The sequence below is a fragment of the Pleurodeles waltl genome, chromosome 2_2 (assembly GCF_031143425.1).
Source record: "Pleurodeles waltl isolate 20211129_DDA chromosome 2_2, aPleWal1.hap1.20221129, whole genome shotgun sequence".
In the NCBI taxonomy this organism is placed as follows: Eukaryota; Metazoa; Chordata; class Amphibia; order Caudata; family Salamandridae; genus Pleurodeles; species Pleurodeles waltl.
Window position 1 is genome coordinate 477,141,107 of NC_090439.1, and position 144,179 is coordinate 477,285,285.

The window sequence follows — 144,179 nt, forward strand, 5'->3', positions numbered from 1 at the left end:
ACCACTTTGTAAAGACAACGCATGGTAAATGGCAGGTTTGCACCATCTTAACGTCAATAATATGACATTATGGTAGTGCAAAGGTTGAGCTAGGTGCTCTTAAATATGCCCCTTCATCATGGTTATGCAGGGTTCATCACACATGTGTCCTGCACTGGCTGAATTGTTGTACATTTGAACTGCAGGATTTGAGTGGCACAGAGACTCTTCATACAGGTTACATACAACATGTGCAGAACCATTGCATGCAGCACTCAGACTTATCTGCAACTGCCAGTCAAATGCTAAATGCAGCTGATTGTATGGCAATGGGAGACTTACCAACAGTTCTGCCAATTTAAATGTCCAAATGGTCCAGCAAATCCTGCTCCCTTGCCACCAGATCTGCCCACCGATGCTTCAGCTAGTGCTCGTTGCGTCCCGTTTTGAAAACCTTGCCCCACTGCAGCCGCCTTGCCTCAGTGGGGTAGCTGAGGATCACCCAGCCACCCAGTTGCAGCATCAGAGGCAGGTAGTGGGCCACCAACCAGTGACTGCCCCCCCCCAGTTCATCAGTGGACATCCTCCCCATCCTACCTTCCCAGACATTCCCAACAAGAAAAGGACGTCACACAAAACAAAATTCAAAAAGAAAACTTCACCCTTACAACTACCACAAACTCCCAAAGCTACCACAACTACTAAACTACCCCAGACAAACACCCCACAATACAATGACAAAAACAATACACTTTCAAAACAAATTACAAGTAAATAGACAATTTAGACACCAAAAACACAGGACACAGCACAAGGGACACAACAAAACCTCCAGACACACCACAAATTGACCAGCACCTCCAAAACACAACCACACACAGTCACGGGGAACAGACTGTGAAGTGAAAGTGAAACTACACTCACTGTGCCATGCTTACAGGCAGGATGTCCTGGTACATTACTTCCTGGGCGTGTGCCTCATGCTTTTTGCATCATGTGTATTTTTTTCGATGCATGAGAGTCATGAGTTGATTTTTCTCCATGGTGGACTTAGAGTAGTGGTAACATTGAATTGCCCCTCAGGGCCCAGGCGTCAATTTCTCCATGATGCAGTGTGGTGCTGATGTATTTGCGTCATTTTTTTGGATGCATATGGGAATTGCATCATTTTTTGCATTGTAGCCCTTGAATGCACCCTGATTCAATTCACATGTTACATGGTCTGTCCTACTATGTGGTATATGTTTTTGGCTACAAGTAATTACAATGTCATTGGTATGTTCAACCAATACGTGCATTCATGAGTCAGCTGCAGGCACTCACTCATACTTTGTGCATATGTGCATGTGTCCACAGTGTCCATATAAATGTTGGCACCTGTGTGCTATGTGTGTATGTATGTGTATGAATAATGAGTAGCAGGTGGACTACATAGTTATGTCTGTGGGCAATATATGTATACATAGCTACAAAGATTTTGTATTTAGGCCCTGTCTCAAACACATGCTAAGGCATGTGCCAGCCATTACATTTTGTATTCAGAGTATGCAGTTGACTGGGACTTAATTGATATCACGTATACCCTGTCAAGCTGAGTGAGCATGTGTGTCTACTCACTAGTTAATTGTCGTATTTAACTAGTTATAAGTCAGCTGCACATGTGCCATGTGGATTCCCATGCACCTTAGTTGCTGCAGATGTTCTGGACACGTGTGTTGGTGAACAATGCTGCAGATGTCATGGACACATGTGTTGGTGAACAATGCTATCAGCATGTGTCTGTATAGACATGTGTTGTGCCATTTGTGTAACACATCACGGCATTGCTGTGTCAAGGGGATATGCAAGCTCACATTGATATCTTCCTGCATAGACAGAAGTTGGCTTTTTACTATTGCTTGTGTAGTCACATCACTGGCACCTATGTTCTGTATGTCACTACACAATTGATGAGAAATGTTTGACTCGCACAGGTTTTGTGATACCTATGCCATTATTTTGTTGCTAGGTTAGCTTTTGTACTGAATCCATCCGCATTACCATGGCTAGCCCATTATGGTGGTAAATGTGTGTATAGATCTTTGGGATATGTGTGCCTGCCTCCAAATGGATACTCTGATTTGTCAACATCATATTAGTCATGACCGTCACATACAATACCATACCACTTTGTTGCAGTGTTACAGTGTGGCTTAGATGGCAGGCCTACTCATTTTGATCAATGTGTTAGTTTGTGTGGCAACACAAACCCATGGTTGCATGTGAAGGTGCAGGTTGATGGTGGTCCACTTTACCCTGCCCCCTGTGCACACGCATCAAGTATCTGACATTATCATACATTGATGTAGTCAGAGCAGTGGTGCATGGGTTCATTGAGCTGGGATCTCTACCATTTATGATAGCTGATTTCCAGCCTGTACACACTCCCAAGTGCATAGAGACATGCACAAATGTGGTCACACAGACCTGGTTGTTATGATTTCCAATGTAGTGCTTGATGTCAGGCTTCCCATCTAGGACATGTATACATTTTTGGAGTCCAAAGTTGTGTCCATGTTCAGCTTGCTAAGGGGGTGTATAACTGTTGAGACATCAAGGTTGGACAAATGACATGGTACAGATGGTGTTGTATGTGACTTTCTCCTGTTCCGGTAGGATGCAAAGGGCAAATACCATGGTATGCTAGAGGCAAACATGTCGGGGTCATGTACGAACGTGGCCATCCTATCTTTACATCTGTTAAAGTTTGACATGTAGACATTGGTGTCTTACAGTGTCTGTTTTGGTGTATGTCTGGTCATTATCCCTTTTTTCAGCAATTACTGGAGGGTATGTATTGTGTCCTCCATTGCTCCTAGTCATTTGTCTGCTAGTACCTTGTACACATCTTCTACAGCAACATTGTCTGGTGATATAGGGACAGGATACAACATGTGACTTTTGTAATGTGGAGATATTCCCTTCTCCTAACTGTCCCATTGGCGATATTAGTGGGATATAATGAGTGCCAGGCACACATGGCATTACACATGCCACAGCACTAGATTAGTCTCCAAGTGACATGGCGTGTTGTATTAGCAAGTATCTGTGGGTATCTCAGAGCTGTCCATCCACATCCTCCGTTGCCCATGGCAATGCAATTCTCCCTACATGCCACAATCTAGCTGACTCTTACTAGGACTAATGATGTTGAGATGTGTCATCATCTTAGTGCTGTATTTATCCTTTGCCAGATGGTACTGATATGGCTATGTCTACTCCCACTCAGTGTGATTTAGGGTCTCTGACAGAATAGAACAATGCTGCACATGTTAGCACATGCCACACCTGATTCTGATATTGGAGGCCAGAACATGTAAGAGCTATCTAGTAACAGTTGGTGCCATGCAATGGATCTGCCATGTAAGTGACAATGAGTGCTTTGTATTGGTATGTGCTGTGCAATGTTGTTATACAGAGTATACTGTGTAGACATGCAGACACAGGTCAATCATTGTGGATAATGGCATACCCGTTGCTACCTACGATGGACACCCATACATTTGTCTTCATATATTTCTCATTATTAGCAGTAGGCATGTGTGAAGCAAGCCAATTTGTGTGATAGGTATGCATCCTATGTAGATAGGGAGTGTTACACACTCTGCCTACATTCCAGCCTGACGATCAATTGGCTGATGCATTCCCCCATTAAAATTCATAGATCCATACAATCTGTTCTGTATTTGTCGATGGATTTGTATAATGGCTGCTTAATTTATCTGCCAAGCCATTAGCCATTCCCCAGCCAATGTGTATGTGCCATACATGATTTAGAGTCCTCCATGTGTTAGAGATGTGCCCAACTGAAGTGCCAGAACATATTTCCATGGACACACTGTACAGGCTCAGCTTCCAACATTGACCACATTCCATGGGCAATTACTGAAGGAGCATCGTTACCTATGATGTCCCCCCTTGACACACATGCACTGTGCAGGCAAAGTTACAATCACACAGAGTAGTGACAGTGTTCAGTTCTAACATTACTTAACCTCCATTTCTTGACACATCCCCTGCCTTATGTGTGGCCCCCTTGCATACACCATGTTAGGCAAGGTGTTGTGGTGGTGAATGGCCTATTAAATTGCACCTTTCCCACATTATGGTGCATGGATCTAGGGCTTCAGAAGTCACATGCCAGTGATTTGTGTATAACTGATGTGTGAGATGGAGTCTTTAGAACCTCCTACATCATCAAGGATGTTTGTACCATACTTGTAGTTTTTGTGTTTCTGATACAATCCCTGAGGTTAGAGTCACATTCCAATGGTATATATATTGGACAATGGGTAGACCAAGGAGAATCTGGTTAAACAAATATTTATTTGAGATATTTACAAAGTACTTTTTTTGCTGACCAGGTATAAAGGTTTTCAACAATGGTTAGTCTCCCATGAACTCCTGCTGCTGTGTTTGGTTGTTCCACCTCAAGGTCCTCAGCCCCATCATCCTCCTCCTCCTCATTGTGGACATCAACTTGTCCAACCCAGGGGACATTGTTTTTAATACAAATGTTGTGCATGATAGCACATGGCAGTATTATCTTGCATACCAGCGGGGGAGCATACAGGAGACTTCCTCCTGTCAAGTCCAGGCCCCTGCACTTGGATTTGAGAAAGCCAAATGTCCTCTCCACCACATTGCGTGTTTTCCTGTGTCCTTCATTGTAGGCATGCTGTTCATTGGTTGTTGGATTTGCAAATGGTGTCATGACCCACAGCTGAAAAAAGATAAGAGGGTGAAATTTAGTAAAGACTTGAGAGGGATCTGGAATATACTATGGCAGTAGTTGGTTGCAGTTTGAGTGGTGAATCAGAGGTAACTGTGGTACTGTGTATGTTCCTGGTCTTGTAATATGGTTCAATTTGACTGTGTTGATGTACATTACAATCTTGGGTACTGACTCAAGGACCTGTATCTGACCATCTGGATTCCAATACGTATGCTCATCATGCATGTAATATGTTTTGTGTAGTCCATATTAGTAGCAGTGTCCTAATGTTTGTTGGAGGCTACCACCTCCTTGCAGCACAATGGTGTCAGATGTGGAGCCAGCATAGTAGCCCTACAAAGCCAGACTATTCCGTCGATGTTGGCATGTTGCATTACGCCTGCAGTGCAACACTTAGTGGGCCTTAGTAGCAGATGAAAGTTGTGTCAGTCATCTTGGCCCTCGTTACAAATCTGGCAGTGTTAAGACCGCCATACTCCCAGTGGTGGTTGGACCACCGCAGTGATGGTAGTACGACCGCCACATTATGACCATGGTGGTTCTGCCACGTGTGGACCGCCTACATTGCCAGGTTGCCACCAGCAAGCAGCCTGGCAGTCCCGGCGGTCTTAATCCACCACATACTCCTAATCGACCCTCTAAATTACGACTCCCCAATCCGCCAGCCTTTGCATGGTGGTTCCACTGCCATGCAAAGGCTGGCGAAATGGGAGTGTCCGATGCCACTTGGGGGCCCCTGCACTGGCCATGCACTTGGCATGGGCAGCGCCGGGACTCCCATGGACAGCCCTGTTGCTCTTTCCACTGCACAAATTGCAGGCAGTAAAAAGCGCAACCAGTGCTGCTGCACCCGTTGCAATGTCACATTGCAGCCGGCTCAATTACGAACCGGCTGCAAAGTTTAGGCCCTTTCCCAACTGGGCCTGCTGGCAGAAATGCTGTTTCCACCCACCGGCCCAGTGGTGAACTCCTAATAGGCCGGCGGTGTTTAGACCACAAAAGCGGTCCAACGTGGTAGAAGTTTCCCGAGCGGCCTCCGCCGGCCACTAAACTCATGATGAGTGCCCAGGTGTCCAAGGGTATGTATCACATATTATTATGATGATCACATTCGGTACAGGTGTATGTCCTAGCTCCTTAGAAAATGGATTTTCAGCCAGACTTACTACACATGCACAGTGTAGACTTTGTGAGGGGGCCCAGCTATATTTCAAAAGCGTCACTTAGTAGAGTGCACGTATGGCCAATCATGTCCTCCATACTCCTACAGGTCCTACTATAGCATCCATGTACATAACAGTTCAGCAGTGAATCAGCACCATGGTGAACTATTGATAGTCTATAGAACAGGGCATGTGAGATGTCAGTTGAGTAATTAGGCACAATTTCTCATGATTCTAGCCCATAGACTTTAATGGCAGCTACATTAGCCTTCCTATGTGTGCAATACAATGCATTCAAACATATATGTGCAGACTACAGGTAGGTCAGGTATGTGTAGATGAGATGTAGTTGTTGTTGGAACCACTTGGGTGGCGTTTGATGTAGATTGTGCCTGAGTCTTGCACACCATGAATGAGGTGAGGATGTGCCTAGGTGTGACTTTCTTTACATGGCCATGCCATATGCCATATGCCATTGACATGGCAGAGTTATTGTTAGTTTGGTCTAATGTGTGTGAAGTATGTTTAATAGTCAACCAGTGGACACTGGTAATGGCGTGTGGTCTTCTTCTGTATGCAAAGAGGACATAGCTCTACCTGTCCTTCACATGGTGTGGCTGTCAGTTTGTGGTTGTGTTAGGTACATGTCTGAGTTTGTGATGTCCAATCATTGTTGTGTACTGCAATATGTTGTATATGTGTTGTTGCCAGTACATCTGCGGTCCCATGCCCATGTGTATTTATTGTGGTGTATATGTTGTTTGTCCTACAGCGTTGGTGTGTTGTGTGTGTTTTGGGTGATTGGTTGACTTGCAGACAAGTAGGCCATTGACATATTGTCCATGCTGGAATCCCTCGTTGATGGTGGAGTGCCGGAATATGAATGCTTGATGGACCCTGCCAGGATACTTGGCTGAGATGTTTGTGAAGAGCCCACAGTGGTCCACAATGGCCTGCACATTAATCGAATGGGTGTGCTTGGGGTTCCTGTAGAGATGTTCTCTGTCAGCAGGAGACACTAGTTGTACATGGGTGCAGTCCGTTGCACCCAGCACATGCGGAAACCCAGTAATTAGATAGAAACCTTGCTTGGTCTCCTGCTGCAGTTGCTGGGTGTTTGGGAAGCAGATGTGGTGGGGTGTGAGGCGGATGATGGCATCTAGGAACTTACGCAGGAAGACTGATATTGATGGCTGGGAGACACCAGCCACTAGTGCCTCTGTTGTCTGAAAGGATCCAGAAGCCAGCATGTGCAGAACAGTGAGGAGCTGTGTGATAGGTGGTATGTTATTGGGAGTTTGCAGCCTGGCTGTGATGTCTGGCGCAATCTGGTTCAGCAGGCATAGAATGGACTCCTGGGTGAGACAGTAAGTCCTGATGATGTCTTGCTCCCTGAGGCCAAGGAGGGTTGTCCTCTGCTTAGATATACTCTCCTGTCTTCTGCTTTGCCTTTCTGTTCCACCCTGACTCCAAAGAGGCACATGAATAATATATGTTGGCCATGTCATGTAAAATATGCACATAATAGATATCCTGTCAGCTTTAAGTAGACGGTGGGAAAAACTGCAATACATGGAAAGGAACAGGATATATAGATTTCATTGGACACGTTTGTCACAGAGTATCCCATTCTCCAAACACAAAGGGCTACATGTACAAAGCAGTTTGCACATCGCAAATAGCGAATCGGGCCGTTTGCGATGTGCAAAATGCACTTTGACATGTTCCAACCCATTTTTGCGATTCAGTAAACTATTTACCGAATTGCAAAATGGGATTGCGAGTCACAATTAGGAAGGGGTGTTCCCTTCCTAATTGCGACTCCCAGTCTCATGTATGATTGTTTTCTGACCGCGAATGCTACGGACTACTGCCTGCTCTGAAAAAATGAAACGAAAAAGTTCAATTTTTTGTCTTTGATATGCATCTCGTTTTCCTTTAAGGAAAACGGGCTGCATTTAAAAAATAAAAAAAAACTGCTTTTTTAGAAGCAGTCACAGACATGGTGGTCTGCTGTCTCCAGCAGGTCACCATCCCTGTGAGGGTCGCCATTCCCAAGGGGGGTCGCAAATTGCGATCTACCTGATGAATATTCATGAGGTGGGCATTTGCAACCCCCTAGCAAATCGCAAATAGTGTCATTGACTCTATGGAACATAAGGTTTTGTGACTCGCCATTTGTGAGTTGCAAAACCAAACTTTGGTACATGTAGCCCAAAATCACAGGCACTTAGGGCTACATGTACCAAAGTTTTTAAATAAAGCAGTTTTTTTTTTAAATGCAGCCTTTTTCCTTAAAGGAAAACGAGATGCATTTCAAAAACAAAAAAGGAAACTTTTTGGGGACCCCTTCATGTTTGCTTTTGGGTTAGCATCAGTGTGACACTGGTGCTAACTGCGATTGTATTGTGACCACATTCGCGGTCACAAAACAATCATACATGGAACTGTGAGTTGCAATTAGGAAGGGAACACCCCTTCTTAATTGACACTCGCAATCCCATTCGGTAAATAGTTTACCGAATCGCAAAAATGGGTTGGAACATGTCAAAGTGCATTTTGCACATTGCAAACGGCCCGATTTGCTGTTTGCGATGTGCAATCTGCTTCGTACATGTAACCCTTAATTGCACTTTACTTCCTGGCCTCGCCCTCCAACACAAAATATTGCAAACAAGCACATTCGCTTGGCAGTAAGGAAAGAAAACCTGACTTACTCTACTGCAGTGTAGGTTACAGGGAACAGGCCAGGTAGGTAGAGGTTTTGCTATAGAATAGTGGGTAATACTGATCATCTTGTGGCTAAGCTTTGGGTTAGTCAGTCACTGAAGTTGAAACTGAAAGCTGACAAATGTAAAAAGGGAAACATTTGAACAGGTGTAAATCCATTGTGGAAGCCATTACATAAATATATGAACCACTTGGCCCGTAAAATGCGGCACAGGCTAATAATGATTTTTTAAATGTTTTTTGTAAGTTGGGACAGAATGTAGGAATGAAAAAAGGAGAGAAGTACTAAGAGGTGACTGAATGGGCCCTGGGAGGGAAAGACACCTTGTTTTAGTTCCAGTTTGCAATCAATTGAAAGCTTTGTAAATGCCACATTAAGTGAAGCAGATGCACATTGCACAGCCAACACTGCAATGCCGAATTGAACCATGCTACAGTTAGGTCACGGCCCATGGGTCACAAAATGCCCTGGGCAGGAAGGTCCTGAATGATGATGGGTGGCATCTACCTTGCTTACCAAATACAATGGGTATACTAGTAATTGTCAATAACCAAGCACTGTGACTTACCACCGCCCATCCCTGCCACCACAGGGACTACCACTTCAACCACTGCATTGTCTTGTGCACAGGTGCTGTCTCCGGCACTGGTGGTCTGTGCAGCTAGAAAAACATTACGCTTTTAAATGCTAGCTACAACTCACCTATTTAATTTTTTGTAACAAAATAAAACAGCAATACATCACTACAGTTTGGTTCACAGTATCTTCTCTTCTGTCCAAAATATCACTTTGGGCATTTTGTTGGTTGACAATGTAAGAAAGGTCAGGTAGTCCTGCCAACCACAAATTTCACAATGGAGGGGCAAGGATATAATGATGACTGTCATTCATTTGAAGCTCAATAAAGGGGTAAAATGAATTGGTCAATGTGACATATGGTTTTGATTGGCAAATGCAATGGAACCGTCCTCATACTACTTTCCTGTCATGCTGCACTGTCATTGAAACTGCTGGGATACTGAATAATACATACAACACAACATTGGGGGAGGGTCACCATAACCACGGCCACTCTCTTCGTTTGAGCATGAGCAAGAAAAAGAAAGTCTTCTCAACAAACAAGCATAGAATAGCTTGCTTGGGTCTGCAAACTCTGCAATCTTCACAATAGAGTACATAATCCACTCTCTTAGTCTTACAGTACGAGTCCACTTGGTATATATGGTATGAGGAGAGAAGAGGCTTAAAAACTAAGCAGAAGAAAGCTGCATATTAGTACAGACAGCAGGAAGTCAGTTACAGAAATAAGAAATATAGAAAAAAGGATAAGACAGGGAGGCAATTCAACAATTAACATACATTAAGTAGAACAAAGAGGATTTGAAAAAAAGTCACAGTATAAGAGAAGCAAGGAAAGATTATTCTAACGGGGAGAGATAAAAGTTAGTGAAATAAATAATAATAACAAGCACTTACTGGGGCCAGCAGAGCCATCAGCCGTGACGATGGTGGTGGGGGTTACTTCCACCTGCCATGGCACTGGTGGTGGAAGCCTCGGCCTGACCCTCCAATGCCCTCTTCTTCTTGCCTTTGGGTGCTGATGCTAGAAATAAAGAAGATAACAAACATAGATTAGTAGTAGGGTTAAAATCCTAGAAAATATTTTGACAGGCAAAGGCAGTAACTTCTTGACATTGTAGTTTTCTAAATCAGATTGCCTATATCACTGGTATCCAGTTGACCTATTCCTAATGTCCTAAACCTTATCTCAGCCCAATTGCACATTTTCTAAACTACATTTGGAACTACTAATGTATTGCAACAAATCATCTTTGCTTCGCGATCCCCTTGGATGGGGCAACTCAAGTCAGTTTCCCTTTTCAAAGCAGAGATGCATACTACATATCCTTGGGAAATTGCTTGGGACTGAACGAACTACATGAAAAGAAATACAAAGAGAACACTAACTCACTGATATTACTATTACCACAGTGACACTATCTTAGTGACAGGGCTGAAGCGTCTGTATGACTTCTTAAATAATCAGCCCACGCAAGAGCCTACAGCAATGAGTACAACTAGGTAGCACCGTGCACCTGGCTCACTCAAATTGGATCACAGAATAATTTTAACGTTAAGTGAACTTAACTTACCTCTGAGTGTGAGCAGCATGCTATTTAAAAGAAAATAATTTGCATTGTAGGGTACAGCAAATACATAATTACTCACCAAGTCTTGTAACCTGGACACCCAGCAGATCCTGCTCCTGGTTGATGATGTCTGCTCAGTGGTGCGTCTACTGCTGCTGGGTGTGCCAAACTCCAGTGCACCTCCGCACACACTGGTGCACCCTCCCCCAGAGCAGCCAATACTCCCACAAGTTGTGCCCACTCCTGGGCCTGTGCCTGCTGTCAGCATGGAGGGGAGATATCAGTACCCAAAAAAACTTGTGCGGCCACCTCCACCTCAGAGAAAATGGTGTGGGATGCAACCCTTGATGGCACCAGCGACTGAAATGTGTTCGTTAGCACCTGCACTAGCGCTGCCTCGCCCATGCTCTGCCATGGCAATGGGATTGGGAAAAAAAATAGCGAATAGGAGGAATAGAAAGGAAGAAATAAGGAAGTACAGGGAAAACAAAAGGACAAAGGGGGTCATTACAACCCTGGCGGTACAGGACCGCCAGGGCTGAAATGACGGAAGCACCGCCAACAGGCTGGCGGTGCTCCCCTGGTCATTACGGCGCTGCAAGCTTTACTACCGCCAGCCTTTTCCTGGCAGTTTGAACCGCCAGGAAAAGGCTGGCGGTATGGGGAGTCGGGGGCCCCTGGGGGCCCCTGCAATGCCCATGCCGCTGGAATGGGCAGTGCAGGGGCCCCCTGACAGGGCCCCATGCGGCTTTTCACTGTCTGCTCTGCAGACAGTGAAAAGCGCGATGGGTGCAACTGCACCCGTCGCACGGCCGCAACACCGCCGGCTCCATTTGGAGCCGGCTCCCATGTCGCGGCCCACATCCCCGCTGGGCCGACGGGCGGAAACTCTGTTTCCGCCCGCCGGCCCAGCTGGGATGTCATAATGGGCACCGCGGGAGTGCGGCCGCATTTGCGGCCGCACGGCGGTTGCGACTTGGCGGGCGGCGGTTGTTGTAATGACCCCCAAAATGTCATAGAAAAAAAGACACAAATATAAAATACACAAACACAAATACACACACTAATATAACAAAAGTAAAACAGGGGAGGATAAGTGGAGTAGGGGTAGGATTAAGAGAAGATTAAAAATGAGGCCCAGCACCATGCAAAGAAGAGGTAAAACAAAATGTCTGCGTGCACATGCGACCACATGGTGACATTTGCACTTGCTTCGCGATGCGGAGCATGCACCAATCAGTTTGAAGGGGTGGAGAGCACAACTCCACACGTTCGTAGAGTGAGGTGGAGTTCTGACAGAGTTTTTAGTGACTTCACGGAATGCCATGTAGCAGAACTCCACAAGTTCTGTCCAGGCCTATTTCTGAGCCCTTCAAGGGTTTATTCAGTAACAGGTGGGGGTTCTTGTCTTAAACTCGAGTGTTCACTGACCTTTAACAAACAGCATAATGTGCTAGGGAAGCACTTAAACAGAATGTGACTGGACAATCCCAACTCAGGCACCTCGGAGACTGCTCCAATCCACCTGGGGGAAATGGAGGGACAACGCAGCTGTCAGAGGCAAGGCACATAGGTGGTCATTATGACATTGGAGGTGACTGTTAAAATGGCGGTAATACCGTCAATAGGCTGTCGGTAATTACTGCCAAATTATGACCATGGTGGTGATACCTCCCATAGACAGCTAATGTACAACACCAACCGCAAGGACGTAAACACTACTGACCACAGCGGCAGCCATCAATAGCCAGGCGAAAGTCAAGGTACCGTCCACCATATTATGACATAGCAAACCGCTAGGATTTCTGGGGTGGTACCAACACCATCAAAAGCTTGGTGGAAACACTTCACAGAAGACAAAAGACTCACCATCAGGGACACAGAGGATCAGGCACCTCCATGGAACCTGAACTTCAAGTCTTCCCGATGATCTACCATGCCATGGCCATCCTGGAACACCAATGCTGATGAAGACGACGATGGTGATTACAGCTGCCTAACACTCAAGGAAGGGAGGGAGGAAAAGGAGAGTGACATAAACACACGCGCAACACACACCATTCACGCACACACCATAAACAGAATCAACTGCAGAGTAAAACGAACCCACATTAAATTAATGCAAGGACAACAATTATAATGTACGAACATTGTAACTTGCTGCCAACAGTCACCATAATGTAAAATTAAATGTAAATGCAGGCGTCAATATCCAGATTGGGCCAATGGCCAGTCCAAAGTACAAAAGGGCCACATGGCCACAGGGCACAGTCCAAGGCCTAACTTGACTCCTGACATTAATCAGCTGAAGTGGGTAACATGCCCACTGGTTCTGGAGGGGGCTCCTTGCCTAATTGCCTCTGGTGGGGAGTGAAAGGCCACAGTCACTGAAATGGGTAACATGCCCACTGGTTCTGGAGGGGACTCCTTACCCAACAGTCCCGGGAGGGTGGCCTACATGCCCTCTGCTGGTGGATGGGGCTCTTTGGGTGCCTCTGCTGGAGGAGGGGGCTCCTTGGCTGCCTCTGCTGGAGGAGGGGGCCCCTTGCCTTTCTTTGGTGGTGGAGGGGGAACCTTGGCTTTCTATGGTGGTGGACGGGGAACCTTGTCTCCCGTTGGTGGTGGAGGGGGATCCATGTTTCCCCTCTTGTGACTGGCCCCCTTGGCCTTTGACATGTGACATGTGTCCTTGCCTCCAGGACTAGGAGGTGCCTCCACTATCCCTGTCGTCTGTCCCTTGGGTTTCGCCACCCTAGTCCTCCCTTTCTGAGGTGGAGGTGTGCTCTTACTGAGAGTGGCTGCCGTCACACTCAGGGGCCTCCTTGTGACAGCTACTGATTTTTTGGTGCGAGCAGTGGCGGACTGTTTGGCTGAGGTGCTAGGCTGGGTCATTGGGACTCTGCTCTTACGGGCAGGACGGGAGGTGGAGGGGGAGGGAAGAGGTCAAGCTGGGCAAGGAAAAGCTTCATAGGGACCTGGGAGGAGGGATGGGAATGGAGGTAGAGGGAGTGGTTGTAGGAGATATATGTCTGCTGGACTTGGGTGCAGGTGCATAGACAGTGTGCGTGTGTGAGGTGGGTGGCTGTTGGGTGTCTGAGTGGGAGCATTTGTGGCTCTCAGGAAGAGGGCAGACAGGGTGGGAGAAGACAAAGAGGACCCGAGGATGGATGTTGTGGAGGTGTCTGCAAGTGAGGTGTGTGTGCTGCATGATGTGGTGATGGTGGTGGTGGCTGTTGATGCAGTGCATGCAGGTGTGAGTGCGGATGTGATTGTGAGGGAGGAGGAGGAGACATTTGAGGCAGTGGATGTTGTTGTATGTGCAACTGCCTGTTGTTTGTGTGAGTGCGTGTGGCCTGAAGTGTGCTGCCTGTGTTTGTCTGTGACACTCTTGTGTGATGTTTTGTGTGCATGCTTGTCTGTATGTGTGTATGGGATGAGTTGGGGCTGAGGAGACTGGGATTGGAAAGTGGTAGTTGGAGGGGGGACGGAAGGAACAGGGACACTGGCTGCCATCAGGGAGGAGGCCAGAGCCTGAAACAATCTCTGTAGGGCTGCCAACCCACTGTGGATGCCCTCCAGGTAGGCATTGCATTGCTGCATCTGGAATGCCAGCCCCTGGATGGCATTCACAATGGTTGACTGTCCTGCAGAGATGGCTCTCAGGAGGTCAATAGCCTCCTCACTAAGGGCCACGGGGCTCACTAGGGCAGGGCCTTAGGTGCCTGAGGCAAAGGAGACCCACCCTCCTGGGTGAGTTGGCACGGGCAACTTGTGGGGGGCTATTGGGAGGACAGTGCTGGTACGGGGGTGGAGGCTGTACCTGTAGCTGGGGTGAGCCCTGTGGTGTCCGCCACCACCAGGGAGCTTCCATCGGAGGAGGAATCAGAGTCAAAGTTGTCACCTACTGTCCCCGCTGTGGTGCTCCCCTCGCCCTCCATCCCACTGGTCCCCTCAGTGTCAGTGGACTCTGCATATTGGGCCCCGTAGGATGCAGCTCCCTCAGTCACCAGTGCACCTGCTCCTCTGGCAGATGATGCTAATGCACACATTGTATTGTATTGAGTATTTATAAAGCGCATTCCGGCCCGAGGGCATCGAATCGCTAACTGGGTGAGGCAGGGTCTACTAACAAGAAGACTCCAAATCTTATTGCGGGAAGAGCCAAGTCTTGACCAGTCTCCTAAATGTTAGATAATTGTGTTCTTGCCTTAGATCCAGTGGGAGTGAGTTCCAAATTTTGGCAGCCGCAATGGTGAACGCTCTATCTCCCCACTTCGCCTTCTTGGTGCGGGAAGTTTGGATTCGATAGGCAGAGGCAGATCGCAACAGCCTATTAGGTCTATACCATTGCAGCTTAGTGGTTAGTGCCTTAGGCCCAATCCCATGGACAGCCTTGTGAGTAATGCAGAGAGCCTTAAAAGAGATCCGCTGGGCTACCGGAAGCCAGTGTAGATTTCTGAGGCACTTCTTAGCAGAGGCCCCGCGGGGCAGTTTCAGTAAATGCCTAGCAGCAGTGGACAGGATGACACATGGACAGGATGACAGAAGAAAATAGGAGGGAGAGAGAAAGGGAGCACTTGGTCAATTACAGCACCAACACCACAGATGGCACACATATTACCATCAGACACAGGGATCAAGATTGAGCACTATGCACCACACTGGCATTCCATTGGCTAGGTACCACAGCAAGATGAGAGCATGCCACCGCCATCTGCACCGCTCCTGAGACCTACTAAGCCCTGTCTGACATGGAATGCCACCTAACTAGTTAACAAGATTTTACCATACACCCATTTACCCTGAGCTGGGTCACGCAGCAATGTCTGAGCTGGCATTAAGGGGCACCCACTAACTGAAACCTACCACCAGAACCCATGCCAGGCAACAAAGATGGGTGTTACACACACTGTACTCATCCCCTTATGGCTGCTGTGCTGCCCTCAAGCGCCCATCCAGCTCTGAGTAGGCCACCGCTGGTATGCAGGCCATCAGGGGGGTCAGGTTCCGATGGGCACCCCTCCGTCATTGGGAGGCCATCCCCAACTGGCCTCCGAAGTCTTCCGGGCCCAGCGTCTCAGGTCCTCCCACCTTTTCCTGCAGTGGGTGCTCCATCTGCTATGGACCTCCAGGGTCCGCACGTCCTTGGCGATGGCATGCCACAATCCCTTCTTCTGATGGGCACTGACCTGCAGAGGAAATACAGACAGGAGGACACCATTAACCATACAATCCACCCTGTCACACATATGGCCCACAAATACCATTTCCCCTCAAATGGCACACACATCACCCGGAGCCCTGCATGTACACTACCACCAGACATATCCCCACCCAAGATACATACTGCCAGCACACACATCCCCATGCAACCTTGTTGCATGCATCGTCTCTTTGGTGTATTCACCTGTTGGTCTGGAGGCCCATACAGCTGTCCATACAGGGGTAGACCCCATCCACCAGGTGCTCCAACTTCTCTGAAGTGAAGGCAGGGGCCCTTTCCCCTGTCACAAGGGCCATGGTAGGTTCTAGACTCACAGCATCACACTCAGTGGAGGTGTTGTCCTGTGAAAAGTCAGGAATCAAGTGAAGTTATAGACAGAAAATGGTGGTCACGTCTGCGGCGGTGTACACCGTCACAGCTGCCAGTGATCCTCATTGGACACTGTACTCCAGAGAGCCCCATGTAAACCAATGAGGAATTGCACGGTGGTGCAAGACCGCCTTCCGCCATGACGCCTAACACCGGCGGAGTTACATAACTTCCACCTGTCCCTACATACAGGACAGGCGGTCGCCATTTTATGGAGGTGGTCAACATTCTGAAATTGAAAACTGCATCATTGCTGTCAACTGTACATATATTGCCATTTACATTGTCCAATTACATACAAGCTCAGTTACACTGAGGTGGTGGTTCCTTTGTTCAGTTTGTCACTCCCTTCTCATTTTTGTGTCCCCTAGGTACCTACAACTGCAGAGGAATAGGAGTAGGAGGCAAGACCCCATGTACAGACCCCTTGTGGACTTGGCTACACTGGAGGACCGACACATAATACTCAGCTATAGACTGGACAGGGCCACAATCACAGAGCTGTGTGTTCAATTGGAGCCTGATCTGATATCAGCTATCCATCATCCCACTTGGATCCCCCCTCTTGTGCAAGTTCTATCTGTGCTCCATTTCCTGACAACTGGCTCTTTCGAAGTGACAGTGGGCTTGGCAGCAGGAATGTCACAGGTAATGTTCTCAATAGTGCTGGCAAGGGTTTTGTCTGCCTTGCTCAAACACATGTTCAGCTACTTCGCTTTCCCCCAGGTGGAAGAATTGGTCACTGTGAAGGCTGGATTCTATGTAATGGGGCAGATTCCAAATATTATTAGGGCCATTGATGGAACACATATTCCATTTGTACCCCCCTGGCACAATGAACAGGTGTTGAGAAATCAGAAGAGTTTCCACTCACTCACTGTGCAAATGGTGTGCCTTGCTGACCAGTGCATCTCCCTCATCACTGCCATGTATTATAGGTCGGTGCATGACGCCTTCATTTTGAGGAATAGCAGCATCCCAAATGTGATGGCACAACTATAGAGGCACAGGGTGTGGCTATTAGGAGAGCCTGAGTCCCCACCCAATGCATGTCAGTGTATGCCTTCAGGAGTCATCCCCCATACCTTTGTGCAAGGCTAATGTTTTTACCTCAGTTCTTGCAGGTGACTCTGGCTACCCAAACCTGTTGTGGCTCTTGACCCCTGTGAGGAATGCCAGGCCAGGGGCTGAGAATAGGTATAATGATGCTCATGGGTGAACCAGGGGGATAATTGAGCGAATCTTCAGCCTCCTGAAGGCCAGGTTCAGATGCCTCCATCTGACAGGTGGGTCCCTCTGCTACTCCCCTAAGAAGGTATGCCAGATAGTTGTTGTATGCTGCATATTGCACAACCTGGCCATCAGACGACATGTGCCCTATCTGCAGGAGGAGGAGGGTGTAAATGCTCCTGTGGCAGCAGTGGACCCTCAGGACAGTGATGATGAGGAGTCAGAGGATGAGGATGTGGACAACAGGACATCAGCCATACTGCAGTACTTCCAATGACACACAGGTAAGACAGAGGAACTGACCATTCCTCTGATTATTTATCTTTTCAGTGTGGCTGTAGCATGATGGCAGTCACTTCCTTTGCATCTCAACTGACTGTCACCTATGGCTTCTCATTTTGCAGATGTTGGTGTGGTTACAACTGTGTACTGATGTGATGACTAAAGACAGTTATAAGCCATTATTTGTATGCAATCACAAAGTTCAGGCCAATTGCACAAGATGAAATTGTTAATAATATTGCACATTTTCTTTACATTAAGCACTATCACTCAAGTTGTGTTCAAGGATGTTTATGGTAGTGAAATATATATAGAAAGAATGATGCAATGGAATAGGGTGATGGTAGAGGGAAGTCCAGGGTACTGGTCCAGTTTGTTTGTAGCACAGGTCCAGTGTCCAAGGGGCCAGAGGAAGGGGGGCAATGGCAGTTCAAAGTGGACAAGGTGACAGAGTGGAACATAAGGGGGACATTCAGGAGGGTCTCATTTCCTGGCAGTGGTCTTGGTCTTGGTAAGTGTCTCTGGTGTCTGGGTCGCAGGGACCATTTGCGGGGTGGTTCACCTCTACAGGGGGAAGGGTGCTGGGGGCCTGTGGATCCTGTGGCAGGGCCTCATGTCCACTAGCTGCAGCAGATGTGGAGGGCTGTTCAGTTGACTGGCTAGTGCAAGGGCCTGCTGGTGTGCCTGTGTAGTTCCTCGTGATGTTGGCCATATCAGCCAGCATCCCTGCTATGGAGACCATGGTGGTGGTGAAGGCCTGCAAATCTTTCCTGATCTCCTGGTGGTGTACCTCCTGTAGCCACTGGTTCTTCTGCATGATGTTTAACATCTGACCCATCTTGTCCTGGGGTTATTGGTAAGCACCCAGGACCTTGGTGAGTGCCTCCTAGACAATGGGTGCCCTGGGCCTTTCCTCCCTTTGGTGCACAGCTGTCCTCCGTGTGTCCCTGTCCCCCTGTGCCCCCGGTCCCCTGAATGGTGTGCCGACTGCCACTGGCCCCAGGACCCTGATTGTCTTGGCTGTGAGGTGTAGACTGGGATCCCTGTACAGGTGGGCACACTGCTGATTGACATGTCCTGGGGAAAAAGGTGTGGGGACATTGGGTGGCTGCTGTGGTGTTGGATACTGAGCGGGGAGGCTCTGTGGTGGACTGGGTGTTGGCTGGGGTAGCCGACTGACCAGTGGTCCCTGAAGGGCCAGGTAGTTCATCCAGATCCGGAAGACTAGAGTTACTGTCATCGCTGGGGGCATCTTCTGTTGGGGGATTGGGTAGCCGTGGCACCTCATCGCCACTGAGATTGGCTGGTGCACCTGTGGGGATATAAGTGGTGTATAATGCTACATGTCTAGGACATTTACTACATCCCTAGCTTCCCCTATATCATTGCTGTTGCCCTGACACCTTTGTTTGTGTATTGTGATGTGTTGTGGGATTGCTAGTTCTCCATGCTGTGCATGCATTGGTGGTGAGTGTACATGCAGGGCCGGGAGGGATGTTCATGCAGTGGGTATGGCATGCAGGGCTTGGCATTGAAGTTAGTCAATTGTGGTGGTGTACTGTGTGGGATGGAGTGGAGTGATGGATGTCAGGGTGAGGGGTGGTGGTGGCATGCAGGTATGTGGAGGGAGAGGTGGTAAATATTGACTCACCAGTTTCCAGTCCTCCGGCTACTCCAGTGAGTCCCTCAGGGTGCAGTATTGCCAAGAGTTGCTCCTCCCATGCTGTCAGCTGTGGGAGAGGAGTTGGGGGTCCACCGCCAGTCCTCTGGCTGGTAAGCTAGTCCCTTGCTGTCATGGAACATACCTTCCCCCGTAGGTCGTTCCACCTCTTCCTGAGGTCGTCCTTTGTTCTTGGATGCTGTCCCACGGCATTCATCCTGTGAAAACGGGGGTGCCTTTGTGGGGACATGGGTGTTGTGCGGTGTGTGTTGTGCAGTGGGTGTTGAATAATGTGGTGGGGTGTGGGGTGCATGATGGATGGGTGTTTGTGGTGTGTGTAGTTGTTGCTGTGATTCGCGTGGCTATCTCTTGGCTATTTTATGTGTTCGTAAAGGGTTGTAGGTAATGTGGGTGGGTGTTTTATAGTGCTGTGGGTGGGTGTGTCTGGTGTGGTGTGTGTATCAGTGTCAAGTGTGTGATTTTATTTTTGGCCAATGTTGTGTTGTGTTGTATTTGGGTGGCCGTGCCGGTGTGTACCGCCAGTGGTTTACCGCCATTGAATGTCTGCTTTGGTGATTCGTGGGTCGTATTGTGGTGGGTGTTGTTTTGTTGGCGTAACGGTATGGGTGTTCGTACCGACACTTTACCATTTACCTTTGGTCTGGCGAATATGTGTTTGTGGCAGTATTCTGTCGTTTTAGGGTGTGTGTCTCAAAATGTCGGATGTTTGCCTACGCAACAGTATGTTGGCGGCCGTCACTGTGGCGGTAAGCGGGATTTATCACCAATGACATAATGAGGGCTATAGTCTCTGAATAGTTAAGAGAATGCACAGGGGGATGGTGGCAGCATCTTAAAGTCAGGGCAGAGGACTGCAATCATGCACTGGATGCACATACACAAAAAACAACTTTATAGTTGAACTGAGAAATTTGTAACAGCTGTAGGACAGTCATATCCAAAATATGGTTAATAACTGCAAAAAGGTGAGACAGGGGCCTGTTTTAATAACCTGAACCCCAACAGCTTGAGCAACACGTTTTTATGTATTTACTTTTGTGAGTTTATAAAATGTGAATATGCCTTGGAGGGAGTAGAGTGCTTCACAGTAAAGTAGAGCATGGCAATTACAAATTTAAAATATACCTAAACATTAAAGGTGGAGTGATAACCAGGTTAGCCTTCCCCGGGAGGTAGAGGGCTTTACACATATTCATTGTAAAATAGCAATGAAGAGCAAGTGGGACAGAACCATGTGAGGTTCATCAATTGCTCATGCCAGTTGAGGTTGGTATGCAATTGGTGGGAATGTGAGGAAGTAGGATCGGTTTAAGCCAGGTGTCATTCAAAGAGAAGAGCTTTGAAGTCTTATTTGAAGGTGACATGACATGGTCAGATGGAGGCTCTGCATGAGGGAGTTCCAGATTCTTGTGGTGCTTTTGGAGAAGGATTGGTTCATATATCTCTCATTACGATTGGTGCAGGTAGTTTTAATTTGAGCTCTCACTTTTGTGGGAAGCCAGTGTAGGAAGCGTAGAAGGGGGAGATGTGATCGGATTTCTTGCATCCTCTCACGAAGCAGGATGCAGCATGTAGGATTGCTCTGAGAGGAACTTGGTGGACTTTGGGAATGCCAGAAAAGAGTACAATTCCGTATTTGAGTCTGTACAGCATGAGCGCCTGGACAACAGATTTAAGGTTGTGTGCTGGAATTAGGTTTTTGATTCACCAAAGCAGCCTTAGCTGTAAACGGCACTCTTAAACTTGGAGGATATATAGTGGTGGAGGTTCAGACATCTGTTGATGGTGAATCCCATGTGATTTCTGGACTGGGCTGGTGGCAGCTCCATGGCAATGAGCGTTACCACCCACTGCAGGGGCAGAGTACATACCTGAATGGCCTCATCATACAGTGCTTGTAGCTGGTAACATGTAAATGAACTGTCTCCAAGATTTAGATTGTGTTTGTTTGTAACTCACATTTGAAATTAGTAACAAAAATAGATGGCATATCTTAAACTGTTCATATGTAAAGCTCTCTTACACCTATTGGCTGTAGTCTGAGCTATACAAATCTGCAAAAATAAATGTGATAAATCAAAAAATTCAAGGGGTAAAGAAACCATCCTTGGGGAACGGAAGTTTACTATATCACACCAGATTTGAAAGAAAGATTAACATGAAATATGTCAGGAAGAATTTCTTCAGTACAACCAAAATGTTTCATGAATATGTTTCTCCCGAATGTAGAGGCTGTTCAATTTCTTGAGACGTATTAGTTCCGACAATCCTGTGCGAAAACAATCTACCACATGTCCTCAAATTGTTCTTCTGTGCACAACCTTCTAACTTATTGATTCCTAAGAGTGACTATATTCTCTATAACCACATACCAATAAAAGGAATGGAGATCGTTTCCTTCAAGGGCAAGATTGTATGCCACTAAAAAGGAGAGGTATTGTCTTCTCCTAGACAAGCGAAGTGTATAGGAAATTTCCGATAGGTGATAACGCATCCAGCCCTTATAAATTACCTGTATCTGGACACGTTGGAGGTCGGTGAACCTTTTAACCGAGTTGGGTTCTCCTCATCCTTGAATAGTCGGATCACTTAAACTAATAATCAATGACTATTGTAATCGATAGCCAATACTCAATTAATAGATCAAAATAACACATTAGGAATCAACAACAGTTGGTATTTCGACGCACCATGACCTTTCAGTCATGAATAACCACACCAGTTTATTTAAAGTTAGTGAATTTATTTCCCTATATTAACAAAGCTAAAACAATATATATGAGTCTCAAAACCAAATGATATATGTATACAAACATTACTAGCTGTCCATAGCGGCGGAAGAAACGTAATCTACGCAAAATCTGAACTATAATACACTCGGTTATGGCAATGCAAATCACTAATACGAGTAATTGAATTTGGCTAATTGCATACATCGGTCAGCATAACAAGATTTCAACTCAACATGGTGCGTCAAGTGAATACCTCGACTAACCTCTAATTAGCATTGGCATGTGGGACTTCATGCGATATGAATTTAGTCAACACAAATTTGGAAAACTTCTAGCTTGGGCCCTATCAAATAGCAGTTGGTACCTAAAAGGAAAAACACAATGCATAATACAGTTATCCTTTCATAATTACCAAATACAATCAGCATACAAGGAAAGTCTTCGTCCTTCAGGTACCGGTTCGGTCAGCATGGGGCAGATCTCAAAGGGGCAGAATTAAGGGCAAGTTTCCTTGCAGCAGCAAGGAGAATGGGGCAAAGTTACTGTATGGGCAAGACGGGGCAAATTAAAGTTAAAGTCTCTAGGGTGAGAATTCTTAAAGTCTCTTTCTCTGGAATAGAGAAAAGGGCATCAAGATGTCGTCTAAGATGGCGCCTGGCATTCGGCTTCAAAGATGGCATCAAGGAAAATGGCTGACTTCTCTTTGTCCAGTGGGTTTAAGTAAGAAACATTCTGCAGAGTCTTCCATTGGAGGGTTCCTAGGGTGGCTTCAATTTGACCAATGAATAGTGTCTTTCTCCTAGTACTCATTTATGCATACATTGTCCTTGGAGCCTTGGAACACAAGTTACAACGATTTTGCCAATTAATTTGATCACAGTGCTTTTATTGTCCGCACCTGCAGGAGTTGACCTTGCATCAAAAGGGATGCAACCATCCTAGCACGAAACCTTGAGATAAGGGTATTAGTCATTTCTACTGGAAAAATACAACCTTTAAATGAAATAATATGCTTTTGTTAGTGCAAGTGAAAACCACGCAGTTGAATTTGAGACCAGGCGACTAGGCCAAAGCCTCTACTAAATTTAAGCTAAGCATAAAACAGTTTCAATCAAGAAAATCATAAAACACATTTGCAATTATGACGGATTACTACATTTGTCAATTCTTCATGATTAATTAGACTTATTTATAATAATGGCGAACTACTCCGTGGGCACAATTTCCCACGTACATTATTTTTCTTTGCTAAAATCACACTACCTTATACGATTTTGTTACATGATATATGAATATATGTTAGTCCTTTTTCTGCGTCATCAATCCCTCCTCTGATGACTAATTATGTCATCACATCAAATCTACCCACACATTTTATTCCATTAAAATTCTGTTTTAGTAATTCGGCACTTCAGTCAATTCCCTCTTTCTTTTGGTTCCCTTTGATTTTTCTTTGTATATTTCTACCATTTTGTTTTCTATTTTCTCTTCTCTTCTTCTTTTGTTTCTTGCTTTCAATATTTTAATAGCTTTCCATATTCCCCAAATGCCTAATAAACAAATTAATACTATTAATATTCCTTTTACTATTTTCAGTAATAGTCCGTTCCAAATGTTGCTGAGCCAATTTCCCACGGAAGCAAATCCTTTTCCAACCTTCTCCCATACTCCTGGTTCTTTCAATTCTTTCAAGTCTGTACTTTCGTTAGTTAAGTTTGTAAGCATTTTTCTAATTTGCCCACTGTTGTCTGGAATATAAGTACAACAGTGACGTGTACCAAGCATTTTGCAAACGCCGCCATACTTTGCTAAAAGAATGTCTAAGGCAAGCCGATTTTGAAGAGTCATAGCTCTTTCTGCAGCCAGTTCAGCATCCATCAGGATTATAGCTCCTGAGAATTTTGTCAGCATGTTATCCACAATAGTAGACAACTTTCGTATTTTGATTGAATTCAATATGACTCCTACTGAAGGAATCACTGCTCCAAATATATCTCCTACCACACAAGAAGCTGTCTCTCTTTTCTGAACATGATGTGATTCAGACAGCTTTGGAAAATTCTTTAAGTCATCCAGTTGATAAACCTTTGGGAACACTATTCCCAAATAACATCTCCCATACCATCCTTTAAGAAGGCTATAAGAGGCGTAAAGTCCACAAATATAATATACCCCTGGAATAACTGGGTCTTGTCCATTCAGCATGAACGTCCATTTAGGTTGAAACAAAAACGTATGCTTACATTCACTCGTTCCCACAAAAACTGTGTCATAATATGATTTATGTCTATATACACAAAATCTCCCTACGTGTAACGTATCTAAAGCTATTTTCCCTTGCGTCTTTATTGCGGCAAAAGCATAGTTATCTACAGATGTCCTCTTGTGTAATTCCCTTTCTAATTTCTCTTTCACCTCTTTCCTCCTATCGTCAGTGCGATCTAAAAAGCTTATTTCCATTGGTGAAAGCAAGCATGTAAGGTTTTCTCTGTGGGCGTGAGCTGTGTGAAAAGGTGACAAAGGCTCAAAGAAACCCCTCAGCAATTTTATATAGTAATCCCTTGCTACTTTACTCAGGTACTCGATTATGGGGATATATGCAAATGTAACATCCTGACTGGAATAAAAGTAGTGAATATACTCCTGGCCATAAAATCTGGTCATTATTAAACTACATGTAATTCCGTACGTAAGAGGCATGCTATGATATGTCACCCCTTCCACTACTGAGGTAGGTATTTGTGTGCATACATAACAATCTTTCGCATCCATTGTCTCAACATACTCACTCAACAAGCGATAGAAAACGTTGGACGAAAGTTCCTTCTTATCATGCAAATGTCTTTCGTCTTGTTCGAGTTTCTTTAAAGGGGTTAGTTCAGTAATAGGTTTAGAAGTAGAAGCATAATTCGTCTCTCTCTCATTCTTTCCATGCATTCCAAGAATTATTGCTACAATGATTAGTACACATGCAGTTATTAGACCTATACACATGTATTTACAACACTTCATCTTATGTCCCTGTGTAGTGTAGCCTGTCATGATCTATATAGAATCAGAAAGTTGAAGACACTCTTTCAAATCAGATTTGCATATATATATATATAAAGCTGAACGAGTTCAATGTTCACACTGTTTTCTTTAGCAGCTTAGTCTCTTATTGGTTAGCAGCTTTGTCTCAAAATCGGTTTCAAAGTCAATCAAGATAGCAATGACTTAGCCGGTTCAAAAGTCAATCAGGTTGTTAAAGTCTTATTCGGTAATATTCATGGGATTTCGCTTCTCAAGTGCCAAAATGAAGTTCTGCTTCTTCGTTCTCAAGACTGAGAGATAGGAATTCGTCTGACCAATCGTTAGTGGCTATGTATGCCCACTCCGGACCAGAATATCTTCTGCTCGGTATTCTTTTCCTTTTCAATTTTGCGTCTCGTTTTGATTCTCTTTCTCTGGTACTTTCTTCCTTGGCCGGGTCTTTCTCTTCACTTGGTGTTGCTATTGCGACAGGCACTTCTTTTCTTTCTCTTTCAACTTTGGCCCTTCACCTTCATTTGATAATTCTTTAGTCCTTAATTTCACTGGCGATATGCTTTGTCTCCGTTTCGCACTGTTTTCACCTGAGGGCCCTGCAACCGGTTCTGGATGAGGTTGAACGACTTCACCCTGTCCCGCCTCCTTTTCTTCCCCTAGGAGGTCAATCAGGTTTTCCCTTTCTTTTCCTGTATCGGCTGCTTCTGGGAAAGCCCTCCTCTGATCAGGCTTTCCTACTCCTTCACCTATCGCAGGCTCTTCGTTACCTTCAGGATCTTTGTCACTTTCTGAGGTTTCTCCTCCGATCTCCTCAAATGGGTCTGTTGTTTCTTCCTCAGAAAATATCTCTCCCTCCTCTATTTCTGCTTGTTCGCCTCCAGGTTCTCTTTGTTCTGTCTCAGTGCCTGGTACTTTCTTGTCAGTCACTGGCGATTTCAGCGCTTCCACTTCCTCTTCTGTGGGGCACGTCACCCTTTTTGTGTGACTGGCGTGAATCCAGTTGGGAACTCCCGCACACTTCACAGCGGTGGTAGTTGTCAGAATCACTTGAAAAGGTCCTTTCCAACGGGGTTCCAAACAGGACTTCCTCACGTGCTTCGTTATCACGACCCAGTCACCTGCTTTCAGGGCGTGTCCTGGACCTTGGATCGGTGGCAAGGTGGTTGCCTGCACTTGGTGAGAAAAAGAGCGTACCACATCAGCTAGACCTTTGCAATAGTCCAACACCATATCATCTGTATTATTCAAAAGAGCATTTGCAGGAACTGCTGGAAGCCTCATGGCTCTGCCCATGAGGATCTCGTGTGGGGACAGTCCAGTCTTTCTATCAGGGGTGTTTCTCATTGACATTAATGCCAAGGGCAATGCGTCAGGCCATTTCAAGTTTGTTGATGCACATATTTTCGCCATCCTCGATTTCAAAGTGCCATTCATTTGCTCCACTAGTCCTGATGCTTCAGGGCGGTAGCTACAATGCAATTTTTGCTCAATGTTCAGTGCTGCACACAGTAATTTTATTACTTCGTTATTGAAGTGACTTCCCCTATCTGATTCTAAGGAGATCGGGAATCCGAAACGTGGTATTAGTTCTCTCAAGAGTAGTTTTGCAACTGTAAGGCTGTCATTTCTACGTGTGGGGTATGCTTCAATCCAGTGACTAAAAATACACATAATCACCAACACATATTTCAAGCCTCCATGCACAGGCATCTCAATAAAATCCATTTGCATCCTGCTGAATGGACCACCTGCTCTTCCAATGTGGCTCAAATTTACTACTGTTCCCTTCCCTGCATTCATTTGCTGGCAAACGACGCAACACTGGCAAACTGCTTCAGCAACTTGACGGAATTTGGGATTAAACCAATCAATTTTGAATAGTCTAACCATGGCATCCCTTCCAAGATGGGCTTGTCCATGGTACAATCTGGCCAACTGCGTCAAAAGACTGTTTGGTAAAACCAATCTCCCTTCACTTGAAACCCACAAATCATCTGGTTTCTTTACGCATTGTAATTTGCTCCATGAGAGTTTCTCATCTTCACTGACGTCGTTCTGTAAGGATTTCAATTCATCAATTGTATCTACAACCTTTAGAGCAAAAGCTTCACTTGGTTCAAGTTCTGGCTCATTTATCAAGTTCCATTCGTCTCTGAGCAATATACAGTTCAATGTGCAAAACCTTGCAACTTGATCTGCATATCCATTTCCCAAAGAAACATAGGGGGTCATTCTGACCTCGGCGGTAAAAGGCGCTTACCGCCGGTCAGAAGACCACCATAACACCGCCGCGGTTAACCGCCACGGTCATTCTGACCCGCAACTGGCAAACCGCCAAAAACCCGACATCCACCAAATTCCGCCCCACCAAAGGTCAGCGCAAAAATAGCGATGACCAAACCTCCACCGTCACACCAACAGAAATACGCCCATACCATTCCGACCCACAAATCCACGCGGCGGTCTTTCAAACGCGGTATTCCATTGGCGGTACACACCGCGGCGGTCAAAATACACACACACACATAGAAAACTCAGCCACATTGGTCAGTTTGAAATACACACACCTGATACACATACTAGCACCACTCCCACACACCCAACACAATATAAAACACACACCCACATCACCCACAAGCCCCTACGACCCGAAATCATTGACGAAGGCTAGAGAGAGAGCACAGAATAGACAATCCCACAACACAGAGGCACACAACACCATCACCCACACAGAATCCACGCACCAAACACCACACACCACCACACGCACCACACTCATCACCACAAACACCACCCCACACCTCAACCACACCACCCCATGGCACCCCAAAGACACCCCAGGTTCAGTGACGCCGATCTCAGGGTCATGGTGGAGGAAATAGTCCGTGTAGAGCCCCAGCTCTTCGGGGCACAGGTGCAGCACACCACAATTGCCAGGAAGATGGAGCTATGGCAAAGGATAGTGGACAGGGTTAACGCGGTGGGACAGCATCCACGCAATCAGGAGGACATCAGGAAGGGATGGAACGACCTACGGGGGAAGGTGCGTTCCATGGTATCAAGGCACAACATTGCGGTGCAGAAGACTGGCGGCGGACCCCCACCTACTCCCCCAGAATTTACCGCATGGGAGGAGGAAGTCTTGCACATCCTGCATCCGGAGGGCCTCGCAGGAGTAGGCGGAGGAATGGACTCTGGTAAGGCAAATCTTCACTACTGCTTCCCACCCCCACCCCACCTGCATGCCAAATCATACCCCCACCCTCACCCCCTCCCCCATCACACCAACACCTAGCAAAAGGCTCACCATCACAACCCACCCATCCCAACACCAAGCCCTGCATGCGACCACAAAGCATGGACACCCATCCCCAAAGCATGCCCACTGCACACACCCATCACCCCCACAAGCCACCCTCACAAAAGCCCCCACAAGGAAATGCCTGCACATGGGTACACGGACACCCACCCATCACACGAAATGCCACACACAGAAGCAATAACCATACCTTTATACCCCTGCAGGACCCGAACGCCACCACACCGCCACGGAGGGTCCAGAGATGTCCATCCCACCCCCAGAAGAGGCCCCCAGCGATGACAGCAGCTCTGTCTCCCTGGAGCCAGATGACCAGCCCGGCCCATCGGGGACCTCTGGACAGTCGGTTCCCCACAGACAGCCACAGGCTACACCAGACCCAACCCCCTCTGGGAACACCAGCACAGCTCCCACCCAGCGGGCCCATGCCTCTGTCTCCAGGACATGTAAATCAGCGGTGTGTCCACCACTACAGGGCACCCAGGTTGACCCACCACCCCAACAACAACAGGGACCTGGGGGCAGTGGTAGTGGGCACACCGTCCAGGGGACAGAGGCCCAGGAACACAGGGGAACTGGGAGGGCTGATGTGCGACAGGGGGGGTACAGGCCCGGGGAACCGACTCTCCAAGAGGCCCTCTCCTCCATCATGGGAGCATACCACCGCTCCCAGGAGACGATGGCGACTGTACTGGCCGGGTTCCAGGAGATCCAGGAACTGCAGGAGGAACGGTACATGGGGTTCAGGGAGGAACTGAGGAACATCGGTTTCGCAATGGGGACCATCGTCCTGGCCCTTACCCAGATCGTCACCATATTGCGGGACCATGTGGCACCCCAAAGGGCCCCTGTCACTAGCCCAGGCCAGGAACAGCCTACCACCTCCGCCGGCGCTAGTGGACAGGAGGCCCCCACACAACGACAGGCCACCAGAACCCCACCTCCTGCAGAAGAAGAACCACCCCGCAAGCGGAACCTGAGATCTCACAAGAAGACAGAGTAGGATTGCAAGACCCCGCCAGCCTAAGATACCCCCTGATGTCATCCCACTGTCCCACATTGTCACCCTGTCCAACCTTGAACTGCCCCTGCTCCATCCTTCCACAGGCATATGGACAATGCACCTGTGCGACTGAGAACTGGACTCTGCCATGGAAATTACTCCACCCCCACCCATCACCGTTTCCCAATCATGTACCTATATGTAGCACTTAAAATAAATCACTCATTCCACTTAAAAAAACAGGAGTCTGCTTGTATTCTTAACAAATGTATTACACATAACGGTGCAATAATGTCCAGTTACTTTGTGATGACAACATACCGATTTCAATAAGCTTTAGTCCATGGGCAAAGAAAGCAGAAGTCAGGCAGTGGGTCATACAGCTCTGAAAAGGGAAGGGAAAGTCACAAATCAGTCAACAGGAACTGGGGGGAAACACAGACAGTGGAGACGCATGAGGCCTTAAGTAAATGTAAAATGGGGTGGCTGATGTGCTACTGAAAATATTGTTGTATGACTGTATCCCTGTTGTCCGTGTCGTCCCCGTCGTCTTCCTCCTCTTCACTCTCCACAGGCTCCACAGCTGCTACAACACCACCATCTGGACCATCCTCCTGCAGAAAAGGCACCTGGCGTTGCAATGCAAGATTGTGAAGCATACAGCAGGCCACGATGATCTGGCACACCTTCTTTGGTGAGTACATGAGGGATCCCCCTGTCATATGCAGGCACCTAAACCTGGCCTTCAGGACCCCAAAGGTCCTTTCTATGATCCTCCTAGTTCGCCCATGGGCCTCATTGTACTGTTCCTCTGCCCTGGTCCGGGGATTCCTCACTGGGGTCAGTAGCCACGACAGGTTGGGGTAACCAGAGTCACCAATTAGCCACACACGGTGTCTCTGTAGCTGTTCCATCACATAAGGGATGCTGCTATTTCGCATGACATACGCGTCATGCACTGACCCAGGGAACTTGGCATTTACATGGGAGATGTACTGGTCAGCCAAACAGACCACCTGGACATTCATCGAATGATAACTTTTTTTGTTTCTGTACACCTGCTCACTTTCTTTGGGGGGAACCAAAGCCACATGGGTCCCATCAATGGCACCAATGATGTTGGGGATATGTCCAAGGGCATAGAAATCACCCTTCACTGTAGCCAATTCGCCCACCTCAGGGAAAATAATGTAGCTCCGCATGTATTTCATCAGGACAGACAACACTCTGGACAAAACCTTAGAAAACATAGGCTGAGACATCCCAGATGATATGGCCACTGTTGTCTGAAAAGACCCACTTGCCAAAAAATGGAGTACTGACAGAACCTGCACCAGAGGGGGAATCCCTGTGGGTTGGCGGATGGGGGACATCAGGTCTGGCTCCAGCTGGGCACATAGTTCATGTATAGTTGCTCTGTCAAGCCTGTATGTAAGTAGGATATGTCGTTCTTCCATTGTCGACAGGTCCACCAGCGGTCGGTACACGGGAGGATTCATCCTTCTCCTTGCAAGTCCCAGCGGACGGTGCCTAGGAAGGACAACATGGAGCACAGAGTCAAGCAACCCACAGGTTTGTTCACACAGCTTGCACAGTACACGAATCGCTATGCATTGAAAGGCTTGTATGAGTGGCAATGCAAGGCCTAGGCCTGTGTGACGCATTAGAAATCATGCCATGTGGGCCCTTGAAATGGCGGCTGCCTGACCTGTGAAGTGTGACAGTGGGATGTGAGGTCACTGCGCTGGCATGGCACACCGTGGCGGTAGGCGGTCGAAGACCGCGGCGCAAAGCAGCATTGGTTAACATTGAACCCTATGGGTCTCAGGAGCCAATGACGATGTGCGCCGGCGGTCGCGGTACGCACCGCCGCGGGCGTGACCGCCATTTTCTATCTGATTAATCACTCGAGACCTGATCATCCACAGGAGAGGACCTATACTGCAAGTGCTGCTGTGACCTCGGTATGGGAGATACAATGGCTGCTGCGACTGGGGAAAGGGCCCCTGCCTTCACTTCTGAAGAATTGGAGACACTTATTGATGGGGTCCTCCCCCAGTATGCGCTACTCTACGGTCCTCCAGACCAACAGGTTAGTACACAGTGTGCACGTTGAATGGGCTATGCCTGTGTTGAGTGGGGTGTATGTAAGATGGTGGGGAAGGGAGCGAATGAGGAGTGCAACGCACGAAAGATGAGAGCATGTGCCACATGGCAAGGTTGGGGAGGGGGGGGCCACTCACATTGACCAGGCAGAAAACTGATGCGAATTCCTTTACCACCCTGTACATGTCACATAGGTCAGCGCCCATCAGAAGATCGACATTTGGTGTGCCATCGCCAAGGACGTCTGGGCCCTGGGGGTCCACAACAGACGGGGCACCCACTGCCGAAAGAGGTGGGAAGACATCCGCCGCGGGACCAGAAAGACCGCCGAGTCTCTACTGGGGATGGCCTCCCAACGTAGGAGGGGTGCCAGCTGCCAATTGACCCCCCTGATGTCCCGGATCCTGGCGGTGGCCTACCCCGATTTGGATGGGCGCGTGAGGACATCACAGCAGACACAAGGGGGTGAGTATCAGCACATTCTGCTATATTTGCGCGCAGTGAAGGTGTCTGGGTGGGGGAGGAGGGCTGTGGCTATCTCCAGGCCAGGGCGCATTCTGTAGGCTAGGCCCCTCCGTTAGACACGGCCCTGTGCCCCCGCCTCCCACCTCTGTAGGGTGCCAAGTACAGCTATCCATGGCCCGGCCTCACCCATGTGTGCATTTGTCGTCCATAGACCTGTAGGCCTAGTCACAATAACTGAGTAGTGTACCCCGATTGTGCGGCCTAGTTCAGGGGGCTTCTGCGTCTGTCCTCTCCGACAACGGTGTTGCCAATGCATGCACTCAACCTGTCTTCCTTTCTCCCCCCCCCCATTTTCTTTGTCTTCCTGTTCATGTGTGCATTAGCATCATCAGGCGGAGGAGAAGTGGCATCGGCGCACGAGGGAGCTGCATCTCACATGGGCCCGGAGGGCCATACAACAGACTCCGAGTACACCAGTGAGACGGAGGGCGAGTGGAGCTCCACAACGGGGACCCGTGGAGACGTCAGCGACACCGACACGTCCTCGGAAGGGAGCTCCCTAGCGGTGGCGGCAACATCCGTGCCCACCGCCACAACAGGTACAGCCGCCACCCAGCGCACCAGCCCCGCCCTCCCAGCAGCCCCTCAGCCTTCGCTCCGTGCCCGCTCGGCCAGGAAGGCGGGCATCTCCTTCGCCCCAGGCACCTCAGGCCCTGCCCCAGTTACCCCTGCTGCCCTCAGTGAGGAGGTCATTGACCTCCTCAGGACACTCATTGTTGGGCAGTCTACCCTTTTGAATGCCATCCAGGGTGTAGAAAGGGAGGTGCATCGGAGCAATGAATACCTGGAGGGCATTCATTCGGGTCAGGCTGCCCATCAGCGATCGTTCAACGCTCTGGCCTAAGCACAGACGGCAGCCATTGTGCCTGTCTCCAGCCTCCCTCTTCTGACTCCCTCCACCCAGTCCCAGTCTCCTGTTCCTCTGCCTATCCCATCCACACCATCAGACCAGCCTGCACACACATCAACACCCAAGGGCAGCTCATCCAGACATAAGCACCACAGATCACACAAGCATTCACCCAAGCAACATCCACATGCAGACATGCCAACAGCCACTGCCTCCTCTGTGTCCCCCTCCTCCTCGTCTCCCTCCTCCCTCCCTGTGACGTCTCCACTCACACCTGCATGCACACCACCATCAGCCAGTACGTCCATCACCAGCACACCCACCAGAACACTCGGCACACGTGCAGTCACCACCCCCACTGCCATTTACACGTCCCCTGTGTCCTCTCCCAGTGTGTATGTCACCCCCTTTTCCAAACCACACAAACGCAGGCAGCCACCCACCCAACAGCCATCCACCTCACGACAGCCTCCGTCACAAGCACCTGCACCCAAAGACAGCACACTTGACTCTCCTACAACCACATCCTCTTCCTCCACTCCCATACCCACTACACCTACCCGTCCCTGTCCTTCCAAAGTCCTTTTCCTTTCCAACCTTGAGCTCGTTCCAATCACTGACCCACCCCCTCCATCTGGTAAGAGTAAAAAAAGCACCTCAGCCACCACCAGCCCTGCATCTACTGTGACCATAGTGCAGGACTATTGGAGTCCACCAGATCCTAGGGCAGGAACATCGGCCAGCAGCAAGGGGACAGCCAGCCCACCCCCTGGGAAGAGGACAAAAAAGAAAAAGGGCCGGCGCGACAAGACTGGGCCCTTCATCTCAAGCACCGCTGGCCCATTGACAGTGCCGGTTCTGTGTCGAGCAGGGCTTCAGGTAGCACTCTGGGCACCATGCCTCCTCCATTAACAGTGGAGTCGGTAATCCATCTGATGGACTGTGGCTTGGCACTTCCCAGGATGGTCCAGTGGGCAACCCACCCACTGTAGAGACTTGAGAGACTGTGGCTTTGCACTCCCCAGGATGGGACAGTGGGCATGCCACCCACTGTAGGGACTTGAGAGACTGTGGCTTTGCACTCCCCAGGATGGTACAGTGGGCAATCCACCCACTGTAGAGACTTGTGAGACTGTGGCTTTGCACTCCCCAGGATGGCACAGTGGGCAAGCCACCCACTGTAGAGACTTGTGAGACTGTGGCTTTGCACTCCCCAGGATGGGACAGTGGGCATGGAGGCCCCTCGTGGATCTGGCGTTGTGGACTCATGTGGCTGAGGTCCCCCCCTTCCTTTCCCCCTGAGGTGCCTGTAGTTTTATCATCTGATGCCCCAGCAGTGTTCTCTCCAATGGTATCTGGTCTCCTGTGTGGGCTTTGCTCATGTGTTTGTGCACATTGGCCCACGGACTATGGAACTTTGACGGAATGTGCAGGACTTATTGCCTATGTATATATTGTTGACTGTGTTCATTCCTTATTTTTGTATCTTTTATATAGCATATTTCCCATACCTTCAATGGAGCTATTTATACATATATTTTACAGATCATTTTAATTGTGTCTTTGCATTATTCCGGGGGGTTTGGGTGGTGTCACTCTGACTTGTTGCTCGACATTGGGGTGTAGGTATTTGTGGTGGGGGGGTGGGTGTATGGCGCATGTGTGTGCCCGTAAGCTTTCCTCCTCCCCCCTCGGCTGTGTCGTAGGTGCAGTACTCACCGTTGTCGTCTGCACCGGTGTTCGTACTCCTGGTAGATGAGCAGGTAGACAATGGCTGGTAGGATGTGTAATTCGGGTTCCATGCTGTCCTCCTTCCTCGTGGAGTGTGTATAGGTGAGCATTTTCCCTTGCGTAGTCTGTTTCCGCCGTGTTTTTATCGGCGGGGCTCCCGCCCCGGAAAAGGTGGCGGATTGGTGAGTTGTGATAGGGTGGGCGGTACATTGTCTGCCGCCTGCCTGTTGGCGGTGACCGCCGCGCTGTTTGTCTGTCCCGCCGTGGCGGTCGGAGTGGTAAAGTAGCAGGCTGTGTTGGCGGTTCCCGCCAGGGTCAGAATTCCTTTTTTTTGACCGCCTGCCTGTTGGCGGGTTGGCCGCCGCTTTATCACCGACCGCCAGGGCCAGAATGACCCCCATAGTCTTGTGATTTTGAATGTGCACTGCATTTTACCACTGCAACTTCTCCTGGTAACTGGATGGCATGTAACAGTTCCCTTAATCTTTCACCATTTTTCACTGGTGATCCTGAAGAGGTCATGAAGTCTCTTTGTGACCACAATTGTCCAAAATCATGCACTATTCCAAATCCGTACTGACTGTCAGTATAAATGGTGACTTTCATTAATGCGGAAAGTTGGCAAGCTCTAGTAAGTGCTACCAGTTCCGCTACTTGTGCAGAGTAAACTCCTTGAAGCCAAGATGCTTCCAGAACACCTGTTATTGTACATACAGCATATCCTGCTTTCAATATTCCTAGTGCATCTCTTAAACATGAACCATCAACAAAAATAACTTGATCATTTTCTTCCAATCGGGTGTCTTTGATGTCAGGTCTTGGTTTTGTGCAAAATTCAGTCACCTGAAGACAGTCGTGCTCGACGTCTTCAGCGTTCTCAATTTCGACATTTTCACTGGGAAACAAGGTTGCTGGATTCAACGTAGTGCACCTTTTCAGCAGCACGTTAGGTGAACCCAGAATTATTGTCTCGTACCTTGTAAGCCTAGCACCGGTCATGTGCTGTGTTCGGGAATGTGTCAAAAGTATCTTGACTGAGTGAGGGACCATGCCTGTCAAAGGATGTCCCATCACTATTCCTTCATTCTGATTTAGGCTGATACCAACTGCTGCTACGGCACTCAAGCACCCTGGCAGTGCTGCTGCGACCGGATCCAAAGTAGCTGAAAAATATGCTACTGGTCTGTTTACGCCACCATGTGCTTGAGTCAAGACAGACAAGGAACATGATTCACGTTCATGACAAAACAATGTAAAAGGCTTTGTGTAATCAGGCATACCTAAAGCTGGAGCCCTGCACATGCATTCCTTTAATTCAATAAAAGCATCCATCTCATCTCTTTTCAGCACTATTTCATCCAGCGCATCTTTCTGGGTCAGTTTCAGCAAAGGTTTTGCTAGGGTTAAGAAATTGGGAATCCATTGGCGACAATAGCTCACCATTCCCAAAAACTTTCTCACCTCTCTTCTCGTCTTCGGTGGACTCATTTGAAGTACACTTGTTATTCTCTCTTTCATAATTCTTCTCGACCCTTTCTCTATTTGGTGACCCAAATATTTCACTTTCTTCTGACAGAACTGTAATTTCGAAGGGGACACTTTGGGGGTCATTCTAAGTTTGGTGGGCGGCGGTTGCCGCCCGCCAAACGGGAACCAATTCTCTGCGGTCAGAAGACTGCTGGGGCCATTCAGACTTTCCCGCTGGGCTGGCGGGCGCCCGCCAAGGGAGCGCCCGCCGGCCCAGCGGGAAAGGGCCTGCAACACTGAAGCCGGCTCCGAATGGAGCCGGCGGTGTTGCAGGTGTGCGACGGGTGCAGTAGCACCCGTCGCGCTTTTCACTGTCTGCTATGCAGACAGTGAAAAGCTTAATGGGGCCCTGTTAAGGGGCCCCTGCACTGCCCATGCCAGTGGCATGGGCAGTGCAGGAGCCCCCAGGGGCCCCATGACACCCGTTCCCGCCATCCTGTTCCTGACGGTGAAAACCGCCAGAAACAGGCTGGCGGGACGGGGGTCGGAATCCCCATGGCGGGGCTGCTTGCAGCGCCACGATGGAGGATTGGGCCAACCGGGGTTAATCTGGCGGTAAACCGCCGGACCCGGTTTTCTGAATGGCCCAGGAAGCACCGCCAGCCTGTTGGCGGTGCTTTCCGTGGTCCGCGGACCGCCAGGGTCGGAATGAGGCCCTTTGTGTCCATTCCTTCGCAAATGATTCAATAGGGCAATGGTGTCAGCTGTACAATCACTTTCTGTCTTGGACGCAATCAGCAAATAGTCAATATACTGTACCAAGGTTGATTCAAATGGTAATTCCAGTGATTCCAAATCTTTCTTTAGAATCTGATTAAAAATTGATGGTGACTCCGAAAACCCTTGAGGAATTCGACACCAACTGTAGATTCTGTCTAGGAATTTGAAACAAAAGAGAAATTGGCTAGATTTAATGCCCCTAAATCGCCTAAGATCAGTTGAGCGTCTGCCATGTCTTGTGATGGAAGAATTGTAGTCCGAAAATACCTTGTGATCAAAGATTCGCTCTTTCCCTGAGGCTCAATTTGACCTTCCTCCAGGACACGAATGACACTGTATGATCAATCCCCCTTACAAAGCCCTCACCGTGAGTCTTGAATCCGGAATCCGTTATAACTGCTGCTACAGTCTCAGATGGCTGAGTCCGGGGGTTAACACTCACACCCAGGGGGCCGGGCTTACTTTTCCTCGCACCAACCAAGTCTTTAACTTCTGCCCGTACACCCCTGGGGCACCGTTTAATTGGAGACATGCAACGTGAGGCTCCAACACTCTCACAATCTCCCCTTACACAACTCCCATTTAAATTTCTCCTAGTAGAAAACCCCGGAGTCTCCGGTAAGCTCCCACAAAGAGAACAACGAGAGGTATAAGATCTCCCACGTCGCACACCCCTCACTGCTTCTACCCAGATACTGGAGTTTGATGTCTGCTTCCAGGACACCACCTCACCACCTCTCGCCGAATAAATAACCCCCCCTTCTTGTTCGCCGTTTTCTCTTTTTTTTTTTTTGGGTCACCGGCCCACCATGATGTTTCCAAGCCCAACAGGCTGTAACCGAGGTGAAGCCGAGTTAAAAAGACTATTACCCAATATCTTTATGTCTGTAACGTACTCAAGATGAAGAGGACTGGTAATGCCAAGAAACAGATTTGAGGGACCAACCTCTAAAAAGCCCCTCCCAAGGAAAACCAAGCTAGATGATAATGCCACACTTCCCGTCACAAGAGCCTATTTATAAATCTAAAGTATTCCCAATGAAGCAGTAGCTTATGGTCATCAGTGCTTCGTACATAACCATGCCTGAAGGCTTGCTCTACCTCACGAATACTAAGACGTTAGGTAAGTGTCATCTATTTGTTTCATATTACATTACAACGCATTGGTTCACTTTGCTCAGTCTAGCAACAAATTTGGTACGTATTGTAGAATGTCAAAAATATGCCGAACTTGATGTTTTCTGACAGAATGCAGCTAATAAATACACCCTACCAAGAGCACTGTGCTCAGTTTTTCAACATGATTTCTGTGCTTGCTTGTGTAGCTGCGTGACAGGCAACATGTATTAAATGAAAACAAGTTGATGTATTCTGCCTCTGACCTGTTGTATTGGGCACCAACCAGAAATGAATACCCCGTTTCTCCTAAGGAGGAAGATAGTTGTTGCAGCTCCTCGCTCTGTTCACAGGATTTCCTTGCAGACGACTCTGACGGCACCCGAGCGCCAGTCGAGAGCTCCGGCTCACAGACCCAGCGCGCAACGCTAATTACTCGTGGATGGCGTGCAGGGCAGGTGACTCCGACTTTCCCCAGCGTCTCTCCAACTTCAACCCCCCAGGGGGCTCCTCCGCTGAAAGCGGAACCACAGCAGCAACTCTCTCGAGTGCCGGCCGGAGAGTTCTGCCTCTGACTCTCGGGCTCGACGCGAGTCACGTGTCGTTGGCGTCTCTCGTCTCCGTCCGACGAGAGTTAGGGGCATTAAATCTAGCTGTAGGCTGTCTAGCTGTTGGCTCAGCCCAAAATCCATTAGACAAGGAACTAGATAGGCAGAGAGGGGGCTCGTCTAAGACACTAGCCTTGTTAGAAGTGGAGGGTAATCCTCCTAGTGGATCAATGTCTCACGATATGGATGTACAGGCTTTGTTAATCTCTCTTACTAAAGAGATTAGGGGAAAATTTGAGATCTCAGAAAATAATCAAACTAGGATTCGGGAAGCCTGTGAAGTTTTGGAAAGTAAAATCAATTTGCTAACAGATCGGTTGGGTAAGCTGGAGGCGGTGGTGGAGGCCCACGAGGAGCGCTTGTTAGCTCAATCCAAGGATATTTTACAATTAAAACGTGGAGAAAAGATGTTGCAGGATAAATTAGAGACATTGGAAAATAACATGAGGAGAAATAATATTAGGCTTTTGGGAGTCCCGGAGGGAATGGAAGGTGAAGACATTAAGGGCTACGTGATCGCTTTGATTTAGGAGGTCATCCCTAATATAGCAGGGCTTAATCTGGAAGAGGATATTCAAAGAGTCCATCGTGACCCGTTCAAGAAAAATCCCGGAAGGAAAAACCCTAGGAGGATTTTGATAAACTTCAACACATACTCTATCAAGGAAAGAATCTTGTCTGAAGCCCTTAAAGTTGGAGTTTTCTCCAAGGGGGATTGGTCTTTCAGGATAAAATCAGATATGTCCAAAGCAACGTTAGATAGGCAGTGGGAACTGGGAAACTTTATGCGGGAGCTTCGCTCTCTTGGGGCTACAGTCCAATTAAGGTTCCCGGCCGCTCTCCGTATTATGTGGAAGAATAAAATGTATAACATGAGAGACCCGGGGGAGGTTAGTGCATTTATATATCAGATTAAGGCGTCTCAATAAGATCTAGTGGAAAGCTCCGTCCGACGGGGAGTTCGAATTGAGGATAACAGGATGATTATCCTAGTAGAAATAGGGAGGGTTCCCCTGGAGGGGGGGTGCGGGTTTGGTGGTGTGTTGGTGTTGGTTGTGGGTGTGGGAGGCACTGGGTGTAGGGGTTTGGCTCGGGTTAGGTGGGTTGAAATTGATAAATATAAGAAAGTCCTCATAACTTGCCTAAATAGAAGGGGGGGTTCTGTGTTCATGATTTTTTTTTTCCTTCCTTCTAGGAATGTCTAAGTATGGCAATTTAAGGTTGAAATTCCTCTCTTGGATTGTGAACGGTTTAAGGGTGCTATGTAGGAGGAGGAAGATTTTTTAATATTTACGATTGGCGGAGGAGGAGATCATTATATTGCAAGAAACCCATCTTCAACAAAATGAGTGGGAGAGCTGGCTTAAACGGTTGAATTGGGTTTCATTCAGTGTATGCTCTTCCCAAACTAGCGCGATAAAAGGTGTGGCAGTCCTGATTAAAAGGTTAAGGTAGGAGTGGTGCAAGTCGACTCCAGGGGAAGATGGGTAGTGGTAGAACTGTGTGTATGTGGTTACTGGGTTACAGTGGCGGGTTACTACGGGCCAAATCTAGATGATCCAACGACATTTCAAGGTCTATTTAATATCCTACTTCTAGCTAGGTACCCAGTGGTATTAGGTGGGGATTTTAATATATTGTTAGATCCTGCTCATGATAAGTCAACCCCCCGGGGTATGGTTAACTCACCTAAAACGAGGGCACTGGTGAAACAAGCCATGCAGGATTTAGGTTTGGTAGATATATGGCATTGGAGAGGGGGCGAAGGAGATAGATACACATTTTATAATAAAAAATATGAGCATAGATCTAGAATAGATTTTTTTCTAATACATAAAAGTTTATGCCCGGAAGTGAGAAAGGTAGCCCACAACATAGCACACCTTTCAGATCATTCAGCAGTAAAACTACACTTGGACATCAGGGTCATAAGTAAGGGTATTAGGAGTACAATTAATCGCGCTTTATTCCTAGACGACTCAATAGTAGAAGTGTTAAAAAAAGATACAAGAGAATTTTTCCATTTAAATCAAGGAACAACAAGTTTATGGTGTGTTTGGGATGCGTTTAAGGCCTATATAAGAGGGAGGCTTGTGAGCCTGGCAATATATAAGTATCGTGAAGGAAGGGAAAAGCTGAGAGATATGGAATCGTCACTAAAAACGCTTCAAGCTTCAATGCATAATGCACGATTAGAAGAGAAGAACGATCTATTAGAGGAGCTGACACGCCAAGAGGAAAAGGTTCAGATTAGCTTAGATGCTTTTTTGGAGAATCGCAGTAGGTTAAAGTGGGAAAGTAGTCGATATGCACACTATGAATATGGAGAAGGTTGTAGTAAACTATTAGTGTGGAAGGTTAAGTCGGACCTTTCTAAAAGGCATATCTTATCAGTTAAATCTGATCTTACGAACCAGATCTGTATGGAGCAAGAAGAGATTGAGGGGGCATTCGTATCTTTTTTTCAAGAAATATATTCAGAAAGCTTGGTTAATTCGGAGGAGTCGGTCAGAGAATTCTTAGAAAAAGCATATCTCCCAGTCTTAGAGGAATCTGAAATGCTCTTATTGAATTGTAAGATAAATGAGGCTGAGCTTGTTGAAGGCATAAAGGCGTTGAAAAAAGGAAAGGCAGTTGGTCCAGGTAACCTACCTAATGAATTATATAAGGTTTTGGGGGATGAACCTATTCCATTCCTATTAGAGCTATTCAATTCTATGTTGGTAGAAGGGGCTCAGATACCTAAATCCTGGAGAGAGGCGATAATTTGTTTATTGTTAAAGCCATGTAAGGACTCAACGTCTTGTTCATCCTATAGACCCATCTCCTTGTTGAATGCGGATTACAAACTCTATACAGGGATTTTAGCTAGGAGATTGGGGAGAGCTATAGGCAATCTGATTCACTTGGATCAAAAGGGTTTTATGAAGGGGAGGCAACTCCATGAGGTAACTCACGAGTTATTTGCTGCAGTAGACCTGGCGGATCAAGAAAAGGCTCCATTGGCGATCTTGACTTTTGATGCAGCAAAGGCCTTTGATCGTGTTAATTGGTCTTTCTTAAGGGCCGTGTTGGAAAAAGGGGGCTTGGGAATTCCTTTTGTTAGGGCGGTAGGGGAATTGTATAGATGCCCCTCAGCGAGAGTCCTGGTCAATGGCCAATTATCACAGGAATTCAGGATTTGGCGGGGTACGCGACAGGGGTGCCCCTTATCTCCCTTGCTTTTCAATTTATACATTGAACCCTTGGCAATTTTACTTCGGTCTTGTAAGGACATTACCCCATTTCGAATTGGGGGTTGGGAAAAAAAAGTAGCGTTATATGCAGACGATCTTATGATATACGCGAGTGATGTCAGGTCTACTTTACCTAGGGTCAATACCTTGATGGAACAATTTGGTAGATTTTCCGGTTACAGTATAAACACAGAAAAGACAGAAATAATGTGTTGGAATTTGACTTATGCTTCTCCCTTAGTCAAACATGAGATTAGATACTTGGGTATTCGATTAACAACTGATCTTAATGAGGTAGCTAAATAAAATTTTGATATAACGTATAGGGAAACCAAAAAACTGCTAAAGGCGTGGGCCGTTCTTCCTCTTTCGATAATTGGAAGATCTAATATTTTGAAGATGTGCATTCTCCCAAAATTCACCTTTTTATTTAATACTATTCCACTAGAGTTTAAGAAGAGCTGGTTTAAAAAATTACAGGGGGATCTATCCTCATTTGTATGGGCCTCCAAGGGAGTAAGGATTTCGTGGAAAAAGATGAGTAGAAAAAAAGAGTGGGGGGGTATTGCGTCTCTGGACTTGTTTAGGTATTATTTGGCTTTTCAACTAAAAAATATTAGAATTTTATTGAATAAGAAGTCAGAATATGATTAAGTCTGGAGAGCTTTAACGGCACATCTTGAGGAAGGAGCAGACCATTTCTTACATAAATTTGGACATCCTAAATACTTTAAGAAGGTACGTTTGAAGCTCCCCAGACATGCATGTAATGTTTGGATGTATTTTCGGAGGGCGCTAGAGATACCTTATTTTTGTAGTTCTGCTCCCATTTGGGACTCACCTGGTACTCCTGAATGCCTTATTGACAAATTATCAATTCCCTTGAGAGTGAGTGGGATGGTAATATGGGGTCAGATAATAGAAGGATCGGAACTGTTAAGCTGGTCTGCATTACAGGAAGGTACTGGAGGGACAGTTTCCAGATTTAAGTATTTTCAGATATCTAGTTGGGTGAAATCTCGACGAACAGGAGAAATAGGGAGGAGCGTATGGGAAGGGAAATTAAACCAGAAAATCATTAATAAAGAAGTTGCATTGTGGTATCATGCCTTGTTGGAAACAGCAGAGGATGGTGTATCCCTTCCCTTTTTGAAGTGGGGGGGATTTTTCCAACCCTAGGTGTTATAGCATTGTGGCAAAAGTCCTGTTCAGAACTGTGGCTTACCATTAAACCGGCAGGGTTGAAGAAAAACCATCTGTTCACACTCCACAAGGTTTATTGGACACCGGCTAGATTAACAGCTATTGGGAAAATTCAGAAAAACTGTCCAAGGTGTGGGGAAGACAAGGCAGATGATATTCACATGTTTTGGCAATGTTCAAGGTTGTTGAATTATTGGGGGGATATAGGAAACATCCTAAAGGTAATCTTTAACGTTAACTTAAAATTAAATCTTTCTATGGTGGTGTTTGGGGTTTGTGAACATGGTATAAATTACCAGAGATTGTCAGTACATCAGGAGCATTTGCTGTTCATATTAATGCTTTTAGCTAGACGAGAATTATGTCGTAAATGGGTTGAACTTCTTCCTCCCCGTGCTTTGGACTGGCAAACATCTGTAAATCGAATGTGTAAAATGGAACAACGAGGTCCCCTTTCTAGAAGAGACAATTTTTGGATGTACTGGGAAAATGTTTATCAATAGTGTATTCATTTGTGTTTTATAGGTTTTTTGTTTGGTCTCCTTCACTTGAAATCTTAAGTCCAATGATTAGAACTCCCCTTACCCTTTTGGGTGCTGCTTTGGTTATGATCAGGTCTCGAAGATAATAATAATACTTGGTCGATGGCTTACGATTGGGAAAAGAACAATAAGTAGAACAGGTGGGACGGCTGAACAGAGGTATGGATCATATACCTGGAGGCATGGTACTGTTCGCCGTGACCTGTGCTTTTCCCTCTTAACCAAAGCCTGGGTGACGAAATGAGGGCGAAAAATAAATAAATAAAAATAAATAAATAAATAAAGAGAAATTGGCTGTCCTCATGAAGAGGCACAGAAAAGAATGCTTGTGATAAGTCGATGACTGAGAACCATTCAGCATCACAGGGAACTTGAAACATTATCACAGCTGGATTTGGTACGACAGGACAACACTTGACTATTATGTCATTTATTTTCCTCAAATCCTGAACAATCCGGACCTTTCCACTCGGTTTTATTAGTCCCATGATTGGTGAATTACATGGACTACTTAACACTTCCTCTAGTACTCCCTGTTTTACAAACTCATCAATGAGTTGGGCGACTTTCATGAGGGTGTCTTGTGCCATATGGTATTGTGGGTTCTGAGGAAAATTTACATTGGGTTTTACTGTCACTTTCACTGGTTCTACTCCTTTGACCAATCCTACTTCTTTTCCTGTCATATCCCACACTTCCTTTCCAACTGTTTCCTGTAACTCAGCAGGAATATCTGCTTCAGTGAGCATTGGGTAAAGAGTAATCAGGGGATACTCTTCATCAACAGTTTCCACTACGTCTCCTCCTAAACTGTCCTCTTCTTCCTCATCACTGTTTGTCTGAATTTTAATTCCATCATTTGAGCACATAATCGAACACCCCAATTTGCACAATAAGTCTCTCCCTAATAATGATATCGGGCTTGAGTCACACACCACAAATTTATGTGACCCTTGATAGTTACCAATTCTGACTTGCACTGGATCTGTGATTGGGTTTGTCAGGTACCTATTTGCTACTCCCACTACTTGAACTGTTCTCCCTGAAAGTGGTAAGTTTGGTACTTCAATGCTTCTAGCTGTAGAGCGTGTAGTTCCTGTGCCAAACAAGAATGAAACGCGTTGACCCATAACTCTTCCTTCCACATACGGACCCTTTTGTTCAACTTCCAAGGATGCTGCAAGCATACAATTTCCCTCCTCATCTGAACTTTCACTCTCCCATACATTGTTTATTCCGTGCTCACTGTGTAATGGGAATTGGTGTACTGTGTCATTTTGATTCATTCCTTGACCCGTGACCTGTTGAGGAAGCATTACTTGTTGCTGATTCATTGGTGCTAAGGGTATTTGCATTTGCTGATTAGGTACCATAGGAAACTGCTGTTGCATTGGCTGCAACTGTGCCATTTGTGCACTGGGCATTTGCACCTGCTGCGGTTGTATGGGTTGTAAACCCTGCATTTGATTTACATTATTTTGAAAATTTGGATTTGGACCTCTCAATTTCGGTCCTCTCATATTCTGAAATGCATTGCCATCATTGTTTTGCCGACCTACACCTTCCTGCACCAACATTGGGCACTCCCGTTTCCAATGCCCGACGATTCCGCACGTGTGACATGGCATCACCTTCTTCATTGCCTGTATACCATTCGGAATCATAACAGTATTTATATCAGGACCATTATTCACAAAACCTCCTCGGCCTCTGCCTCTCATTTGTGGCTGAAACATAGCATTTCCCTGCTGTTGCTGCTGCGGCAACTGCTGTTGAAAACCTTGTAAACCTTGCAAACCTGTCTGAGCTGCTCTAAGCTGCATCACCATCACCTTTTCTTTCAACCTTTTCTGCTTCGTCTCAATCTCATCACTACAGTATTTTGCATAGTTCAACACTTCGTCGATCGATTTTGACTGCCAACAAATCAAATGCATTTTAATCATCTGGCTGATTTCGGGTCTCAATCCTTCCACAAATCTGAACACAAAATGGAGCATGTCCTTTGGTTCAATCGTTTCCGTGCCGCTGTAATTTTTAAATGCTTTCAACAATCTCTCATAATACGCATGTATCGACTCTTTAACTTCTTGTGCCGTTCTGTCAATCCTCTGCCAATCCACATTTTTCGACGCAACCTTTGTTTTCAAGTGCTCAATCACCTTATGGTATAAACTCATTACCGTAGGTGATGGTGCACCCGTGTCCCTGTCCCTTTCTGGTTCACTTGTCGGCCAACCTACAGCACTCTTACAATCTTCCAACAAATCTGCCGGAACCACAATCTCAAATAAAGTATTCAGGTCTTCCCAAAGACATTTTGCGAGTTTTACGAATCTATCTGTTTGTTGATACCATTCAATTGGTTTCTCTCTTAATTTAGGGAAATCATCCGTAAAGGATTGAATATCGCACCTGTGCCATGGTACATGTACAAGTTTTCCCCCTGCTGTTTCTCTCATTGGTAACATGGTTATCAGGTCGTCATTCTGTTGTACTTTTTCATTCCGATCTGGGGTACTTTCCTTCTTTTTGTCCTTTTTCTTAACCCATCTACTTTCCCACTTGTCTAAGCATCTCCAGACCTGGGTGCTCTGCAGTATCTCCTTAAGGTGTGTTTTCATCCCTGCAGATCTCATGTATTCAAAGTCTTTTGTCTCAAAGTCTAGCCTGTAACTCCTGCTCAAGTGTTTAGTCTTACCTATATCGATCCCGTTTCTGTCTGCAATCTCTTGTAACTTCTTATGTATGTTGCTCACTTCTCTTGTAATCCTAGGGCACATGTACCTCAGCTCTTCTTCTGTGTATGATTCTAACCTGTTTAGACCCATCGTTCCCTCTACTAGTTCATCTGCTTCCATGCCCAATCTTATTTTATTCAGGTATTCTTCTCCCTTCCCGCTGGATGTACTCTGTGGGGAGTTCAAACTGTTGAACCATTGTGTTAGCTGTTGTGCGTTCAGTCCCATCAATGTAGCACTTATATCAACTGCTACTGATGGTTGCGGCAACGTTTCATTTTTTTAAGTTAGCAGTACTATTAGTGGTGGATTCGATCTAACCACAGTTGACGGAGTACAAATTGGAATTTAACTAAATTCCGACAAAGCCCCAGATCGATTTGGCAGTGTTCCTACCGGGGTTGTTTCTGGAGTGTTTTCTATGCATCTCTTCCCTGTCTCATTTCGTATCATTACCCCTTGGTCACATGCATTCGGCTTTGCCTGTATATACAATGGTACTGGCGGACCTACAGTGATAGGCAGAGATATTGCGTCTGGATTCTGTCCGTTCCCCGAATTCTGTGGCATGTTAATTCCCACATTATGGTTCATCATTATTGGCATGTCTAACCGGTTCTCTGCTATTTGTGTGTACCTCGGCACCTCTTGCATCTGCTTCTGAGGCATCACAATTTGTGTTGATTCAGCTTGAATCAATGTCGGTCTTTGATAATTCTGTCCTCCCTGCGCCATTAAATCAGAAGTAATTCCCAGATTATGCTCATCACAGCAGCGCCTTTGAACCTGCGGCTAATAATTATCGACAGGATTCAATTTAGGCACGTCAGGATATATCCTCTGAATTGGTGGTATTTGTGGTGAAAAGGGCATATCGGAACTGCTCTGCCTCTGTGGTATTCTCGAATTCGGTGTCACATCACCTTGTATTGGTTCTGGAGGTGTAGTGCTAATGCTTGAGCCTTTTCCGCTTTCCACATATGGTGGCGGGCGATCATTTAATATAATGAACTCCTCATCGTCTGACTCATCTGATCTTTTCGAATTTCTGTTGTTTTCTCTATCTCTGGACTGACTCCTATTTGTTTTATAGGTAGCTTTCCTTCCTTCCGTTTCTGCTTCATCAGTAATTGCCGGAAACAATTTAATTCCCTGCAGTACATCTGATCTCCAAACCTTTTGTGTGGTATCCCATCTAGCATCCGCTAGTGTCTTTTCTACTTTTCTTATTCTTGTCTCAAATTTCTTTTGTTGTTGGTTTCTAGCTATTAGTTTCCAAATTGCTAATGCCTCAAACTGTGCTGATCTTGGAGGTACTTTCATGTCGTATAGCGCAAATCTTAGATTCTCCAAAACTCTTAGATTAAACGACCCATGGATAGGGAACGCTACACTTCCATGCTTTTCTGTTAATTTGCACCATTGCTTTAGCCAAAGACATGGTGCGACACCCTTCTCTTCAATCACGATGTAAGCTGGTGTACCCTCAGGCGGTGTTTTTTCTCCTACATTTGCTTTTATATACACATCTCCCCTCGATGCACTCTTAAATGCTTTGAAAATTTTCATCTTTCCATCTTTTATTTTTCTAAAATGTGTAACCAATAAGTGACTTTAATTCCCGGAATACTCTTCGCTTGCCTTTCCCCACCAATTGCGCTTCACGGACTGCGTCCAATCCGTGCGCGACCCTTCTCACCAACCAACCCATCCCAGCGCGGCTCCTAGTGACGTCACACTCACACACTGCGGCTGACAAAGTCCCGCGGCTTGTCCTCTTTCATTCAACTTCACTCAAAAACTAATTTCCGCAATATATCGCGAGCACTAACCAAAAAGAAGAAAACAAATCTGTTGGTTTACTACAGGAAGGGGTAATACAATGGCTTCAGAAACCTTAGGGATTTTTCACTAGCCTCGGCAGTTATTCCATCTTTCTCGGTTTCCCGCTCTCGCAAGCAAAATTTGACCCGCAAACTTTACTCTCATCTGATCAATGAACTATTCTAGTGCACCTTAGAATTCGTCAAATCTCAAAGTCGAAAAATGTCTTTCATTCCTCAATATTCATACTGACTCGTTGACCACGCCCGATCAACCTATTAAACCGAACAGATTACAACATCAATCAAGTGTCTCATACACTTTTCAACATACTCCGGAGTCCCTTGGCCCCGCAGGGCCCGTCTCAACGTCAACAACCACGTGGACAATTTTCCTGCAAAAAGCGCTACACACATGTGAAGTTCGACGACTTCCCTACTCTCACACTTTGGAGTAACACTCATTTAAAATCTTTTAATTGGAGTTCATAACCCCCTAGAATCCTCACAAACTTCTCAATTAATCTGCGGCAATAAGCTGTGCAAGCGCAAAACCCTAACTTCTCTCACACCGTCACTAGAAACGCCTGAAACATTTTCACACCTCCATTTCCTCCATTCGCAAGCTCTGAGATTCCGTGAAAGTCATTGGGGATTTAGGGCATCATCATCTCTCCAAATTGTTTTATCAAACAAAATTCTAACTTGACTCCGTCTATTGTTCGGATGGGATCCCAAAGGGCGTAACCATCCTCTGCTACCATCTACTGATAACGCGTCCAGCCCTTATAAATTACCTGTATCTGGACACGTTGGAGGTCGGTGAACCTTTTAACCGAGTTGGGTTCTCCTCATCCATGAATAGTCGGATCACTTAAACTAATAATCAATGACTATTGTAATCGATAGCCAATACTCAATTAATGGATCAAAATAACACATTAGGAATCAATAACAGTTGGTATTTCGACGCACCATGACCTTTCAGTCATGAATAACCACACCAGTTTATTTAAAGTTAGTGAATTTATTTCCCTATATTAACAAAGCTAAAACGATATATATGAGTCTCAAAACCAAATGATATATGTATACGAACATTACTAGCTGTCCATAGCGGCGGAAGAAACGTAATCTACGCAAAATCGGAACTATAATACACTCGGTTATGGCAATGCAAATCACTAATACGAGTAATTGAATTTGGCTAATTGCATACATCGGTCAGCATAACAAGATTTCAACTCAACATGGTGCGTCAAGTGAATACCTCGACTAACCTCTAATTAGCATTGGCATGTGGGACTTCATGCGAAATGAATTTAGTCAACACAAATTTGGAAAACTTCTAGCTTGGGCCCTATCAAATAGCAGTTGGTACCTAAAAGGAAAAACACAATGCATAATACAGTTATCCTTTCATAATTACCAAATACAATCAGCATACAAGGAAAGTCTTCGTCCTTCAGGTACCGGTTCGGTCAGCATGGGGCAGATCTCAAAGGGGCAGAATTAAGGGCAAGTTTCCTTGCAGCAGCAAGGAGAATGGGGCAAAGTTACTGCATGGGCAAGACGGGGCAAATTAAAGTTAAAGTCTCTAGGTTGAGAATTCTTAAAGTCTCTTTCTCTGGAATAGAGAAAAGGGCATCAAGATGTCGTCTAAGATGGCGCCTGGCATTCAGCTTCAAAGATGGCATCAAGGAAAATGGCTGACTTCTCTTTGTCCAGTGGGTTTAAGTAAGAAACATTCCAAATTCTGCAGAGTCTTCCATTGGAGGGTTCATAGGGTGGCTTCAATTTGACCAATGAATAGTGTCTTTCTCCTAGTACTCATTTATGCATACATTGTCCTTGGAGCCTTGGAACACAAGTTACAATGATTTTGCCAATTAATTTTATCACAGTGCTTTTATTGTCCGCACCTGCAGGAGTTGACCTCGCATCAAAAGGGATGCAACCATCCTAGCACGAAACCTTGAGATAAGGGTATTAGTCATTTCTACTGGAAAAATACAACCTTTAAATGAAATAATATGCTTTTGTTAGTGCAAGTGAAAACCACGCAGTTGAATTTGAGACCAGGCGACTAGGCCAAAGCCTCTACTAAATTTAAGCTAAGCATAAAACAGTTTCAATCAAGAAAATCATAAAACACATTTGCAATTATGACGGATTACTACATTTGTCAATTCTTCATGATTAATTAGACTTGTTTATAATAATGTCCAACTACTCCGTGGGCACAATTTCCCACATACATTATTTTTCTTTGCTAAAATCACACTACCTTATACGATTTTCTTACATGATATATGAATATATGTTAGTCCTTCTTTTTCTGCGTCATCATAGGTACCCTAACAGTATAACTTCGGGACATTGGATTATATCTGATCCTGTGGTTAAATGTGTGCTATCTAACTTTTTGATCTATAAGATGTTTATTTTTGGGCAGGACCACAGTTTGTTATTGTTGCCCTGTCCCTACAACCTCTCAGGCATGCAGCTATATAGGCTTGATCACAGGTGTGAAAGCAGGCCGGCATGTAGTACCATCTGTATGGAACGTTTTATGGGACATTTTTACTTTGCATGTGTCTGGAAAAGTTGGTTTGCCTTCTTAGTATCTTTGATTATTTTTCCTTATGAAGGTGTGTGCCGAAGATCTTTTCCCACTCAAGTTGATAAGGGCGCTTGGTTGCTCCCAGAAGGATATTGAGGATTTTATAGATCTGGAAGATGACTCATGTGGTGCATGTGTGGGGCTGGATCAGTTTTCCCAAACATCCCAGAGGCATTTTTTATTTTGTTGCCAAGATTAATTTTCACTAATATAATGTCAGATCTATGTTTTTTCTTAAAAAAAAAAAAAAAAAAACGATTTTTTCTCTAAAGGTGTGGGAGAAGCAAACCTATCTCCCAGTTCCATATTATCTGATCTAGGGAGAAAGAAGGTGAGTTCAGTTTTTCTGGTGTCATGCTGAAAGTGATCCTTGGTGAAGTGGACGTTTGTTTGCCCTTGCTAACCATCATTTTGGCAGAGGGGTTTGACAGGTAACCTATTTCCTCACCTAGCTGAAGACTAGCTGAAGACTGGCTTAGGTGTCTTCCAGTTACTCATGGGTGACTGCTTTCTCAGCACATGAAGCGTTGTATTTCTATTTGGGATATACTTGATCTTAGCTAGGGGTGGAGTCTGTAAGCAGTGTTTGGGTGCTTGTACCTATGGCACCCTGACTACCCCACTGTGTTTACCCTTTTCACCTTACTACTTTGCCAGGGGATGATGCCATCATGGTTGGGTTCATGCCTTGATGGAGTGGGTGTTTCACTCTGTTTAATCCCTTGTTTCAAAAGATGTGAGGTTGTTGCTCAGGCCAAACTTCCTCAATGTCAATTCATACTCTTTTTTTGGCGTACTTCCTTTCGTCAAACGAGACTTATGAGTTTTTTTAGCCAAGAAACGTGTGGTCCAAGCGTTGGAATTAACCTCTGTCTACTAATGTTGTGATGAATGGCTATGACTGTCACTTTGTGGTGTTGTGGGGTCTCAGCAAAGCATGTCTCCCGCCAGCGTAAGCATATGTAGCCGGACTTGCTAACTGTATGCTGACTGAGTCCGGCAGTTTCCTGTTGAGAGGTCTCGGTCCTTGTACAGTGTACTAGTTTCTTAAACAGAGAGCACGTGTGGTTCATACATGGGGAAGCAGGGGTGTCCCCCACAAGTCTTTTGCCCCTCTATCTGCCTGTTGGGCCTTTCTAGTTGCTGTGCCTGGACAATGACAGGAGCATGACCTCAGATGTTGGAGATTTCCTCGCATATAGCAGGGCAGATAACATCAGTTGGTGTAGCCTTTCCTGAATGGTGTGGAGCAGGTAGCCACTTGCCCGTCTCTTTGTCTTGAAGTACTCAAATGACCAAGGAAGGAACATATGCCAGAGGCAGTGTGGCAGTGGTACCAATCGATCATCTTCAGAAGAGAGTTCGGATGAGCAGCAATGCATGTGCATGTGTCCCTGGTGGTTGGCTTCTCTTTTTTGCAAACAAGTAACCCTAGAGGGCATGGAAGCACTACAGCTGATGACTGAGATGAGAGATGTTTTAGTAAACCTTACTTTGAAGCCCACTTCAATGTCAAGTGGCTCTAGCATCCTCTGACTTTTCCTGGGGCCGTATCTTATTATATCCAATGTGGCCCTCTTGTGCAGCTCTAACTGCTGTTGCTCCTCTTGGCCTGGCGCTGCACCATTGATGGTGCAGTTGTACCACACTATAATGACGTCTTGATAGTCTTCCCCTGCAACTCTCCAACTACACAAAGTAGCACTTCAATTAGTTCCTGGCAAAGCAGGTCTTCTGCTCATTCAATACTCCATGCAGTGATGTTGCAATCATCCAGTAACGTCCATGCATCCAGCCATGTCTTCTTTTTACATTAAACACCAGATACAAGGGACCTGATCTTGTTTGTGATCAAAGCCTCACTCTCAAGGCCACAGAATGCAAAACTCCTACATCAGTGGTGTGGAGCCGCAGCCATTTTAGCTTATCTTTACAGTTCTGAGACTTCAGCAGCCTGCTTGGCGGAGGGTGGAACATTTTGATGCACACTTTATGGTAGAAGCAGTGAGTCCTCATGGGAGAGAAAAACTAGCTGCCTGTGCCCTGGATGTTTAGCCACTTGTCCTGTGGTTTGGGTAATAGGAAGATGTTGTCATATAATGAGCCCATTGGTTAGGTAAGCATTGCAAATTTGTGATCTGCCATGTGCACTTCGGTAATTTTGTCAGTTTTGTTTAACAATGTATTCAACTATGTTTTGCCATTTTTGAAAGGCATACAGAATAGAATGAGTAATTTAAGAAAGCCTAGATTTATCAACAACATACAAGTGTTACAACCAGCCCGTTCAATTTCTCTGGAAATGTTTCCTAATTCCAAGTGCGTATATTTCTTAAATGCAGGTTCGATGTTTCCTTCTTATGCTTTAATTGCTGAATGAGTCATGGAGCAGAAAATACTGATTTAATCAAACGTTTTCTTCTCACATGACACTTTCTTGATTTGTTATTCAAACAAAACCGTACACTTATAAAAGTGCACAAAAACAAAATACATTTTCAAATTGTTGCAATACCTCTTGGTAAAATTCCATTACCTTTGTTTAAACGTGTCAAATTTAGACAGGGTATCTTTCATTAATACCGCTCAGCAAAACCTTTGCTTATCAAGACTATTCTCCAGAATTGTGATTAATAATTTCCCTAGGTTTGCTTTCAATTTCTGATTTAAAATGAAAACATAGCTTTTCTCGGTTTCAACAAGCAAAATTGTTATTCAGTTTATATAAAACATCTTAGCATACGACTGTCCCTGCCGCTGAGATTCAACAGAGGTGTTATAACAATAAATCTTGATTTCTTTACATCTTTAAAACACCAATTGAGAAAACGTCTCACTGAGACGATTCCAGTGCCAATATTCTTATTTTGTTTTACTGTTGTAATCTTGAGAACCGCTTCCAGAGTTAAACAGTCTCGGTATGCACTCAGTTTCTTTTTGAAAGCCTGTTTTTCAGTCTGTCTTATTCTCTGTTGTATTTTAGTTTAGGATTGTCAATAGAGTGAAATATGTTTTAATCGTGTATGGTTTTAGATTTCTAGAAAGTGAGTAGTGGATGACTAAACCCAGGCTAGTTTATTTATGTATTGCATTTGTTGGCACATCATACCTTAATAAGTAAACCTACAAGGGGACGCCTATAGGTTGATGAACCTTTTGATTCGCATGGAGTATCCTAGTTACGATGTGACCAATGTTTCTCAATAATCGATACACAAGAATCACTATCCATTAAGCAAATCATTAATCAACAGTTAATAAAATCACACCATGTGCCTTCAGTCATAAATAACCACAACTCAGTATACGTTTTAATAATTGTATTCCCTATTAGTTACAATTCTAAGTTATGAGATTAATTCAAAAGTTATTCAAATCAAAATCAAGATTACTTCATTAGTAACAACTAATAACACAATCTAATCAAAACTAGGCACAGAATATATTCTAATGCATTTGCATAAGTCAACATGTGAAGCAAGCTGAATACGTCAACATGAGTAGCAGAGTTCAGCAAATCAGTCCGTCAATCATTTGGTCACTGTATATGTCAACAACTAGAATATGAACCTCACCTAACCCAGATTAGCATTAGCATATGGGACTTCATAAGAAAACAATTTAAAACATGAATTTGGAAAAACATCTAGCTAAAAGGAAACTATTAGACAACGCAGTTGGTACCTAGAAAGAAAAGGCCCACAAGGTAATTCAGTCACATTGTCATAGCTATCTATCTACAGTATGGATCAGCAACAAAGTCAGTCTTCGTCTTCAGGTCATCACTTGATCAGCATCACATCAGGCTCTCAAGAGCATGAGCTCAATGACAGAATCTCAAATCTTTTCTATCTCGTAGTCTCTCTCCGGACATCTGAACCTAACATCTGAACTCCCCCCTTCTCTCCCATCATTATATCAAAGTCTCCCAGACTATCCCCCAATTCCCGATTGGTCAATTAATCACACTATTTTATTTCACCCAATGATCCTTATAATTCAAATCTATAAGTTCTAGCATTACACAGTTCCCATGTATTTGAATCGTTCATTTTACAATGTCCTCATCATCCGGCTCATCAGGTAAAGAAAATGTTGCATCTTCTTCTCCAGTCAGTGTCTCTATTGTTCGAGTCCTGGGAAAGTACACTCTGAATGCTTTACACAGTCCGTGATGCAATTTTGATTCCATCATCTCCTGTCTGTTGGTTCTTGCAAAAGGTTTCTAGCTGAGCAGATGTTATTAAACAGTGAGCAGCTCATGGTCAGTTCAGGACATCAGCATTTCTACACTGAACGTTAATATTCAGCTTCTGCCTGAGGCCTAGCAAAACTAGGCCACGACTTTGTTAAGCTCTAAAATATAATGCAAAACAAAAGTTATATCTCTCAATATGACATATTACTACATTATTGCAATACATTTTTAGCTTTCACATATGTTAGTCGCTCTTTAATATAATGTGTGATTCTTGGTAGCCACTCTCGGAAGGCACATTTTCAAACCTGCACAGTATTTTTCTATGTTAATCTTTTTCTACATTTTTCATTATTCAAAAATACATAAACATTCATTAATAATTTCTGCTGAATATATTTGCATTAACAATCCCTCCTCCGATGACTAAATATGTCATCACACTACTTTACCATCAACAGTTTTCACAACTCTGTTTCTTCTGTATTCCGTCTTCTTCTCAAATCTTCCCTATAAATTCTTTCCCTGTTTTGTTCTTCCCTCATCTGATTATTTTTAGACCTTTTCAATTTAATCTTTTGACACAATTTACATGCACCCCATACTCCTAATATGCAAGCAATCACAATTAATATTCCCTGTATGATTTTTAATAATACCCCATTCCAAATATTACTAAGCCAATTTCCCACTGAAACAAATAATTTTCAAACTTTTTCTCAAATTTTATAAGTGGGCGCTGATTTTGCGTCAAAACATTACGCAAATGCACCGCTAAAAAAGTATAAATCAGGCCCCTGGTTCTTTCAATTTCTTCAAGTCCTTACTTGAGTTAGTGAGGTTAGTGAGTAAGGGGGTCATTCTGACCCCGGAGGTCCTAGACCGCCGGGGCCAGGGTCGGCGGGAGTACCGCCGACAGGCCGGCGGTGCCCCCAGGGCATTCTGACCGCGGCGGTAAAGCCGCGGTCAGACCGGCAACACTGGCGGTCTCCCGCCAGTGTACCGCCGCCCTTCGGAATCCTCCAAGGCGGCGCAGCTAGCTGCGCCGCCGAGGGGATTCCGACTCCCCCTACCGCCATCCAGTTCCCGGCGGTCCGCCCGCCGGGAACCGGATGGCGGTAGGGGGGTCGCGGGGCCCCTGGGGGCCCCTGCAGTGCCCATGCCACTGGCATGGGCACTGCAGGGGCCCCCGTAAGAGGGTCCCTACAAGTATTTCACTGTCTGCTTGGCAGACAGTGAAATACGCGACGGGTGCAACAGCACCCGTCGCACCTTCCCACTCCGCCGGCTCGATTACGAGCCGGCATCCTCGTGGGAAGGGAGTTTTTCCCTGGGCTGGCGGGCGGTCTTTTGGCGACCACCCGCCAGCCCAGGGAAAAACTCAGAATACCCTCCGCGGTCTACTGACCGCGGTGCGGTTACGGAGGGGGGAACTCTGGCGGGCGGCCTCCGCCGCCCGCCAGAGTTAGAATGACCCCCTAAGTCTCTTATCTCTTTACTATTATCCGGTATGTATGAGCAGCAATGCCTAGAGTTAATTATTTTGCAGACTCCGCCGTCCTTCGCAAGAAGGATGTCTAAAGCAAGGTGATTTTGAAGAGTCATAGCTCTATCCGCAGCCAATTCAGTATCGATCAGGAGTATTTCCCCTGTAAAATTTGTCAACATGTCATCCACAATAGTAGACAACTTTCGGATCTTGATCGAGTTCAGGATGACTCTCAATGAAGGAATCACTGCACCAAATATATCTCCCACAACTGCAGAAGAGGATTCCCTCCTCCGTCGCTTATGATGTCATTCAGTCAATTTCGGAAACCTTTTCAAGTCATCTATCTGATAAATCTTTGGGAATACTATCCCCAAATACCATTTCCCATAACCATCCTCTTGGAAGACGGTAATAAGCATTAAATCCACAAATATAATAGATACCTGGAATCGCAGGGTCGTGACCATTCAACATAAAAGTCCATTTACTCTGAAACAAAAACACATGCCTACATTCACTCGTTCCCACAAATAAAGTGTCAGTGCGTGACTTTGGCCTGTATATACAAAGTTTCTCTACATGTAATGCATCTAAAGCTAATTTTCCTTGTGTCTTAATGGCGGTGTAAGCATAATCATTCTTATAAGTCCTTTTCTCTAAGCCTTTTTCAACTTCTCTTTTAATGCCTTTCTCCTATCATCAGTATGCCCTATGAAGCTCTTCTCTAAAGGTGCAAGCAAGCATGTAAGGTTATTTCTGTGTGCATATGGAGTTCCAAATGTTAGTGTAGGCTCAAGGAATCCTCTAACCAATACTATATCATGATCCTTAGTTACTATACTTAAATACCTAATTATAGGAACAAATTAAAACACCACATCATAATTAGAGTAAAAATATTATATATACTCTTGGTCATAGAACCTTGTTAGTAGCAGACTACAGCTTATTGCATAAGTTAATGGAAGACGTTGCTGCGTAACTCCTTCCTCTACTGATGAAGGAATTTGCGTACACACAAAACAATCCCTTGCATCCATTGTCTCAACATACTCACTCAACAAGCGATAGAAGACATTAGAAGAAAGCTCTCCTTGAGCATTATTATAATCATACAAGTACTTCTCATCTAATTTAAACCTTTCTAAAGCCGTTAGTGTAGTAGTCTCAGAAGCAGAGGTATGGTTGGCTCCTCTCACATCAAGAACAGACATTCCCACAGTCACTACTATAAATTAAACCCCAATCGTAATTGCCAATCCAATGCTCATATATTTACAGTGCCTAGTATTCCTAGCTTGATTATTTAACTCAGCCATGATCTGTAAAGAATCAGAAAGCAGAAGTAATTCTTATAAAGTGCAGCAAAAATAGAAAAATTCTTCTCTCGCAGTTCAGTCTTGCATCCAGGAACCCCTTTCCTTTGTCAAAATCGATTAGCAGCTTGTCACATCCGGTTTTTAATGTCAAATCAGGTTTTCAATGTCTCTTCCAGTTTATTTTCAACAGTCTCTTTTCTTAAGATATTTTCAGATTGGTTCAACAATTCAGCTCCTTGATCACCTTTAGGTTACATCAAAATACTGACTCGTAACCTCTCTGTCAAAACAAAAAGATGTAAACTCGTGTTGCCATTCGTTAGTAGTTGCATACGCCCAGTCAGGACATGCGTATCGCCGACTTGCTACTCTCTTCCTTTTCAACTTTCGATCACCACTTAGTTCTCCTTTGCTCAATTCTTCTTTTCTCGTAGTAGCTACCTCTTCCTCTATTGTTTCATTTATGACCACTTCCTTTCTTTTCTCAACTTGCGACTCAGGCCAATTATCTCCTTTTCTTGATCCTTCGGTCAATAATCCTTTCAGAATTGGACTCCTCTCCTTCTCCTTCTCTGTGGTGTTTTCTCTTGATGGACCTGCAATAGGCTCAAGAGGTGTCAGATCATTTTGACTTTGATCCGTCTCAACTCTTTTCCTTACTTGGTCTGGCACTTGCTGTGTTTGCTTTTCAGCACTGTCTGCTTCTGGGAGAACCTCTGCTGAGCTAGGCTCTCCTGCTGTATCCGTTGAGATTGATTCTTCCGCACCCACCTGTAACTCTTCATTTTCGTCTCTTGCAGGGGTAATAGAACCATCTCCACAAGCTCTTGTTCAATTTCAGGCTCTTTGTTCTTTCTCTGATTCAGGTGCGGCAACCTGTTTCACTGTTGTTGGTGCTCTCAACAACGCTTCTTCATGATCCAGTGGACATACCACTTTCTTCGTGTGACTCACATGAATCCCGTTCGGGAGTCCTGCACTCTTCAGAGCTATCGTAGTTGTTAGATTAACCTGGTACGGTCATCTCCAACGTGGCTCCAAACACGTCTTGCGAACATGTTTTCAGACAACGACCCAGTCGCCTGCTCTCAGATTGTGCCCTGGATCGTGTATTGGTGGCCGGGTAGTGGCCTCCACCTGCTGAGAGAAAGAGCAAACCACATCAGCCAGACCCTTGCAGTAGTCCAACACCATATCACCTGTAATATTTACAAATGCATTGGTTGGAACTGCTGGTAATCTCATTGCTCTGCCCATAAGGATCTCGTGGGGCGACATCCCAGTCGTCCTGTCAGGTGTATTTCTCAATGACATCAACACCAAAGGCAATGCACCTGGCCATTTCAGATTTGTAGCTGCACACATCTTAGCAATTCTTGATTTCAAGGTACCATTCATCTGCTCCACTAGTCCTGATGCTTCAGGTTGGTAGCTACAATTCAACTTCTGCTCAATGTTTAGTGCTGCACACAAAAGTTTGATCACTTCGTTATTGAAGTGCGTTGCCCTATCTGATTCTAAAGAGATCAGAAACCTGAAAAATGGTATCAACTCTCTAAGCAACAACTTTGCTACTGTGAGACTCTCATTTCCTCTTGTGGGGTATGCTTCAATCCAGTGACGAAAAATACATACAATCACCAACACGCACTTCAAGCCTCCACTCGCAGGCATCTCAATGAAATCCAGTTGCATTCTTCTGAATGGATCTCCTGCTCTTCCAATATGGCTCAAATTCACCACTGTTCATTTTTACGCATTTAGTTGTTGACAAATGATACAGCAATGACATACTGCTTCTTCTGCCTGCCTAAACTTGGGATTAAACCAATCAATTTTAAACAGACGAACCATGACATCCCTCCCAATGTGTGCCTGACCATGGTAATACCACGCCATTTGTGACAGCAAACTGTTTGGCAAAACCATTGGACCCTCTTCTGATACCCACAGCTCGTCCTGTCTCTGAATGCATTTCATTCTCAACCAGGATTTCTTTTCCTCCCTGTCAACGCTACTCTGCAATGTTTTCAACTCTTCCATGGTGTCAATCACCCTCAATGCAAACCCTGTACATGTAGTGTCTTCCTCTGACATCAATTCCCACTTGTCTTTGAACGATATACAGTTCAATGTTCAAAACCTTGCGACTTGATCCGCATATCCGTTTCCCAGTGATACACAATCCTGTGATTTTAGATGTGCACTGCATTTCACCACGACAATTTCTTCAGGCAACTGTAGTGCATACAGTAACTCCTTTATTCTGTTGCCATTTCTTACTGGTGAACCAATAGAGGTCAGGAAACCTCTTTGCAACCACAATTGACCAAAATCATGAAAATTCCAAATCCATATTGGCCACCTGTGTAAATAGTGACTCTCAATCTAGCAGATACATAGCACGCTCTAGTAAGAGCTACCAATTCTGCTACTTGTGCAGAATATACACCTCGAAGCCAAGAAGCTTCTAATGTTCTGTAATTGTGCACACGGCATATCCTGCTCTCAGTGTTCCTGTACCATCTCTGAGACATGAGCCATCGACAAAGACAATTTGGTCATTTTCTTCCAATCGTGTATCTCTGATATCAGGTCTTGGTTTTGTGCACAACTCTGTTACCGCAAGACAATCACGCTCAATGTCTTCTTCAGTTTCAACAGTATTGCTTGGAAGTAATGTTGCGGGGTTCAGCACTGTACATCTTTTCAATGTTACATTTGGAGCACCTAGAATTCTCGCCTCATACCTTGTCAGTCTGGCACCAGTCAAATACTGTGTTTTCGTCCTTGTCAGTAATATCTCACTGCGTGAGGTACCATTACCGTCAGAAGGTATCTCATCACTACTCCCTCACATTGTGAAAGGCTTTGACCAACTGCGAGAACTGCACGCAAACAACCTGGTAAGGCTGCTGCAATTGGGTCCAAGGTAGCTGAAAAAGAGGCTACTGGGCGATAAGCACCTCCGTGGACCTGTGTCCAGACAAACAAAGAACAAGCATCACGTTCATGACAAAACAATGTGAATGGCTTCGTGTAATCTGGCATTCCCAATGCTGGAACTCTGCACAAACTCTCTCTCAACTCAGTAAACCCTTTCATCTGATCCTGGTCTAGTGTAATGGGATCTGTAACATCCTTATGTGTCAGCTGCTGCAATGGTTTGGCAATCTCAGCAAAATTTGGAATCCACTCACGACAATAACCTACCATTCCCAGGAGCATTCTGACATCTCTCTGTGAAGTCAGAGGACTTCTCTGTAATATCATTGTAATCCTTTCTCTGGAAATCATCCTTGACCCTTTCTCAATTCGGTGTCCCAAATATTTCACTGACTTTTGACAATACTGCAATTTTAAAGGTGACGCCTTATGTCCAAATTTTCCCAAGTGACTTAACAGAGCAATCGAGTCGTATTTACACTCGTCCCTTGTTTTGGATGCAATTAGTAAGTCATCAATGTACTGCACCAGAGTTGATTGGTACGGCAGTTCCAATGACTCCAAATTCTTTTTCAAAATCTGATTAAACAAAGACGCTGACTCTGTGTACCCTTGAGGAAGTCTGCACCAGCTGTAGACTCTGTCTGGGAATTTGAAACTGAAGAGAGACTGACTATCCTCATGAAGAGGCACAGAAAAGAAAGCTTTGACAAATCAACCACTGTGAACCATTCTGCATCGCACAGAATTCGAAACATTATTACTGCTGGGTTTGGCACCACGGGACAACACTAGACCACCATGACATTAACTTTTCGCAAATCCTGTACAATTCGCACTTTCCCACAAAGTTTCTTCAGGCCCATTATCGGTGAATTACATGGACTACTCAGCACTTCTTTCAAAACCCCTTGTTTCAGGAAATCTCCAATTATCTACTCTACTTTCATCAGAACATCTTGTGTCATGTTATACTGTGGAAGCTGCGGAAACACTGCATTTGGCTTCAAAGTGACCTTAATTGACTCCACTCCCTTTATCAAACACACTTTTTTCCCTGTCAGGTCCCACAGATTTTCCTGCACTGTTCCCTGCAAGTCTGCATGCAATTCTTTCACAGTAAACATGGGGAAAAACCCAATCAACGGGTATTCCTCATTAGTGGTTTCATTCTCAAATTCTGGAGTTTGAGCTTCCTCATCGTCACTATTTGTCTGGACCTCCATTCCAGCAGTTGAACAATTAAGCAAACATCTGGTCTTACATAATAAGTCCCTTCCCAGTAGGGATACTGGACTTGAATCACAGACTACAAATTTATGCAGTCCCTGAAAGTTGCTAATCTCAACCTGAACTGGATCTGTAATGGCATTTATCAACTTCCTATTTGCTACCCCTACAACCTGAACTGTTCTTCCTGAAAGAGGTAAGTTCTGAACTTCTACACTTCTGACTGTAGAGCATGTAGCTCCTGTGTCCACTAGAAATTAGACCTTAAGACCCATCACCCTCCCTCTCACAAAAGGTCCTCGCTGATTTACCTCTAATGAAGCTGCAAAGCATACATGGCTCCTCATCCGAACTATCACACATCCATTCATGGGTTGAAAATTCTGCACTTGATTCAGGTTATCCTGAAAATTCGTATTAAGTCCTCTCATTCTTGGGACTTTCACGGTTTGAAATGTATTGACATCACCACTTTGCTGAACAACACCATCCTGCACCATCATTGGACACTCCCACTTCCAGTGTCCCACGTTTCCGCAAAGATGACACAGTAACATCTTCTTCATTCCTTGCACATCATTCTGAACCACTACAGTACTCAAATCAGCTCCGCGATCCATATTGATTCCATGCCCTCTCCCTCTTACCTGAGGTTGGAACATAACAGTTCCCTGTTGCTGCGGTATCTGCTGCACAAAAGCTCCCTGCACTCCTGTTTGAGCTGCCTTAATCTGCATCACCATCACTTTTTCTTTCAACTTCTTCTGCTTCAATTCAATTTCATTGCTACAGTATTTTGCATACTGCAACACCTCATCAATCGGCTTAGCTTGCCAACAAATCAAATGACTCTTAATCATCTAACCTACTTCAGGTCTCAATCCTTCCACATGTCTTTTGGCTCAATCGCTTCTTTGCCACTGTACTCCTTGAATGCTTTCAACAACCTTTCATAGTATGTATGTATCGACTCTTTTACCTCCTGTATTGTCCTGTCAATTCTCTGCCAATCAATATTTTTAGGCAAAATTCTCATCTTCAGGAACTCAATTACCTTATCATAATGTTTCATCACTTCGGGTGATGGTGCACCGGTAATTCTATCCCTTTCTGGTTCACTCATTGCCCAATCTACTGCTCTCTTGCATTCAAACCAAAAGTCAGCTGAAACCACTATTTCCAGCAGAGTATTCAAGTCTTCCCACAGACATTTCAAAAGTTTCACAAATCTATCTGTCTGCTGGCACCATTCAACCGGTTTCTCCCTCAGCTTCAGATAATCATTTGTGAATGATAGAATATCACTCCTGTGCCAAGGGACATGAACAAATTGTCCTCTTGGAATTTCCCTCATTGGCAGAATTTTTATCAGAACCTTACTTTTCTGTACACTTTCAGACCCTTCTTGTGAATCTCGTTTATGTTTTTCCCTTCTTCTTCGCCCATATGCTTTCCCACTTTTCTAATGCTCCCCAGAACTGAGCACTCTGCAATAGTTCTTTAAGATGCGCTTTTATCCCAGCTGATCTCATGTGTTCAAAATCCTTTGCTTCAAAATCTAACCTGTAACTCCTTTTGAAATGCTATGTTTTCTTCAATTTCAATGTCATGCTTATCTGCCAAATCTGCCAACCTCTGCCCACTTGCCCACTTCTCTCGTAATTCTCTGACACAAGTATCTCAACTCTTCTTCGGTATAGGATTCTAACCTATTCACTCCCATTGATCCCTCGACTAGTTCAGTTGTTTCTGTAGCCAGCCTTACACGATCAATCTGCTCTTCACCCTTGGATGCATTCCGTTAAGTATCCAGACTATCTAGCCACTCATTTAACTGCTGTGCTGTCAATTCCTATAATGAAATATTACTTGCGTTCGGCAATGGCACCTGTTGTACCACTGCACCTGGAGTTTGCGGTGTCAAAAGCTTCAAGCTCTGACTTGCACTTGGGCCATTTGCAGCATCTGGAAGTGCAACTAGTGGACTAAGATCTATTAATGGCCTGGATCCATCAAAGGTCTGTCCCATAGACGAAACTACCTGCACATGCTCTCTTAACCCCCTCCCCATGAGGCTCTGTGGCATTTTGCCCTGTTCTCCTGTAATCGGCTTCTTTTGCGTGAATAATGGTACAGCTGGACCAACAGTAATTGCCAGTGATATTGCATCTGATGCCGCTCTGACACCCGCATGCTGTGGAAGGGCTACTCCCATACTCTGATTTATCATTGGAGTCACATCTGACTGTGTCCCTGTCATTGGTGTAAACTTCGGCAAACCCGGTGGCTGTGCCTGAGGCATCAACATTGGAGTCGGCTTAGTCTGGACTATTATTGGTCTTGGAACCACTTGTTCCGTAGGCACCACCAAGTTCGAAGTTGTCTCAAGAATTAGTATTTCTGGATAAATTCTCTGTACTGGCGGTGCGTGCATCTGCGCTTGGACTACCGAAGTAGTTACCGCATTGGGCGTACTCTGAACTATCCCCTGTACCAGCCCAATGTCTGTTTGCACTGGTCCCACTGTCCACGACGCTTGGGCTGGGGCAGTTGGAGCAGAACTAGTACTTGGACCCCCCTTCATGCACCGCATATGGTGGAGGTCGATCCCTCAGCATCTGAGTAATAAGATCCTCAACGTCCGAGTCTTCTTCTACTATGTAAGATCTTTTCTTCTTTTTACTCCCTGACGAACTCTTGTCACTTTTGCTAGTGTCCTCTTTCCCTTCTGCCTCATCTTCCTCTGTGATAGCAGGAAACAACTTAACATCCTGCAATGTCGCTGTTCTCCACCTCTTTTGTTCCCAATCCCATCTTGCTTCTGCTACAGACTTCTCTACCTTCCTTGTTCTCCTCTGAAACTTTATTTCTTGCTGCTGTCTAGCTATGAGCTCCCAAATTGCTAAAGCCTCAAACTGTGCTGGTCTCAGAAGAGGCCTCGTCTCCGTAACTGATTGAAAAATTCTCAAGTAAAACGTTCCATGCTCTGAAAACGATAGAGCTCCCTGTTTCTATGTCAATTTGCACCACTGCTTTAACCAAGGACACGGCACAACACCACGGTCCTCCATCACAATATATGCCGGAGAACCCTCCGGTGGGGTAGGCTCCCCCACAGTCACTTTAATGTATGTATCACAATCATGCCACTCTGAAACGCTTTGAAAAACTTCATCTTTTCTATCTTATGTGCATTCGAATCAAATCAGGAAATGACTTTTCTAGCTCCCTTACTTTCAGACAGACTTCTATTAGTCTTCCTAGTCACCTTCTTTGTTTCCTTCTCATCCTCCTGTGTAATCGCCGGAAACAACTTAACTCCCTGCAAAGTCTTCGATCTCCATCTCTTCTGCTCCCATTCCCATTTAGCCTCCGCTAAAGTCTTTTCTGCCTTTCTCATCCTTCTTTCAAATTTCAACTGCTGTTGCTGTCTAGCTACCAGCTCCCAAACTGCTAATGCCTCAAACTGTGCTGGTCTCAGAAGAGGCTTCGATTCATATAGCACCATCCGCAATTGCTCCAGAATCCTCAAATTGAATGTCCCATTTTCGTGAAACACTATGTTCCCATTTTTCTTTGTCATCTTGCACCATTGCTTTAGCCAAAGAAATGGTGCAACACCTCTCTCCTCCATTACAATGTACGCCAGTGTATTCTCTGGCGCTGTAGGCTCCCCTACACTCACTGCAATATACGTATCTCCCCTTAAGGCACTTCTCAACGCTTTGAAAAACGTCATCTTTTCTACTTTTTTTTGTGTATTCAAAATCAAATCAGGAAATTACTTTTAATCTCAAGATTCCTTTCACCCATGTTCTCAACCAATTGCCTCTCCGGGACGACTGCCAATCTGTGCGTCACCCTTCTCACTAACCAACCTATCCCTGCGCAGCTCCAATGACATCACACTTATACGTACTGTGGCTGACAAAGTCTTGCGGCTCATCCTCCTAAACTTCAATCCACACAAAACAAATGCAAAATATTGCGAGCACTAATCAAAACCTGAAAACAAAAAAAAACAAATCTGCTGGTTCACTACAGGAAAGGTAACACATTCGCTTCAGAAACCTTACAAATTTTTCAATGATTACCCTTTTTGTGCATGCAGCTATTCCTCTTTCGCTGTCTCCCAGGTTTGCAAGCAAAATTCGACCCACAAATTTTACTCTAAACTGACCAATGGGTCTGTTCTGGTGCACATAGAACTCTCCAAATCTCCAAATCTCAGTCTAAATCTTCCTCGCACCCACTTTAACTCACACACTGACTTGTTGACCATGCCCGATCAACCTACTAAACCAGACAAATTAAAACATATAACCAACTGTCTCATACACTTTTCAATATAATCTGGAGCCTTAGACCACGCAGGGTCCGTACATCAACAACCACTTTGACAATGTTTGAGCACGAAGCGCCACACACTATTTGACGACTTCCCTATTCTCACACTGCGGAGTACGCACACTCCTACTACAACTTCATTTGGAGTACACAAACTCCCTAAAACCCTTACAAACCTCACAATTCACCTGCAATTTGCATAAGCTTGGGAAAGCGCAACCTATTTCTCTCATTCTATCACTAGAATGCTGAGAACATCCTCAAACACCCATAAGTAGGATCCAGGACCTGGGAAAGTCAATTCTGGGCGTAAGGGGACATCATTTTCTCTCCCGTCATCATTATTGAAAAACAAAATCCAAATCTTAATAATACTGAATTTTCGAAAGGACCAACTTCAAACTGCTTTCATAACTGGGGGCACCTGTCCATCAGTCTCTTTTACCATAACCGTTAACACCTGTCACTCTGTACCGGACGTCTATTGCAAGCTCTTAAAGAGACAATCCATCAGTCTGCTACCATAATTGTTGGCACATCAGACCTTAATAAGTAAACTTACAAGGGGACGCAATTAGGTCTATGAATCTTTTGACTCGTAATTAAGAAGTTCTTACCATAGCTCCAGTACATAAATCGATAATCAATACACAATAATCAGTAATCATTTGCAATCAATAAGATCAATAATCAATGGCGTCAGTAAATGTCATGCACCATGACCTTTCAGCCATGAATAACCACAGCTTTAATAAAAGTTTAATTAATTTATTTCCCTTTATTAACAATGATAAAGTCATGTAGAATAATCTTAAAATCAAATGAAATACATATAAAAACAGAACTAGTTGGCAGAAGAAACGCAATCTAATCAAAGCTTGAACCACAACACATTTTAGAGCTCGTGTGCAAATCAATAGCAGAGTCAGTTGCAACAAAGACATAACATACATGGAATTCAGCAAGGTAATTCATCAATCATTAGCCCATATAATTGTCAGTCATTTACAAGAGCACTTAACTAACACCAGATTAGCATCAGCATGTTGGGCTTCATGCAAAACATTTAGTAACACAAAATTTGGAAAACATCTAGCTATGAATCTATCAAAACAGCGCAGTTGGTACCTAGAAAGTATAGGCATAAAATACATAACAGTCAGGGCTCATTATATCTACCTATCCTCTGTATGGGTCAGCAAAGCAGAATCAGTCTTCCTCCTCAGGTCATCAGTCGATCAACAAAGCATCATGCTCTCAGTCAGAGTGTATGAGCCCAATGACAGTAAGAATCTTGAACCTCTCCAAAGTGTCTTCTCTCAAGTCTTTTTAGTTCTTGAATCTGAAATAGGCCTCTCTAAATCTGCATCTGAAACTGTCTTCTCTCTGTGGCTTTGTTATATCAAAGTCACCTAAGCTATCCCCTAATTCCCTATTAGTCAGTAAATCATGCGTTCGTACTTAATAACATTATAATATTATAATAATAATTCTATACCAAATCTATGAATTCTAATATTTCACTATTCTCATGCTGTTGATTGGTCCGCCTTACGATGTTCTCATCATCCGGCAACAATATTGTTGCATCTTCAGCTCCAGTCAGTATTTCATTGTTCTCATCCATGGAAAGTACGTCTCACAAACATTATACCTAAAAGGTTACACTAACGGGAACATCATCTCCTTGCAGTTGGTTCTCAGGAAAAGCTTCTGTTAAGCACTTTGAGCAAGACAATGGACATTTCACAGTTTAATTTACTCCGTCAGAATTTTTATTAACCGCTAAGAAACACAGCTTCTGCATCAGGGATGGCAACATAGGCCAAGACACTCACTAAGTTAAGGCCTACAATTAATAAAGCTAGAGCATACTTCATAACCCTTAATATGACATATTATTGAATTCGTCTAGTACATTTTCAATATTTCATAAGTATTAATCATTAATTAGTACATTTCGTGAACATTGGTGGCCATTCTTCGAGGTTACATTTTCGAACGCATGCATTATTTTTCTAAGTTATTCATTTTCTACACAAACTCATTATTCAAAATACATAAAATGTCATTAATAATTTATAATTAAAACACCTGCGCTAGCACATTGTTTAAGGAACAGTTGATGTGTGCCTTAAATGCTTTGTTTTTGTGCAGAGCGTTTGACTGCTTGAAAACGCTAGAATGTTTTGGTTCAGTGTACAGTAAATTCATCTGTGACTCAGCCACATGGGCCAGTGCCTGTCATGGCACGTGCAATGCTGAGTCTAGATTAAATGTTTTTTCTGAGGAGTTGGCGTATACATTTGGAGATTTTCAGGCCTAGACAAAGGGATCGGCTGCCCTGCTAGACTTCTGAGAAGGTATTGTCTCAGATACAGTGCCCAGGGTATTTCCTGCATCAATATGCTACCTGGGAAGAAGGTGATATTTAGTATCGAAGGGGCCAAGGCTCCTGATTCAGCCTCGACATTGTAGGTCAACTCATTGTTATAGTCAAATCAGCAACAGCTAAAGACAAATCCTAGAAGCCAACGCTGCTGTCATTTATCAAGATTCTAATTGGTGTAACTGTCTCAGTGAGCTTCTTGTCTTACTGCGACTTGCAGGTGGAAGGACAGATGGTTGAATATGTGAATGAAGGCAAGAGGCTCCGTGTGAGATGTCAAAGTACAATAATATCCTATGCAGTGTTGCGTTGAAGTTCAAAACAGTGACACCAACAACCCGTTTGGGGGGTCTATCACAGACTGTGACGATATGAAAGGCCCCATTGAACTCACATACACATGGAAAGGCACTGGGAAGGAAGAAAGAGACTATATTTTGGCCCACAGCCTCAATTAAATACTAAAATGAGATTTAAACTTGAGAATGAAGAAGTCTAAAGGTAAAGGAGTTAAGAACTTGATGAAGGGTATGGTAACTAGGTAGAAACATTTCTCATTGGACAGGGTGAGATTAGCTGTGGGGTGATTGTATCACTGACTACTGCCACAGGTGTCCATACGAAAACTTCGTCAAGGCTTATGAGAGTGTAGTTGATGGTATTATAAACAATGCAGGCATTGCTTATCAGACTCTGAATTCTGTTTATGAAGTGACCCTGATGGTCCAAAATGTGCTAAATATAAAATCATGTGTAACGTAGTGTCACGGTCTGCACAATGCTTCTCACCTTTGGCTGAAGAACTTGAAAGAGCACCCGGTCTTCTGTGGTTCTGGACTGACCAAGATAAATCAATCAATCAATCGGGCATTTGTAAAGCGCACGAGGGGAGGGAGGAGATGGTAGGGGGAAGGTGCTGCTACTGCTCGAACAGCCAGGTCTTCAGAAGTTTCCTGAAGGTAAGGAGGTCTTTGGTCTGGAGCAGGTGGGTGGGAAGAGTGTTTCACGTTTTGGCGGCGAGGTGCGAGAATGATCTATCGCCGGTTGTAGTTCTGCGGACGCGTGGGACGGTTGCGAGTGCAAGGTCGGCGGAGCGGAGATGCCTGGTCAGGGTGTAGAAGGAGAGTCGTCTGTTGAGGTATTCTGGTCCGGTGTTGTGCAGTGCTTTGTGAGCGTGGGTAAGGAGTTTGAAGGTGATTTTCTTGTTGGCTGGAAGCGAGTGCAGGTTTTTCAGGTGGTCTGTGATGTGGCAATGGTGGGGAATGTCCAGGATGAGGCGTGCCGAGGTATTCTGGATGCGTTGCAGCCTCTTCTGGAGTTTGGCTATGGTTCCTGCATAGAGGGCATTGCAGTAGTCCATCTTGCTGCTTATGAGGGCTTGGGTGACTGTTCTTCTGGTTTCGGTGGGTATCCATTTCTAGATCTTTCGGAGCATGCGGAGGGTGTTGAAGCAGGAGGAGGAGATGGCGTTGACTTGCTGGGTCATGGATAGTGAGGGGTCCAAGATGAATCCTAGGTTGCATGCGTGGTCAGTGGGAGTCGGAGCAGTCCCGACAGTGGCAGGCCACCAGGAGTCATCCAATGCAGAGGGGGAGGAGCCTTTCTAGCAGCCACAATGTTGCTTGACAGGGAACACCTAAGCAGACCGTATCCTCCAGAAGGAGTCTCAGAGGGAAAAAAAAAATATGGGAAAAACTCTACACAGGAACTTCTGAAAAAGAGGAAAAAACTAAGAATGAAAAAAGGTAAAAATTGGAAAATTTCAATCAGAGCAACAGGAACTGGAGAAAAACACAACAAACAGGAGTGAGGATCAACACCAAGTGGAAGTGTTTGCAATGCAAAGAAAATCAGGACTGAATGACTTATATGCCAGGAGACAGGAAGGGACAAAACAGGAAAAGAAAGTGACACTATCTTGAATTGGGAAAGGCCCATAGAAAATAATAGGAAAAAGGTAGCAGTATAAAAGAAAAAGGCATGCTGGGAAAAAGAAACACAAAGAAGACAACATGGCGACCAGAAGAAAGAAAAGGCGAAGTGAACAGAGAAAAAGAAGAAAAAAGGGAAGAAAAGAAGAAGAGGAGTCACCCTTCACCAGGCAAGAAGATATGTTAGTAAAACAGGTGAGGGTGGCACAACCAGGAGCACGAAATATGCTTCCCGAAATGCGCTGTCACACAAATGCAAAAATGCGGACTGCGGTAAGGACGGTGCTCCGATACTCGGAGCAGCGGCCCGACCACGGCTGGGAAAAAAGAAGCCACGGTTAAGCACGGCGTCACACGTAGCCCTGTCCATGTGCCAGTGGCCAAGCTGTTTCATAAGGGAGAAATAAGTAGATATACCTTTAAAATGTAAAAGGAAATGGAGTTAATCTGCACATAGTATTTCCAGACACACCCTAAAAGGTTGGGGTGCAACCTTCATGTAAACAATTCATGTTGTTTAAAAATAGAGATATCTGAACAATGTGCATCCATTATTTCAGAGTTGGTATTGTCTTTGATGCGTTGCATTAATGTGATGTGTGGAACAATAATGAGTAATGACTTCTCTTTCCTTTATAATTTAGGTGAGTATGTTGGAGAATTAAACTAGGAGCTTGAGTTGATCGCCCCTTGCACCATTACATATATCCTGCCATGACTACACAAGGAATTTAGTCACAGTGAAATTTAGGGCTGCATTCTTGCAATAAAGAAATTCAGGTCGCTGATCTCCTCTGTTAGCTACTAATTACTGAAACAACACCAATGACTTTCTCTAGTGTGTGAAACAAAAACTGGTAGTGTCTGGACAGATCAGAGCCTCGTACCCGGGTTACAGATGCCTTAGGCCCTCATTATGAGATTGGCGGCAAATGCCACCTACCGCGACGGCCGTCAACATACCATCGCCATGGCTACCGACCGTCCATGCCATTATGACCATAGATGGAATACCACCAGAAGGCTGGCGGAATTCCATCAACGGTCATGAAGGCGGATGGCGGAAAGGTGGCACTGCTGCCAGCAGCAGCGCCACACCAGCAAAACATCACCTACTGTATCATGTTCCATGATACAGCCTGACGGTGTTTTGCTGGAGGACGCTGCTGCTTGCAGCAACGCCATGTCCCGTCTGCTGCCGGAGGACCCCCTGCAAGCAGGTAAGTCGGGTTCTCCGACAGGAGAGGGGTTTGGGGGGTTTTGTGTGCGTGAGTGGGGGTGTGTGTGAATGTGTGCATCCGTGTGTAATGCATGTGTGCATGAGTGGGTGTGAGTGTAGGTGCAAGTTGTGTTGTGAGATTGCGTGTGTGCCTGGATATATGTTCATGAGTGTTGCTGTGAGCATGTATGAATGTTTGAATGCGTGGGTGAATGTGTGTATGCGTGTGTGTATGGGTGTGTATGTATGTGCGTGTATGTGTGTAAATGTGTGGGGGGGTCAGGAGAGGGAGGGTGGTGGAGGATTCTGGGGAGGGGGTAAGGGAGACCCCTATCAGTGCCAGGGAAGGAATTCCCTGGCACTTATAGTGCCTAGCGCCATGGTTTCAGTGGCGGTACCGAAACCACTGAGACCATGGCAGTGGGCGGGGTCATAATGCCATGGGTGGCCTAGTGACAGTCGCTGGGCTGGAGACTGAAGTCTCCAGCCCGGTGGTCGTTACCGCCGTGGCAGTCAGTGTGGTACCTTGGCAGTTTGGCTTTGGCCAAACCGCCAATGTCATAATAGTGGAGGTAGGTACCACCAGCCTGTTGCCAGTAATACCTCCACTATTCCACCGACCTCCAGGGTTGTAATGAGGGCCTTTATGTGAATGCTTAAGGGAGCAAATATGGCACACTGATTGCCTAGAATGCAGACTGAGATTGCTACCTTTTAATTTAATTGGCTAACTTATGTTTCTGAATAAAATTGTCATCTTGAAAAAGTATCCCAGCTTCCTTTACATTCATAATTATTTTAGTAAGTTTGAGCTGAAACTCTGTATCAAGTTTGCACTTAGGCAATACTGTGCGTGTCAGTTGAAGGGATACAATTTTGTTGGGTAACTTCTAGTCAAGAGAAGAGTCTGGTTTCTAAATGAAGGTAGGGCTCAAATGTCAGTTTATTCATTGTTGTAGAGGTTAAGCAATGCATACTGGTTACGTCTTTGCATACATGTCTGTGAATCTTAGGCACCAATAGTACTAATTGGCCCTCATTCCTCTTTGTTCAAATTGTGGGTGGGAGTGGCTGAAGTTGCAGGGTTCAGAATTTCACAGGATCTTACGAATGCTTCTTCACGAGCATACGACTGTGCCTAGTACATAGTCATCATCTTGGAGGACGCTTGCGTCTTGGATAGTTGAATGAAGGTGCTGGTGAGGATGCGGGATGGACAGTCACTGTAACTTCATGCACCAGTCAGCACTAAGGTTGGTGGGACCATTGTGGCACACCACCTCTGCAGAGGCTCATGGACACTTAAGTTTAGTGGATGCCACAACTGGAGAAATTGTGTGACACACCACCACTGTGGAGGCCCATGGACTCTCATGCTGAGTTGGTTTCAATGATGAAGAAATTGTGTGATATTTTGTCTCACAGTCCTTCAGGAACAATCTGCAACATGACAGAGGAAACAATGCGGTGCATCAGTTTCCAACTGTGAGAAAATACCTCTTTTTGCATGATCACCCCCAGGGTTTTGGACTAATGCTGCAGATTTTTCGGCTCTGAGAGAGTGCACTGAGGCCTGCTAAGCAGACCTCAGTGCCAGTGTTGTAACCCTTTACAAAATGTATGTTAAATTGGCTACTTCCAATTGGCATAAGTTAACTTACTTATAAGTCCCTTGTATATGGTGTCAAAGGAACCCAGGGCCTGTAAATTGAAGAGTCAACCCAGGGCTGAGGCACTGATTGTCCCACCCTGAAAGTGATAAACTACAAACTGGCGCCTAAGCTGCCTCTGCAGCCTGGAAGATCAATTTTACACTACTAGCTTGATTTTGACATTTAAACCCATGGCAATGTCTCCACTTCCCTTAATAATATATAAGTCTCTCCTAGGGAAGCCATGTGGAGCCCTAAGGTAGGGAGCTGTATATTAGTAGGTGGAACATATATTTTCTTATGTCCTAACAGTAAAATCATTTTTACTGTAGAAAGGCTAGTAGCCATGTGGGCGTGCAACCTCCTAATATTAAGCTAAGATGACATGTAATAGGGGAGTGACATCTACTACCCTCAGATAGGGTCAAATCTTTTGACTCACACAGGAGTAATAAGATCATCAAACCAAACAATGAGAACCAATAGCATAAACAACAACAATATTCAATGAGGAGTCAGTATTTTATATGCACTATGACCTATGTGGTCATGAAACACCAGACCAATTTAGTAAGGTTTAGACATTTATTGCCCTTATATTAAGAATGCTAAGGTTACATAAATGATATGCAAAGCCAAATGATAGCAATACAAAAACAATACAGGCTGTCCAAAACGTATGAGGAATCTCAATCTTAAAAGAGCAATTACCATTAAACACTCCAAAAGATTTATACAGAATAACAACAGAATTATTTGAGAAATAGATACAGATTTAATTCATTGTGGAGTTGAATCAATCATAATCAGTCAATCAACATTCAATTTAATTGTTGGGTCAGACATCCTAGCAACCAAATTCTCATTCAGAAAGCATTTGTGGGGCTGGGCTTTGCACATGCAAAAACTAAAAATAAGACAAAAAGTAATTTGGAAAACATCTAACTATGGCACTAACAAAAATATGCGGTTGGACTTCTAAGGGGAAACCTGCAAAGGAAAACAAATGCAAATTGATTACACCTCTCCTCAAGGACACATCAGCTAGGAGAGTCTTCATCAGCTGAGCACAGGAACAGCAGGTTTTCAGTCGTCAGCATCAGGAACATGGAATGTGGCAACAGTTTAGTAATGTCGGGCCTAATCTACCTGAACTGTTATAAGCATAAGCAGCTAGACAAGAACTGATCAGAATGGAAACTGTAAGGAGCTGAACAGAACTGTACTGGAAAGAAACTAAACAGAATCTTAACTTCACCTAATCTTTGCTAAATTAAAGCCCCAAAAATCACTAGCTAAACTTCTATTGGACAAGACTATGAGGTGTGATAGTGAGCAACCAATTATGTTATGTCTTTTCTTCATTTTGTAACTTTCTTCACTCCTTCTCCAAGATAGGCTCATGTTGACACTCCTCTCTGGTGTGCAGTTTCCGCAGAATAACAACATTATAGAAAACAGGAAAGACCATGACATTTAGCTAACATTACTTCCTACCAGAAACTAAGGCCCAATGTTAAAACTTGCAATTATTATCACAAGGAAGTACAGAACGAGGATGACAGTAGATTTTCACTGTGAGCTTTCAGTGGGATGTCTAATAAACAATGTTTGCTGAAACATTTTAGTAAAATCAGCATAACATTTCTGGCCCTCATTATGACATTGGCAGTAAATCCTACTTACTGCTATGCTGACTGCCGCCAACATATCGCCGCCGCGGATATCCGTTCACCATATTATGACACACACACACCAGTCTGTCACTATTCAGCCACACACAAGTCCTCCACACCAAAGGTCAGTATCGAAACCCACACCGTTACGCCAACAGAACTACGCCCACCACATCATGACCCACGAATAACCACGGCGGACATTCAATGGCGGTAAACCATTGGCGGTACATACCGCTGTACTCAAAATACACACACTCAAGCAAAACTACACCACATTGGACAATTCAAACAACACATACCTGACACCCATTCACACACCACACCCACACAGTCACACCACTATAAACACACACACACATTACCCAAAACCCTTTACCATTACAAGCAATTGCCACCAGAGAGAGACAGCAAGACCACTCACACAACCAGAGACACATACCACCATCACCTATACACCACCCACGCACCTCACAACGCACACCCCAACACATCACCCTACACACCCTCACCAACAATACTCACACAACACCCATGGCACCACAACACCCCAGATTCTCTGAGGAGGAGCTAAGGGTCATGGTGGAGGATATCATCCGGGTAGAACCACAGCTATTTGGAGCACAGGTACAGCAAATATCCATTGCTAGGAAGATGGAGCTATGGCGGAGGATCATAGACAGGGTCAAATCCGTGGGACAGTACTCCAGAACAAGGGATGACATCAGGAAGAGGTAGAATGACCTACGGGGGAAGGTACGTTCCATTGCAGCAAGACACCAACTCTCTGTACAGAGGACCGGCGGTGGAGCCCCACCTCCTCCCCCACAACTAACAACATGGGAGGAGCAAGTTTTGGCAATCATGCATCCTGAGGGCCTGGCAGGAGTAGCAGGAGGGTTGGACTATTTTTAGTCAACTCTATACTACTACCCCTTCCTGCATCCATCACATACCTCCACCCTCACCCTCACTCCCATCACTCTACCACCTCACACACATCTCACTCATCCCAATGTCAAGCCCTGCATGCACCACCAATGCATGGACACCACTCACAGACCTGCATGAACACCTATCACTAAAGCATGCACACTAGAGAGAACTAATCATCCCACCATACACCAACGTACACAAGTGAAAGCTGGCAGGGCAAAAACAACCATAGAGGGTAACCCATAAATGCACAATATGTCACACACAGAAACAATAACACTGCATTTACATCCTCACTGGTATCCCAGCCAATGTCACCAGAGAAGAGGTACCAGCAACATCCAGTCCCCCCACAAAAGAGGCCCAGGGTGATGACAGTGACTCTGCTCGCCTGGATCTGGATATCTAACCTGGCCCATCAGGGACCTCCGGACAGTCGGTTACCCAGCCACAGTCACACACCACCATAGATCCTCCCCTCTCAGGAAACACCACCACAGCAACCACCCAGCGTACACATACCTCTATCCCCAGGACACGTCAATCAGCAGTGTGTCCACCACTACAGGGACCCCAGGGCACACCACAATCAGTGACCTGGTATCAGTGGCAGTGGGCACACGGTTCAGGGGACAGAGGCAGGGAAGCTGGGAGGACTGCTGTGTAACAGGGGGAGGACAGGCCCAGGGAACCAACTCTCTAGGAGGCACTCACCGAGATCCTGGGAGCATAACAATATTCCCAGGATACGCTAGGCCAGATCCTGGACAACATGAAGGAGAACAGGCAGCTGCAAGAGGGACAGTACCAGGGGATCAGGGGGGACTTGAAGTCCATTAACACCACCCTGGTCACCATTGCAGGGGTGCTGGCAGACATGGCCAATATTATGAGGGAGGCAGTGTCACACCAGCAAGCCCCTGCCACTAGCCAGACTACTGAACAGCCCTCCACCTCCGATGCCGCTAGTGGACAGGAGGCCCCGCCACAGCACCAACAGTCCACCAGCACCCCTCCCCCTGCAGAAGGAGAAACACCCCACAAACGTTCCCTGCGATCCCGTTAGAAGCCAGAGACTATTGCCAGGATGCCTGCCAGGAAATGAGATTCTCCTGATTGTCACCCTGGTGTCCCACTCTGTCACCCTGTCCACCTTGAACTGCCATTGCTTCCCTTCCTATGCCCCCTCGGACAATGCATCTGTGCTACAAATAGACTGGAACTTTACCCTAGACTTTCCTCCATCCTTCCCTCAGCCCATTGCACTTCCCCCTTTTCTTCTTAGCACTACAATAAGCACATTTTGAAAAAATAGTATGGAGTACGTCAAATGATTGAATTATGTATTCGTTTAACAAGGGTTCAAACATTGCAATTCAACTGTACAGTAATGTTAACATAGCAAAGACCTGTAGTTGGCTGCAGTGACAATACCAGGGGTGATAGTGGGGCACCAACATCTGCAAAAAGAGTTGCCAAAAGGTACAGTGAGTGACCATAGAAGTGGGAAATCACAGCCTGCCAGTGACAATGTGAAACAAAAAACTGACAATTAAATGTGAAGTAACACTGTCTTACCTGTGTGTCATTGGAAGTATTGTCTAATCAGTGTAGATCTGTTGTCCTCATCATCATCATCTGCCTCCTTATCTTCACTGTCCACAGGGTCCACTGCTGCCACATGGCCATCTCCAGCCTCCTCCTCCTTCAGAAAAGGCACATGGCGTCTCAAGACAAGGTTGTGCAACATGCAGCATGCAGCATGCCATGATTATCTGGCAGACCTTCTTGGGTGAGTAGCAGAGGGATCCACCAGTCAGATGGAGGCACTGAAACCTGGCCTTCAGGAGGCCAAATGTACGTTCTATTATCCTTCTTGTACACCCATGTGCCTCACTGTAACGTTCCTTAGCCCTTGTCCTGGGATTTCTCACAGGGGTCAGTAGCCATGATAGGTTGGGGTAACCTGAGTCACCTGCAAATATCGTTGGACAACTGTCAGCCACACACTATCCCTTATGGCCCACACCATACCCATATACCAACTTCCACTGGGTGGGAACAAGGGCTCACCTATAAGCCACACACAGTGCCTCTGTAGTTGGGCCATCACATTTGGGATGCTGCTATTCCTCAGGATAAAGACATCATGCACCCACCCAGAGGGGGGGAACAAATGCAATATGTGTTCCATCAGTCACCCCAATTATGTTCGGGATATGTCCCATTGCATAGAAGTCAGCCTTCACCGTGGGCAAATCCTCCACCTGGGGGAAAACAATGTAGCTGCACATGTGTTTAATCAGTGCACCCAACACTCTTGTCAGCACAATTGAGAACATTGGCTGTAACATTCCTGCTGCCATGCCCGCTGTCACTTGGAAAGAACCAGTTGCCAAGAAATTGAGCACAGATAGCAATTGCACAAGAGGGGTGATCCCAGTGGGGTGACGGATAGCAGATATCAGGTCAGGCTCCAACTGGGCACACAGCTCTGTGATTGTGGCCCTGTCAAGTCTGTATGTGAGGATATTGTGCCTGTCCTCCATTGTTGCCAAGTCCACCAGGGGTCTGTACATGCGGGATGTCTCCATCTCCTATTCATCCGAAGCAGTTGCAATATATGGGGCAAAAGAGTGATGAGCCGGTCATAAAATGTATATTGTAGCCACTACAGTTCAATGCATGATGTGAATTTTAAATGTATTAGTGGCATATATCCTGTATGTACAATTGTGACCTGTGACGCAGCTATATTCTATGCACTGCCCCCCCTTAAATGGCATCCACCTGGCCTGTATGGAGGGACAGGTGGAAGTGAGGTAATTCCGCTGACGTTGTGCGCCGTTGCAGGAGGCGGTCGGGATCCGCCGTACAACACCTCATTGGATAATATTGGGCCCTATGGGGTACAGTGGCCAATGGTGATGTATGCCGGCGGTGACGGTATGCACCGCCGCGGACGTCACCACCAGTTTCTTTCTGTTCACTCACTTGCTACCTGACCTTCAACAGGAGAGGAGCTACACTGCATGTGCTGCTGTGACCTATGTCTGGATCCTACCATGGGCCGTGTGACTGGGGAAAGGGCTCCTGCCTTCACCTCAGTGGAGTTGGAGACACTAGTGGATGGGGTCCTACCCCAGAACGAACTGCTGTATGGGCCTCCAGACCAACAGGTGAGTGCACTGTGAGCCCGATGCATGGGGCATGAATGCATGGTGTGGTGTGTGTGAAGGCCTCGTGTAGGGGGGTTGGTGGATGGGCCCTGGACAGCGTGCAGCATGTATGCTGGGCCATGTCTGTATGAAAGGGGATGGGAAGGGCTATGGTGGGCCTTGAGTGTAACAGGCAGGACGGTCTGACTAATACCTTTCCCTGTGTATATTTCCACTGCAGGTCAGCACCCATCAAAAAAGGGTATATGGCGTGCCATCGCCAAGGACGTGCAGATCCTGGGGGCATACGGCAGGTGGAGCACACACTGTCGGAAACAGTGTGGGGACCTGAGACGTTGTGCACGGAAGACGGCGGAGGCCCAGCTGGGGATGGCCTCCCAACGAGGAAGAGGTGCCCATCGAGTGAAATTTGAACTGCATTTACCAGGATGCAAAGGGGCGAACTCGACTGGGATGTGAGGCAGTGTGCTCCCAACCCGCCTTCCTGTTAAAAGGCTCCCTTGAGCCACTGAGCTGACGAGCTCTGGAGACGCACCTGTGAGCCTGTGAGTGGTACTAGACCTGAGACGATTTTGGCAGCATTTCCAGCAACCCCAGATATTTTTTGATGCTTTCTACTCTCTACTGATGAAGGGCAATTACCCTGAAACACGTGTATAGAGATGAACAGCAATGACTGCACTAACTTTAGTGAAAAACTACGGACACTTTCAAGTAAGCGTTAAATTTGAACTGCATTTACCAGGATTCAAAGGGGCGAACTCGACTGGGATGTGAGGCAGTGTGCTCCCAACCCGCCTTCCTGTTAAAAGGCTCCCTTGAGCCACTGAGCTGACGAGCTCTGGAGACGCACCTGTGAGCTTGTGAGTGGTACTAGACCTGAGACGATTTTGGCAGCATTTCCAGCAACCCCAGATATTTTTTGATGCTTTCTACTCTCTACTGATGAAGGGCAATTACCCTGAAACACGTGTATAGAGATGAACAGCAATGACTGCACTAACTTTAGTGAAAAACTACGGACACTTTCAAGTAAGCGTTAAATTTGAACTGCATTTACCAGGATGCAAAGGGGCGAACTCGACTGGGATGTGAGGGAGTGTGCTCCCAACCCGCCTTCCTGTTAAAAGGCTCCCTTGAGCCACTGAGCTGACGAGCTCTGGAGACGCACCTGTGAGCCTGTGAGTGGTACTAGACCTGAGACGATTTTGGCAGCATTTCCAGCAACCCCAGATATTTTTTGATGCTTTCTACTCTCTACTGAAGAAGGGCAATTACCCTGAAACACGTGTATAGAGATGAACAGCAATGACTGCACTAACTTTAGTGAAAAACTACGGACACTTTCAAGTAAGCGTTAAATTTGAACTGCATTTACCAGGATGCAAAGGGGCGAACTGGACTGGGATGTGAGGCAGTGTGCTCCCAACCCGCCTTCCTGTTAAAAGGCTCCCTTGAGCCACTGAGCTGACGAGCTCTGGAGACGCACCTGTGAGCCTGTGAGTGGTATTAGACCTGAGACGATTTTGGCAGTATTTCCAGCAACCCCAGATATTTTTTTATGCTTTCTACTCTCTACTGATGAAGGGCAATTACCCTGAAACACGTGTATAGAGATGAACTGCAATGACTGCACTAACTTTAGTGAAAAACTACGGACACTTTCAAGTAAGCGTTAAATTTGAACTGCATTTACCAGGATGCAAAGGGGCGAACTCGACTGGGATGTGAGGCAGTGTGCTCCCAACCCGCCTTCCTGTTAAAAGGCTCCCTTGAGCCACTGAGCTGACGAGCTCTGGAGACGCTCCTGTGAGCCTGTGAGTGGTACTAGACCTGAGACGGTTTTGGCAGCATTTCCAGCAACCCCAGATATTTTTTGATGCTTTCTACTCTCTACTGATGAAGGGCAATTACCCTGAAACACGTGTATAGAGATGAACAGCAATGACTGCACTAACTTTAGTGAAAAACTGCAGACACTTTCAAGTAAGCGTTAAATTTGAACTGCATTTACCAGGATGCAAAGTGAGGTACTGGGTTTTTCAGAACCGGTACTGATCCTGTAACCCAGCGGTGCCAGGGTACACCCAAAGACCTCGGGTACTTTCCTGATTCAGACCACAGAAACTCAGAGTCTTCTAGGTGAAGTCAAAGATCGAATTTATTGGCTGCAACCAAGTAACAAGCGTCCTAGAAGTACAACAGCACGGTTTGTATGTTCTCAGGAGACTGTGTTTCAATGCAAAGTCAGGTTTCCTTATATACAGTTTTTTAAGCTTCAGGCAAACATTCTTGACATTTTGGTTGGTCATTCAAATGTTTTCACTACAAAGGAAAAAACAGTGTCATGATGAAACCTCATATTTCATGTCATCCAACCCATAATAAATTACCCGGCAAGGCCTAGTATTTTACATCAGATAAGTGTGGACCCCCAATAAAAACGGGCACCTCCCCCTCGTAAAGTAAGAAGAAGAAAAGAGCAGGTGCAGGTGTGAGCAAGATTAGGCAGGGTGTGTAAGCGATAATAAGGGTTTTATGGCATGATGTGCCTTGATGCTATCTGATTCGGCCACTGGGAGAGGGACTGACCAAACAGGTTTGGCCTGAGGCAATGGTTCCAGCTTGCCCAGGTCAGAGAAAAGTCAATCAAGGTGTACGTGTCCTTGGAATCAAATCTGACTGTATTATAAGCCTATGTGAGGGCAACTTTTAAAAATGGCTGCCGTGTATAAAATGGGAGCCACGAGTGCAGGACGAAAATGGCGATTTCGAGGTGAAAACGCTGCTGGAATTGAGCGAAAATGCTCATGCTTAGTGTACTAGTCATTATCGGTCTTTTGATACTAAAATCGTACTGCTGTGGCAAAGTAAATTACATGGGTCCAGAATTTTTAGAACCACAAACCCTCCTTTTGCCCTTACATAGGCAATAAACCTATTCTCATGCTAATCTGAGTCCAGGTCTATGTTTCTAAAGTCGTTGAGATGTTGCTGTAACATCATCCTAGTATTTAGCTCGTCTCTTGGTGCAGGTTTCCTTATGCATGATGTAACACAGAAACCACATATCGCAGGAGCACACTGCACGCATAGACAGAACAGGAAAAGAATGGCCAAGATCATCCCAATGACCATCAGAATCTTCCATCCCCATGCTGATATCAGTTCCCAGAACCATCCCATTAATGACCAATCTCCTTTATCTAAATTAATAGATTCGGAAATTCTATGCAGTTTGGAGATGGCCTGGTATACTGTTGGAGCGTTATCTGGGACAAAAACACAGCAACTCGATTGGATCAATGTACATACTCCACCCCGGTCTGCAAGTATGACATCTAATGCGACCCTGTTCTGAAGGGTCATAAGACGATCCGACTGGAGCTCAGCAGTCAAGTTACCAAGGGCACCAGCGGTTTCAGCCACGGTGGATTCAACCACTCTTATCAATTGCCTTATGCTCCTGTTGTTACTTATTTGTCCCCAGAACGGCAGAAAACCCTTTACGAAGTCCACAAATTCTTGTCCTGCAGTGTCTTCTTCACTGAAGACGCCTCTAACTATCCTTGTCTTGTGGTAATCTGCCGCTGCTGTGTAGGTAGGGGGCAACAGGAACGAAACGAAGCATGTGCCCGAAAAGTCAGGGGGCAACCATGTAAAGGCTCTATCGTGGCAGATGAAATAGGTACCCTTAGCTGCCAAGAGCGGAGGGGAGGTCTGAGATGCGAAGACATATGTCTCAGTGCAGACGCTTTCACCTAGCTGAGCTCTGGGATTCTTGCCAGTACCTTGCAGACACAGGTGACCCTGATGGGGTACAACCCAAATCAGGGAAGATATCTTAGCTTGCTGTTTCTCACTCATTGTGGCTTCATATCCGGTCATGTTCCATCCTATATATGCCATTGTCTCATCTCTGGGGATAGCCTCGTAGAAGATATTGTCCTTCATCATGTCTATGATACCTTTAACTAAAGCATCTTTCTTAGGGTTGTCTTCCGCAAAACGTAGGGGGTAGTGTGCATAGATGAATATTGTTCTGAATGCCCACACAGAACCATTGTGGCTGAAAGGCAGGATCAGATAAGGGATACCTTTATCTGCTGTGTGAGGCATAAGGCCACACACCCAACAGTTAGTTGTATTTATCACTAGTTGGTGTTGGTGCAAAAGCTGGATGAAGGAGTTATTAATGAATGAGGTAGTGGGTGCCAATATCACGTTAAAACAGAATAAAATATATCCTATAAAAAACATAAGTATACTAAATAACATAAAAATGCACAGCAGCAAAAACCGTTTCCTGGTTATAGTTTCACATATTCTCTTCTTGAAACTCAGTCTTTCAACATGTTCTCCATTTTGGAAAGATTCCATCCTCTAACCGTTGCCGTTCGTGGCGGTTGGTTTACTTCACTTAGGAGTGTTCTGAATGTTCCAGGCCGCCCTAGAACAAACCAGACCTGTAGACCTTGTGTCCACAGGCTACCCCCCTAAGTCTTTTCAGCCACGATCCTACAGCTGAACCCGAATGGAGGTTCAAAAAACACAAAAAAGCAAAAAGTCATTCAAAAATAATTTTCCATATTGGAGAACTTTGCTAAAGGGAAGAAAAGTAAACTGTTTTATTTGTCCTTTATTCTTGGTCGTAGATTATAACGGTTAGTCCCAGGTATCGTGTGGTCCTGAAAAAGGAGTTCAGGTTCTGTAGTGTCCAATCGAACTGACGGTGATACTGCTGATTGTAAAATGTCATCACTTTCTTTCTCAGTGAGTGTTCCTTTTATTCGTGCATCGCTGAAAGGCAGAAAACGTGGCACGGTTTCAGTCTCTGAGTCGGCGACACCTTCCTGGACCCACCGGTCATATGGCAGAGGTAGGGGTACCCTTTTGCAATGGGTCCCATGGATCCAGTGTTTCTTCCCTTCTACTCGAACAGCTGATCTTGTGGAGAGAAGAACGAGGTGCGGTCCGGTCCACCTGGGCTGCTCGTTTTTGGTTCGCTGAAAGTTCTTTATTAAAACCCAGGATCCAGGCTCAATGGGATGACCTGGAGATTCAGAGACCGGAGGCAGGGTGTCGTGGACCTGTTGATGTAAGACACGCAATTTAGCCGTCAATTCATACAGATAGTCAAGCAAAACAGGATGCTCTATCTCGCTAAACTTCTTGGGCCTAGGCACTCCCCATATATTGGCCGGGCGGCCGAAGACTATTTCATAAGGACTAAGTTTCACTCGTGAATGCACAGTCATTCTGGTTGATAGGAGTGCTAAGGGTAGAGCGTCAGGCCATTTGAGACCAGAGCTCGCTTGTATCTTGGCCAATTTTAGCTTTAGAGTGCCATTATAGCACTCCACTAATCCAGCTGATTGGGGGTGATTTGCAGCGTGAAACTTTTGGTTTATGCCTAGCCGTTCGCATACTTTCTTCATCACTTGACCCACAAATTCACTTCCATTGTCACTCCAGATCAGTCTCGGCATTCCGAATCTAGGGAAGAACTCTTTCACAAGGGCTTTGGCTGTGGATAGCGCAGTATTGTCTTTTAGGGGATAGGCTTCCACCCATCTTGAAAAGGCACAAACAACAACGAGTACGTATTTTAAGTTGTTGCACCTCTCCATGTGGATGAAATCTAGCTGCAAAACCTCAAACGGATACGTAGGAGGTGCAAAATGACCAGCTGGAGTTGGGGTTCCTCTACCAGGGTTGTGTTTCAGGCATACCATGCAATTTTTAACCACATTTTCTGCGCACTTGGGAATTCCTGCATTTTGCCATACTGGGGCCAACAACTTACAAATCCCTTTCACACTGATGTGAGCCATTCCATGAGCCATTGTAACTACTGCAAGCACATACGCATCGGGTAGCAACCATCTTTGATGTTCTGACAACTCGACCCAACAACCATTCGCATCCAATTTACCCGTACTTTCTCTCCACACACTCAATTCTCTCTCTGTGGCTTCAGCTTGAATCGATTTCACGCTTTCTATCGTGTCTTCACACATTCCAACATCACCAATCCATCTTGCAGGGCCCGCGACATACATTAGGCTCATCACATTCCTTGCCGTTTCTTTTGCGACCTCGTCAGCAAATGCATTCCCACGACCAACATCATCAGTCACCTTTTTATGTGCGCTACACTTCACAATCGCAACTTGCAACGGTAAAGTAAGTGAATCAAGGAGCTCATTTACCAACTGGCCATGCTGTATTTTAGTTCCATGCGAGGTCAGGAACCCACGTTCCTTCCACAAACGCCCAAAACTATGGGCCACACCAAACGCATATTGGCTATCGGTATAGATAGTCACTTTCATTCCTTTTGATACTGTATATGCTCTTGTTAGGGCTATTAACTCAGCTGCTTGGGCTGAATTATGTGGGATACGTGCAGCTTCAACAATCGTACACAAAGTTGTCACAGCATACGCCGCAGTCGTGTCACCATTCGGGAGCTTAAAGCATGAACCATCCACCCACAAAGTACCATCACTCTTTGCAATGGGAGTGTCCAGAAGGTCTATTCTCCCTTTCGTTTCTTCTTCTGTTCTATGGAGACAATCATGTTGTTCAGAAGTATCTAACTCCGTCACAATTGGCAATAACGTAGCTGGGTTAAGTGTAGTGCATCTTTTTATATGTACATGGCTTGCTAACAATGTCAACTCGTAACCTGACAATCGAGCACTAGTTAAATGCTGTGTCTTGGTTCTGTTTAACAACGTGTCCACTGCATGTGGAACCATTACGATTAATGTGTTATTCATCACTAAACCAGCAGACTGTCGGATAGAAACAGCAGCTGCCGCTGCCGCTCTTAAGCAGCTCGGTAGTGCCTTAGCTACTGGGTCTAAGGTTGAAGAGAAATAGGCGCATGGACGCTCCCTGTCTCCAAACTGTTGTGTCAAAACTGCTAACGCACAACCTTCTTTCTCATGGACATACAATGTAAAAGGCTTGCTGTAGTTGGGGGTACCCAACACAGGAGCTGAACATAATGCATCACGTAATTCGACAAAACTTTTCTGACAATCTTCAGACCATGGGACGGGATTTGGTATATCTTTACAAGTTAATGCCACCAAGGGTTTGGCTATTAACGAAAAATTAGGTATCCAGTGTCTGCAATATGATGTAATACCCAAGAAAGCACGCACTTCTCTTTGTGTTCTTGGAACACTCATTGCTGCAACAGCCCTGATTCTCTCTGGGGTCAGTTGCCTTCCCTCCTTCGAAAAGAGATGACCTAAATAGGTCACTTCTTTTTGACAATACTGTAACTTTGAAAGGGACACTTGTGGTGTAAATCAGACAAATGACGCAATAATGACAATGCTGCTTCTTTGCAGATCTCCTTAGTATCTGCGGCAACTAGCAAATCATCGACATATTGAATGAGAGTGGCGCCATCAGGTAACATAAGAGTGTCAAGTTGTGCTTTCAAAGCCTGACTATAGATAGATGGACTTTCACAATAGCCTTGAGGAGCTCTCTTAAATCTGAAGCTTCGTCCTCCCAAATTGAAGCCAAAAATGTCTCTGCTCTCTTCTGCAATAGGGATGCTGAAGAAAGCATTTTTCAGGTCTATTACTGAAAACCAAGTGGCTGAAGCTGGAATCATTGTCAACAATGCAGTGATATCGGGGACGACTGGAAACTGTGGCACAACTATTTTGTTCAACTCTCTAAGATCAATTACAAACCTATAAACAGGTGGCTGAGTAGGGTCAGTATGCTTCAAGACAGGCAAAACAGGACTATTGCAAACGTTGCCTCTTGTCTCTTCAATTACATCCTTCTCAATCAGATCACGAATAATTGCCAACAACGCTTTTTCCCCTTCACTAGAGATCTTGTATTGGGGAATACGTGGCATTTTAACATTGGCTTTTAATGTTATCACATATGGCTGAATTTCCAAAAGACCTACATCATTAGGTCCAGTAGCCCAAAGAGTATTAGGAAGAGACGAAAATTCTGGTGGAAATCTGTCCTTTGACAAATACATTGGTGAAACCACTTTCTTACCCAATGTGAGTTGCACTCCAGAAGGAGAGCAATACAATGTCGCATACAATCTCTTTAACAGATCTAATCCTAACAAGTTCTCGCCACAACCTGTCGTCAAAATAAGGGGTGTTTCAAATTTACAAGGTCCAACAGAAAGACATATAGGGTTAGAAATCGGATTTCTAACTGGGGCGCCGGAAAACCCTACTGATACATTTGTTTCGCCAGACAAAGGTGCGCCAGGGAGTTTTGAGTGCATAATAGAACTCTTGGTAGCACCAGTATCCAACAGAAAAGGTTCTGACACACCTGATGCAATCACCTTAACATAAGGCCCACTCTGATCTACTGGAACTGAAACAACTCCCTCTCTTTGTCTATGGCTGTCCTGGCAATCATTACTGTCCAAATGCTCATCCTCTGTATAGTAATCATCAGTACAGTACTGAGCCGTCCTACCAGATGCATTAACCTGTTGATCAAATCTGTTCATTGAGTTTTGAGGGAGGAATGGGCGCACGCTCTGGGGAACATATCCACGTCCTCTTCCTCTAGGTGCTTGTGGAACACCTCGACCTCTTAAACCGGAAGTACCATTTGCGCGCTGTAGCAAAGCAGGGCAACTATACTTGAAATGACCCTCTTCCTTGCAATATGAACACTGATTGGGACCTACTGGGATACGTGGTTGAGCATACTCGGCTCTTTGCGAGTTTCTCTGAAACGGTTGGGGCTGATAGTTATTCTGATAGTTGTTCTGTGCACCACTATTCTGACCACCACGTGGCGGGTACGCTTGTTGTAACAGAACCTTCGTTTTCAATTCTTTTGTTTTCTTTTCTACTCTATCTCTCTCATCTTTATCTCTATTTTCGTAGTACTGTGCAGTAGCCAATATCTGTGCTGAAGAGGAAACTGCCCAAGAACTTTCTGAGTCTTTTAACTTTTTACACAACTCAGGAAGCAGATTATGCACAAATTTATCGACGAACAAACGTTGACCACCTTCCGTGCTCATATCTTGACCACTGTGGTCCACAAACGTTTCTTCAAACCTGGTGAAGAAATCTGATACCGTTTCTTCTTTCTTTTGCTTACATGCAGACAATTTATCCCAGTTTACACGCATCGCAGGCATTATAGTTTTCATGTAATCAATAATCCTACCAGGAAGCTCTGTCACTAAAGGCTCAGGTTTAGCACCACCAATTTGTCGGGCATCTGCAGCAGCAATATTAGCCCATGTGTCACCTAACTCTTGAGCATGGTCTGTATGGCGAATCTTTCCCCATAAAGGCTGTGGAACAACATTCCCAAACAACATGTCTATGTCAGCTAAATTCATAATGCAAGACCCCGCAGTCTGTGACAATTCCTTGTAATACCCTGTAGGATTCTTACGGGGATCAGGCAATGTCTGCTTAAGGGCTAAAACTTCAGCTCGCTTCCATGGAACGTGTACCCATACACGCTGGAAATGAGGCAGGACAGGTGGATTAGCATTTGGGTCCCCTTCCCTCCACTGTGGGGGAACTTCTCTCATGGGGTACTGTTTCCCTTTCTTTTTAGCAGAAGAATCATATTTAAACAATAACCTGGAAACACCTTCAGTCCTAAACGACAATAACATTGCAACTGCTTTCTCGACATCTGAACCCACAATCAAACCTGTCGCAAAATCGAACCGTACACGACACAACTTAGGCGGATTGGGCTCCAAACCATTTTCCTCTAAATCCTCAGAAAGAAAAGTACACATTTTCTCAAAAACGTATCTCTGTTTCGGTTCTTCCCACTGATGGAAGACATCGATAACAGACTCTAGTTCATATCTCGCTGGTTCAGTAACCCATTTATGCGCCAAATAATTCAGTGTCTCTTTCTCCATACCATCAGGCAATTGGCTACGCAATTGTTTACGCTCTGAAACTGGGGTCCTAGCTAATGACCCAAAGAGAGGGGATAAAAGACTAGTCACAGTGTTTGTCATTCTCTGACGGATAGAGGGAGAGGTTGACAAATGAACTGGAGGAAAAACAGAATGAGACAAGGCAGAGACAGAAGCAGTGTCAGAAACAATACCAGGAGTGGTAGTCGCTATAGTAGTCAAAGTTGTAGGAAGTAAAGGCAGAGCAGATGTCAAAGCTGGTGGCCCTTGAGGAGGCTGCACCGGAGGAATAGGAACCAACTGAAGAATAGCTGGTGGGTGCTGGGGAGGAGGCAATGCAACCACTGGTTGTGCAACTAGAGGTTGCGGAGGTGCCGTGGCATTCTGCGCATAGGGTGGTGGCGAAATTAGCAAATGCGACATTAGGGGATCTTTTTCAGAGTCTTTTGCTGCATCTTGCTGAAGAGGCGGCAAAACTGGATAGCATTTATCTACTGTCATTTTATGTCGCCAATGCAACTGCTCATTCAACTGTTCTACTTCGTTATCTTTAAACTGTATAGCAGCTTGCATAATTGAAATACCTTTTTCTCTCTTATTTTTCTTAGCTAATTTAATTTCCTTTTGCTTGGCTTCCTTACGCCATAAGCGGAAAGAATCAAACATTGCCGGCCGGGCTTTCTTCTTAAAAAGTCTAACTTCGAGGTTATCTAAGATTTCTGTGTCAAAGCTACCATTTTGGGGCCATTTTAAAACACCATCTTTTCTGGTGTAACGGATCCATACTTCATTATATGTGATGGGGCCTACTCCGTGCTTCACATATAATTCATAGGTTGGAGTTCCAATCGGAGGAACCGGACATGAGTCCTCCATCCCTTTTACAACCAAGACAAAACAAATTTCAAAGTCTGCTAAGACCAGGCATCTTCGCTCACTAGTCTAGCTTCAAACTTCAAAGGATTATCGTTTACGATAGTCTTGTGAATACACGAGTCCTTCGGCTTTGGTACTTGCAAGTTCCAAATCAAAGTGATCCCGAAGGGATACCAAATCAAATGTCCAACTAAGGACCAAACCAAGTGTCCAACTAAGGACTGGGAGACGCTCCACTGATACTTAACTGAAAATATCGATGACGTCACCAGAAGACTCGTCTTATCGTTTCGCTCTACCAAACATCAAGGGTCCAAATCAGCCAGGGCAGCAGTCCTTCGTAGCCGTCGGGAAGCGGGGAACCTCGCAGCAAAGACTTTCGGACCACGTCGACATGCAGGGGTCGATGAAGTGGCGGCCTTCCTCCAGAATTTTCACACGAAGCTCCTCACGGACCTCAGGCTTGGACCGGTACCGCTGGTATCGCCCCATGTTGGGCGCCAACTGAGGTACTGGGTTTTTCAGAACCGGTACTGATCCGGTAACCCAGCGGTGCCAGGGTACACCCAAAGACCTCGGGTACTTTCCTGATTCAGACCACAGAAACTCAGAGTCTTCTAGGTGAAGTCAAAGATCGAATTTATTGGCTGCAACCAAGTAACAAGCGTCCTAGAAGTACAACAGCACGGTTTGTATGTTCTCAGGAGACTGTGTTTCAATGCAAAGTCAGGTTTCCTTATATACTGTTTTTTAAGCTTCAGGCAAACATTCTTGACATTTTGGTTGGTCATTCAATTGTTTTCACTACAAAGGAAAAAACAGTGTCATGATGAAACCTCATATTTCATGTCATCCAACCCATAATAAATTACCCGGCAAGGCCTAGTATTTCACATCAGATAAGTGTGGACCCCCAATAAAAACGGGCACCTCCCCCTCGTAAAGTAAGAAGAAGAAAAGAGCAGGTGCAGGTGTGAGCAAGATGAGGCAGGGTGTGTATGCGATAATAAGGGTTTTATGGCATGGTGTGCCTTGATGCTATCTGATTCGGCCACTGGGAGAGGGACTGACCAAACAGGTTTGGCCTGAGGCAATGGTTCCAGCTTGCCCAGGTCAGAGAAAAGTCAATCAAGGTGTACGTGTCCTTGGAATCAAATCTGACTGTATTATAAGCCTATGTGAGGGCAACTTTTAAAAATGGCTGCCGTGTATAAAATGGGAGCCACGAGTGCAGGACGAAAATGGCGATTTCGAGGTGAAAACGCTGCTGGAATTGAGCGAAAATGCTCATGCTTAGTGTACTAGTCATTATCGGTCTTTTGATACTAAAATCCTACTGCTGTGGCAAAGTAAATTACATGGGTCCAGAATTTTTAGAACCACAAAAGGGGCGAACTCGACTGGGATGTGAGGCAGTGTGCTCCCAACCCGCCTTCCTGTTAAAAGGCTCCCTTGAGCCACTGAGTTGACGAGCTCTGGAGACGCACCTGTGAGCCTGTGAGTGGTACTAGACCTGAGACGATTTTGGCAGCATTTCCAGCAACCCCAGATATTTTTTGATGCTTTCTACTCTCTACTGATGAAGGGCAATTACCCTGAAACATGTGTATAGAGATGAACAGCAATGACTGCACTAACTTTAGTGAAAAACTACGGACACTTTCAAGTAAGCGTTAAATTTGAACTGCATTTACCAGGATGCAAAGGACCTCGACTGGGATGTGAGGCAGTGTGCTCCCAACCCGCCTTCCTGTTAAAAGGCTCCCTTGAGCCACTGAGCTGACGAGCTCTGGAGACGCACCTGTGAGCCTGTGAGACCTGAGACAATTTTGGCAGAATTTCCAGCAACCCCAGATATTTTTTGATGCTTTCTACTCTCTACTGATGAAGGGCAATTACCCTGAAACACGTGTATAGAGATGAACAGCAATGACTGCACTAACTTTAGTGAAAAACTACGGACACTTTCAAGTAAGCGTTAAATTTGAACTGCATTTACAAGGATGCAAAGGGGCGAACTCGACTGGGATGTGATGCAGTATGCTCCCAACCCGCCTTCCAGAGGTGCCCATCGAACCCTGACCCCCCTGATGGCCTGCATTCTGGCAGTGGCCTATCCAGAGTTGAATGGGAGCTTGAGGGCATCACAGCAGCCACAGTGCCATTCATTGCAACTTACGCCTGGTGGAGTGGTATCTGGGTGGGGGATGTGTGTCTGTAGGTGCCCTTAGACCAGTCCTGACATTAAACAGTAGGTCCCATGTTGGGCATGAATCTGATGTAAAATACCTCTAACCTAGCTAGTAGGCATCCACTACTGGGCAGGGCTGTGTGGGTCCCAGGTATGCTGCAGTTGGCGGTATGTGTTCCTCCCCATGCCCTGGTGACTAGCATTGTTACTGGTAGTGCATTGCATAGTGCGTAGTGCTGTTCCCTGTGTGTGAGGGTGGTATGTACACCAACGGTGGTGTTGGTGTAGCCATTGACCAAGTGTATTATTTGTCTCCCCCCCCTTTTTGTTTTGTCACCCTGCCCATATGTGCATTAGCATCTTCTGGCGGAGGAGCAGAGGCACCGGCGACCGGCGACCGAGGGAGCTGCATCCCACAGGACCCAGGAGGCAGAGTCCACCGACGCTGAGGGCACCAGTGAGAAGGAGGGCAAGGGGAGCACCATGGCGGAGACTGGACGGGACAGTATAGACATGGAAACTTCCTCCGATGGAAGCTCCCTGGAAGTGCCTGACACCTCTGTGACCACCCCAGCTACAGGTACAGCCGCCACCCCCGTACCAGCACCGCCCTCCCAGCAGCCCGTCATCCAGTTGCCTGTCCCCACTCACCTAGGAGGGTGGGCATCTCCTTCGCCCTAGGCACCTCAGGCCTTGCCCCAGTGAGCCCTGCTGTGCTGAGTGAGGAGGCTATTGACCTCCTGAGATCCATCTCTGTTGGGCAGTCAATCATTGTGAATGCCATCCAGGGGCTGGCAGCCCAAATGCATCAGACCAATGCATTTCTGGAGGGCATTCACACTGGCTTGGTGGCCCAACAGAGATCAATCCAGGCTCTGGCCTCCTCTCTGATGGCAGCCATTGTCCCTGTTTCCATCCTCCCCCCTCCTACTTCCTCTACCCAATCCCATTCTTCTCAACCCCAACCTATCCCAAGCACTCAGGCAGACCAGAATGCAAACATGACAACACACGAGTGGAGATGGCAAACACAAGCACCACACTTCATCCCACAGGCACTCACACAAACACTATCCAGATGCAGACTTACCAACATCTACTGCCTCCACTGTGTCCCCCTCCGCCTCATCCTCCACCTCCCTCCCAGTTGAGTCTACACTCACACCTGCATGCACTACATCTTCATCCACTACCTCCATCACCAGCACAACTATCAGAACTCACACCTCACTGGCAGTCACCACCCCAACATCCATGCACACGTCCCCTGTGTCCTCTCCCACTGTGTCTGTCACTCCCCCTCCAAAAGTACACAAACACAAGCACTCATACACCCAACAGCCATCCACCTCACAACAGCATCCAGCCCATGCACCTGCACCCAAACACAGCAGGCAGACACCTTCTACAACCACTTCCTCTTCCTCCACTCCCAGACCTTCTCCCTCTTCCCACCCCAATGTCCTTAAGCAGCTTTTCCTCTCCACCATTGACCTCTTCCCTATTCCTCCCCCCATCCTTCACGTCTGGCCAGGGAGGCTAAAACCTAGGCAAGCACCTCAGCCACCCAGTCCAGGGGCCCAGTAGTGTCAACAGCAACTCATGGTGGTAAAGGATCCAGGCCACCAGCCAGCCACACAGAAAGGATGCCTGTCCCAAGTGCTGCCAGGATGGGCAAGGAGCCCGCCACAGCTGCTGCCATGAAGGTCAAGATGCCACCCCCAGCTGCTGCCAGGAAGGTCACGGTGCCACCCCCAGCTGCTGCCAGGAAGGTCAAGGTGCCATCCCCAGCTCCTGCCAGGAAGGGTAAGGAGCAATTCCCAGCTGCTGCCAGGAAGGGCAAGGAGCAATCCACAACTGCTGCTAGGAAGGGGAAGGAGGAATCCCCAGTTGCTGCCAGGATTGCAGGCAGAAAGGACAAGGGGCCTGGTGCTGGGACTCAGTCGGAACCCTCACCACCAATCATGGTGGTGCAGCCGTCCGAGGCTGCAGGGGTTGGGCAGGAGCCTCCCTCCACCAGCACCACCAGCAGCATCAACACCACCACAAGCACCACCAGCAGCAGTGGGCAGCCATCCGAGGCTGCAGGGGATGGGCAGGAGCTCCCCCCCACCACCAGCAGCAGCACCAGCACCACCAGCAGCAGTGGACAGCCGTCCGAGGCTGCTGGGGATGGGCAGGAGCCTCCACGCACCACCACCAGCAGCAGCACCAGCACCACCAGCAGCAGTGGACAGCCGTCCGAGGCTGCTGGGGATGGGCAGGAGCCTCCGCGCACCACCACCAGCATCAGCACTACCACCAGCAGCAGTGGGCAGCCGTCCGAGACTGCAGGGGATGGGCAGTAGCCTCCCCCACCACCACCAGCAGCAGCAGCACCACCACCAACATTGAGCAGCCGTCACTGCCGGTGGACAGTCTGTAGTTCTGCATCCATTGGCTGTTGTGCGGCCTGCCCCCTGCAAATCCTGTGGGTATGACACCCAGCTCAGAGACTGTGACCTTGCACTCCCCAGGATGAGAAGCACAGGGCATGATGCCCCCTCCAGAACCAGTGGGTATGGCACCCACTCACCCCATCCTCTCCAGGATGAAGATCAGAGGGCACGATGCCAGAACCAGTGGGTATGGCACCCACTCATCCCATCCTCTCCAGGATGAAGATCCCAGGGCACAATGCCTGCTCCAGAACCAGTGGTGAAGACACCCACTTGAGAGACTGTGGCCTTGCACTCCCCAGGACCAAGCACAAAGCATGTTGCCCCCTTCAGAACCAGTGGGCAAGTCACCCACTTGAGAGACTGTGGCCATGCACTCCCCAGGACCAAGCACAGGGCATGTTGCCCCCTCCAGTGCCAGTGGGCAAGTCACCCACTTGAGAGACTGTGGCCCTGCACGCCCCAGGACCAAGCACAGGGCATGTTGCCCCCTCCAGAGCATGTGGGCAAGTCACCCACTTGAGAGACTGTGGCTTTGTACTCCCCAGGACCAAGCACAGGGCATGTTGCGCCCTCCAGGACCAGTGGTTTTGTACCATCTGCCAGTTGAGGTACCCCCCGTTCCCTGTCCCCCTGAGGTGCCTGCCTATTTTCGAACTGATGCCCCTGCAGTATTCTCTCTGTGTTGTTGCAGGAGTCAAGTGGGGCCTTGGACTTTGTAATGTGGCCCTGTGGCCCACGCAGATTGAGGACTGGGCAGTGTCCCTTGTTTGTACATATGTATATACTTTTAGATTGAATGTTCATATTACTACTTTATTTATATTATTACACTCACTTTCATCTATTCCTGTGGTCCTTGCATTGTTCCTGAGGGGTACGGGGTAAATATGTTATGTTACTGCTCTGCTTGTGTGTATGGTGTTGGGGGTGTGGGTGTTGCGTGTTGCGTGTGTGTGTCACACTCTTTTTCCTATCCCCTCCCCTGTGTACCAGGTGGCTGTACTCACCGTGGTCGTCTTTGCCGTTGTTGGTGTTCGTGGTGGAGCAGAATGTAGAAAAGCATTGGGAAGATCTGCAGTTCGGATTCCATGGCGGCATGGTTCTTCCTTGAGTCTCCAATGGTGAGTTGTTTCCCTTCTATGCAGTGCTTCCGCCAAGCTTTTGATGTCATTGGTACCGCCACAGAAAAGGTGGCGGATTGGGCTGTCATAACTCAGTGGGCAGAACATTGACTTCCGCCTGGCTGTAGGCTGCTACCACCGTGGTGCCTGGTGATTCCGCCCTGGCGGTCGGTGTGGTAAAGTGGCTGTCTGTCTGAGCTCTTTCCGCCACGGTCATAATTTGGCGGTAGTTACCACCAGCCTGTTGGCGGTATTACTGCCGCTTTATCACCGACTGCCAGGGTTGTAATGAGGCCCTATGCTTCTTGAAAAATACTAAAACTTAGGACTTTTTACTAATGCTAATACATGAAGAATAAAACAATTCTAATAATAATTTCACATCATTAGTTTTGCTCATTAATACTAATCATTTTTTGTCACTACATGTAGTTATGATTCATCAAAATACATTTTTACAGTAATTTATTATTACACAATAGATCTAGGTGGAGGACACAATGTCAACCAAATTTCAAACATGAAAGTTTTAATTTCTAATACACGTTTCTCTATTTAGGACTTCTAATACACATTAATCATTTCATTGTAGTTTTCATATTTTATTTTTAATGTTTACTCTCTAACAATCCCTCCTCTGACGGCAACATGTGCCATCACAAAAGAACACTACATTAATGAGACAGTTCAAAACTTAGGATGTTTAGTATATTTATGGTTAGGTTTTCTCCATTCTTAAAAATTTCTTAAATCACAAAGGTATCTGCGTCTCACCTTTTCGATTTATATTTCTTCCCTCTGTTTATTTTTTGCCTTTTGTATTTGTATGAATCTGTACAGTTAGTGAAATCTGATAATACAGATGAAACATACAACCACTAATACTGGTTTCAGTATTGTTCCGACAAAGCCCTGACCAAGATTTCTGACCCAATTTCCCACTTTAGTGAAACTTTTGCTTATATTATCCAACACACTGTGTTATTTTTGGTTCTTTAAGTTAGAATTTAAATGTGTCAAATTTCTAATGTAGATTTTAATTTCTTTACTGTTGTCTGGAATAAAAGTGCATCAATGTTGCGCCTTAAGTATCCAACAGACTCCGCCCTCTTTTAAAAGGATGGATAACGCAAGACGGTTCTGAAGAACCATCGATCGTACCGCAGCCTTTTCTGAATCCATGAGAAGTATTGCTCCAGAAAAATCTGTTAACATTTTGTCAACAATGATTGACAATTTGCTAATCTTCATGTCATTCAGAACAACTCCTATTGAAAGAATAATTCCTCCAAATGTAGCCCCATTACTTCTGAATAGATTGCCCTTTTTGATCTTGGCCTTGATTTGTCATGAGTATCCTTTATGTTGTCAATCTGGTACATTTTAAGGAAAACTACTCCTAGGTAACAAGTCCCATACCATCCCTAAGGGAGACGATAATAATCATTTTACCACAAATACAGTACACACCTGGAATCACAGGATCTTATCCATTTAGCATAAAGTCCATATATCCCAAAAGAGAAATACGTCTGCATTCACTCGTTCCAAGAAACATAGGACCAGATTTACAAGGACCTAGCACCTACCTGTGCTACATTTGCATAATTTCTTTATGCTAATGTGGCTCAACGAGGCAAAAATTATCATGCCATATTTACAAAGTTGCACAATGCATGCATTGCACCACTTTGCAACCCCTTGCACCACATTATGCCTGTGTATGGCATGATGTTAGCAAGGGGGCGTTCTGGCATTAGGAGGCCCACAAAAATGCTGCAATTAAATCTACCAGATTTCATTGCACCATCTTTCTCATAATTTTTATTGCCTGCTCAAAGCAGGCCTTAAAAGGACGCACCCATTGAAGTCAAATGGCCTCCTTGCACTTTGTAGCACTAGCGTCAAAATTGTTGATGCTAGTGCAGCAAAGCACCACAATAGCACACACTTTTTTGACATTAGTAGCCTAACGGGCACCATGGTGCACCATATTGTAAATACAGCTCACCCACAGTGTCATTAGGTGACCGTGGGGGGGGTCTCAAGAAATCTGGAGCATCAGTATTGATGCGCCAAATTCTTGTAAATCTTGTAAAAAGTGTCTGTTCTGGATTGAACTCTATCTATACAAAGCTTCCCTACATGTTGGTAATCTAAAGCAAGCTTTCCTTGTATGTTATCCATATGCATGATCATTCTTATAATTGTGTTTTACTAAACCCTTCTCTATTTGCCTTTCTTCTGTCATCAGCCTGATTCAGTGAACTTTTCTCAGTTGGTAAAAGTATAAATATTAAATTGTTCCTATGAGCATAGGCCGTACCAAATGTCGGTGTATGTTCAAATAAACCTCCTACAATGTCTATGTTTTTAGCTTTAGCAATGCTACTCAAGTTTTGGTTAACTGGAACAAAAGAAAAACTAGGTCAAAATTTGAGTAAAAATACTGTATGTATTTCTATTTATAATTGTTAATAAAAGACTATAACTAATCCTTTAAGTTAGTGGTAAGCTATGATATGTAATCCCTTCTTGCACAGAGGAAGGGATTTGTGTACACACATAACATCCTCTCACATCCATAGTCTCAACATATTAATTCAGCCAATGATAGAAAACATTAGCAGAAAGATCTCCTTGTGATCTGTCTAAGTGTAAGTAACTCTCATCTTTATAAAACATGTTTAACTTAGTAGATCACAATCTGCTGATCATTAACTATTACTTCCAGTGTATAAATCTTTCTTGCTCATTTGACAATCTAATTTCAAAACTCAGCTCAATTATGATTTCAATTTCCAAGATCAAAACAAAAGGACATAAACTTGTCTTCCCACTCATCAGCTGAAAGGTATGCCCATTCAGGACCTGAGTATCTTCAACTTGCAACTCTCTTTCTTTTTGATTTTCGACTTGCACTTGTTTCTTCTTCACTCAGATCTGTTCCTTATTTTGTTTCTGTTTCCTCATTTATGCTCAACAACACATCAGAAACTTTTTCATCTGCATGCAAAGAAGGCCATTTATCTCCTTTCACAGTTTTTCTAGACACTGGTGGTACAACTGGACTTACAATTCTTCTTGGTCTAGCAGGGATCTGACAAGTTCTTTTTTTACTTTGATTTGTCTTGCTTACACCACTAGCTTCTTCAGGAGGAGTCAAATCTGCAACATTTTGACTCAACTCCACATTTGGCTACTTTAGAAAACAAGATTTTCTTTATCTCTTTTTCCCAATCCTCTGCTTCAGGAAGAGTCCTCCTGCTCAGACTTGACTCTCCTGCTACATACATTCCTGTTTCTGCTGATAGAGGATGTGACCGGATGGTAGGGAAGGAATCACTCCAACAGAGTTCCAAGTGTAAAAACAAAGAGGTTTTATTGGAATAATATGAATGAAGCAAGTGCAGGTACGTGTTTCTGGTCATTAATTGCTGGGTAGAAGGTGGTGAGGATTTGTCTGTAGTCAGGTTTTCACTCTCCTCTTCTCTGTTCCACTTCCGTAGGGATTCCCCGGGAGGTTCATGCAGAAAGAAGAGAACAGAAGTGGTAAGTGGACTAGGTATTCCTGTCGTACGGTAAGTATTGAGTTTCTTATCCTTTTATCCTCACTTTCTATTCCTGGTACTAGTCATTCCAATGCTTCTTTTATGTTTAACATCCTTTCTTACTATGGTTTTGTTCTCTCCCCCCCCTCTATAGTGCTCGTGATCCTGTGCGCGATGACTTCGGTGATTTAGACTCTTATTGTACTCTACGGTGTTAGTGGTAAGTGAAGTTTTCAGCCCTCCCTTCCTTCCACTCCTTGTTCCCCCCCCTTGTTGTGCTGTGTTTGTGCCCTCGTTCGACTCTCTCTCTCTCTCTCTCTCTCTCTCCGCTGTTACTCAGGTTCAGGCTCGTGATCCCATGCACCTGTACTGCCACACTTCTCCGGAAGCGTGGCGGGATGCAGCAGCTCGTCCTCCCGGTCTCTGGGCTTCAGGATGTCCGATGCTCGTCCCCAGCCGTCGCCGCCAAGATACAAGTGCTCCACCTGCCTCCGTGTAGTCCTTTGGCTCCGTCCTCTGCTCCCGACGTCTGTATGGTTGTCGTCCATCTCCTTGTTTTGATGGGATTTCGCTGGTCCTTGATCGCCTCCAACTCCTTGTCAAAGCCCAGCTCACCTGAGTTCTTGTTCAGTTCTGATGGAGGTTGAAGACAATCCGACCCCACCCTGAAACTGCTTGTTCCAGCACACTAGTTTTTAAAACAGTGCACTAAGAACAGAAGCTCAAGGGAAGGGGGGAAGTGGATAAAATAAAAAAAAGAGAGACAACACCGTTCTTGCGTTTCCACTGTTGAAGTGCTGCACAAATCTGCGGCCCTTTCTGACTTCTGTAGAAACTGGTGCCTAATGAAACATAAACAAAGAACAGATAAGTGAAACCTATTCCTAAATGGGTTCCTGACTATCCCTTTATTTATTAGAAATTCTCTTCTAAAAGTACCTCTTGGATCCTGGTCTCTAGTTTCCAGGTTTGGAATGTGTTACTGCTCTGGGATGTGTTTTCTATTACTGTAAAGCTTCTAAAACATTAAACAAATACCGTTATCAGAATTACCAATATCAACCATTCAACATAATATAACTAAAGCCTAAATTCCCAATAGCTGACTCACTTTTCCCATATTTCCAGAATCTTTTATAAAACAAATACTGTACTTTTACATCAAAATACAGCATGTAATTTGTGCAAGTCCTTGATTTACTGTTTGCCTTGCTGTCAATGGTTTCCACTGTTCGATTCCCAAAAGTTCCATGAAAAAAAACAATGTCCACTTCACAAAGTTCCGCAAAATACTCCTGCAACAAAGAGCCTGAATCACAATGCTCGTGGAAGGCACTTCGCCTCAAACTGTCTATACACGAATCCAGAAATTGCCGTCAAAGCTCCCTCAGGTAATAAAAAGTTTTGCACTTACTTGTTGCTGGCAAGAGATACTGATCAGTCTAACCTTGTCTTCTTTCTCTTTTGCAGGTTACTCATAGGAGAGAGGCTGAAGCAAGGAGGAACCGGAAACCGGAAGAAGGAAGAGCCAGCAGCTGCGCCCATTGAAGGCAATGAAAGTCTGTAAAGAGCAGGAGTGCCAGCGCCGAGGGATCTGTTCTCAGGTAAGCGGGAGGTAGACGAGCACAAGCACTGGGTGAGGCTCGGGGGATGCCTTTTATAGACAGGGCTGGGTGTGGTTCGAAGAGCTGGGTGTGGTTTGAAGGGCTGGGTGTGGTCCTCACATGCTGCACATGTTCTTGGAAGGTGTGCAGAGCTGGGTGTGGTTTGAAGAGCTGGGTGTGGTCCTCACATGCTGCACATGTTCTTGAAAGGTGTGCAGAGTTTCAGTTATTATGCAAATGAGTTGGATTAACACATGGCCTAGAGAGGAGTGTTTTAAAGAAGCCTTGGTAAAAGCAAGGCCCAATGTGTAAACAAAACAGCACATTAAACAACATACACAGAAGCCTAGGGGGGGGAAGGTGAGATAACAAGAAAGGCTTTCAATAGTAAGTTTAAAAGGGAGCTATTACAGAACCCACTAGTGCAGTGAGAGGGGACATGCTCTTTGCTGTGTACAAACCCTAACAGTTGCCCCCCTCAAAGGCCCTCCTACAGGACGGGGTTTTCCTGGATTTTTTAAATAAAACCGTCTAATCAGCTGTGGGGCATGTACATATGATGCTGGTTCCCATGAATTCTCAGATTCATCATATCCTTTCCATTCTACTAAATAAAACAGACGTCCACTAATTCTTTTTGAGTCTTTTATGCTTTTCACTTCATATTCCAGATTTCCCTTAATTGGTATGGGTGGAGGTGGTGGTTCAGGTCGGGTTTTTGAGTTGTACGGCTTAAGCAAGGACACATGGAATGTAGTATGTACTGGATATTCTTTTGGTAAATCTAATTTTACTGTTACCGGGTTTACTATGGCAGTTATACTAAAGGGTCCAATGAAACGTGGTTGCAGCTTTCGGGATCCCTCTATGTTTAGGTTCTTTGTGGAGAGCCATACCTTGTCACCAATTTTATACATTGGGGCCTCAGACCTGTGTTTGTCTGCTTGTCTTTTCATGCTTTCCTTGTACTTTAATAAATGTTTCCTGGCTCTGTCTTGTATGTCACCTAACCTCGTTAGTCTATCCGTTACTGTAGGCAACAGGGAATCTTCTAACAAAATGGGTATAGCTCTTGGATGATACCCCTGCAAGAAATAGAATGGTGAGCAAAGTAGAGCTGAATGCTCAGTATTATTATAAACAAACTCTGCTACAGGAAGAGCTTCCAACCATTCACTAGAATAATCAGCCAATAAACAACGTAGCGTTTGAAGTAAGGTTTGGTTCAGTCGTTCAGTCTGTCCATCTGTCTCTGGGTGGAAAGCAGTGGATAAGGCCACATCTATTTTCAGTTTTTCACATAATTTTTTCCAAAATCTGGAGTTGAACTGGCACCCTCGGTCTGACACCACTTTGCTCGGCAAACCATGTAAACGCACAATTTCCCTTATAAAAATATCAGCAAATTCTGCTGCCGTGGGTAAATTCCGTAATGGTACAAAATGTGCCATTTTAGATAAAAAATCCACTATAACCAACACTGTTGTGAAGGATTTTACAGGTGGTAAACCTACAATAAAGTCTACGCTCACAGTGTGCCAAGGTTGTTTGGGTGTTGGCATTGGTATTAACAAGCCGTCAGGAGCCTTATGAGAAGATTTATGTCTTGCACAAATTGGACAGGTAGTGACAAATTGCTTAATGTCCTTTCTTATAGTGTCCCACCAAAAGTGTTTTTGCACATTTTCCAGGGTTTTTACCCAACCAGGATGACCTGCCAACGGTGAGGCGTGATGCCAAATTATCACCTGTGTTTGTAATTCAGAGGTGGGCACTAACAGCATGTTGTTGTGATACAATAAACCTCGTTGTATTGTGTTATGGGAATCCTTTAACCAATCCTGAGGTGCTATTTGCATGTGTGCATTATATAGATCTGTGATGAAATCCTTCTGTTGTACTGGTGCCAACAACTTTTGGGGAGGAATAATGGGTTCTCCTATTTTATCTTGTTTCATGTCTGAGGTATGTCCGTATCTAGATAACACATCAGATTGAATTTGTTGTGCACCTGGTCTATAGGTTATAACAAAGTCAAATGTGCTAAAAAAATTTAACCAGCGCATCTGACGTGGTGTTAGTGCTTTAAGTGATCCAAAAAACTGTAGGTTCTTATGGTCAGAAAAGATTGTAACTGGGTACTTGGCTCCCATTAAATGGTGCCTCCATTCTGAAAAGGCTACTTTGATAGCTAGTAGTTCCCTTTCAGCCACAGTGTAATTTTGTTCAGCTGGCAATAACTTTTTGGAATAGAAGGCTATAGGATGTAACTGGCCATCTACTGCATCTCGTTGAGAGAGAACTCCTCCTAAAGCTACTTGTGAAGCATCCGCTTCAACAAAAAAGGGCAAGTCAGGATCAGGATGTTTCAGAATTGGGGCTGAAGTGAACTTTTGTTTTAGGAGTTGAAAGGCGTGTGCCGCCTCATCAGTCCAAAGAAATCGTTGCCCTTTCCGCAACAAGGTAGTTATTGGGGCCGCAATGTCTGCAAAATGTGCAATAAACCTCCTATAAAAATTGGCGAAACCCAGAAATTTCTGAATATCTTTTACAGAGGATGGTTCTGGCCAATCAGCAATAGCACTGATTTTCTTTACATCCATAGTTATTCCTTGAGGTGACAGGCAGTATCCTAAAAAGTCCACCTTGTTGACATTAAAAGTACACTTTTCTAACTTAGCAAAAAGATGATTTTCTTTTAACTTTGATAATACTGCACGAACATGTTGGGTATGTTCTTCTGAGTTCTTAGAGTAAATGAGGATGTCGTCTATGTATACTATGACACAAACGTCCAGGAATTCGTGTAGGACCTCATTTATAAAGAACTGAAAGGCCGCAGGGGCATTACATAACCCAAAGGGCATTACTGTGTACTCAAATAAACCAAACTTTGTCTTGAAAGCTGTCTTCCACTCATCCCCCTCTTTTACTCGGACCAGGTGGTAAGCTCCCCGCAGATCTAGTTTAGTGTATACAGTAGAATGTCTTAATTGATCCAACAACACAGGTATTAGAGGAAGAGGATATTTATTCTTTATTGTAGCCTTATTTAGTCCTCTATAATCGATACACGCGCGCAGGGATTTATCCGGCTTCGGGATAAAAAAGAGTGGAGATGACACCGGAGATGTGGAATGACGGATGAACCCAGACTGTAGTAGGTCATCTAGGTAGGTTCTTAAGTATTTGGTTTCTTCGTCAGTCAAAGCATATACTCTGTTATTAGGTAAAGGGGCCCCTGGGATAAGATCTATACGGCAGTCATAAGACCGATGTGGGGGCAGCACCCTAGCCTTTACTGGATCAAAGACGTCTTTAAAGTCAGAATATTCAGGAGGGAGACTTGGTTCATCTTGTGTAACACTAGCACAGTGTAATACTGTGCTCTGTTCTGTACCTGCTTCTTGATAGCAATTGGTTCTACAGAAAGAGGAATCCAAAGTAACAGTTCTATTCACCCAATCAATTTTTGGGTTATGAGTTGTTAACCAGGGTACCCCGAGAATCAAACCAAAATTAGGAGTATCTATCAGATCAAAGCTAATTACCTCTGTGTGCCCGTTCTGACAGACCATAACAAGTGGACTTGTTTGTTTTGTGATTAATCCAGAGGTCAATTCTGACCCATCCACTGCACATACTGCTTCTGGACAAGGCTTTAGGCACATAGGAAGTCCTAAGATTTCAGCTAACTTATTATCCACAAAATTTCCTGTCGCGCCTGAGTCCAGTAGGACAGGGAGAGAATGCCTCACTTGGGTAGTAACAATTAAAACGACCTGAATTATGAAATGTCTAGGTATGTGCGGTACCCTGAAGGCTGCAGCATTAGAGGTTTGATTAAGATGTTTTCTCGAACAAGTAACCTCTCCCCTTGTCGAGCTTAATCGTTTCCCGATTCAGTTGAGGAGGTGGAGGAAACAGCACCCTTTCGTGGAGTTTTAGGCTTTACTGGACATTCTCTGGCAAAGTGACCTGCCCTGCCACAATATAAACATAATTGAAATGTTCTCCTTCTTTCTTTTTCCTCTGATGTGAGTGGACCTCTGAGTGTCCCTATTTGCATAGGCTCAGGTTCAGGGAGTTTATTATCTGTGTCTTTCTTCTCGTGTCTAATAAAAGTTAACCGTGATTCCAGTTTGTATTTATCTCCCTTTCTTTCTCCTAGTCTATGTTCTAATTTCACAACTAAATCTACAAAGTCCGAATAGTCTTTTGGCAAATCAACGATATAAGCCAGCGCGTCTTTTAACTCGTCTCTCAAACCTTTATAAAAAAGGGAGACACGCTTTTCTTCTGGCCACTGTGTCTCGGTGAGTAAACGATTAAAACTAGTGAGCTAGGTCAATAAATCCTTGTTACCTTGTTTAAGATTTAAAAGCTCATTATCACTTGCCTGCATGAAAGTGTGTTTTGCAAAAAGGCTGGTCATGGTCCGTTTAAATTGATTCCAATTATGGAGGATGGGATCATCTCTATCCAAGAAAGGAATTGACCAATTGGCTGCTGTGCCACCCAAATAAGACAAGACGAATGCCACTTTCGTATCATCAGTAGGGAACTGTTGTGGCTTACAAATGAAGTGTAATTGACATTGATTGATAAAAACATGGAATTTGTTACTATCTCCATGAAAACGTTCAGGTGCTGCTAAGGGCACAACATTGGGAACATTAACAGTAACCTCAACTGGGGGAGGCAACGTTGTATGTTTTGATGGCGCCCCTGTCTCTGAGGAGGTTTTAAACAAAGGCGTAAAAGCTGTGTTCCACTGAGATCCCCTAAATTTATACCTGCTTAAATCCTGTTTTAAAGAGGTATTCTCCATCTTTAATCTCTCTATTTCCTCTTGCATATGTTGCAAGATGCCAGACACTGATTCATTATGAGCCAAGTCCTCATTTAGGGCCTGCGCCATATCCGTGACGTCAATGCCCTCTATTTCTTCCCCGGTATTCATCGTCCACCAGAACTGACATTTTTTAAGGCTTGTGCTTCTGTCAAAGCCCAGCTCACCTGAGTTCTTGTTCAGTTCTGATGGAGGTTGAAGACAATCCGACCCCACCCTGAAACTGCTTGTTCCAGCACACTAGTTTTTAAAACAGTGCACTAAGAACAGAAGCTCAAGGGAAGGGGGGAAGTGGATAAAATAAAAAAAAGAGAGACAACACCGTTCTTGCGTTTCCACTGTTGAAGTGCTGCACAAATCTGCGGCCCTTTCTGACTTCTGTAGAAACTGGTGCCTAATGAAACATAAACAAAGAACAGATAAGTGAAACCTATTCCTAAATGGGTTCCTGACTATCCCTTTATTTATTAGAAATTCTCTTCTAAAAGTACCTCTTGGATCCTGGTCTCTAGTTTCCAGGTTTGGAATGTGTTACTGCTCTGGGATGTGTTTTCTATTACTGTAAAGCTTCTAAAACATTAAACAAATACCGTTATCAGAATTACCAATATCAACCATTCAACATAATATAACTAAAGCCTAAATTCCCAATAGCTGACTCACTTTTCCCATATTTCCAGAATCTTTTATAAAACAAATACTGTACTTTTACATCAAAATACAGCATGTAATTTGTGCAAGTCCTTGATTTACTGTTTGCCTTGCTGTCAATGGTTTCCACTGTTCGATTCCCAAAAGTTCCATGAAAAAAAACAATGTCCACTTCACAAAGTTCCGCAAAATACTCCTGCAACAAAGAGCCTGAATCACAATGCTCGTGGAAGGCACTTCGCCTCAAACTGTCTATACACGAATCCAGAAATTGCCGTCAAAGCTCCCTCAGGTAATAAAAAGTTTTGCACTTACTTGTTGCTGGCAAGAGATACTGATCAGTCTAACCTTGTCTTCTTTCTCTTTTGCAGGTTACTCATAGGAGAGAGGCTGAAGCAAGGAGGAACCGGAAACCGGAAGAAGGAAGAGCCAGCAGCTGCGCCCATTGAAGGCAATGAAAGTCTGTAAAGAGCAGGAGTGCCAGCGCCGAGGGATCTGTTCTCAGGTAAGCGGGAGGTAGACGAGCACTGGGTGAGGCTCGGGGGATGCCTTTTATAGACAGGGCTGGGTGTGGTTCGAAGAGCTGGGTGTGGTTTGAAGGGCTGGGTGTGGTCCTCACATGCTGCACATGTTCTTGGAAGGTGTGCAGAGCTGGGTGTGGTTTGAAGAGCTGGGTGTGGTCCTCACATGCTGCACATGTTCTTGAAAGGTGTGCAGAGTTTCAGTTATTATGCAAATGAGTTGGATTAACACATGGCCTAGAGAGGAGTGTTTTAAAGAAGCCTTGGTAAAAGCAAGGCCCAATGTGTAAACAAAACAGCACATTAAACAACATACACAGAAGCCTAGGGGGGGGGAAGGTGAGATAACAAGAAAGGCTTTCAATAGTAAGTTTAAAAGGGAGCTATTACAGAACCCACTAGTGCAGTGAGAGGGGACATGCTCTTTGCTGTGTACAAACCCTAACACTCCTTCCTCACAAACCTCGGACGCCGAGACCTCCGGTAGCGGCGATTTTAACTTCCTGACATCCCACCGCTTGCAAACGTCCAGCCAATCACGGGACGATAAACTGGGCTGCCTGGGCCCACCAGTGGCAGTGTCAGCACAAGTGAAGTCCGAGTACGGGCGAACAGGTTCCGGCTCGTCACATACACTCCCCCTAGAGAGCGGCCTGTCGAGCCGCACAGAGATCGGATAGCGGGAGAGAAAATCCGCAGTCACCATTTGTTTTCCAGGCAGATGTTGAATCTGAAATGAGAAAGGCTGTAGGGAAAGAAACCACCGGAGAACGCAGGAGTTAGTGTCCTTATTATGGGCGAGCCATGTAAAAGGAGCGTGATCAGTGATGAGGGTAAAGGGTCTGCCAGATAGATAGTATCGGAGAAATTCCACAGCCCACTTTATTGCCAGGCATTCTTTCTCAATAATCGGATAATGAGTTTCACGGGGCAGTAATTTCCGTCTGATGTAGAGAATGGGGTGGGTTGTCCCGTCCTCTTGGAGTTGTGACAATACAGCCCCAAGGCCCACGTCGGAGGCATCAGTGAGTAACACAAAGGGCTTTTTTAAATCAGGACAACATAATACAAGTTCAGAAATAAGAGCAGCTTTAAGACGGTTAAAGCTTTGCAGCGCAGTCACTGAAGGGGACCCCAGGATGTTGGGATAGGATTTCTTTAACAATTCCGTAAGGGGTTCTGCTACTGTGGAGAAGTGAGGAATGAAACGTCTATATTAACCCACCAATCCCAGAAAAGCCCTAACATCTTTCTTTTTCTTAGGGAACGTCATATTGGAGATAGCTTCTACCTTTTCGACTTGGGGAAAGATCTTACCACCCCCTACAACGTAACCCAAATATCTGATGCTCGTTTGACCTAGTCGGCTTTTCTCAGGATTGGCAGTTAACTGTGCATTTCGTAAAGCCTGTAAAATGGTATTGAGATGGGTCATGTGTTCTTCCCAGGAATTGCTATATATAACAATGTCATCCAGATAGGCTGCGGCATATTGTCTAAAAGGTCGTAAGATTTTGTCCATGAGTCTTTGGAAGGTGGCAGGAGCTCCGTGGAGCCCGAAAGGGAGGACTGTAAAGTGGTACAATCCCAAAGGGGTAGCAAACGCGGTTTTCTCTTTATCTTCTTTCCTTAAGGGTATCTGCCAGTACCCCTTAGTAAGATCTAAGGTAGATAAGTATTTGGCTTGACCCAGTCTCTCAATGAGTTCATCAATTCTCGGCATAGGATATGCATCAAAATAGGTTACATTATTGACCCCCCTATAGTATACGCAAAACCTGGTACTGCCATCTGGCTTAGGTACCAGTACTACAGGCGAACACCACGGACTGGTTGACGGTTGTATAATTCCTGCTGCTAACATGGCTTGGACTTCTTTTTCGATAATCATCTGTTTGGCTTCAGGGATGCGGTAGGGTCTCTGGCGGGTGAACCGTATTTGTTTTAAGGTGGATGGGATGCTGGACTAGGGGGGTTCTCCCTGGATATTTGGAGAAGACATCATGATTGTGTCGTACTAGGTGAGTTAGTTGGTTGTGATAAGACCCAGTAAGGTCAGAATTGATCCAGGGTAAGGACAGGTTAGGGAGTTCAGGTTTGGTTAGGGTGGGGTATGGAATGTCTTCATTAATGTCAGTATTGATGTACTGCATGTTATGGTCCTCTGTAGGATCTAACCATTTTTTAAGCAGGTTAATGTGATAAATCTGTTCCCTGCCCTTCCTTGGGGTATGGCCAATTTGTACGTGGTGGGATTAATCTGAGCTGTCACTTCAAATGGCCCTTGCCATCGGGCCAACAACTTATTATCTGTACTAGGGAGTAACACCAGTGCTTTGTCTCCTACTGTCAAGGTTCGTACTGTGCTTTGGATATCATATAGTCTTTTCTGTTTTTCCTGGGCCTCTCACAAAGCAGTATGGGCTTCTTCCCATACCGTATGTAAATTCTCTCTTAACTCCTGGGTATATGTTAACAAATCTTTTACTTCTTCCTCCGTATCCTCCCATTGTTCGGCTAACATATCCAACAAGGTACGAGGTTGGCGGCCAAACAGTAATTCGAATGGGCTGTGACCTAGGGACACCTGTACATGTGTACGGATGGCATATAAGACTAACAGTAACTTTTTCTCCCAATCTTTGCCTGCGTCTGATATACTTTTTCAGAGGAGGGATTTAATAGTCTTATTGTATCTTTCTACCAGTCCATCGGTTTGTGGATGGTAGACTGAGGTACGAATTTGTTTGACCCCTAATAAGTGGCATACTTCCGCCATCAGTCGGGACATAAATGGGGTCCCTTGGTCTGTCAATATTTCTTTCGGGAAACCCACCCTCGAAAAAAATTCATTCATTGCTTGGGCAATGGTTTTAGTGTGTATACTGGGAAGAGCTATGGCCTCCGGATACCGTGTAGCATAGTCTACCAATACTAGTACGTATTGTCTACCCCGAGTGGAGGGCCTGAGGGGGCCAATGAGATCCATCCCAACTCGGGTAAAAGGGATATCAATAATCGGAAGGGGTTGGAGTGGAGCAGGGATTTGGGAAGAAGGGTTGTATAACTGGCATTTGGGACATTCCGCACAATGTCTACGTATTTCACCATAAACCTCGGGCCAATAAAACCATCTAAGTACTGCCTCTTCAGTTTTCTCCCTTCCCAAGTGTCCTTCCCCGTTATCCCCATGTGCTAGTTGTAATACTTGTTGCCGATGACCTTTGGGTACCACTAACTGAAGGTCATTTCCCCGGGTGGGTGTGGGATTGCGATACAGTAATTGGTTACGAACTATGAACCTGGGACCTACCCCTTGTATTTCCCCAGACTGCGCCTATTGCCATGCGTGTTTTAAGGAGGGATCCTCATTCTGATCCTGCTGGAAATCTCCTGTAATCGTACAAATTCTCCCAGATGGAGTAGAATCTTCATCGAACGGGAGGGTTTGCAAATATGAGTGTCTTTGCTCTCTTTTTTGTCTTTTACTGAGGGTAACTCGAATCCTTTCTGGGCCCTCCGTCATGTCTCCTTCGGGTACTTCCGCCCACCAAGACGTCAGCATGTGTTCTTGCCCTGCTCGCTCCAATAAGGAGGAAAAATCCACATGGTCAGTACCAAGGATTATGTACTCCTCTAGTTTGGAGAGTACCCTGACTCTGAGGTCCTCTGACCGCTCTCTCCATTGCAATTTTATTGTAGCTAAGGGATAGTACCGCTGATCTCCATGTACACATGTGATTAGGACTTGTTGCCCTTTTTCTATTTGTCCTGGCAATACTAGATTTCCTCTTATCACGCTTTGACTACAACCGGAGACAATGAGGGCTGTTCTTTTCTCATTATTGACGACAATGGGAAGGATATATTTGGGTTTGTCTCCTCCAGACCAGAACACCCTTCCCTTAGTCAGCCCTATCTCCATGGGTTCTTCGGTTTCCTTCTTATGCGGACAATAACGGGCAATATGTCCCCACTCTGAACAACTGTAACATTGGGGTCCAGGGCCCGCATTTCCGGGTAGCCCTGGGCCTGTGGCGGATGATCTATCGGTACCATGTGTCATTACAGGTCGCTGGAGATTATTTCTCGATATAGTTGGTCGCATAGGAGAGGGGGGAACCCGACTAGTGTTAGCACGGAAGTCTGACCCTCTATGATAAGCACAGGCAAGATCTACTGCAGTTCCGTTTGTTAGCCCGGGATGTTGTCTTACCCAGTTCCTGGTGGTGGGTGGTAAAGCATCCAAATACTGTTCTAATACTATGACATTAAACATATCTTCTTTTGTGTTTTCCATGGGTTGTAACCACCTCCCGGCAGCATGTTGAACTCGGTAATAGAAGGTGCGGGGGTTCTCCTGATGCTGCCATTTCGTCTGTCTAAACTTGGTACGATATCTTTCAGTATCTAAGCCCACTCGTTCTAGTATTGTCTTTTTAATGTCCTTATATGGCAAGGTCCCACTTGGATTAATGGCTTGGTATGTGGTTTGTAATTGTCCAGTGAGCAGGGGGGCGATATATTGACCCCATTTGTCCTCAAGCCAGTTAGCGGTGCTGGCCACTCTTTCAAAGTTTGTGAAAAAAGAGTCCGGATCATCCTGCTCCTGATACTTTTGTAACACACTACTGGGCACCGTAGGATGTACTTTAGTATGGGCAATGGTATCAGTGAGCTTGCCTAATGCGGTTTCATGTACCAGCTAATTATTGGCCATAATTGTTGCCTGGCTTTTAAGTGCGGTCTGCAACGCCTCTCTTTCTTCTTTGGCTTCTTTCATTTGTTGCTCCCATATCATTTGGAGATGCCGTTGCCCTTCAGCCAACTGGGCGATAACATCAGCTATTGTCGTTTTCTCCTCCATGCGGGCGGTTTCCTTCAAATCCCACTTCTGACACCACTTGTGCCGGATGGTAGGGAAGGAATCACTCCAAGAGGTTTTATTGGAATAATATGAATGAAGCAAGTGCAGGTACGTGTTTCTGGTCATTAATTGCTGGATAGAAGGTGGTGAGGGTTTGTCTGTAGTCAGGTTTTCTCTCCTCTTCTCTGTTCCACTTCCGTAGGGATTCCCCGGGAGGTACATGCAGAAAAAAGAGAACAGAAGTGGTAAGTGGATTAGGTATTCCTGTCGTATGGTAAGTATTGAGTTTCTTATCCTTTTATCCTCACTTTCTATTCCTGGTACTAGTCATTCCAATGTTTCTTTTATGTTTAACATCCTTTCTTACTATGGTTTTGTTCTCTCCCCCCCCACCCCCTCTATAGTGCTCGTGATCCTGTGCGCGATGACTTCGGTGATTTAGACTCTTATTGTACTCTACGGTGTTAGTGGTAAGTGAAGTTTTCAGCCCTTCCCCCTCCCTTCCTTCCACTCCTTGTTCCCCACCTTGTTGTGCTGTGTTTGTGCCCTCATTCGACTCTCTCTCTCTCTCTCTCTCTCTCTCTCAGGTTCAGGCTCGTGATTCCCACGCACCTGTACTGCCACGCTTCTCCGGAAGCATGGCGGGATGCAGCAGCTTGTCCTCCCGGTCTCTAGGCTTCAGGATGTCCGATGCTCGTCCCCAGCCGTCGCCTCCAAGATACGAGTGCTCCACCTGCCTTCGTGTAGTCCTTTGGCTCCGTCCTCTGCTCCCGACGTCTGTATGGTTGTTGTCCGTCTCCTTGTTTTGATGGGATTTCGCTGGTCCTTGATCGCCTCCAACTCCTTCCTCACAAACCTCGGACACCGAGAACTCCGGTAGCGGCGATTTTAACTTCCTGACATCCCGCTGCTTGCAAACGTCCAGCCAATCACGGGACGATAAACTGGGCTGCCTGGGCCCACCAGTGGCAGTGTCAGCACAAGTGAAGTCCGAGTACGGGCGAACAGGTTCCGGCCCGTCACAGAGGATTATCAGAGGATTATCAGGATTGTCCTCAATTTCAGCTTTCAGAGGACTACATCGATCTTGACCTTCACCAGCTTGCACTGTCTTTACTTCTGCAGTCTCTTGCTCTGTCTTTGTCAGTTGCTCCTTTTGAGACTGTACAGTTTCTGCTGGTTTCTTCAGGAACACTGGATCTTCATCATCCAAAGGATATTGCACTTTACGAGTATGACTTGCATGATCCAGTTTGGAATTCCAGCACACTTCACAGCAGTCGTCACTAGAATGACCTAGTTTAAATTCCACCTAGGCTCCAAGCAAGTCTTCCACACATGCTTCATGATCACCACTCAATCACCAGACTGTATACTGTGAAACTGGTTTTGGGATGGTTGCACAGCTGTTGCTTCCACCCGGTGAGGCATAGAACGAACCATATCAACTAGACCCTTGCAGTAAACCAGCACCAAGTCATCTGTTATGCTCACAAGCGCATTTGCAACAGCTGGCAATCTCATAACTCTGCCTATTAATATTTCATGTGGTGAGAGTCCAGTCTTTCTGCCAAGTAGACTTCGAATGCTCATCAGAACCAGAGGTAAAGCATCAGGTCATTTCAGATTTGTGGACGCACACATTTTTGCCAATTGAGCTTTCAGTATACCATTCATGTGCTCCACAAATCCAGAAGCCTCAGGTTGGTAACTGCAGTGCAGCTTCTACTCAATGTTTAAGGCTGAACATAGCATTTTTATCACCTCATTATTGAAGTGACTTCCTTTATCTGATTCTAAAGAGGCTGCAAAACCACATTTTGGTATTAGGTCCCTAGGTAACAGCTTTGCTACTGTAAGGCTATCACTTCTACTTGTAGGAGAGTCTTCAATCCAATGACTGAATACACAGATTATCACCAAGACATACCTCAAACTACCACACACAGGCATCTCAATGAAATCTATCTTCATTCTTTTAAATGGATGACCTGATCTTTCTGTGTGTCTCAAATTGACAACAATTTTCTTTCCCATGTCCATTTGCTGACATGTACTGCATCTGTGACAACTTGCTTCAGCAACCTGTCTAAATTTCAAATTGAACCACCATTGTTTAAATGTTCAAATCATTGCATCTCTGCCAATGTGAGTTTGACCATGATAGTATGTAGCCATGTGTGTAAGTAGGCAGTTTGGCAGAACCACCTTCCCTTCATTTGAAGCCCAAATTCATCAATTTCTCTTTGGTTGCAACACAATTTTGTCCAGCTTCTTTTTTCATCTTTTGAAACCTCATCTTGTAATCTATTAATTTCTTCTGAAGTATCAACCACTGTCAACAGAAAACTTTGAATTGCCTCATCAGTATCTGTTTAATTTTTCCACTCTTCATTGAAGGTGTCACAATTAAGTGCACAATATCTGGCATTTTGATCAGCATATGCATTAGCCATAGGAAAAAAATCATTTGCTTTGCGATGCACAGTACTTTTCATAACTGCAACTTTCTCACGTAATTATAAAGCTTCTACCAATTTATGAATCTTATCCCTGTTTCTTATAGGGGTGCCAGAAGAAGTCATGGTACCTCTCCGTATTGACTGTCTGTACAAATCATAATTTTAAACTGTGGTGAACTACAGCATGCTCTAGTAAGAGCAATTAATTCAGCCACTCATACAGAAAATACTCCTTGAAGCCATGAAGCTTCGAGTCCACCAGAGATGGTGCACACAGCATTACCAGATCTCAATGTTCTCACATTGTCTGAAACAGGAACCATCAACAAAAATTATTTGGTCATTTTTCTCTAACGGAGTATCCTGAAAATTAGGTCTGGGCTTGGTGTGCAGTTCAGTAATATCCAGGCAGTCATGTTCCACTTCATTTACATTTTCACGTTCAGTAGTGTCTATAGGTAACAAAGTAGCAGGATTAAGTACTCCGCACCTTCGCAGGGTGAAATTTGAGGATCCCAAAATCAGTAACTCATAGCGAGTCACTCGAGCATTTGTCAGATATTGAGTCTTGGTCCTGGTAAGCAAGACCTGAACTGAGCGAGGGACCAGAACAGTTAAAGGATGTTCATCATAGTGCTCTCACTCTGGGCAAGGCTAGTACCAACCTAAGCCACCTGTTTCAGGCAGTATGGTAAAGCGGTAGCAACTGGATCCAATGTAGCTTAAAAATATGCTACATGATGATTTACACCACCATGTACCTGTGTCAGGACAGAAAGAGCACAGGAATTACGTTCATGACAAAACAGTGAAAATTATTTTGTATAGTCAGGCATTCCCAGAGCTGGTGCTCTGCACAGACTCTCTCTCTCAGTTCAGTAAAAGCTTTCATACAAGCATTGTCAAGGAACGCTGGATCAGTAATGTCTTTGTGGATCAACTTTTGTAAAGGCTTTGAAATAACAGAAAAACTGGGAATCCATTGGCGACAGTAACTCACTATTCCCAAATACATTCTGACATCTCTTTGAGTAGTAGGAGAGTTAATTTCCAATATAGCTGTAACCCTTTCTCTAGACACTTTCCTTGTACCTTTCATTATTCAATGTCCCAAGTACTTCACCTCTTTCTGACAATACGGTAATTGTGCTGGAGCTACGTTATGTCCATTTTCACCCAAATAATTCAACAAGGCAATAGTATCTTGCTTACATGCTTCTCAGGTCTTTGAAGCAACCATCAAATCATCAATCTACTGGACCAATGTAGACTAGAAAGGCATATCAAATGATTCTAAATTGTTCTTAAACACTTGATTAAATATTGATGGGGATTCTGAAATTTTTTGTTGAAATCTACACCAGGCATACACCCAATTGCAAATTTTAAAAAAAAGAGAAACTGGCTGTCTTCATGTAGAGGCACTGCAAAAAATTCTTGTGACAAAACCACTACTGTGAACCATTCTACATCAAATGGAATTTGGAACAAAATCACTGCTGAATTAGGTACCACTGGACAACATTTGACCACTATGTCATTATTTTTTCTCAAATCCTGAACTCTGTGAAATTTCCCACTAGGTTTTTGCAAACCCATAATAGGTGAATTACATGGGCTGCTTAGCACTTCTTACAAAAGTCCTTGCTCAACAAAACCTGCAATTACATGTGTAACTCCTTCAATTAGATCTGGTGCCATGTGATATTGAGGAGTTTTTGGAAAAAGTGCTTTTGGTTTAACTGTAATTTTAACTAATTCCACTCCTTTAATTAGTGCAATATCTTTTCCAGAAAGATCCTGCACTTTTAAAATAACTGTATCTGATAGGTCATTTGGCTGTTTCTGAACTGTAAATGCAGGAAAAAGAGTAATCAATGGGAAATCTTCATTAATTAGATTACAGTCAATTGATGTGCATGATTCCTCATCATCACTATTTGCTTGAATTGCAATTCATTTGGGCAAGTAATCGAACATCTTAATTTGCACAATAAATCTCTTCACAGCAGGCATACTGGATTCGAGTCACAGACTACAAATTTCTGCATGCCTTCAAAAGTACCAATTTTGACAAGAATCGATTGTGTAATCAGATTTGTCAGATGTTGGTTCTCTATTCCTACAACCTGTACCGTTCTCCCAGAAAGTGGCACACTGGGAACTTCTATAGTTTTGACAGTAGAGCATGTAGCTCCTGTGTCAACCAAAAATGAAACAACATGACCCATAACTGGCCCATTTACATAGGGGCTACTCTGATCCACCTCTAATGAAGCTGCTCACACACATTATTCTTCATACAAACTCTCACTCACATTTTCACCACACAATTCACCCTCACTGTATAAATGATACTGTGTGATCAATTTCTGATTATTTTGATTTAACCTTTGACCCATGTTCTGCTGAGGAACTACTACCTGCTGCTGTGCCATTGGAGCTTGAGGTATTTGCATTTACTGCTGTGGCATCATTTATATCTGCTGTAGCATTTGCTGTTGTAGTACTTGAAAACATGAAACCTGCTGTTGGAGAATTTGCATTTGTGGATTCAGCATTTGATTACTGATATTCAGGACATTTACATTAGTATTTCGATTTCCTGGTCCTCTCAAATTTGGAAAAAGATTATGTTCCTTCAACTACATAGCACCTTCCTGCACCATCAAAGGACATTCCCACTTCCAGTGTCTAAAACCCCCGCATGCGTGTCAAGGCAGAATTTTCTTCATTGGCTGTATATCACCTGTATTAACATTAGTATTAAAATCAACACAATTTCCATTTCAAAGACCACCACGTTCTCTCGCCTGTCCCTGACTCTGAACCACTTGCATGTTTCTCGATTGTTTGTATTCCCTGCATCCCTGATTGTGCTGCTCTAATCTGTATCACCATCACCTTTTCTTTCATTCTTTTCTGCTTCATGCCAATTTCATCAACACAATATTTAGCAAACTGCAATGCTGCATTAACCAGTTTTGCTTGCCACCAAATAAAATGACTCTTAAGCATGTTATTAATTTCAGGTCTCAACCCCTGCACAAACCTGAACACAAAATGAATCATGTCTTTGGGTTCAATTGTCTCTGTACCACTGTAATGGTTGAATGCCTGTAACAACCTTTTATAATATCCATGTATTGACTACTTTACTTCCTGAGCTGTCCTGTCAATTCTCTGCCAATCAACATTCTTAGGGGAAATTCATGTTTTCAAAAATTCAATCAATTTGTAATAGCTTCTCATTACTTCAGAAGATGGTGCACCTGTAACCGGATCTCGTGGAGGCTCTCATCGGCCAGTCAACACCTCTCTTACATTCAATCCATAAATGAGCATAAATATATATATATATGCGTGCCATCCAAATCCACTAGGTTCCGGCCTCTTCGTTGCAGCGGGTCAAGGCAGGGTAGCGAACCCTCATAAATCCAAGCCACACGTTGCCAGGATACGCAGAACACAACGGCACGTATATAACCTGTGAACAAGGAGCAGAGGCTCCGAAACACGTAAGGTCTTGAAATAAACACACTGGTGCTGGAGGAGTCGCAGCACGTTGTTTTTGATATCGCCGTTGTGTTCTGCGTGTCCTGCAACCTGTGGCTTGGACATATATATATATATATATATATATATATATATATATATATATATATATATATATATAGACACAAAGGTAACAGGGATGTTATAGTTAGGTTCTGAATTTACTTGCACAAAACCATAGAAATTGAGCAGTTATAGATAGAGTTATTTCAAGTAACTATTACTTGTGGCCTAAGGTAAATATAACTCGCCATGCCCACACACAGTGTTTTCTTCAATAATTTGACTGTTAATGTTTCATTTATATTTTTAATTACGTTATAGAAGTTAAATTACATTACATTACCAGATTTATAAACTGCATGGGTACCCACAAACAGGCTTCCCAGGGCAATAAGGAGACCAATACACAACTCTACATAGGAAAGAGATAGGTTTTTAGTTGCATCTGAAAGATCAACCAGTTGTTTTCAATTTTCAAATTGCCCAAAAGTGAATTCCACAGCTTAGGGGCTAAGTATGCTAAGGACCGAGCGTGACCCCTGGATATCCTGGATATGACAAGAAGGTCCAAGGAACTAGATCCAAGGGACCTACTGGGTTTTTACGAAGCCACCAATCGATGGAGAATTTTAGGACCCTGTTATGTTTGGCCCAATGCACCGGACAAAGAGCCTTATACTGAATTCTGCTACTAATAGGTAACAAGTGCAGCTTTCTAAGTGCTTCTCTTGCTGGATGAAATTTTGGAATTCCCAGGAGAATCCGGGCAGCAGCATTTTGAATTACTTGTAGTTTCCCAATAACCACTTTTGGGCTTAATAGATTGACTTCCTGAAGTCCAGACGTGATACTATCAACCCCTGGACCACAATTCTTCTGACTTCCAATGGGAGCCATTTCAAGGTGTTCAGAAGGGCTCTCAAAAGTCCAAAGCAGGTGCCTGCGAATCGATTCGCTTCAGAGGCTATTGAAAGTTTATGATCTAAAGTAAAGCTCAGACTTTTTACTTTGGTTTTTGGTACTGGATGATCTCCTAGTCCAAAAGGCCAGCTGATTTGTTGCAGTAGCAAAGCATTATTGCTGACCACCTCAGTTGTAACTCTGCTTAAAACAGCTGGGTTAGAGATGTTTAAAATAAGCATGTCTAGCTGGCCATCCCAAGACGGCCAGCCAAAGGGACATGTATACTTTAAACAATTGCCAGTTACCTACTGCCACGTGGCCCCAATTGCTCCACCCTGTCTTGACATTCGGTTCAGGGTGGGGTGCTGAAAAATAAAATGGTAATAAAGAACGAGATTGGGAGTATTCGTGAAGCCTTCACACCTCCAGCTATACAAATTTGGTTTTCTTTTAATATTTCAAAAACTACTGAAGGTGTTTCCACCAAATAACAAAAAGCGCTGTTTCTGGACCGACCAAGAGCTACCTTTCTGCCAAATTTGGTGTAATTCCATGGGATGTAGTCGTGTCTAAAATACCTATGGGACTTAAAATGTGAAAAGCACTTTTTTTGACCCATCATTTTTCTCAGCCCCCGAATTATAGATCACCCCGAAAAGTCCCATGCACAACAAAATTCTACAACACAGTTTTTTTTGGAAAATTTTGTGAAGATTCATCAAGCGGGGCCAGAGATATAGGCAAGTTAAAAAATGCTTTTTCTATGGAAACTAGGTCCTAACTATAACTACCTTCTGGCAAACGCCAGTGAGGTTGTTTTATATATATATATATCTATATCTATATCTATATCTATAGCTATATATATATAAATATATATATATATATATATCTATTGTGGAGGAAGAGTCGTGTCCTCCCAACAGCAGTGCTTTGCATACTCATCGGCATCAGGCCTCTTGAGGGACATGGACCTACACAATTTGGCAAATCAGTGTACCGTCAATCTTATCGACAATACCAGATGTCTTAGGCCTGTAAATACAGTGAAACCATAATCCACCTGCAGGGCTACACACAGCATACACATCACTTCATTCTTGAAGTGTGTCCCACATTCTGACTTCAGAGAAATCAGTAAGCAGAAACAGTAAATCAAGTCCCTCAATAACAGCTTGGCCACAGTAAGAGTGTCATTTGTCCTAGGACAGTACACCTTCACCCAGCATGAAAAGGTGCACACTACAACTGAGGTGTAATGAAGCCCATTGCATATTCTTAAACATGAGAACTATAGTGACATGGGACTATGAAGCTGGAGTGCCTAGTCTAGCAACTGCCTTCAGAACATTTGGTAATAAGGGGACTCAGAGGGAAGGGATATCTGTAAAAAAAAAAAACATAATTTAATTCTGTTTTAAAAATAATCAGATAAAGCCATACTTTGCCAACAAGTAGCAGTGCAAGCTCCTTAGTACAATGCAAAGGAAGGAACATGATCACAAAATGCGGCATTATTGACAGAGATGACCAGGGGGCCATAATATACCCAGTCCTCCTGGCTACAGAGCAGGTTTCAGTGCGGGGGAGAACAGACACACTACGTGGAAGATGTTCTTGAGGTACTTAAACATCATAATAATCGCAAAAGTAAGACAAATTCCAACCCACATATCCCTCATCACAGGAGTCTCCCTTAGAGCCAGACAAGTGCTCATTATTGAATTTGTAAATAAGGAGTCCCCATGTAGCAATTGCATTCATAGCATGTTCATCTGTGCGGGTCAGTCACATGTGTGCCTCCTCAGCTACTCTCCATTCGAGGAGATCCTGCACCCACGCTGACAGAGTTGGTAGACTCTCACTCATCCAACCAATGGCTACCCTCCGCTTGGCCAATAAGAGGGTAAGATGAGCAAATCTATATGGGAGTTTCCACCCTTTAGGCTTTTTAATCACTCCCAATAATCAAGCCAGGGGGATCAGTGGTATCATTATACTAGTGGCTTGTGTTATCTTGGGAGTCACATTTTTCCAGAAGGCCTGAATCCCTGTACAATCCCAGGCTAAATGCATGAAAGTATTCCCCAACTCCCCACATCGGTACATCTAGCTTCCCTGGAAGGGTTAATCCTGTTCAAGTGGCTGGAGGTTACGTAAGTATGATGCAGAAAACAAAATGAAGCAATTTAAAGCGCTGACTACAGGACAAAGTCCATGCCAGCTCACAGGTCCATGCCCAATCTGCATCTCTGATGGGTAGTGCCAACTCCCTTTCCCAAGTCTTACCTGCCACATAGGGAATATTTACCATTTCCTAATGAAGTGCCTTGTAGAATAGGGTGGTTAAGTACCTCCCCTCTCCTCATTGAATTAGCCCCCCCAGAACTTTCAAGCACTGCGGTGCTGCAAGGAACCAATCCAACCCATAACTCTCTAGCAACTCGCTCCCGACCAGTGTAATGGAGGTACTGGCCTGGAACCAGCCCAAAGGTTTCCTTTACTTACTGAAAGGTAATAAATGTTTCCCCAGGGTATAAATTGTCTGCCACCTGACATTCTGCAACCCTCCATCGACCCATAGCCATACTCTCATCCAGTGATTTGAACATAGACAGTTTCTAGAGCTTAAGCTCACTGTCAAGTGGGGTTATGTAAACCACCCTGCCCATCACTTCTTTCCAAAGCCCTGCCATTTTTCTGACCAGGTAGAGAATGGGGCATTCCGATCTACCATCCCGCAACTACCATCAGCAAACTTGCCTAGCATGTCTATGTATGATCGCTCATCCAGTTATCATGATCAGTTAACCAGTGTGTGCCATGCTGCAAATTGGCTGCTTAATAGTAGAGGCTCAAATCTGGGATAGCTAGGCCCCCAAGCTCCCTATCCATTTTAAGTGCTGTTGAAGCTACCCTGATGCATTTCCCGGCCCATACTAGTGAAATCAGTAAGCTGCTGGATTTCCTAAAGAACGGGGAGCCCAATGGAATATCGTATTTTGAAGGAGATAAAGGTAGCGGGGAAGAAAAAACATTTTTGTCACCGCAGCCCAGCCTACGCCAGAAAGAGGGTTTGTGTTCCAAAAGCTGGTTGAGCCTTCCAAACCCTCCACCACCCTGTTCATGTTGAGCCATTTGTATAATGCTTCCCTGTGTGTGATCTGCATGCCCAAGTATCTAAAGCCCACTGTCTCCCACTGCAGGCCCAGTACAGGCAGTTGGTCTAGAGGCCTCCCAACCAAGCACCCAAGGGGAAATGGAAGTGTCTTCCGCAGATTGCCTTCAAGCCGGGAGACCTTGCCGAAATCATGGAGTAAACCCCAAAACATCAGCACTAAACGGCTGGGGGAATCTACATATACCAGGGCATGATCTGCGTATAAAGAAATGATATAGTTGCGATCTCTCATCCGCATTCCCCAAGGCTCCAGTTCTCTTTATAACAACAAGACAAACCATTCCATTGCCAGGGCAAAGAGGAGCGGAGAGAGGGGGCACGCCTGCCTCATCCCTTTCCCGTCGACCATGTCTCCACCAAGTCTCCGCCAAGTTTTATGCTGACCGTAGGATTGGTGTACAGCAGGCGCACCCAGCTACAAAAGTTGGGTCCAAATTCCATCCCGTCTAGTACTACCATCACGTAGTCCCACTCTACTGTATCAAAAGCTTTCTCTAGATCAAGAGGGACCAAAGCCAATTCGCGTTCGTCCCTCCTGGGCTCGTGCATAACCTGAGGTAGATGTTGTAGCTTAAGCATTGTACTTCTGGCCGGCATGAAGCCGTACTGGTCTTCATGGACTAACTCCTGAATGACCCCCCCTAGTTTAGAGGCTAACAGCTTACATAGTATTTTCATATCTGAATTTAACATAGTCAGGGGGTCGGTATAAGGAGGGATCATCTACCTCGCCCCCAGGTTTTAACATAAAACATATGATTCATTCCCTCATTGTGGGCAGAAATTTACCCCGTGCTTGGGCCTCACAAAAGACTTCCAGTAATTTTTCCCTAAGGGCGGCTAAATATGTTTAAAGAAGCTCCACTGGAAAGTTATCACCCTCCCCCCCCTGGGCCTTGGATTTATAAAGGGCCTGTAATTCTTCGCCGAGCTCCTCACTGGTAATTTCATCCTCTAGATCTCTCACTGTACCCGATGACAGAGTGGGTAACCAAACCTCTGCCGAAAATTCCTCCCGAGTACCTGGTGGACTCACCTCACCAGCCCTATATACCCTGTGAAAGTGTTCTACGAAGGCCCTCAGAATTTCCTGTCCACTAGTTACCAGTGCTCTGTTAGATGTACAAATATGTAGTATAGGGAGAATTTCCTGCTCCCGTCGGAGAATCCATGCAAGGAGCCTGTCAGCCTTTTCTTCCTCCCTGTGCAGACGCTGTCTAATCTTCAGAGGGTGCATTTGTCTATTTAGTCCCAAATCCTGTGTATCTCCCAATGAGCATGGAGGGCCCCTGTGCGGGCAACCACCAAAAGGGCCTCCGAGCCCTGCAGGGATGCCACCTGGTGCTCTTACTCCAGTAGTTCCACCTCCAGTAGTTCCACAGCTGGTTCCTATGCATGACACCCACAATACTGCGGTAAGGGCTTCCCAATCTGTGGCCCTAGAGGGCATGGTTCCCCAGTTAATATCTAAGTAGTTAGTGAGGGACATTGTCAGGGATTCCCGGCTCATTGTGTCTGACAGAAGGTCAGGGGGCATACACCAAACGCACTGTCTGTGTCTTACAGTCCTTCTCATTCACAACAGGACTGGTGCAGGGTCATATAGGAACCACCCCAGATGGACTACCACCATTAAATTCTGCACGTTCATCCCGGCCACCAGTATGCAATCGAGGCAGATATAAGTGTCATAGATTAATGAGTGACAAGTGTATTCTTGGTCCTTGGGGTGAAGTGTGCGCCAGTAGTTCTAAATCCCAGACTGTTCATCATTGTGTCAAGAGAGGAGGTCATCATGGGTTTAGTGCCTTGCTTAGGTGGGTAACGATCCTAGTTCCTATCTAGGACACAACTACAATCCCCCGCCCTGATCATTGGAGTCCCCACATTTTCCTCCAACAGACGATTGAAGAGCTGCCTATCGTCCACGTTATGGGGCATAGACATTCAAGATTTCTTACCATCCAGTTCCCCTTGAAGTAGGAGATAAGGGCCCGCAACATCTGCCTCGCTGTAGGTGTGTTTGAATAGGGCTCAAGGGGCAATCCAAATAATCTCCCCCCTTGCATCAGATGAATGAGAAGGAAAATCTTCAAATAAGTCACCCTATCGGAACTGGTGTCTTGCCACCAGTGCACTTCTTTGGCCTTATATCATGAAGATAAACTGTCAGAAAGTCTGAGTGCTCTGCTACATTCCCTAATACAAACTGCTGGCTCTCCTCTAGGTGCTGGGTCAGTATAGACCCTAGTGAAATGGGAAAGCCAAGTCTCGGTGGAATTAGAGTGTCCAGTCCAGACACCGCATGTTGGATCTGTCAGTTTTAGGGTGGTCTTTCGCAAACATTTTGCCTTACTCCTCCATTTTTGATGATCTTGGTTTTGTTGCCCTTAGGACTCTGTGCACTTTACCACTACTATCCAGTGCTAGAGTGTGTGTGTGCTTTCTCATTTAAACCTGATGAAACTGGCTTATACCCATTTGGCTCATTTGATTTAGTTCTAGCCGCAAGCAAGTAGGAATGTCAAATTTGGTATCTAAAGAATTGTTTTTAAAAATCCTCTTTAATGTTAAAGTCAGAAGTTAAGTCTCAGTTTTGAAAATGCCACTTTTAAAATGTTCTATACAAGATGGAAGTGTTTTCCCATCGAAACCCGCAAAACCTGGGCTTTCCGGAATCGAAAAATTAAAAAGTGGTATATAATGGGGATAAATTACAAATAATCAATTTCAAACAATAAGACACGTAATTCTCATTTGAACCTGATTTTATCAAGCACATTGTTACAGTTAATGAAAATATTATAGTACCTACAGTCATTGAAGCAAGAGGACCCCATCATTCCTAAAGACATACATATGCACAACATTTTCACATCATAAACCACAAAACTATATTCAATACATCATTAAACATAATCCATATTTTCTTGTCTCTCGTGAATAGTTTCCAATACAGGTGCCCAAATAATAAATCCATGTAATAATTTACCAAAATGGTAGTCAATCCGGCAAGGAGAATCCAGAAAAATGTCCATTATAGCTTTCTCCTTGTTATCCAAACACATTGGTCAAATAAATGTATATGGGGTGAGCAGAACACATGTAGTTGGACTCCACGGAATTCCATGGAGCTACATTATAACTCCGTGTGAATCCATGGTGTTCCCCCCACTCCTTTGTCAATGTCATAAGGTGCGGCAATGCTTGTGCTAAACGCTGGTGGAAGCCTAAAAGCCATTACTAAATACTATCAAGGTAAACTGAATATTCACTGTAATTTAGAGCACTCAAAAGCATTCTTTGACTACATCAGAAAGGGATGGAGTGTCGGATTCAGTTCTGTTAAAATAAAAAGATTTATGCGAAATCAATGGCCTATTTTTCATGTTCGTGATGGTATGTTGTTTTACAGTTTCCTAACAGATGATCTGCGCGGTCGTGGAAACATTGAATTAATAACCCCTTGAACATTTAACATAACCCACCCATCAAAAACATCTTAAATGGCCTCGAGTCAGTGCCTGTTTGTGCATAAACAAACATCTCCCTGCCATCGCAATTACAAGTCTGACGTGTGCGATTAAAAAAATGTGTTGCCTGCTCATGACAATCACACAGTAAATGCCTTGGTTTCAGTTTGCTGTGCCTGTCATATGTTTTTGTTTGGTGTTATTTTACTAAGAGCATTGCGTACTTTCTGCTCTCTAATGTCAGCAGTTCGACGGAAATGAAATTGGAATTGAATGAAAATCGACTCTTGAACATGCCATCCATCTCCATCAGGTACGGTCTAACTCTCCTGGGTAGGTCCTACCAGCAGCTCCTGAATCCTCCTCAGCATCATCGGACATGCTGATTCTAGTAATAATTAATTTTGCTCGATTTTATCACATGTTGAGACTGTGGTCCCTCCCGCGCCTTTCACTTTTTATGCTTTCTTTTTTCTGGAAAGTGTGAGTTGAGTAGTGTCCTTGAAGACTTTTCCCCGAAAAGTTCCTGCAAATTGTGACATCTCAGGCTCAAAAGTAACACTCTGTTTCTTTTTGACCGTGCTATGGGAAGGCCAGAAAAAGTTGCGATTTTGAATCCTCCTGAGAGGAAAGAGGTCCTTGTCCTGGTGATCGTGAAGTTTTAAGGGGGGGTGGGTTAATCATCAGGCAGCAGCGGTTTGCTGTACCTCGCTCGAGCCCCACTAGGCCCCTCACAGAGTGTTTTTATTGATTCCAATTACCAAGGGCTGGCAGGCTCTTGACAGAAACACTGGTAATGCGGTGTCATTGCTAGCAAACTTCATCGCACAGTGGCTGTCGGAGCTTTTGCCGAATTCCACACTCCAGGCCGGAGCACAGAGTATGCAAAACTCTGTGAACTCCGACAGCTGAACGGAGTCCACCACTAAAATGTAATTGCTTAAGACTCCTCTATAGACAGTCTACATGTTTCCGCCCTGACAATTATAGGCCTTGTTAGACCTGTCAGCCTTAGGATGGGTTCCACCCAACAATTTTGCATTCTTGCCTCATGTTTCTGCTGATTCTATATGTTGGTCTTAGGACTCTGAGCATTTTACTACTGCTGACCAGTGCTAAAGGGCATGTGTGTCTCCCCCCCCTAAGCATGGTACCATAGGCGTTGACACAATTGGCATATTTAAATTACCTGTAAGTCCCTTGTAAAGTGGTATGCCATGAACCCAGGGCATGTAAATTAAATGCTACTAGTGGACCTGCAGCCCTGCTTGCAAGTAGCCCTTTAACCATGTCTCAGGCCTGCCATGGCAGGGCCTGTGTGCGCAGTTTTACTGCCACTTTGAATTAGCATTTAAAACCCTAAACGCTAAACCTTAAACTCACCTTTTTTTGTTACACAAATGTCAGCCCTAATGTAGGCCCAACGTAGCCCATAGGGCAGGGGTCTGCATAAGTTAAAGGTAGGTATGTACCTTTAAGGTTTTCATGTCCTAGTAGTGAAAAAAATCCAGATTCACTTTTTACTACTGTGAGGCCTAATCCTCTGATAGGTTAACATTGGGGATAGCTTATTACACTTTTAAGTTGTAATTCCTGGTTGAGAAGGAGTAGTTATGTTGCCTGTTGTATCAATGTAATGATAAATCTTCTTTACTGGTAAAGTTTGATTTAAAATTACTATTTTAGAAATGCCACTTTTAGAAAGTGTACATTTTTTTCTGCTCTTTCAGCTCTGTGTGCCTGCAGCCTTCAGTCTACAATATTCATCTGGTAAATTATGCCTCCCTCAGGAAAAGCAGAGCCCGCATCTGCAGGAATTGATTTTGAGCTGGCCAGGTTAAAGGTCTACACTATGCCTCAGATGAGAGATTTCGGAAAGGATTTTCAAGTTTCTGCAAGAGAATGCACTAGGAAGGTGGAGCTGCTGAAAGCCTTGAGAGCCTGGGCAGAGTCCCAGGTTGCAGAGAATGTCATCCCAGAGTAGGAGCAGGAAAGTCCTGAGGAGGAGGAAGACCTGATTCTGGAGTCTGATATGGCTCTGGAACTACCTGTAGAGGGGGGCAACAATGTGCTGGAAGCTCTGGTGATTCCCAGAGCAGAGAGCAGTGTCTCTTCTAAGACCCTGTCCCAAGAGGAGCTGGCAGGCAGGAGGGAGGAAAGGAAGCTCCAGCTGGAGCTTACTAAATTGGAGCAGGCTTTAGAAGAGAGGAGACTGGCCATGGAGGAGAGGAAACTAACCCAGGAGCTCAACCTCAAAGAGCTGGACATCAGAACCCTACAAGTGGGGTCCAGCAGCAGCAACGGTGGAAGCATACTTGCAGTGTCCACTGTTGAGTCCGGAGTCAGGATTCACAAGGAGTTTGTGCCCAATTAAGTGGTGGCAGATGATATAGACAAATGGTTTTCCCCCTATGAAGTTGCTCCAAGAGTGCACAAGGTCCCAGAGGGGTTCTGGGGTGGTAGTTTATGGAGGTATATTCCCACATTGGGAAGGGACACATTACTTGTCTTGGAGGTAGAGGACCAGGCACGATACACTGCTATGAAAGCCATCCTAGTCAGTAAGTTTGGACAGACCCCTGAGAAGTATAGGCTCAGATTCCGGGGCAGCCACAAGATCTGATCACAAACATGGGTGGATTTCCTGGATTATGCCAGCAAGGCACTGCAGGGCTGGGTGAGGGACAGCAAGGTTGATGATTATTCAGTGCGGTACAACTTAATTTTAAAGGAGCACATGTTTGATATTAGTTTTCCAGTGCTGCACCAGCACCTGGTTGATAGCAAGTTAACTGACCCCAGAAAGCTTGCTGAGGAGGCATACATGTTGGTCAGGAGTGTCCAAAAAGGTACCAAGGAATGACCCCCAAGAACAGTGGTTCAGATTCCCCCAACAGAGTGAGAGGACAGTCAAGGGAGACCCAGACAAGTCTCAGATTAAGGGGGAAGTAAAGGGTTCCCATGTCACTTCTGAGAAGTAGAAGGGAGGTTCTGGTGTGCAGTGGCCAAGGGCACCCCAGTTCCAACACCGCTGCTTTAATTGTTCCCAGCTAGGACACAAGCAGGGGGACTCGGCCTGTCTAAGGAAACCACCCACTGGTGGGAGCTCTACAGGAGTGGGCCATGTGGTCTTAGGGGAAGTTAGTAATCAGGGGCAGGAGCCAGAACATGCCCTAATCTCCCTTAGCTGGGAGATAGACTCAGAGGGTGAGCTGGTCATCACCGAAGGTGGAAGTCGTCACTTCCATTAGGTGGAAGTGAATGGGGTACTAGTCACTGCTCTGAGGGACACCAGGGCTTGCCACACCATGATAGTGGAAAGGCTGGTTTCCGCAAAGAAGTACACCAACCAGGTGTGTAGGTGACCACAGCGCCTGGGCAAGAATTTTTCTGCCCTGGAGTGGGGTGGGGTGGGGAGGTGACCCAGAAGAGGGTCATAGTTAGTCCCCAGAATCCCATAGGCTGCATTCTGGGGAATGAGTTGCCCCCAGTGACAGAAGAACTGGGAGGGGTGACCCCCAATGGCGCCCTGACAGCGACAGAAGTCTGATCCAAGGGGTGGAATGGGTCACATCACTTTGTTGGCCATGGTGGTACTGTCTGCCGACTGGGATGTATCTGTAAGCAAATTAGGATTGGGTCCTGCACAGCTGGAGTCCACAGGTAAGGAGGAGGGTTCCCCATGGGTCATCCCAGTGGCTCGGGAGAGAATAGACAGAACGATCTACCTGGTTTCAGAAAGACGTAGAACAGGCAAGGGTCCCTGTAGTAATGAACCATTGTCCATGTTGTATTGCCTTAAACAGGGAAGCCCATCAAAGTATTGATTAGTCAACCCTGGTGTTAGGCTAGAGGGGGGTTATGTTGGACCTAGTTCTTTCTGCAGGGTCACCCCCCAAACTTTTTGCTTCCTCCTCCCCTTTTTCTGACCCGTTTTTGATGGCATCAGGATGCTGAACAATTTACCACTGCTCAACAGTGCTTACGCGCATGTGCTTCTCCCCTAAACATGGTAACATTTGTGCATCCATAATTGGCTTATTTAATTTACTTGTAAGCCCCTTGTAAAGTGGTATACCATATACCCAGGACCTGTAAATTAAATGCTACTAGTGGGCATGCTGCACTGATTGTGCCACCCACTGAAGTAGCTCTTAAACATCTCAGACCTGCCACTGCAGAGCCTGTGTGTGCAGTTTGACTGCCACTTCGACCGGGTATTTGAAACCCCTTGCTAAGCCTTAAACTTTCCTTTTATTACAGGTGAGCCATCTCTAAGGTGGGCCCTAGGTAGCCCATATGGCAGAGTGCTACGTAACTCAATGGTAGGACATGTGCCACTAAGTTTTCCATGTCCAGGTAGTGAAACACTCCCAAAGTAATTTTTCATTAAAGTAAGGCCTACTCCTCTCATAGGTTAACATTGGGAATTCCTCAATACATTTTTAAGCTGTAATTCTTGATTAGAAAGAAGTAGGTGTATCATGCTTCATATCTTTGGAATGGCAATGATACATACTATTTACTAGTAAAGCCAAATTTAACAGTACTATTTTAGAAACGCCATCTTTTTCTAAAGAGGACATTTCTCTGCTCTTACAGCTCTGTTTGCCTGCAGCCTGTCTCCAACACATGTCTGGGCGCAGGTGGTGACAGCTTCGCGTTGCAAGTCTCTTGCCAACGACATCCTCAGTGATGACACAGAACTATTTTCTAAGTGGGCCATTTGGGAAACATTTGTAACTTCCTGATTGAAGCACAAAATCTTGAATAGCAAGAGATGATCTCTGCTGGACTAACACTCAAATCTAAAAATGTAAAAAAAACTCAGTGCACTTTGTGTAAGTGAGGTCGCTGAGCACTCTGCTCGTCTGCTCTATTAGATTTTCTAATAGACACGTCTTTATTCTTACCAGCACAGACAGGGAGCTGATCTAAGTGACGGGATGTAAGATCCTTACTACCCCAGAAGAGAGGAGGCAAGAAACTGTGGTCACTGCGTGCGTGTTCATGAACACTGTAATATGAAAGATGCTTTCTCATTGCAGGGGAAATCAGGATACAGTCTCTCAGACTGGAGTAATCTCACTGTTGCGTGTTGACTTCAACACTGCAAAACTTTGAAAAGGCATCTTTGGCAAACCGTAAAGAATATTTAAGAAAAAATGACTGAAAACTGCACCACATCGACTATCAGAAAAATGAAGCATACGGGCCTCGTGCTGATCAATCAATCTGCATGTAGAATAGCAAGAAAGCTCACAAATTCTCAAATTAAAATCGTCCTTCCGGACAATGGGCACATTGTAACTCCTGATATTAACAAACCTAGTCACTTCCTCTCTAAGAGATGTAATAATTTAAATATTGTTAGGGTCAAAATTATTATTATACCAATTAAATAATAAAATGACGAGCTACATTTCATCCATAAGTGTCGAAAATTAGGTGAGGCTAGAAAATCCCAGATGACTCTCCCATAAATGCAACAGAGACAAAGGTAGAAAGCCTTCTCTTTGCCCAGCCAGAGCTGGTGGGCTCTCCAGGGAAAAATAAAGGGCAAACTCATATAAATGGTGTTGTGGGAGAAGGGCTCAGGTCTTTTGGAAACAGAGGATATCCAAGCAGTGCTTAATTTGTAAATAAAAAGGTGCTGGTGCCCAAAGCCCTCCTCTTAAACACGCGGCTGTTGCAATTAAATGTGTGAACACAGAATACTGAGGCGCTGTAATCCAGAAGCCACCCCTGGCCTCTTCAATCCATATAAAGCCACTCCCTGTCCCTTCAGCTCACTCTTGCAGCTTTCTACTTTCTTCCTTTGTGACGTTTTTTCGTTTTTCTGTTCCTTCGTCTTCCCCATGTGTGTCTTTTGCTCGCAGCAAATGCTTGAGGCAGAAGAGTAAGCTCCGGCCCTCAAAAATAAGTACCGGTGCTCAGCATCAGAAACAGCAAACACAAATTAAGCACTGTATCCAAGTTTCTTTACAAGAGCCAGCCAAGCTGTATTCTCTAGTTTGTCACTCAAACCTGCTGTGTTCCAGGATATGAACGTGTAAAGTGGTTTACTGCACAGGCCACTGTAATTTTCAGACATAAAATTCTGAGCAAAAGCATTAAACCCCAAACTTTGGGAAACATTTACATTACATTTAATTTATTTTGATTGGCCTTTAGCAGGTATGATCTTAACCTCACATTGTGGCCGTCAGCCGACCGACTCAGGCCCAGTTAAAGCTGAAAAACGGTTCCTCATTGGAATGAACGAGAGTGGTGAACTTGTCATATTCATTACAGTGTAGCTAAAATTCATTTGAACCGTTCTTGTATTCATTCTATGTGTGTCATATTTATTTTAATATGACATACTCACTCAATTGTGTGTCATATTCATTTATACACCAGTCATTTCATTACAATATTTGCAATGTCCATTTAAAGGGCTGCCCTATTTTTCTCAACATGTATAATATTCACATTAAAATACAACATATTTATTATAATGTGTCATGTTCATATTCTTGATGGTTATAATAATTTCAGTGCATCATCTTCATTTTAACATCTGTCATATCAAGTGTGACATGTCTGTCACTTCAAGCGAATGCTATATTTTTTTAATTACAGGGGATATTCATTTCAGTGCTTGCTGTATTCTTTTCGGTGAGGGACACATTCATTTTAGTATGGTCCATGTGTATTTTAACTGTATGCCTTGTTCAACTTAGCTTATCTGTTATTCAGATTATTTTATAATGAACATATTAATTTTGCTTCGTGTCATTTTGGCATGTAGAGTATTTTTTGGAGACATTATATACAGTTTTACTATAATTTTTTACTGTATGACAAATATTTCATGGGTTGTCATATTTGTAGAGCTGTGATTGTGACCTGAACAGCTTCTCATAGTTACTGGCAGCTGTGAATGCATGACACAATGCATCTATAAGTGGCAAGGATGAATCAGATTGCATTTTATACTTTTGTTAAGGTTTGTTTAGCAGTTCATAAATTTAAACATTCATAGATATATAGTTGTGAAAACAGTTGTTAAATTAAAAAAAAAACAGAAGTAACACACATAGCAGTGTGTTTCAAGCGCATCATACAATTCACTAAAACATTTCTCAGTTGATCATAACCCATTACATTCTGCTTGAAAAACCTCCCTAAAATGCTTGACAGCATAACAGCGTTTGAAGCTCATCCACACAAATATGAAAAAAAACTATTATTTAATAAATAACAGCTTCTCTTCTCGATGTTTTTCTTCAGGCTCCGGTTACCATGAAAACTGGCAAATGAAGAAGTCTGTAGAGCACAGAAGTCCTAAAGGTCTTTACAGACGTGCTTTCCATCATATATCTTTCCTGAATATACAAATGAACAAGGTGTAGCATAAACCACGTTCATTTTTATACCTAATATAAAGGTTTAGGGAAAATTGGATAAGAGGTTTACAATATTCATTATCAAGTAAGGAGCACCAACTTCTACATACCAGCTTCATATTGACAAAGATTTTACTGAGGAACATGTTCATGCCTATTTTTAGGTCTTAATTTGGTCAATGCAAGAGTGAGTCACTGTTAGCTCTTCTTAAGCCAGATAAATATATAGCACAAGGTAATAGACAACAAAATGGTAACTAATAGGTCCATCTATACTTGCCCACGTTAAATTCCCTTGGCAGGAGGAAAGAATGGCCATTAATTATAATTTAATATATATTTTGTTGGTCCTCGTAAATCCGTTTCTGACCTGGTCCCATCCTGGAAATAGACAGAGTCAATCCCACTACAGGGAATGGAACATCTCCCAATGTATTGTGGTTTTGGGACAGGGTTTTCACTGCGGGAAAACAAGATTTTCCTGTGTAGAGAAAAACATAGGTGTCGTTGCAGACTTGGAAAGGCATTACCCCAAGTGCAGTTTTACAATAAGGGTAATCTTAGAAATCTCTCTATGCCACAAGTTTCCAGGATTACTCTTGGAGAGGTCTGTCAATTCCCGAAAACCATACAGTTGCCTCCATTTTGAAATTGTAGCTATTCCGATGCAGATTTAGGACTTGTGCATGTCTTATATAATGGAAACCTGATGTCACTGACAAGACCTGATAGGCCAGCTACATGAAGTCTTGATTGATGTGTTCAGCTGCCAGTGGTTCAGGATGAATGAGTTTATTGTCTAATAATGAGTCTCTGACTAGATGCCATGGAGCAGTCCTTCATTGCACGTTGCCATCAGGTGGACATACACATGCAGGTGAAAGACCCTTTGCCACACAGGAAAGGGAAACACTTTCCTTGACAATCGTACATCATGGCGGAAACCATGGCAGACTGGCAGGAGATGAATTTTCAAGGAACAGTTGATGTTACTTTTTTCCTCCAAATGATCTTTCTAGACATTCAAAATCAAATCGAATCTTTCATTGGAAAAGCCTAGGAGAGCTTTTACCACATAACCTTCACCCATATAGTTTAGAGATATCTATCTATCTATCTATCTATCTATCTATCTATCTATCTATCTATCTATCTATCTATCTATCTATCTACATGCACACACACACACACACATTCGTATATACATATTCACTAAACTAAAACAAGCATTTGCAATGCAGTGGGTCTCTCATTACGTAGAGTTAGAGCTATTAGCACTGTAAACTCCTAACCAAACTTTTCTTGCCACATTAAATGAGAAAAAAACAAGAAAAATTAGCATGATCGCACTGTGTAAAACACAGCGCCATCGCGCTGCAAAATAAAGAGAAAAAGTAGTCCAGTAACCATACGGAAAATATGGAGCCTCGTATGTTTTCAGTAGTTTACCGCTGCTCTCGAGGAAGGCTAAACACAATAAAAGGCATGAGGTATGCATGCCTTTCACAAATGAAAACAAGCAGATTTTGAAAGGCAAGCTCACAAACCAATGAAAGTGACTGACGTAACATGGACGTGGTTAAAATCCCCCTAATGAGAGATTAGAAGAGGGATGAAGCGCTTTGTGCTTGCCCCTAAAAAACAAAGGTTAGAGGGGCATTATAGTGTAAAATCCCTGACTGTCTTCGGCCAGGAGTTCACTTGGCCCCACCAGCCTGCCCCCGTGCCCATGACACTGTCGACTGCCAACCGGACAGCAGTTGGAGTCCCTCCTCCACCCGCAGGCACCTGCCTGCGACTCATCCCTGGTGCCTAGTGGTAGGCTTTCCTGCTGCCCTTACGTAAGTAATTCCTTTTGTGTCTGCCTTTAATCTGCTCTGTGTTATTCTTATTGCTGCTAGTCTTTTTCTGCCCTGTTCAGTGCTTTTACATTGTGCTTCTGTGTTTCTGTATTGCCGTTCGTTTATTGCCTTAGTTCTTGCCATTAGCTTTGTTTTTCCCTTGTTTGCTCAGCGCCTCTCTGCCCCATTGTCTCCCCCTCTTTTTAGCTCTCGTGTCGCTATCTCTCTCCGCCGCCGATTTTCTCAACACCGGCTCTGGCCGGTCTCTGTTTCCCCTGCCACTGCCTCCCCTGTGGCCCCGCCCCACGCACACCCATTGGCCCTCCCTCCCTCCTTCCAGCTGCTTCACCCTCCCACCCCACCCTCTTAATGGCGGCCGCTGCGTGGAGCCCCGTGCAAACTCCCTGACCGTCTTTGGCCAGGAGTTTCACTTGGCTCCACCAGCCTGCCCCCATGCCCCTGACACTGTCAACAGCCGCCCGGCAGCAGTTCGAGGCCCTCCTCCACCCGCAGGCACCCACCTGCGCCTCATCCCTGATGCCTAGTGGTAGGCTTTCCTGCTGCCCTCACGTAAGTATTTCCTTTTGTGTCTGCCTTTAATCTGCTCTGTGTTTTTCTTACTGCCCCTAGTCTTTTTCTGCCCTGTTCAGTGATTTTATATTGTGCTTCTGTGTTTCTGTATTGCTGTTCGTTTATTATCTAAGTTCTTGCAGTTAGCTTTGTTTTTGCCTTGTTTGCTCAGCGTATCTCTGCCCCTGCCCCCCTCTGTCTTTAGCTTTCGTTTCGCTCTCTCTCTCTCTCTCTCTGCCGCCCGTTTTCTCAGCACCGGCTCTGGACGGTCTCTGTTTCCCCTGCTGCTGCCTCCCCTGCAGCCCGCCCCCCGGGCACACCCATTGGCCCTCCCTCCCTCCTCCCAGCTGCTCCACCCTCCCACCCCACCCTCTTAATGGCGGCCACAGTGCGGAGCCCCATGTAAACTCCCTGACCATCTTTGGCCAGGAGTTTCACTTGGGTCTACCAGCCTGTCCTGTGCCCCTGACACTGTCAACTGCTTCCCGGACAGCAGGTCGAGGCCCTACTCCACCTGCAGGCACCCGCCTGCGCCTCATCCCTCGTGCCTAGTGGTAGGCTTTCCTGCTGCCCTCGCATAAGTAGCTCCTTTTGTGTCTGCCTTTAATCTGCTCTGTGTTTTTCTTATTGCCGCTAGTCTTTTTCTGCCCTGTTCAGTGATTTTACATTGTGCTTCTGTGTTTCTGTATTGCTGTTCGTTTATTACCTAAGTTCTTGCAGTTAGCTTTGTTTTTGCCTTGTTTGCTCAGCGTATCTCTGCCCCCCTGCCCCCCTGCCCCCCTCTGTCTTTAGCTTTCGTTTCGCTCTCTCTCTCTCTCTCTCTCTCTCCGCCGCCCGTTTTCTCAGCTCTGGCCGGTCTCTGTTTCCCCTGCTGCTGCCTCCTCTGCGGCCCGTGCACACCAATTGGCCCTCCCTCCCTCCTCCCAGCTGCTCCACCCTCCCACCCCACCCTCTTAATGGCCGCCGCTGCGCGGAGCCCCCTGTAAACTCCCTGACCATCTTTGGCCAGGAGTTTCACTTGTCTCCACCAGCCTGCCCTGTGCCCCTAATACTGTCGACTGCCACCCAGACAGCAGTTCAAGGCCCTCCTCCACCCGCAGGCTTCTGCCTGCGCCTCATCCCTGGTGCTTAGTGGTAGGCTTTCCTGCTGTCCTCGCGTAAGTAATTCCTTTTGTGTCTGCCTTTAATCTGCTCTGTGTTTTTCTTACTGCCCCTAGTCTTTTTCTGCCCTGTTGAGTGCTTTTACATAGTGCTTCTGTGTTTCTGTATTGCCGTTCGTTTATTGCCTTAGTTCTTGCCGTTAGCTTTATTTTTCCCTTGTTTGCTCAGCGCATCTCTGCCCCCCTGCCTCCCCCTATTTTTAGCTCTCGTTTCGCTCTCTCTGTCCGCCGCCCGTTTTCTCAGCAGCGGCTCCGGCCAGTCTCTGTTTTCCCTGCCGCTGCCTCCCCTGTGGCCCCGCGCACACCCATTGGCCCTCCATCCCTCCTCCCAGTTGCTCCACCCTTCCACCCCACCCTCTTAATGACGGCCGCTGCGCGGAGCCTTGTGTAAACTCCCTGACCGTCTTTGGATAGGAGTTTCACTTGGCTCCCCCAGCCTGCCCCCATGCCCCTGACACTGTCGACTGCTGCCCTGACAGCAGTTCGAGGCCCTCCTCCACCCACAGGCACCCGCCTGCACCTCCTCCCTGGTGTCTAGTGGTAGGCTTGCCTGCTGCCCTCGCATAATTAATTCCTTTTCTGTCTACCTTTAATCTGCTCTGTGTTTTTCTTATTGCCCTAGTCTTTTTCTCCCCTGTTCAGTGCTTTTACATTGTGCTTCTGTGTTTCTGTATTGCCATTCGTTTATTGCCTTTAGCTTTGTTTTTGCCTTGTTTGCTCAGGGTGTCTCTGCCCCCTGTCCCACCTGTTTTTAGCTCTTGTTTCGCTCTCTCTCTCTGCCGCCCGTTTTCTCAGCACTGGCTACGGCCGGTCTCTGTTTCCCCTGCCGCTGCCTCCCCTGCGGCCCGCCCCCCATGCACACTCATTGGCCCTCCCATCTGCTCCACCCTCCCACCCCACCCTCTTAATGGCGGCCACTTTGCGGAGCCACATGTCAACTCCCTGACCGTCTTTGGCCAGGAGTTTCAGTTGGCTCCACCAGCCTGCCCCATGCCCCTGACACTGTTGACTGCCGCCTGGACATCAGTTCGAGACCCTCCTCCACCCGCAGGCACCCACCTGTACCTCATCCCTGGTGCCTAGTGGTAGGCTTTCCTGCTGCCCTCGCGTAAGTAATTCCTTTTGTGTCTGCCTTTAATCTGCTCTGTGTTTTTCTTATTGGCGCTAGTCTTTTTCTGCCCTGTTCAGTGCTTTTACATTGTGCTTTTGTGTTTCTGTATTGCTGTTCGTTTATTGCCTTAGTTCTTGCCACTAGCTTTGTTTTTCCCTTGTTTGCTCAGCGCGTCTCTGTCCCCCTGCCCCCCCTGTATTTAGCTCTGGTTTCGCTCTCTCTCTTCGCCGCCCGTTTTCTCAGCACCGGACGGTCTTTGTTTTCCCTGCCGCTGCCTCCCCTGCGGCCCCACCCCCACGCACACCCATTGGCCCTCCCTCCCTCCTCCCAGCTGCTCCAACTCTCCCACTCCACCCTCTTACTGCGGCTGCTGCGTGGAGCCCCGTGTAAACTCCCTGACCATCATTGGCCAGGAGTTTCACTTGGCTCCACCCGCCTGCCCCGTGCCCCTGACACTGTCAACAGCCGCCCGGACAGCAGTTCGAGGCCCTCCTCCACCCGCAGGCACCGGCCTGCGCCTCATCCCTGATGCCTAGTGGTAGGCTTTCCTGCTGCCCTCGCGTAAGTATTTCCTTTTGTGTCTGCCTTCAATCTGCTCTGTGTTTTTCTTATTGCCGCTAGTCTTTTTCGGCCCTGTGCAGTGCTTTTACATTGTGCTTCTGTGTTTCTGTATTGCCGTTCGTTTATTGCCTTAGTTCTTGCCACTAGCTTTGTTTTTCCCTTGTTTGCTCAGCGCGTCTCCTGCCCCCCCTGTTTTTAGCTCTTGTTTCGCTCTCTCTCTCCGCCGCCCGTTTTCTCAGCACCGGCTCTGGCCGGTCTCTGTTTCCCCTGCCGCTGCCTCCCCTGCGGCCCGCCCCCCGGGCACACCCATTGGCCCTCCCTCCCTCCTCCCATCTGCTCCACCCTCCCACCCCACCCTCTTAATGGCGGCTGCAGTGCGGAGCCCCATGTAAACTCCCTGACCATCTTTGGCCAGGAGTTTCACTTGGCTCTACCAGCCTGACCCGTGCCCCTGACAAGGTCAACTGCTGCCCGTACAGCAGTTCGAGGCCCTCCTCCACCCTCAGGCACCCGCCTGCGCCTCATCCCTGGTGCCTAGTTGTAGGCTTTCCTGCTGCCCTTGCGTAATTAATTCCTTTTCTGTGTGCCTTTAATCTGCTCTGTGTTTTTCTTATTGCCGCTAGTCTTTTTCTGCCCTGTTCAGTGCTTTTACATTGTGCTTCTGTGTTTTTGTATTGTCGTTCGTTTATTGCCTTACTTCTTGCTCTTAGCTTTGTTTTGCCTTGTTTGCTCAGTGTGTCTCTGCCCCCCTGCCCGCCCCCCGTTTTGAGCTCTTATTTCGCTATCCCTCTCCACCGCCCGTTTTCTCAGCACTGGCTCCGGCCGTTCTCTGTTTCCCCTGCCACTGCCTCCCCTGCGGCCCGCCCCCTTGCACACCCATTGGCCCTCCCTCCCTCCTCCCAGCTACTCCACCCTCCCACCCCACCCTCTTAATGGCAGCCGCTGCACGGCCGCTCCGGCGCGCCAGAGGCAAGCCCGTCTGCGACCGTCTGCTCCTGGACCGCGCCCAGCGCCAGTGCCCCTGGTCCCCTCAACCCAGACCCCCCTAGACAACACTACTCCACAAACACACTCCACTCCCTCAACCCACGACCACGCCCCGCCTGCACCCAAACCAACCCCACACACACACACAGGGACCCTTCACCTGCTACGCCTGCTGATTCTCCTGCTCCACTTTTCACACCACTGACACCCACACGCCCCACACCAACCCCAACACTCCCCACATCAAACACCACAATCTCAACGCAGCATACTCCGGCATAGCCCCTGCTCACCCCAACAGACCCCACCACAAAAAAACCACAACCCGAACACACTCCACGACAACACCACCACAACCCACCGCAACACCACAACCCCCCACACCAACACCATTGCACACCACAACAACAACACCCCCCACAACCACCTCAACTGCTTGCTCCTAAACACCAGCTCCTTACACAAACCTGCCATAGAACTCTGGGACCTCATCACATCACACTCACCTGACATCGTCTTCTGAGCCTGACGTAGCCACAGCCACCCCTGACGGGTACAAACTCCAACGCAAAGACAACCTTAACAAACCAGGAGGTGTCATCGCCATCCTGCACAAAGACACCATTAAGGTCACCACCAAAACACGAGTCAACCTAGACAGTGCATAACACATGCACTTCCTAATCCACATAAACAATAACACCACCCTCAGAGGTACACTCATATACAGACCCCCAGGGCCACGCCCCCCTTCTGTGACTCCATCGCTGACACCATCAGCCCTCACGACCTCACCTCCACAGACTATATTCTCCTCGGTGATTTCAACTTTCACCTGGAGAACCCACAAGACCACAACTCCTCATCCCTCCTAGACAACCTCACTAACCTCGGACTCAAACAACTGGTCACAGCACCCACCCACTTAGCAGGACACACACTAGACGCAATCTTCACTTCGAGCCAACACATAACCTACACTCACACCACAGAACTCCACTGGACTGACCACCACTGCGTCCACTTCTCCTTCTCCAAACCCCCCACACATCACCACCAATACACCACACCCTACTGCATGTGGTACAAGATCCCCACAGAACACCTGAACTCCCAACTTGCGCAGAACTCCCCCACACCAACGACCCCAACACTGCTGCTCTCAACCTCGCAAAATGGATCACTACCTGCGCAGACTCACTCGCCCCCTCAGAAAAAACATCACCACCCGCAACATCAAGAACGCCCCCTGGTACACCACTGAACTCCAAGACTCCAAGCGTAAATGCTGCAAAGCAGAGAAAGCCTAGCAACAGGAAACCTCAACCACTAACTTCTCCACCCTCAAAACCTCCATTCACAATCACCACCAACTCATACGCACCACAAAAAGAGCATACTACAAGGAACATATAGACAGTAACTCCCACAACAGCAAAGAACTCTTTACCATCATCAAAGAGCTCTCCAAACCCAAAGCCAGCAACATAGACCCCACACACACACAACTCCTCTGCGACTCCCTCTCAAACCATTTCCACCACAAAATCCTAGACATACACAACAGTTTCAAACCACACACACCCACCACACACACCTCCAACTCGTCCAACACAGACCCCCCACACCCCCCAACCTACTAATTACCTGGGCCCCAACCACAGATGAAGAAACTGAAAAAATGATGAATTCCATCCACTCTGGATTACCCTCCGACCCCTGCACCCATCGCATTTACAACAAAGCCAGCCCAACCATCGCCCCCAAACTTCGTGACATGATCAACAGCTCATTCGACACCGCCCACCTTCCCAGACCCCTCTCCTAATAAAGCCCAAATCTGACCCTGACAATCGCTCCAACTACCGCCCCATCTCTCTCCTCCCTTTCCCTGCCAAGGTCGCTGAGAAACTAGTGAACACCCACCTGTCCCACTTCCTTGAGGAAAACAACACGACTCGAACCCTCCCAGTCTGGGTTCCGCAAGAACCACAATACGGAGACCGCCCTCATCGCATGTACTGACGACATCAGAACCAGAGTCGACAAGGGCGAGACCGTTGCACTCATACTCCTGGACCTCTCCGCTGCCTTTGACACTGTCTGCGACCATACACTCTGTACACGCCTCCACGACACAGGGATTCAACACAAAGCCCTAGACTGGCTCACCTCCTTCCTCACCGATAGAACCCAAAAAGTCTGCCACCATCCCTTCCACTCCACTGCCACCAAAATCATCTGCGGAGTCTCCCAAGGGTCCTCCCTCAGCTCCACCCTTTTCAACATTTACATGACCCCGCTCGCCAACATCCTCCGACCGCACAGAATCACCATCTTATCCTACGCAGACGACACCCAACTCATAATCTCCCTCTCCCGCAACACTACTACCGCCAAAACCAACCTCCACGCTGCACTCCTTGACACCGCCACATGGATGACAGCAAACCACCTCAAGCTCAACTCCAACAAAACCAAAATAATCATTCTCGGCCCCAACAAAACCATATGGGACGACTCCTGGTGGCCCACTGCCCTAGGCCCCGTACCTACCCCCGCAAACCACATACGCAACCTTGGCATCATCCTTGAACCCTCATTCCCCAATGGACCAGCAAATCAACGCCATCACCTCCTCCTGTTTCAACACATTCTGCATGCTGTGAAAAATCTTCAAATGGATTCCCATAGAGACCAGAAAGACTGTCACCCACGCACTAATCAGCAGCAGGCTAGACTACGGAAACACACTCTACGCCGGCACCACACTCAAACTCAAACACAAACTCCAGAGAATCCAGAACACAGCTGCCCGCCTCATCCTGGACCTCCCTCGCCATGAACACATCTCATCACACCTCAAATCCCTTCACTGGCTCCCCAGCGACAAGAGGATCACGTTCAAAATCCTCATCCACGCACACAAATCCCTCCACAACACCGGCCCAACCTACCTCAACGAAAGAGTTAACTTCCACACTCCCAATCGCCACCTCCGATCCGCCGACCTCGCACTCGCCACAGTCCTACGCATCCAACGCACCACCACAGGAGGCAGATCCTTCTCCTACATCGCCCCAAAGGCCTGGAGCTTCCTCCCCACCAACCTCAGCAAGACCCAACACATCCTGCTCTTCAGTAAGAACCTCAAGACATGGCTGTTTGAACAGTGGCCCTCTTCCCTCCACCACCCCCAGCACCTTGAGACCCTCACGGGTGAGTAGCGTGCTCTTTAAATGTTTTGATTGATTGATTGATAGTTAGGTTCAGATTTTACACACACAGTTATAGTTATACTTATCTCAAGACACTATAACTTGTGCCCTCCGCCATGCACAGTTTTTCCATCAATAATTCTATTGCAAATGATGCAGTGATATTATCAATGATGTCATAGAACGCTGGCAAGGGTGTGAGTTATACTTACCTTAGAGCACCAACTATAGTGTCTTGAGATAAGTATAACTATAATTGTTGAATTTGTATGGTTTTGTGCATTTAAAATCTGAACCTAACTAAAATATAACATAACAAGGTATGGGTATACTAACCCCTGACACTCTCATTAAGTTTAGCATTTGGTGAAGTAAACAGAAGAATATATTCAAGAGCCATGGAACGGCACCTGCAAAAAGAGCACAAAGAAGTAATAAAAAAAAGTTTGAAAAAAATAAAAAAAGAGCATAGCAACAATTAAATATTTTAGTTAAAAACTGTCAAAAAATAAGAAAAAAGAAATAGCCCTTTCTCAAATCCCCTCTGTGTATGGGTGACTGCTGAGTGTGACGGGGGTTTGATGGTTGCAGGGGTTTGGGTGCAGAACCTAGCCACAGGGCAAGGCCTGGGGCCAACCCCCAGTCCCAAATGGCCATAAGCTGTGTGTGTTCGAGGGTCACCCACACGTGGAGGTTGGATGCAGGGCCCAGCTTCAGGCCAAGCCCTGTGGCCACTTTCCTGCCTCATGTGGCCCAAAGTGGTGCTAAGTAGAAGAGTTAGAAGAATATAATAAATACTAAAGTGATGTTATAGTTAAGTATGGTTATAACATCTCTATTTACATTTAGGAATTCACTGGAAAACACAAAAGTTAAAGTGGCATTTCAGTTACTTATGGTAATAATATTTCACCTTACGTTTTAATAAAACTCTAGAAATTCACTGAAAAAACAAAGGTTAAAGTGGTGTTATAGTTATCCACAACACAGAAATTCACCAGTTATAGTTTACTGAACTAACTATAACTTTTGTCTTTCCTATGTCCTGCTTATGACCTCAGCTATTACATCAGTCATGACATGTCAAATGGGATTGCTGCTGCAGCCCTGCTTGTGCTTGCATTCTGCTCTCCATATCTGTGCCCCTTGTGCCCTCTATGGTAAGCTTGGTTGGCCTGCTCATGCTGGCATGGCTTGAGTAGTCAGTTTTCCACCCTTGAACCCCTACCACTAGTCCCTGCACATGCCAGGCTACCCTCTTTGGTCAGCATGTTGCCCTGCCCCCTCTTGCTTGTCCTCTGTTCAATGTCTGAATGCCCTCCCCCCTCCCACCCTTCATGGACAGCTAGCTGCTCCTGCCCCCTGCATAACGTTCTCCTTTTGCATGACCCTGCTCACTTCCTCCTGCCCTCAGTGGTCTGTAGTCCTGCGGCTACCCATGCCAGCCTGACCTCTTTGGTCAACTTCCTGACTCTGTCCCCATCCTTCGTACTCCATTCTCTACCTATGTGCTCCTGTCCTCTTGCACTTGCCTTCTGTGGTCAGCTTGGTACCCCTGACAATGCTGCCCTGTACACTGTGGTCAGCTTGCTTGTTGCGCCTGCCCCTGTCCCCTCACCGACCCTCCACAGTCTGTGTGCATG